At 41.6% G+C, this 125,113-nt stretch overlaps 4 protein-coding genes across 8 annotated transcripts in view; all 4 read left to right on the top strand.

Moving 5' to 3' along the window:
• Nucleotides 1–4,397, top strand: part of gabrr2a (gamma-aminobutyric acid type A receptor subunit rho2a) — a 22,229-nt gene extending 17,832 nt beyond the window's left edge. For 2 of the 3 annotated variants that reach the window (XM_027159688.2, XM_027159689.2), the window contains exons 7-9: nucleotides 1,060–1,212; nucleotides 2,587–2,795; nucleotides 2,883–4,396. In XM_027159688.2, the coding sequence (XP_027015489.1) occupies nucleotides 1,060–1,212; nucleotides 2,587–2,795; nucleotides 2,883–3,188 (668 nt within the window). In that variant the 3' untranslated portion in view covers nucleotides 3,189–4,396. Of the gene's footprint in view, nucleotides 1–1,059; nucleotides 1,213–2,586; nucleotides 2,796–2,882 lie in introns of all 3 variants that reach the window. The other variant, XM_047821087.1, reaches the window with a different exon arrangement.
• A 2,022-nt stretch (nucleotides 4,398–6,419) lies between these two features.
• Nucleotides 6,420–32,468, top strand: syne3 (spectrin repeat containing, nuclear envelope family member 3). Its single transcript, XM_027160012.2, has 18 exons — nucleotides 6,420–6,542; nucleotides 9,424–9,576; nucleotides 11,233–11,405; nucleotides 12,189–12,498; nucleotides 13,229–13,384; nucleotides 14,773–15,117; nucleotides 15,696–15,832; nucleotides 19,448–19,622; nucleotides 21,990–22,172; nucleotides 22,357–22,500; nucleotides 23,546–23,680; nucleotides 24,171–24,332; nucleotides 24,495–24,667; nucleotides 25,131–25,740; nucleotides 25,939–26,085; nucleotides 26,464–26,637; nucleotides 26,869–26,910; nucleotides 29,965–32,468. Exons 2-18 carry the CDS (start codon nucleotides 9,433–9,435, stop codon nucleotides 30,151–30,153), a joined length of 3,399 nt encoding a protein of 1,132 aa, XP_027015813.1. The 5' UTR covers nucleotides 6,420–6,542; nucleotides 9,424–9,432; the 3' UTR covers nucleotides 30,154–32,468.
• A 17,131-nt stretch (nucleotides 32,469–49,599) lies between these two features.
• clmna (calmin a) lies at nucleotides 49,600–80,315 on the top strand. Of its 2 annotated transcripts, none has more exons than XM_047821388.1 (13): nucleotides 49,600–49,992; nucleotides 66,999–67,060; nucleotides 69,359–69,454; nucleotides 69,642–69,725; nucleotides 69,829–69,921; nucleotides 70,112–70,305; nucleotides 70,400–70,593; nucleotides 70,715–70,797; nucleotides 70,989–72,959; nucleotides 74,442–74,665; nucleotides 75,047–75,140; nucleotides 77,028–77,086; nucleotides 78,430–80,315. In XM_047821388.1, the coding sequence occupies exons 1-13, from the start codon at nucleotides 49,908–49,910 to the stop codon at nucleotides 78,608–78,610; spliced, it is 3,420 nt and encodes a 1,139-aa protein (XP_047677344.1). In that variant the 5' UTR covers nucleotides 49,600–49,907; the 3' UTR covers nucleotides 78,611–80,315. The 2 variants fall into 2 exon arrangements, with proteins under 2 accessions (XP_047677344.1, XP_027015620.2); XM_027159819.2 differs by having other exon boundaries at nucleotides 70,989–72,968.
• A 1,062-nt stretch (nucleotides 80,316–81,377) lies between these two features.
• dicer1 (dicer 1, ribonuclease type III) lies at nucleotides 81,378–104,834 on the top strand. 2 transcript variants are annotated; one of them, XM_027159897.2, is made up of 29 exons: nucleotides 81,378–81,515; nucleotides 85,515–85,563; nucleotides 86,266–86,364; nucleotides 86,496–86,666; nucleotides 86,781–86,934; nucleotides 87,033–87,157; nucleotides 87,685–87,819; nucleotides 88,072–88,232; nucleotides 88,375–88,543; nucleotides 88,974–89,446; nucleotides 89,568–89,700; nucleotides 89,790–90,032; nucleotides 90,124–90,278; nucleotides 90,419–90,551; nucleotides 90,796–90,871; nucleotides 91,659–91,798; nucleotides 91,916–92,095; nucleotides 92,238–92,451; nucleotides 92,599–92,752; nucleotides 92,898–93,080; nucleotides 93,171–93,276; nucleotides 93,380–93,555; nucleotides 93,889–94,672; nucleotides 94,906–95,058; nucleotides 96,201–97,026; nucleotides 97,272–97,540; nucleotides 98,890–99,052; nucleotides 99,220–99,295; nucleotides 99,995–104,834. In XM_027159897.2, the coding sequence occupies exons 4-29, from the start codon at nucleotides 86,553–86,555 to the stop codon at nucleotides 100,158–100,160; spliced, it is 5,661 nt and encodes a 1,886-aa protein (XP_027015698.2). In that variant the 5' UTR covers nucleotides 81,378–81,515; nucleotides 85,515–85,563; nucleotides 86,266–86,364; nucleotides 86,496–86,552; the 3' UTR covers nucleotides 100,161–104,834. The 2 variants fall into 2 exon arrangements, with proteins under 2 accessions (XP_027015698.2, XP_027015699.2); XM_027159898.2 differs by lacking the exon at nucleotides 85,515–85,563 and having other exon boundaries at nucleotides 81,379–81,515.
• The last annotated feature ends 20,279 nt before the right edge of the window (nucleotides 104,835–125,113 follow it).

Raw genomic sequence — 125,113 nt, 5'->3', positions numbered from 1 at the left:
TCTGGAAAAATTGTCCGTAGTGTGTGAGTGTGTGAGTGAATGAGAGTGTGTGTGTGCCCTGTGATGGGTTGGCACTCCGTCCAGGGTGTATCCTGCCTCGATGCCCGATGACACCTGAGATAGGCACAGGCTCCCCGTGACCCAATAGCTTCGGATAAGCGGTAGAAAATGAATGAATGAATGAATGAATGATTTCTAACTATGTCTAATAAATAAAAAATACGAGCTTTTATAATCTGGTCTGTTATAAACCTTCACTTTGTCTCTATGTTAAGATATTTGAGTCTATATCGTGTAGGGATTACGTTCGTGACCGATCGTATTACAGATGTTCTAACATCTGCATGTTATAAATGTAATAAATGTAACGTAAATGTAAATGTGAACATTTCCGACACAGAGCAGAAATGTCATAGGGACAAATTATATCATTTCTGTGTCTGAGATGTTATCTCTAATCTGATTGGTCACAAAAATAATCCCCACACGATCTAATCTGTATCATTTAATTAACTCACTATCATTATTAAATATTGTATACAACACATTTCTTTTCCCTCTTCACCTTTCAGCCATTTTCTCCTCTGATAAAGAAACTTTTACTCCTCTTAAAAAGTCCTCCTCACTTCTCCGAACACTGTTTGACCTTATGAGCTCTTGTAAGCGTTAAGATGCTTTAAGAAGAACTTTTATCTTTACTAGGATCTTCTCTTTCATTTGAAGGGGAAACGCCAACATTTATAAGGATTTTCTTAGAATTACGTCAGTAGGAGGAACTCTTCGTACTAAGACGTTTCATGAATACGAGCCCTGATACTTTTTTTGTTCCGTCTGTCGCATCAGATTTTTGCTCATCTTCCGTTCATACGATCCGAGATACTTTTCCGCGCGACACGTCTGTAAGGAGTTATTAATATTTCAGTCAGATTACCGTTTTCCTCCTCCGACCGCTCTCATCCACAAGCCGGTCGTTTCCCAACCGCAGTGAAATACTCAAACATCAGGCGAACATCTGGAAGTCACTGATCCCCCGACTTTTCTCTCCCCGTCTTTCCTTAGGCTGGTACAACCGGCTGTACATCAACTTCACACTGCGGCGTCACATCTTCTTCTTCCTGCTGCAGACGTATTTTCCAGCCACGCTCATGGTCATGCTGTCCTGGGTGTCCTTCTGGATCGATCGCAGAGCCGTGCCAGCCCGAGTCTCCCTGGGTAAAACTATTACCCTCAATTCAGTTTGATTTGATCTCCTAGCGCTTTTATCAATATACCAAAATAATTGCACCACCAAAATCCCAAGCTTAAAAGTAAATACTATATTATACTAACTATCATAAATTATTAATCGGCCATATATCCTAAATTCTGTTTAGTAATCAGGTGTTTAACCCAAATTACCATGTTATTTATCTAGTTATTTATCCCAGAGTATGCTGTTGACTACTTTATTATTATTACTTAATTTTAATTTATCCCTAGATATATTATTATCTAATTAATATGTTGTTTATCCTAAAATAAATATTTGAAAAAATGTAAACAAACAAATAAATAATATTTTAAATATATATATATTTTTAATAAAAATTCATTTCTGTGGATTACAACTCAATTATTTATCTTAAATGATCTTCTTTATCACTACTATAAATTATCACTCAGTAATTTGTCACAAAGTCTGTTGATTATCCTAATGTACTGTAATGCGCTATTTACTGACCACTACAAATTATTACTAGTTATTCATCTTAAAGAATACTTTCCGATACCGGCGTTTGCCAGTATCTGCCGATCCCGATCCCGATCCGTGTCCCATATCTGTGGTCTTTTCTACCTTTAAAACTAAAGAATGTACACGACTCGCTTAGTTATTAAGATTTATTTGTTTCTGGTAAAGAAATACAAAAATGCCCATATTACTGGATGAAAAATGAAAAGACAAGAAACCTTAAAAAAGTATGAATGCAGTAGCAACCAGTACTTTTAACCGTTAGTGATATAACAATCTAAGCCATACTGTATATATTGCGATGATTAAATTAAATTATTTTCTGAAGAAAAGGCAATATTTTAAAGAACTCTTGAAACACAAAGCAAAATGTATTAAACAGTAAACCTTGCACCCAAATGAGCGACGTTTAACGCGCTGAGGTAAACGGAAAGGGCGCCTGCTAAACTTGCCTGTCTGTCGCAGGCGGCTGTGCAACATATTTCCTATAAAATGTATTATATTTATTTACATTAATGTAATTTAATATATAAGTGTATTTTTCTTATAAGTTCAAGCAATAGTCTATGATGTTTGCTGTTCATTAATCAACCACCACGGGCATGGGCGTCGGAAGTAAAAAAAAGTGGGCGTGTCCTGTCCCATCCACATATAATGGTTCCGACGCCCATGACCACATGTATCAGATTTGGATCGGTCACGCACCACCGTAGGGATGCACCGATTCGATATTTCGGATCGGCATCGATACCGATCCGAAATATCGAATCGGTGCATCCCTACTGTAGCTGCTACTACTGAATTTTTGCTCAGATATTTTGGTAGCTAGTGAAACTGAACATTTATCCTCCTCACAGGTATCACTACAGTGCTCACTATGTCCACCATCATCACCGGCGTGAACGCGTCAATGCCTCGTGTGTCGTACATCAAAGCCGTGGACATTTATCTATGGGTCAGCTTTGTGTTTGTTTTCCTCTCGGTGCTCGAGTACGCCGCGGTCAATTATCTTTCCACCGTACAGGACAGGAGGGAGCGCAAGCTCAGGGAGCGACTCAGAGCACAGGTAATTCCACGCTGCAGGCTAAAAACGTACGCTGTTCGCACGTCTCTCCTGCTTTCACTGTCTTTACCATGTCTTGTTTTGTTTCAGTCGTTGTCCTGCTCTTGTGGCTTGTCCCACACCAGGACCATGATGCTGGACGGGACGTGCAGCGAGGCGGACGCCAACAGCCTGGCCGGATACACCGAAGCCCCCATGATGCCACAGGAGGTGGAGAAACGTGAGCACATGGTGGTGCACCTGTCGGTCAGTAACGCCTCCACGGCTACCAAGAAGAAAGGCCTGCGCAACTTCAGCATAATCCAGAACACACACGTCATCGACAAATACTCACGCATGATTTTTCCAGGATCCTACATCTTTTTCAACCTCATATACTGGTCTGTTTATTGCTGATGTCTGGGACATGAAGACTCCATGACCACATCTGGACTATTTTTGTGTTGACGTTTCAGACGGACAACTTCCCCTTGTCAGGTTTCACTATAAAAATGTAAACAAATTATATGTCGAATTTAAACGGGAATGATGTCTTATTTATTTATTTATTTATTTATTTATTTATTTATTTATTTATTTTCTGTTTCCGATTTCCTGTATTTTGCTCCAGCTCCATTGTACTTTAGGTGCAGAACCAAAATTCTAGTGGGTGGAGCTAGACACCTGCTCCAACTCCTCCTACAGGCCAAATAACTTTCCCCATTATATTTTTCACAGCATCGTTAGATTTCACATAGTAACCGATTTACGTCAATACTACGGCACGCTCACGCTACATCATACTGCCAGGAGCTACTGGGACAGTTCCCTGTCAGACCACCAGTAGGCGCTGGAAGGCGTTTCACCACAGCCTGCGTTTTTGTTTTGTTTATTCTCCACGTGTGTATAAGACTACTTATTTTTTCAGTGTAGGATGTGCTTACTTTTTATGACTGGACGTCATTCTGTTCAATGAAACACCTAAAATGGAAATTGACGTCCTTATATGACTCATTCATGTTTCATAACATTCTCAAATCCTCTTTTTATTTTCCGATGTATTGCATCTGACAGCAACTTTGAAGGCCTGAATGACACAAAGAAAATTTAATAATAAAACCAGCTGCGCCACCCGACTCTGAATACGAGGAACTTCTTCCTTGTAAATAGTGATGTAATGTTTGGGAATAAAAACAACACCATACAGGTTGCCAGATCTTGTTTGTTCTTTTTTTCCCCCAAAGTACATTTTTTTTCCACATGGCCAGGTGTTTAACATATTTCTTGTATTTCATCAGATGTTTCTGGAGCATTGGTGTGAATAATAATTAGAATTAGAGGTGGATTGGTAGTAGTCCTTTTTGGTAGTCTGCTTATCTGCTGTGTTATTTATCACATTTAAGACTAAATGGATCGTTTATATACGGACAGATGTGTGCACTGCTGGATTTGATGTATTCTACGACATGATTTTCTTATTTGGGTGTTTGAAATAAAATGATAGGGAAAACTCCTTGTGTGTTTTCACTCTAGACTGATTTCCTGTAAGTGTGTAAAAGTCTCAGAAAACAAATCAACACACTAAAAAAAGTGTTTTGTTTTTGGTCAAAAATGGGACGGTATTGACCAAGAATGACATAGTACAATATTATCTATCTATCTATCTATCTATCTATCTATCTATCTATCTATCTATCTATCTATCTATCTATCTATCTATCTATCTATCTATCTATCTATCTATCTGTCTGTCTGTCTGTCTGTCTATCTGTCTGTCTACTGTCTGTCTACTGTCTGTCTGTCTGTCTATCTGTCTGTCTGTCTGTCTGTCTATCTGTTTGTCTGTCTGTCTGTCTATCTATCTCTCTGTCTGTTTATCTGTCTGTCTGTCTATCTGTCTGTCTGTCTATCTATCTATCTATCTATCTATCTATCTATCTATCTATCTATCTATCTATCTATCTATCTGTCTATCTGTTTGTCTATCTATCTGTCTGTCTGTGTCTGTCTGTCTATCTATCTATCTATCTATCTATCTATCTATCTATCTATCTATCTATCTATCTATCTATCTATCTATCTATCTATCTATCTATCTGTCTGCCTGTCTGTCTGTCTGTCTGTCTGTCTGTCTATGACTATCTATGTCTAGCTTTTAATTTTTTTTAATTGAAATTATTAGATATTTTTCTTTTAACATACTTAAAATTCTCACTTGACTTCAGTAGAAGAAGAAATTTTCTTTCATATTTTTTGTGTGTGTTTGTTTAGTTGTTTTATTTATTTATTTGTTTGTTTGTTTGTTTAAAATATCAGATGTGGTTTTCACTCTGAAATGAAGCTAAGGGAAGTTTTGTCTGTCTCTATTGGTGACTCACTAATCCAACTAGATCAGACTCACTGATCTAAAACTTTCTTCAGTTAAATAATTCAACGTTCATATAATCTTTGAGAAATACTTCAGTCTGCGTTGAAAGATCAGATTAAGTGAAAAACAATAAGCCTACAGTTCTTTTGTTATTAAAAAAAATATTGCCTTGAAAGAGGGTTTTTATTGGATTTTATTAAACTTGCCCTTCCTTCTGAAAAAAAAAAAACCCACAGTGTTGTAAAATTATTCCTCAGCAGTATCAATTAATTCATTTATACTTCTTAATGCACTGTATTTAATGGTAATAATCTTCACTGACAGTATCATATTAATAATTTAAAATGCTAACAATAAAGAAGAAAATGATTAAAACAGTAATATGTTTTTTTCTGTATATAAAGCCAGGAACAAAATCATATTTTTCTTTCCGCTGTTATAGAAAACCTAGTCGACACATTCTGACCAATCAGAATGAAGAATTCTTTCAAGGATTTTTTTTAAGCCGATATGATCTACAGTGAGCCTGATGATCACTGCACAAAGCTTACAGTGAGCCTTGGGCAAACTAGGTTTTAGGACTTTTAAGCTCTAAATGATATTTAAGTACAAAGCGTCTAAAAAGTTTTCACACCCACCCGTGTGGTAAACTGTCAGGTTTTTGTGAGAAAAAAATAAAAAAATAAAAAAAATAAACAGACCCAAAATGAAACCAAGGAAAAATGTCAGAAAAACAAGCAGAAACACAGGGATTCTTTTTGTTTGTTGATTAGGATGATGTATGGTTCGGGTAACTTTTGTGTCACAATTATAGAAATTGATAAACAATAAATTAATTTTTTTTAAATAATTTAAAATTAAGATTAATAACAAAAGGTTTTTAATATGAACGAATCTGTCATTTGTATAGCCAGAAATAATATTTTTTTATAATTTGCATTCAAAATTACACCTAAATACAACACTGGAAATTTTATTTATTTATTTATTCATTTTAATTCCTATAAGTGTATGTTTTGAAACTTTTGGCCTCGTGCACAATCCCTTTTCTTTTATTATTGGCTACTTAGACTTCAGCATCAAACTTCATACATCAAGCAAATGTAAGTAAAAAAAATAAAAATAAACAAGAGTATAAATACGTATTTGTGCATAACAGTAATCAATAAAACAATAAAAGTCGATTCCAAACTAGGATCCGCAAGAAGTACAATACAAGCATGCCCAGGTGACTGTAAATGTGTACTGCGCATGCGTGACCGCCTTGCGCAAGCGCAGTTCAGAGCGTCTCTCAGGTCGGTTATTAAGCTGCAGTAATACAGTAGCTGCTTTGTTGCTAGCTAACTTTTGTACTCCGAAATCTCCAGAGACGTTTTATTTGCGCTTCAGATGCACAAGTAGCGGTAAGTGACTGGTTTAAGCTCCTTTCCTTGTGTGTGTGTTATGATTTGAGTAGATTTTATGTGATATTACAGTGTATTAGTGTCTCAGGACAAAGTTTACAGGCGCTGAGGAGCTGAAGCTGTTCGCTAACAGTGTTTTTGTGGTGTTTATAACGTGTTCATAAGGTGGTATATTAGTCCTGGATTAGTCCTGACCATCATGGAGACAGTGTTGTGTTTATTAGTCTGAAAGAGAAGCAGAGAGTAGTTTTGATTGTTTATTATCATTATTATCGTGATCTTTATCAGTAGGATTTCTTCCTCCAACTGTCATGCAAAGCATCTGCACTGGATTGGCGGGAAATAATAATAATAATAATAATAATAATATCAACAACATTATACAAGATTATACTATGTTTTTCAGGTATCAATTATCATTGGTGCCAATTTTTTTTTTTTTTAGAGGTGTTGAGGTTTTTCCAAATCGGTATCTATAAATATCACGGTTTCACGATATTATTGTAGTAATTAATACATGTATTTTATACAACATTTAGTTCCAGGCCACTGATCTTATTATCTTATTATCGTATAGCTGTGCAGAGACGTCTGTCTGTCTTTTTATGTCTGTGTGAATCTCTGCTTGTCTAAAATAAACCATGTTTCCTAGTTCAAAACGTTTGGTACAGTAAACAATATCATCAGCAGACAGACAGAAAGACGTTCTTTTTAAAAAAAAAAATTTGGGGAATATAACTTTTTGATTTAAGTTTGATAGAAAGGAAGAATTTATCTTTCTGGAAATATACAAATATAGGTATCAGGGTATATGATCTTGTAACAGACAAAGAAAGTTTCCCAGCATGACAGATGGACGATGGAGGAGTTTAGGCTTTGTGGTTTCTCAGGAGAGAGAGAGAGATGGAAAGAGAGAGAGGGAGACGGAGAGAGAAAGAGAGGGAGACGGAGAGAGGAAGAAAGAGAGAGAGAGGGGAGAGAGAGTGACAGACAGACAGGGAGGGTGTGTGTGTGTGTGTGTGTGTGTGTGTGAGAGAGAGAGAGAATGAGAGAGTGTGTGTGTGTGTGTGTGTGAGAGAGAGAGAGAGAGAGAGAGAGAGAGAGAGAGGGTGTTTATGGCAGCTATAATGTAGGTATGATGTTGATAATGTATAATGTAATGTAAAACATTTCTCAACATTAAATCTGACTACAAACTGTTTAAATGTGGTGATCATGTTAACATTTGAATCATTTGGTAAGTCTTGTAAGCACTTTGCCGGGGTGACAGCACTCCGTTACGGGTTGTGCCTTATCACACCCACCGAACACGACATCGGACTGAAGTTGTGTCATACCGGTGCAAAGATATTTCTCTATGTCTTTGCACAGGTGAACTGTTATTGCACTCGTTATGTCGTCCCACCGCTGGCTTTTCCTGTCACATACCTGCGTCTGGTTTTACCGTTTCATCGATGCACAAGTTTTTCTTTTTCTGCATCTCTGATCTCTTTCTAAATCATTCATCTTTTTTTTTAATCATTTTTATTTTGCATTCGCTGCCACGGCTGTTAACAACTGTTACGCTATTCTTTTCAGTGCAATTTTTTTCAGTGCCTTTCATTTTAACGCTGTTCCAAGGTGAAGGTGGAGTATTTGCATATGAATCGCAGACTTTCAGCGATGCAAAACACACACTGAGAGAAAGAAGTTATTTATTGTTGTTGAAAAAAATAGAAAGAAAGAAAAAAGTGGAAGTTCAGGTACTAAAAAAAAAAAACCCTATAAGCTCCAAGATTAGGATAAAAGGTAAAAGAACGTTTCTGTCATAATTGTGTAATTTAGCATAAGTGTTCATTTGTGTCTAGAACAGCAACCCGGACGGTGCGGACGCAGCATTAACCTGTATACGTTTAGTGTCCAGTTTATTAGGAACACCTGCACATTTACAGGTTCACTGATAAGCAATCAGCCGATCGTGTGGCACCATAAAGTAGAACACAGATACAGGTCAAGAACTTCAGTTCACATCAAACTCCAGAACGGGGAACATTTTAAATGAACTTGTTTATGGTTATGACTTCCCGTTCCTCTTTAATAGCTTTTCTTTGCACCTCCAGTAGAAAAGAAGCAAATTGCAGACATCAGTCTTTTTTTAGAGAATCAGCTCCGTTTTGGACACGAGGGAAAACGGTGCAGGTTTTGTTCACGGCTGGATTCTCGCTTTAATCCTAGCAGGAGAGTTCTCGTAGTCTCGTCTGCGGCGCACAGCCGGATTCGGGAGAACTGCCGAGCGCTCGCGGTGGGAGAAAGTGACTCATTCAGGAAACAGATTTCAATTCAAACATCCAGTTCTGGTTATAGAGCACAGCTGCTCACTAAAGGGGAAAAAAGATCTCTCTGTTTAGTAGAAACATGAAACATAACACAGTGGCTTTTATGTGGATTTCGAGTTCAGTGAAATGGAGAGTTTTTTTGGGGGGTTTGTTTTGTTCTGACAGAACGGTGTATATGGGGCTGGGGGAAACATCTGGTGGTAGTTTGTCGAGTTGCAGCACAGTGCAAAGTGAAACCGAATCATGCAGCAAACGAATCAAATGAATCAATGAATCAAAATGAATCAAAAAAAGGATTCCTACTCTGGGAGCTTGTTTAATGGATGTTATTATAACCTGTGTGTGTGTCTCTGTGTCTATTTGTGTGTGTGTGTGTCTGTGTGTCTGTGTGTCTGTGTGTGTGTGTGTGTGTGTGTGTGTGTGTCTGTGTGTCTGTGTGTCTGTGTGTCTGTGTATGTACGTTTTGTGTGTATGTATGTGTGTGTGTCTTTGTGTGTGTGTGTATATGTACGTTTTGTGTGTGTATGTATGTGTGTGTGTCTTTGTGTGTGTGTGTGTGTGTATAGGTCAAACCCATGACCCAACAGGAGCAGAATGAGTTCAGGGAGAGTTGGGAGGACGCACAGGCTTGGATGCAGGCCGTCCAGGAAAGACTTAAGCTCATCGACAACACCGCAGGACCCAGAGCGGCTCTGGAGGTTCGACTGAGAGAGACGGAGGTGACACAACGAACCACATCTTACATGCTTCAGAAATGTCTGCTCATTATAGCAAGCCGACAGAGAGCTAAAACAGTTCTATACATGAAGGGCACAGAGATTAAAAAAAAAAAAAAACACTTCTGGCTGTAAACCAAGTCAATACAAGCTGCAGAATGACAATGTTTTATATTCTCTTCTCTTTAGGGTGTCACATAAAGAGGGGTTTTTGTCTGTAGGGAAAGAAGATTTGTCTTATCTATATACAGTATGATGTTAATAAAAAAAAACTCCACCTCCTTTATATATTCCATGTCTGGGACTTTGAACATTTTAACAGGATTCCGCTATAGTAGTAAGACGGTGATTGTTTCAATAGTAACAGCTCATTCATAAGGCCACGCAGTGGAACAGCGTCAGGGTGGGAATCGCTCCGTTACAACAACGCGTCCTTACTCATTATTTATTCTTATGGTTTTAATATCTTAATTAAAGGCACTTAGCTGAGTCGAAACCTGACTGAACAGAACAGGAAGAGCTCCATCCTGTAACCACCATCATCATCATCACAGCAGGTCACAGACATAAAGACAAGTCTGATTAAAGACCCAGTAGTTAAAGCCTCACATGCAGCGACAGCGTCTGTACTTATAAATACAGCCTACTCATAAAGTATTGCGTAAGGACAAGTGAAATCAGAAGATTAAAAGTTGAGCACGAGACGGTAGCTTTTGTTTCCTGATGTTTAACACGTATCGAGACGTATTCGACAACTTAGATAATCAGTTCTTTATGCCTACATCCTGGGCCTGGGCTTTAACAGGAGTCAGGAGGTGTGGTAGCTTAGTGGTTAAGGGATCGGACTCCAGATCGGAAGGTTGTGAGTTCGTCAATTGCTCGGTTGTATAAAATGAGATAAAAATGTAAATCCCATCAATGTAAATGCAACGGAGTTGAGTTTAATGCCTATATATTAATATTCCTTGTTGTGATTATTACATAAAGTAGCATTTAAATAGCTTTTAAAATAGCACTTGGTCCTGCACATCTCATCTGTTTGCATTCTATTAATTTATTTATTTATTACTTCGCATCCCGACAGTAAACCATACGCTTCTTACAGAACGAAGACAAGAAACTAAACTCGTAATATAGCCACAAGGAGCGACCTGCGGGGTCCAAGCACCATTCACAAGTAGCTTTCGTCCATAGTCAGCTGTTGCAGAGGACGTAAAGTTATGCAGACTATAAGGTTTTTGCGAAAGTAACTCATTCTCCTCGTATATTAACACACACATTCTTTTTCTTGCCTAAATCCTTTAATTCCGTCTCAAGTCACGGTTTCGCCTGCTTGAATTAACTCGACTCAGCTCCGACCTTCCAAGACTCGAATCTCGACTTTCTTTCGCATGCTGCGTTGTGTAACTAGGCTACAGCAATAATCGTTTCTTTCTTCACTCCAATCACGTGACTACATCCTACCGCCAAGTCATCCTTCACCCCTTCAGGACTCGATTAGCAGATTATAGGCTTTCGGCTTATCTTTTATTCCCTACGAGATGCGCACAGCTTTTACTGACTGACTTTGCATGTTTTAATATTTATTAAGTGAATCTTAAAAAAGACGCCGTCCCCCGGGTACGCTTAAACGTACATGCTAATGCTTTAACCCCGAAGGAAATCAGCGAATCGGAGCAGGAGGGCCGGATGAAAATGGACGTGGTCCTGGTGGCCGCCGAGGCTCTTCTGAAGAACGGCGACGAGGCGCTGAAGAACCAGACACACTCCAAACTCAAAGAACTTAAGACCCTGTGGGACGAGACGTCCACCTACATCATCCACTGCCACAGGTACGGACACGAAACGAATCAGGTTAAAAAATTCCGTATTATAATGAACGGAAAGCTGGATCTGGGGTCCCACCGTGCTATTAGAATAATTACGAGTTAAATATTCCTACTCACACACACAGAGCCCTTGGAATGAAAGGTACTCAGCAGGAACACGGAAAGTAATCAGTCATGCTAATTCTACAGTTTTAAACAATAATCACCGTTTTAAATCAAAACAAAATGATTTCAAGCCAAAACTCGTTGTAATATAAAGGATACAAACGCAGCGTAAAACAAAGATAGCCAGATATCAAAGTTCAGAGGTTTCTAATACACATCGAACATAGCGCTAGCGTGTTATCCGTCTCGTCCGCTAGCTAGCAAGCGAAGTCACGATACAGTGTTTTAATTATGTTTAGGATGATTTTCAGTACACGAGAGAAAATAAATCTGAAATAACAGGACAATGTTGACACTCTCGTTACGTGCAGGTTTTCTTTCCGCGCTATTCGGCGCATGATCCGGCGCATCCTATTCTCCTGAATGTTATCGTTTTATATCGTAAAGCAGGGAATAGCGGAAGCCAGCGGATACTAAGTCATCGTCAGGCAACACGCAGCTGTTGTTTCTAGCTGTTACTAGCAATAGAGCCATGAACAGCGATCTGCGGGGTCCAAGCACCCTTCGCCATCGCCTTCCCAAGCGCTCCATAGCAGTTTATCTCTTCATCTATTTTTTTTCTGGTTAAACCTTGTTGGTCATTACTTCACCCGTGAGTCTTTGGCATCGTTTCTACTTTAGCCGTATCGAGTGGGTGTGGCTTCACTGGAGCGAGTACCTGAAGGCCCACGAGGAGTTCAACATGTGGCTGGTGAAGGTGCAGCGGACGGTCGAGCCTCAGCTGGAGCTCCAACTGGGTCTGAGGGAGAAGCTGTGGCAGGTGGACCACCACGACGTGATCTGCAGTGACGTGAAGGCCCAGGAGCCTCTGCTGGAACGGCTGCTGGACGAGGCCTCCGCCATTTATATCCGCACCCAGGACCCCAGCGTGGACGAGAACGCTCAGAACGCGCTCCAAGAGGCCTACGACAACGTCCGCACCAGGGCAGAGGTAACGTTCAGGAGATCAGAGCGGATACGAGGAGACGATAATTCACCAAGAAAAGCCTTGAGAATAAAATCGAGGATCTTTTGAATGCCTTAAAAAAATCGCATTAAATCTCGATGTTGATGAATTTTCTCTAACGACATTACTGACATAGCACAAGGGTTTTATTATCATAATTTAAAAAATGTTTTGTTTTTTTAATGGATTTCTTTGTGGCATGCAAGCAATTTGTTTTAACTTCGTATTAATTTCCAGAGAATAAAGAGCGAGGGAACGTTCGTGGATGTTTCACAACATTTAAATGTGACTGCGAGCAGATAAAAAGACTGACACTTTAGGGACCCCTGTGATAAGAACGGAAATATTCCCGCAGCACGTCGCGTGCCGTATCTCTTCTGTTAGCCATTAGAAAAACATGTTTGGAATGCGGGATAAAGGATGAAGTCTGGTCCTGTCCTTCAGCTGTCCCTTTTCTTTTTTTTTTCTTTTCTTTTAAGCACTCAAGTTTGAACACGCTTCATACCAGATCACTGTGGATTTCATACCAGCATACAAAATAAATAAATAAATAAATCCATCCATCCATCCATCCCGTGCTGTTATATTATTCGCTGTGACTCTCTAATAATGTTCCGCAGATAAAAAAGACGCATTTAATGGTACGGCTGACTGGGAAAAGTCCCCCAGCGGCTTGTTTCCAGAGGTCACGTGAGTGTTCTTTACTGATCCGCAGGAGAGGCTGGCTCTGGTGCAGAAGGTCGCAGAAGAGCATCGGCAGTACCAAAGCCGCATTCACGAGTTTCAAAAGTGGTTGGTGTCCAAGACCGACGAAGTGAGTCGTTTCACCGAGATCGAGGACGTTTCTGAGAATCGGCTGCGAGCCCTGCAGGTACTTTCACTCACTTCAGATGTGGTGAGAAGGAAAAAAAGAAAAAGGTTCTTTACAAAGGAAAGCGAGGCACGCTGACGGTGAATACTTATTCATTACCGTTAAGTTTAACCAGAATTTGTACGAATCCTTAATGAATTTATTTATTTATTTATTCATTAGCTTACAGTGACGTGACGTACGGTGACCCATACTCAGAATCCGTCCTCTGCATTAACCTATCGAAAGTGCACACACACAGCAGTGAACACGCACACAGCAGTGAACACGCACACAGCAGTGAACGCGCACACAGCAGTGAACGCGCACACAGCAGTGAACGCGCACACAGCAGTGAACGCGCACACAGCAGTGAACGCGCACACAGCAGTGAACGCGCACACAGCAGTGAACGCGCACACAGCAGTGAACGCGCACACAGCAGTGAACGCGCACACAGCAGTGAACGCGCACACAGCAGTGAACGCGCACACAGCAGTGAACACGCACACAGCAGTGAACACGCACACAGCAGTGAACACGCACACAGCAGTGAACACGCACACAGCAGTGAACACGCACACAGCAGTGAACACGCACACAGCAGTGAACACACCCGGAGCAGTGGGCAGCCATTTATGCTCCAGCGCCCGGGGCACCTCAGTCGTGGCTGGCCCGAGACTCGAACCCACAACCTTAGGGTTAGGAGTCAGACTCTCTAACCATTAGGCCACGACTTCCCCCAAATTAATTATTTATTTATTTATTTATTTATTTATTTATTTATTTATTTTTAAAAAGTGAAAGTGTCCTATCGTGCAAAATGAAGTAGCTATTTTCAGTTCTTTGTTGTTGTTTTTTTGTTTGGTTGGTTTTTTATGTGGTATCGGTCTGATTATCGTTGCCATAGTAACATGTTGCACAGCCTTATTTAACAAAAAAGAAGTATAAAAGTTGACACGATGCAGCTTTCTGTGGAGATGCATATTTTGCGTTTTCAGGACTGTTTAATGTGCTTATCGTTGCGTGTTATTTAACCGCCTAGGTTTAAGTTCCAAATTTTCACACTATGCAGTTAAACGAACGAACAAACGTTGGATGAGGACCACGAGGGGGAAATACACAGGAAATCAAGTGATCTGAACATGAAAAAAGCAGAGTTGGTGCTAAAAACATGATCCTGTATATCACATCCAGTATTTGTCGTCTTCCAAATATCCAGAGCGCACGACTCGGTGAATCAGCCTAAAACACATGACCGGTTTGATTCACTGTCTGAGTCGATTCAGAGTCAAATCACAGAATCGAATCGGGGTAAACTTCAACTCCAAATGCTGGACTAAATTTGTAACAAAGACTGTATTAACCTGCATAAAGGCTACAAAATCTAAACCTGCTCCTTTTTTCAGGACCTGGATGACAACATCTCCCGTGAAGAAGAGACATTACTGTACATCGAAGCCCAGGCCAGGGCTGTGAAGACCAACACGTCACCCGCAGGAGCCGAGCTAATCACGGAGGAGGTGGAAGAGCTGCGGCTGACATGGCAGAGGCTGAGGCTGGCGCTGGTGGAGATACACTCCGAGCTGAAGGGCTCTATGGATGCTCAGAGAGAGTACTACACCCGGCGAGAGGAGCTGGCAGAGGGCATCAAGCAGCTCCGGGCCCTTGTGCACAAAATGAGCCGTCAGCTGGAGAATAAGGATGGTGAGAGGACCGAGGAGAACATGGTGGCTCAGTGGAAGAACTATACAGTGAGTGCACACTTTCTAACTCTGGTCCCTGTGATAACGTGCTATAGAGGGAATCAGCCGAACTAGCACATAACCTGCATATTTCTGTGGCAGTAATTATGGGGTAGAAAATAAAACACCCTGGGTAAATTCCTGACCAGGGTGAGACAGATAATCATCACATTAAGTGGAATTTCTCGAGAGGTTTTGGTTGAATCGTACAAAGAGTTCCCTGTGAATTCTTCAAGAGGCCATGCATGACATGCCTCGCTCACTCTACCTGTACAAATGACTCCCATCCCAACAGGGTTCACAAACTGTTTACATAGGATTCATAAACTATTCACATGCTTCATAGCTCGTCACTCATCAGTGTACAGCCAGAAGTATTAGGCACGGGTGTGCACAAACTCCTCACTCTCTCTCTCACACACACACACACACACACACACACGATTCACAACTGGATCACAGCCGATTCACAACTCGTACCCATGATTCCTAGCTCAGGCACAGAGGCTTTACCATGTCATTGTCATTAATGCTGTTTGAACGTTCTTGATGTCCGTGTATATTAGTGGCATCCGTGACTTTTACAGGACGCGAGGACTGTCCTTTCGGCTGAGGAGCATCAGGTTGAGCAGCTCAAAGCCCAGCTGAAGGAGTTATACAGGTTCCCACATGACTCCCGAGTAATTGCTGATGAAGTATTGACTGCGGTGAAAGAGTACCAGAGGTGTGCTCACACAACACGATACACAAGCCCTAAATATGATAGACAACCTGTACACACGATTTACAAACTCATATACACGATTCACAACCCATAAACATGGTTCTCAGCTGACTCGCAACCTGTTTACATAATGCACAATTCATACACATGGTTCACAACCGATTCACAACTCATACACATGGTTCACTATGTGTATTCCAGTGCATGTACACAGCTGTTAGTAAGTTAACACTTAAAATTGCTAATTCTTTTATGTAGGCCTATCTCATCACACTACAGACTGCAGTGATGACCTCCTAAACAGCTGTATTCTTTAAGCACCTAATGTAACCTTACTCTGAGAGCTAATCTTACTTACTATAGTTAACCTATCTCTGTAATATTACTCCTCTCTGTTATTAGTGATAACTAACCCTTAAACATGTCCGAATTTGGAAGGAAAAACCAACTTACCTGAGACGATGAGTGAGCAATTGGCCGCTGATCCGCCATTTCGGCGCCAGTGGTTTAAAAGAGGGCGGTTGGTTTAAACTTCGTGGAATCGATTCATCTTCCCTCGCTTAGTAATGCCTGTGAACGTGATGACGTATTTTGACAGTTGTTTCGCAGACCGTTTTCGTGTGTGAAAAAGAGGTGTTGTGAAAACAAGCGTTGTGTGTGTAAACTGTCATAGTCGTACATTTTGAAGTTGTATTTGAACAAACACACAAAATCTCGTATCTGTAAACTGTCGTGGCCGTAGATTTTGGGATCCAACTCCGCAAAATTAAAATTTACACACAAATGCTTTGAATTACGTACGATTATTATTGACTGTGTTTTTATTCCATAGTTCACAGCCGATTCACAACTCTTACACATGATTCACAATTGATTCACAACTCTTACACATGATTCACAATTGATTCACAACTCTTACACATGATTCATAATCGATTCACAACTCATACACATGATTCACAATCGATTCACAACTCATACACATGATTCACAATTGATTCGCAACTCATACACATGATTCACAATTGATTCGCAACTCTTACACACGATTCACAAACCGATTCACGACTAATACACATGATTCACAATCGATTCGCAACTCATACACATGATTCACAATTGATTCGCAACTCTTACTCATGATTTACAATCGATTCGCAACTCTTACACATGATTCACAATCGATTCCCAACTCGTACACATGATTCACAATTGATTCATAACTCATACATGATTCACAATCGATTCACAACTCATACACATGATTCACAATTGATTCATAACTCATACATGATTCACAACCTATTCCCAACTCGTACAAATGATTCACAATCGATTCACAACTCATACACATGATTCACAATCGATTCGCAACTCTTCACAAACCGATTCACGACTAATACACATGATTCACAATCGATTCCCAACTCATACACATGATTCACAATCGATTCACAACTCATACACATGATTCACAATTGATTCATAAATCATACATGATTCACAACCTATTCACAACTCATATACATGATTCACAATTGATTCACAACCCCTACACATGATTCACAACCGATTCACAACTCATACACATGATTCACAATACACAAATGATTCACAACTGATTCACAACTCGTACACATGATTCACAATTGATTCACAACTCGTACACATGATTCACAAGCCTAAATCTTAGAAACCACACATAATCTGTACAAATGATTCACAACCCTTACACAAGGTTTACAAACTGTTCACACACCACATAGTTCACATGCTTCACAGCTCATCACTCATCAGTATATAGCCAGAAGTATTAGGCGCAGGTTTGCACAAACTCCTCTCAGACTCCAGACGTCTCACATCTCAGAATGATGTCATTCTGACTGTATTAATAACACACACACGATTCACAACTCATACACATGATTCACAGTTAACAAATAATTCAAAACTGACTCACAACTAATACACATGATTCACAACTCGCATATGATTTCAAAACCGATTCATAACTCATGCACATGATTCACAAGCCTAAAACTTAGAAACCACACATAATCTGTACAAATGATTCACAACCCTTACACAAGGTTTACAAACTGTTCACACACCACATAGTTCACATGCTTCACAGCTCATCACTCATCAGTATATAGCCAGAAGTATTAGGCGCAGGTTTGCACAAACTCCTCTCAGACTCCAGACGTCTCACATCTCAGAATGATGTCATTCTGACTGTATTAATAACACACACACGATTCACAACTCATACACATGATTCACAGTTAACAAATAATTCAAAACTGACTCACAACTAATACACATGATTCACAACTCGCATATGATTTCAAAACCGATTCATAACTCATGCACATGATTCACAAGCCTAAAACTTAGAAACCACACATAATCTGTACAAATGATTCACAACCCTTACACAAGGTTTACAAACTGTTCACACACCACATAGTTCACAAGCTTCACAGCTCATCACTCATCACATACAGCCAGAAGTATTAGGCGCAGGTTTGCACAAACTCCTCTCAGACTCCAGACGTCTCACATCTCCGAATGATGTCATTCTGTTCAAGATCACACACATTCACAACTCACAAGTTGATTCCCAACTTACAAATGATTCAAAACCGTTTCACAACACATACACATGATTCCCAACCCTAAGCCTTACAAACCACACATAATCTGTACAAATGATTCACAACCCTTACACATGACTCACGAACCTTACACAGGGTTTACAAGCTGTTTACATAGGATTCATAAACTCTTCACATGCTTCACAGCTCATCACTCATCAGTATATAGCCAGAAGTATTAGGCGCAGGTTTGCACAAACTCCTCTCAGACTCCAGACGTCTCACGTCTCTGAATGATGTCATTCTGACCGTATTAATAACACACACGATTCACAACACCTTCATATGATTCACGACTCACATAGGATTCAAAACCGATTCACAACTCGTTCACATGATTCACAACTCACATACCATTCAAAACCATTTACAACTCATTCACATGATTCACGACTCACATACGATTCAAAACTGATTCATAACTCATTCACATGATTCAAGACTCACATACGATTCAAAACCGATTCACAACTCATTCACGTGATTCATGTGAACCTTAGAAACCACATATAATTTGCCGAAAGTATCAGGTGCAGGTTTGCACAGACTCCCCTCAGACTCCAGACATCTTTCTGATCAAGATTATATATACACACACACACACACACACACACACACACACACACACACACACACACACGGTAATGATTAACTTCACAGCTAACACTTAGTATAGTAACGTATTATTATATTTATTACATTAATTAAAATAAGGAACTACCACCTATTTTTCTCAAAACAACTTGCCCCAAGTGTTTTATTCATTATATATACAGTGTGTGTGTGTGTGTGTGTGTGTGTGTGTGTGTGTGTGTGTGTGTGTGTGTGTGTGTGTGTGTGTGAGAGAGAGAGAGAGCTATTTAGCTCATTTTATATAGAATTGTCTTTAACTTTTCTAATCATTCCATGGACTACCCGCATGCTGGACTGTGTTTTGACGCTTGCGTGTGTGTTGCAGCGTGAAAGGTCGCACGTTCCGGCTCTGCTCAGAGAGCGAGGCAGCACTGAAGCAGCTGCTACAGGATCCTCTGCATGGCTTCAGTCAGTGGAGTCAGGCGGCGTCTCAGGTGCTCGACACCTCTGCAAAGGTCACCGACTTTTCCCACATCGCTGTGCATGTGCAGAACATCGAGGTAAAGTGTGTGTGTGTGTGTGTGTGTGTGTGTGTGTGTGTGTTTGTTTGTTTTGATATTCATCTTAAACACAGTGACGGACGTTCAGCCTTGACGTCTGGTGCTATAGAGGAGATTATATTCTGTTCCAATGATAACACACTGAAGATTATGTATTCAGTCCCATAAAGCCTTGAAGTTTAATCGGAAGGATCCGACTTTCTACAGACGCATTAAATGTCATATCAAACTAACCTTCTGTCATCAGAGATCTTATTCACACAACAGCCTCCTTCGGGTTGGTTTACTGTATCTTCTAATCTCCTTAATGGTCCTTCTGGAAAGTACCGTGTGAATATCAAGCACTACGCTAAGACGTTAACACGTCAGTTCAGTGCGCAGATAAAATTAATAGCCTTGAAGATAAATACATCTTTGATATGTTGCTGGAGAAAGTCCTCAGACCAACTCGGTGGATCAAAGCCCCGGGCGCCTGGTGGAGGAAAAAAAACGCACGGCTTTTATCAGTTCATCTTTAACAATTTGCAATGATGACTTCTTCAGAGAGTCGAGTGGAAACACTCTTCAGCCTCGTCAGCCTTACCATTGAAAATTCGCTTTAAAGTGAATGACCCACAAGTCTGTTTAGCTGCTCTGACCGATGAATAATAAATAAGCATAAAAAAAAACGGAACAAAAAAGACACTCGGAAAATCGTGTTTAAATAAATAACTGTATTTATCAGGGCTGAATCAATTCCTCGTATAAAAAAAAATCGCAGAGGGAAGCGAACGGGGCGAAAGCGTCGAGGGGCGAGGAGAAGATTCTAGCATCACCGAGTCCACTGAGACGTGTTTAGACGAAATCATCCTGATTGCTAATTGAAATAATGGCCTGTAAAAATGTCTGTGTGTTGTGTGTGTATATGCAGTGACTGTTTACGACTATTTGTGAAAGCCTAAGCATCATCCATGTTTATAGTCTTATTCTCTGTCAAACAACCACACACACACACACACACACACACACACACACACACAAGCGAGTTTTATAAGATTTGATGTTTAGTTTAGACTATCAGATTGTGTGTCTGTATGTTTGACTATGTGTGTGTGAACGTTCGGGTCTGTGTGTGAGTGTTTGTGTGTGTGTGTGTGTGTGAGTGTTAGTGTGAGTGTTTGTGTGTGTGTGTGTGTGTGTGTGTGTGTTTGTGTATACGTGTGTGTCTGTGTACGCATTTGTTTATGTGTTTATACGTGTGTGTCTGTGTGTGTTTTAATACGTGTGTCTGTGTAAGTGTCTGTGTGTTTGTGTATGTTTGAGTGCATGACTGTGTGTCTGTAAGTGTCTGTGTGTTTGTGTACGTGTTTGTGCATGACTGTGTGTGTGTGTGTGCGGGTGTGTGTCTATGCGTGTGTGTTCTCAGTCGTTTGCAGCCTCTTTTTAATAAGTTGGAAAAAAAAATCTTTATTTAGTCTGAAATATTTTTCCTCGCTCTCCGTCGACGCGACTCTAATACTAATGACAAAGCTACTAATAAGTCACTAACGTATACGGTTGCTGCTTTTCTGTTCCGACTCCGTAACCTCCTCCTCAGTGGAACAGATCAGATCACGTGTCACCGTCTTACATCCTGGAAACGAAAGTAGCGATTTCACAGCGTCCTCGCGATGGCCTACGGATTATAAGATTAACCGCACGATCAGTCGGCACCCGACCGACGGCTGACATCTGTTTTAATTCTCTACTGTGGAAACGCACTCAAGACAGCGTTCATACCGCAGTCGTGTCGCGTCTCTTTCCGACCCTAATGTCTTCTTAGCAAGCTGATCGTTCGTATCTGTATTCAGCCATTTAACACTGTCTGAAAATCAATTCCAAGTCAGGACGTCCAAGCAAATTCACCCCAAGAGCGGACCGCAAGATGAAACATCATCATGGGACCTTTGCTAAAGTTTGAGAAAGGACAAGACTTATGTGGAATAATGTGCGCTGGTCTGATGAGCCTAAATCTGAATTATTTGGCCACCATAACAGAGGACATGTTAGACATTCGTTCATTCATTCATTTTCTACCGCTTATCCGAACTTCTCGGGTCACGGGGAGCCTGTGCCTATCTCAGGCGTCATCGGGCATCGAGGCAGGATACACCCTGGACGGAGTGCCAACCCATCACAGGGCACACACACACTCTCATTCACACACACACACACACACTACGGACAATTTTCCAGAGATGCCAATCAACCTACCATGCATGTCTTTGGACCGGGGGAGGAAACCGGACTACCCGGAGGAAACCCCCGAGGCACGGGGAGAACATGCAAACTCCACACACACACACACAAGGCATTCTTTATTCTATTTTTTTTTTCCTCTCTGTTCAGAAGCTGATGAGAGACAGCGTGCAGCTGCAGGAAAGGCTCAGCTCGCTGCAGGTGAAAGCCGACCTGCTGAGCTCGGTGTTCGGCGAAGAGAAAGCCCAGAGCCTGCTGGAGGAGCTCGGTACAGACACGAGGAAGAGAGAACAGCTTCAGAGCCAACTGCTGCAGAGGAGAACTCGACTGCAGGTACATGAGGGTTCCAACACATAGCATGGCAAACATAGTGGAGATAAAACATCATGCAGATAGATACAGGTCAAGAACTTTAATTAAACATCAGCACACAGATTATTTCACTGGAACAGCACTGTTTAATATCCATTCATTCTGTATAAAGGAAGGTGGGTGGTGGTTTTTTTTTCATTCTCAGGAATTAATTTCGAAGACGAAGAGCTTCGGTGAAGCGTACGACTCTATCCAACAGAAGCTCTCGTCTATAAAGGAGAGATTTCACACTGCAGACGGACTCCAGCCCGACATCCTCGCCAAGAAGAGCCAGGCTGACCAAGTGAAGGTGAGTTAAGGTTAAAGGTGAAGTCCACGATGTTTTAAAGCCAAGGTTGACATTTGAAATCACCAAAACAAACACGCCCCTAACCCAAATGGGTCCCACCTCTGTATCGATAGCTCCGCCCCACACATACATACGTAACCCAAGGCATCTATTATGGCGGACCCTGTTGGGGCGGCCGGCCGAGTTGATATTTTTTATCAATAACCGAACACTAGGAGTAATATTATGGTGATACAAACGTGTTTTTGTAGTGCTGTGTGTTGTAGCGTGAAAGGTTTATCTCCGTTTCACGCGGAAGACGACGTTCAGTTCTCTCCAGCGCTGGAAAGCTGCTCCTATATTAACACGTCCTACTTCTTGCCTTATCGTAAGCCTTTCTTCGCTTTCCTTTTGTTTTTATCCTCCATGTCAACGCTAAAACCGCTTTCTGCTAACGTCACACATGCGCACTGAACAATCTCTCCGCCCATATCGACAAGCCCCGCCCCTTTCTGCTCATTAGCTACACGTTTGTTTTGTTCCACCTTTTTAAGCTTCTTATTAAAAATGAAATTCTATTGAACCTTTTGTCAGTCACGTACACAACCGTACACAACACAGCGCTACATGCAGCGAAATGCTTTTTACAAAGGTCCTTTTTAACAAAAAGAAAGAAAGAAAACGTGGAAATAATCCAGAATAAAACAAATAAAATGGAATCTGCTGTACATTTAAGATGATTTTATAATCCAGCAAACGAATACAGTGAATGAGAGGAATACGGATATAGAAGTCTTATAAAGTGCAGCGTGTGTCCAGTTCTTTGTGCAGTTTGACAAAGCGAGCCATTTATTTTATTTCCTAAAAGCACCTTGATAGCAGGAACAGGAAATAACGCCCATATAAGGAAAGTAGTCCGGAAATCCCGGAGTAAGGGTAACGTAAGGAAGAATAGAAAGCATCTTGTGATATAAAACTGGTTCGTTGCTGGGTTTTGGTTTTTTTCTTGCCATGCCACTCACTACTATTTTTTTTAATTATTATTATTTTAATATTTTCTGGACAGGTTATTAAGAGAGATCTGGAAGACTGCGAGGCTCACATCACCGCTCTGGAGACGCTCGTCTCCTCCAGCTCCACCAACAGGACCAAGTTTGAGCGTCTCTACTCCGATTGGAAGCTCCTCTACAAATCCGTCCGTGTAAGAATTTATTTATTTTATTTTTTCTCTCCTCAAACTTTCAAAATTCTAAGCCTGAAGTGGTTCTGTGAGAGCTTGTGTATTCCTCGACTCCTGCTGTGCTTTGATGATGATGATGATGATGATGGTGGTGGTGGTGATCAAACCGTGCTTATTTTGGCCTGAGGATTTTGGCTCAGCGAGATGTTTATTTATTAAACAAAGTGACTCTGAAAGCAGCCACGTCTGTGTCGGTCCATGAGTTCTTCTGATTCAGTATGTAAGGCCCCAAGGACGTCTGTGATTCTGAGCTCCGCAAATGTCGGGTGTTTTGGTGCGGTTTGCGCTAAAAAGAATGAATAATTGGTAGGAACTTCTTCACCCTGTGTATTAAGACCCAGATGATATAATTAACACTCATCATGCCAGAGATATTATACCTGTTGTCCACTAGGGGGTGCTAATGGTTTTATTTTGTTTTATTTTATTTATTTTATTTGATACGAATCAGGTGAAGGTGACTGAGAGCGAGGAGAGTATTTTGGAGCACGAGAGTTTCCACGAGAGTCTGCTGAACATGGAGAAATGGCTGATGATCATGAGGCAGAAGCTGGAGTCGTTCCGAGGAGCGGACGGTGAGTGGAGCGTGGCGAACCGACAGCATGAAGCAGAGGTAAAGTACACACTCGTACAAACACACTCACACAAATTTACACGATAGTGTTTGACATGTATACAAGTTTCGTGTGTACGGTATTATATTAAGGAAAACGTTCTCGGAATAGAAATCCCATCATGCTCAATTTTACTTGTCGATTCTCTCCGGCTCCTGTAGAGGGCGCTGGGCGAGTTTCCAGAAAAGGAGCTGCAGCTGCACAGAACCGAAACGCAGGGTCATGCCGTGCTGCTGAAAACCACCGAAGATGGCAAAGTTCACATTCAGCGTGACATCCGGCGTCTGCGTGATTCCTGGATGTCTCTCCATGCACTCAGTCTGAACCTGTACAGGTGAGACTCTGCAAGGGATTGTGGGAAATAGCGCTGTCTATTATACAGTGTGGACAGAATCTTAACGTTATTTCGATTCTTATTCTGATTCATTGTTATTCCGAATATTGTTTTTGACTCTGTGATTCTGACTCCGAGTCTTATCCAGATTATTGTTTTGATTCTGAATCGTATTGTCTGATTCTGAGTCATTTGTGGATCTTATTCTTATTCTGGATATTATTCAGATCTTGTGATTCTGAGTCGTATCGATTCTTATTTTGATTCGGACTCATACTTGGTTCGGACTCTGATTTTTGTTCTGATTCGAAATCCTATCGATTCCGATTCTTAGTCCTAGACTCTTCTACCTAAAAGTGTTATGTGGGAGTGGTTTTTGCAGGAAGTGACCTCATTCCATGAAGCTTTTAAAAATAGTTGTATAACATACACAAAAATGTATTATACTCTTTTTTTTTTTCAGACTTTTGAATGGACACAGTACCTCAGGAGAAGTGGAGTCTTCACCACACTCACACCATGCAGACGATTTCCTGGAGGGATCCACGGTCGGAATCGGAGCAGGAAGCAGGTCGGGGCTCGAAGACGACCATCAGCTTCCCGAGGCTTCACCGATGGCCAGAGGTTCAGGAGGATTCGAGGCTTTTTCCAAACATAGGGACTCCGTGAGCAAACACGACGACGCGTCTCAAACAGACGACGGGGAGTTCGGGCCTCGAGGTCCTGGTCAGACGCCATCTGTGAACATCCGAGGTGTCTGGAGAGGCGAAGCGAGAGGTCAGGATACTGAAGCGGACTCGATCGCCGCCGGACGAGGATATCAGCAGAAAGATGAAGGACACGCCAGCGGCGCAAGACCGGAAAGGAGATCCGGGAATCGTGGGAGAACAAAGGAATGGGTTAAAGAGCACTCGACCGGGGTGGAAGACGTTGCAACACTGATCGAAGTCCACTATGCAAGTGATTCTCCTGATGCAGCAAAATTCTCAACTACAGATGTTAGGGCAAAACATCTGTCCGCCTTTACACACGTCGTAGACCCTCCGGCTCACGGCTCCACAGACGTCACTCAGGTCAGGAATTCACTTTATCACTTTTATATGAGCTTATTAGCAAAACCAAACACAGGATTTGAGGACTCCGGTCCTGCAGGTTGCTGCTCATATTTATTAGCACCCTTTTTAGTAATAGAATTGCCCTAATGTTCGTCACTGTCTTCATATGTCTGAGGTCCGCAGGCCTGTTTTTAACACTGTTTACGTTTCTCGCAGGTGAGAGAGAACAGACCGGATTGGAAAGGTCTCAGTGGAGAGTTCGATGCCTGGCTGTGTAAAGAAAATGAGAAACTGGCAGCGATTATGAGCAACCAAAGAGCACTGAGCACCAAAGAACTAAAGATTAGACGGAACACACTGAAGGTGGGGAACCGAGTCCTCTCTCTCTCTCTCTCCCTCTCTCTCTCTCTCTCTCTCTCTCTCTCTCACTTTCAGTTTCTCTCTCTCTCTGTCTCTCTCTCACTTTCTCTCTCTCTCTCTCTCTCTCAGTTCCTCTCTCTCACTCTCTCACTCTCTCACTTTCTCTGTGTCTCTCTCTCTCAGTTCCTCTCTCTCTCTCAGTTCCTCTCTCTCTCCCTCTCTCTCTCTCTCTCTCTCTCTCTCTCTCTCTCTCTCTCTCTCAGTTTCTCTCTCTCTCTTAATTAAACCATTCTTGTTTACTTCTAATAAAAAAAAAATTGTGTGTGTGTGTGTGTGTGTGTGTGCGTGTGCGTGTGCGTGCGTGCGTGTGTGCGTGTGCAGGAGCTCCGCGCTGGCATACCATGGGGTCAAGCTCAGTTCCAGCAGCTACTGAGCTCCTGGCAGGCTGAAGCAGGAACAGAGGATGTGGAACTGGAGGAGCTTCGCTACAGATGGATGCTTTATAAATCCAAACTAAAGGAAGCTGACGGTGTTAAAGCTCGGCTCCGACTCCAGGTACCCGGAGATAGAACGCTTATTTTTTTCCCTTTTCTCCTGCTTAGTCATTCTTTCTTCTAATATATCCAAGACATAATCACTTGGTTTTAACAAGTTTATATTGTTGGTTTGGCAAAAAAAAAAAAGGGATCAGACAGGATCATGATTGTACATGCTGTGATCAGTTCCAGCCACTGGGTGGCGCTCTTGGTACAATAACTGATCTAAAACTGTTTGGCTCTTTTGCAGGAGGAAGGAGTTCAGCAAGAGGAGCTAGTTCGGTCCAGAAAGGTATTTATTTATTTATTTATTTATTTATTTATTTATTTAATATGTGTATGTATATAGTGCAGCAGCTCCATATTAAATGTTATGTGCAAATTAGCCCCGCCCCCAAAATCTGAACCGAGCCGGTCAGCACTTACTGTCTGTTAGTTTCTGCATGTTATAGCTGCTTTATAAGGGAATGTCGCTGGCGGTGTCCTTTAAAGCTCTAGCTTTACTAAAGAACCCATAGCAAAAAGAAAATTGTTCACGTCAGCAAGATGGTGGAGAAAGTAACGAGATCTCGAAATAAGGATATAATTCTGATTATAGCAGCAGCTCTCGGGTTCAAGTCGACAGTATTTAGGTGAGATCATGTACTAAAGCATCGGTGAGATCCGGTCGGGTCTGTGCGGAAGCCTCCACAGCAGCACAAAGCCAAAGCACAGAAGGATCTGTAAAGATGACAAATATTGCTTCAGAACCCTTTTCCACCTAAATGCTTGGCAACAGTCATTTAAGACAGTAACTCGAACCCAATAGAACACAAACGTCAAGACCGTTTCCATTCCTGACTGAACACAGGTTCTATTTTCAGTAATTATGCGCATGATTCCTGACGTAAAAAAAAAAACTTTTAATTTCTTTTACTCGTCACCATCAGAGTTCACTTAAATATGTTTATTTAAAAGGGTTCACATCAATACACTGTGTTCTTTCCCTTCACTCAGGTCATGTTTCCTTTGTTTAAGAAGCACTTTGCAGATTAAAAAAAAAAAAAAAAAACGTTCAGTCATTCGCGTGAAGTGCTTTCACTTCTTATTTAAAGTGAAGGAAACACGACGCCGCTCCGTCGGATCTCGGGAGGTTTAGACGAAACGCAGCCAGCCGGCACCGACCATCACTTCGGCTAAATCAGCTAGAACTAACGAGCTTTCTCAATCAACAAGGCGAATTTAATTCCGAGGCTCTGTGGGACACCGAGTTTATGAAACATCACAGACGCAGTCTCTCTGTAGGGAGTGTGTTCGGCTTTCTGGCTCATTTCCTAAATTCTTAAGGATTTGCACCTTGTTTCACACCTCGTTTCCCGACCGACTTTCCATCTGTTCAGTCTCTCTGAGGAGCGGACGAGGCCTGGAGGAGAAGCAGATCCACTGATTAGTGCTCTAATACGCCGCAGTTAACGTTTAAGTTTATTATTCTGGTTGGTCACGTGACTCAGAAATAGAGGCAGCTGTATGAAATTAGATTAGAGTCAGGACATTTTGTTTGTTTTAACGTCTTTTAACGTCTTACTACGTTGCTACGTCGTTTACCGTTCCGGCTATTAACTCACGATCCGGTTCAAATACACAGATCTTTATTTTGACTGCAAATAGTTCCTTAATAAAAGCTTTTGGCGATACTTAGGCTGCAGAAAATAGAGCAAACTCCACCACCCTACGAAAGGTCTTCATGGTGGTGGAGGAGCTGTAATTGCGAGGGGAATTTTTGCCCTCCGAAGGCCTTAAGAACCATCTTGGAGGTTACTAGATCCAAGTTGGCTCATTAAGCATGACAGCGATCCAGATCATACACCGACTTAAACCCCGTTTAAAAAGCAAAGACGTGATCTATAAAAGGGTGGGATTTAGGACCCTGGAGGAAGTGAAAAGATCCCGAACCGAGGAGTGAGCTTAGATTTTCCGTTCTCGTCAAACATTACCGAGAATCCTGTCATGACACTTTTATGAAGCTACCGTGTGTCATACATCAAATTCTTGACACTGTATGCAGCATCATGACCCTACATTAAATAGCCCATAATAACGATGCCGAGGGTAACGCTGCCACCACCATGCTTCACTTTAGGAATGGTTCTTTCCTAGCGATGAGCAAGGTTGGGATTGTGCCAAGCAGAGCTCTTTATCATCAGTCAATATAGAAGACGGCTTGGTGTCGAGGGAGTACTAATCTTTTATTGTTGCACTTACTAATGCTCAATAGAGGAGGCGTGGCCTCTGTGGCTCTTAATGACAATAGAGGAGGCGTGGCCTCTGTGGCTCTTAATGACAATAGAGGAGGCGTGGCCTCTGTGGCTCTTAATGACAATAGAGGAGGCGTGGCCTCTGTGGCTCTTAATGACAATAGAGGAGGCGTGGCCTCTGTGGCTCTTAATGACAATAGAGGAGACGTGGCCTCTGTGGCTCTTAATGACAATAGAGGAGACGTGGCCTCTGTGGCTCTTAATGACAATAGAGGAGGCGTGGCCTCTGTGGCTCTTAATGACAATAGAGGAGGCGTGGCCTCCGGACGTCTTTGAGATGAACCGCGAATGCAAACGTGACCCATGTTTTATAAAATTAGTAACTGAACAACTTGAAAAGCTTTTGAGTCTGAAGGTGTGAAACCTCAGCATCAGGGACACGAATCATTGTCTTCTAATCTTCTCTTGCTTGTGAGATTAACGAGAGGATTTACACAGATATAACGGCATCGCCGTATCAACCGACTTTGTGTCTCGCGAGCGACAGTCGCAGGCGGAGACGGACTAGCGGTAATTACAGTGAACTCGCCAAGTAGAAGTTGACTAGGCCTAAGGAGGAAAAGATTTTCTCTTCTCATCCACCCACTCTCTCTCTCCCACTCGCACTCTCTCTGGCTTTCTCTCGGAGTCTCACACACACACACACACACACACACACTGCTCCTGTGATCTTGTGCATAGGCGGTACACGGGTGTATGGAAAGGACGGCGGGTTCAGAGGCTGCACTTTGCTCGCTGTTAGCAGGTGTGGGTGGTCCTTCACTTCACACAGAGCTAGGGCATGTTTGTGTCTGCGTTTCTGCTGTAGGAGTTTTCATTTTCAAACGCATGCGTTAATTTCTTTCTGACTCATGAGTCACGGGGAAGTGAGTCAGCGACGTGTTTAGCGACGTTTCTTTAATCAGGAACTTTATTAGAACAAACAGTTCCTCTAGTCCTGACACACAGAATGTCTCAATGTTGCTTGTGTGTGTATCAGAGCATTTGTGTGTGTGTGTGTGTGTGTGTGTGTGTGTGTGTGTGTGTGTGTGTGTGTGTGTATTTTTTCGCAGGAGAGCTGCTGTGGGTTCCTGTATCGTGTGTGTCGTGTGGCTCTCCCTCTGCAGCTGCTGCTCCTCGGTCTGCTGCTCTTCGCCTTTCTCCTGCCCCTGATGGACGAGGGCACGAGCTGCTCGCTGTCCAACAACTTCGCCCGCTCTTTTAACATCATGCTGCGCTACCATGGCCCTCCACCCACCTAAACACACACACACACACACATACACACACACACACATACTGTTAAATTTACATACAGCTTTATACGCACACACGTATACACACATAGGTACAGCTTTATCTGTGTCCTGTATACACACACACACTGTAGCACATTTATACACAGCTCTGTGTGCACACACACAGATTTACAGATTTACCTGCACACACACACACACACACTTACACACCTATACGTACATATGCGTAGGTGTACCTGCATGCACACACACATAACTGCACACATGGACACATTTGTATGTATGCACACACATATGCATGTACAAACACACCTACACGGTTGTCTGCCCCATTATCATCATCTGCCTGCTCGTCTACACACACACACACAAACACACTGAAAGTATCTGACACACAAGCACATCCTCACATACGTCTATGCACACGGCTCGTTCAGCATCAATCTTCATCCAACTGAACAAGCACCTACACACGACCACGCGCACACACACACTCACACACCTACATACAAGCGAGCTGCTTCAACATCACTCTCCGTCCAGCTGAACACACCCACACAACACCCACACACACACCGTAGAGAAAGCTTTTTATTTTCCTCTGAATCACCTCCTCCGTGGCCACCAAACACCAAAATATCTGTGGAATGTCCACCAAAATGAATATTATTCTATTCTTCATTATTAATCATGTTACGTAATATGGTTGTGTTAACTTATCTCTTTTCCAAGAAGACAAAAAAAAACAAATCAAGCTGCAGAGATGCAATGAAGGAACCTGAGCTCAGTTACTGTAGCATCATATTTCACGCTCGGCTGGGCCCAGCAGAACTCTGTGTGTGTGTGTGTGTGTGTGTGTGTGTGTGTGTGTGTGTGTGTGTGTGTGTGTGTGTGTGTGAGTGGGAGGCTGGCTTTGACGCTGGCAACCTGTTCCTCACGACTCGAGCTGTTGCGCGGTCTTATTTTATTACCGACAGAGTAGAACAGCTCTTACTGAGAGTAGAAACATTTCTATTCCAGTGTCTCGATATACTGCGCTGTAGAAAAATGCTCGTGTGTGTGTGTGTGTGTGTTTCAGTATTCTTTTTAACATACCTCTATCGACTTTAGTTTGCAACATGGACGCGTAACTCCTACTGTATGTCACACAAGAGGCCACTAGGGATGGGCGATATGACGAAAAATATCATATCACAATACTTGATAATATTTCTAAGAGTTGCCGATATATACATACACCATATTGGCAAAAGTTTTGGGACACCTTTCCAAATCATTACATTCAGGGGTTCCAATCATGTCCATGGCCACTGGTGTATAAAATCAAGCACCCAGGCATGCAGACTGCTTCTACAAACAGGCGCTCAGTCAATTCGAGCGTGACCGGGATAGGAATTTCCTCACTACTAATTATTCTACAGTCATCTGTTAGTGGTATAGCGGACAACAGGAAGTCAGCCACGAAGCAGTAGGCCACGTAAAATCAAAGAGCACAGACCGCGAGCCAGATCTTCTCGCCCGACCTCACAAATGCGCTTCTGGAGGAATGGTAGGGAAAAAAATTCCCATAAACACACCTGTAAACCTTGTGGAAAACCTTCCCAGAAGAGTTGATAGCTGGAAAAAGCTTCATATTAAACCCTACAGAGTAAGAGCAGGATGTCATTAAAGGTCCCGTGCATGTAAAGGCAGACGTCCCAAAACTTTTGGCAATACGGTGGAAATAAATAAACCTAAATGTTTTTTATTTTTAAACAAAAAGCGGATTTAAATCGATTAGCCAAATAAAATAGTGCTAGAGTTTCCTTCAGTATTAAGCATTAAGTTAAAGTTATCATTTAATAAATCATTTAAAAAGAAACATTTTATTGCTCAGGTCTTCGCTTCTGACCGGCCGGGAAACGGAAAGGAAATTGCGTCAAATTGTAAAAAAAATTTCGAATCGAGCGTTCGCGTCGTCAACGGATCAGCTAACAAATTTTACGCTAGCTCTAACAGAACAAAGATTTCCCCAAGGAGAAGTTCACTAGGTGATGTTAAAAACAGTACTGAAACATGGCATATATATATTCATTTCATTCTAGCTCTAAAACTTTTGCATTTAAACTCCTCCTGGATATAAAATATATATATATTCAATAATTTGATCGTTTTAAATCAGAAGAGCTAAAGATTGCTGTTTACTATGCATTAGCAACATAAACATAGCACATCTCCACTTTTGTGTTTAACGGCGCACCTTGAACTGAAATTGTGTCCTTGCTGCAAATTTCATTTTATTATCATTATTATTATTTTGTTATTTTTTTTAGCGCTAATAATTTTAACCCAGAAAAAGACCCATGAAAGGGAGTTTAACCAGAGAAAAAGAAAAAAAAAAGAACATTTCTGGTCATCCAACCAAAGCCCCAACCAAATATCACACTAGCTAGCTATCAAAACACCATCCGTCAACACAACACCAACGCGTGCTAACTAGCTAGCAAGCTTGTGCTAGATTTTTATTATTTTTTAAATTTAAATATTTCTTGATTAATTTCCATGTAATTAAACACTGAGGTTTGAGATTTTTAGGACATAACAAGGTTGTGTTAGATAAAATGAATATAAAATATTTGTTTTTATTTTTTATATATATATATATATATATATATATATAGAGGTGTTTGTGGGGGGGGACACGGTGGCTTAGTGGTTAGCACATTTGCTTCACACCTCCAGGGTTGGGGGTTCGATTCCCACCTCCGCCTTGTGTGTGGAGTTTCCTCCCCCGGTCCAAAGACATGCATGGTAGGTTGATTGGCATCTCTGGAAAATTGTCCGTATTGTGTGAGTGTGTGAGTGAATGAGAGTGTGTGTGTGCCCTGTGGTGGGTTGGCACTCCGTCCAGGGTGTATCCTGCCTCGATGCCCGATGACGCCTGAGATAGGCACAGGCTCCCCGTGACCCGAGACGTTCGGATAAGCGGTAGTAAATGAGTGAGCGAGAGAGAGAGATGTGTTTTTAACGACGCAGCCGCGTTCAGCCGGTTTCTTTTTATAGGTCGTTCTGAAGGGTCCAGCCGTCGGGGTGAAAATAGCCCAGTAGGACAAGAATGTCCTTGTTTTTAAAACTGCCTCTTTTTTTCTTTTTTTTTACCTCAGAGTTCTGCGTTCATTTTTCCCCCCTCGCTCACTTTTCTCAGCGGACTCGCTGTTGCTACAGCAACCGGGACCAAATTTAGTTATCCTATTAGGATCCCATCAGAAAGGTCCTAAGTTAGAGGAGCTGTTTCGGAGATGACCACGACGGTTCTGAGCGCTTGTTCTACTTACGCAGGACGACGAGCGATTCCAGAGCCGGCTCAAGTTCTTTAAGCTGAACTGTAGGAAGCTCAGGTGGACTTTTGTACACAGAAAGCAGTGTTAAATATCTGTAGAATATCTTAAAACTTGATTTTAAGCGTTCGTTTAAACTACACTATGCGAAAAAAAGAAGACACATTCTCATGAAGAATCCATTGAAGTCACCCTGAAGGCTATTTTCTATAAACTGTAATCTTTTTTTTTTTTTTTTTTTTTTTTTTTGACAAGACTCTACAATAACTAACACTCATTATTATTTATCACATTAAACAGATAGGAAATGGAGATTTTCCAATATTTTAGGTTTAAGGAGAGAGCAAAAAGGGGCCTGATTTTGTCAGTTGTGGTCAGGAATTAGGGGGGACACGGTGGCTTAGTGGTTAGCACGTTCGCCTCACGCCTCCAGGGTTGGGGGTTCGATTCCTCCCTCCACCTTGTGTGTGTGGAGTTTGCATGTTCTCCCCGTGCCTCGGGGGTTTCCTCCGGGTACTCCGGTTTTCTCCCCCGGTCCCAAGACATGCATGGTAGGTTGATTGGCATCTCTGGAAAATTGTCTGTATTGTGTGTGTGAGTGAATGAGAGTGTGTGTGTGCCCTGTGATGGGTTGGCACCCCGTCCAGGGTGTATCCCGCCTCGATGCCCGATGACGCCTGAGATAGGCACAGGCTCCCCGTGACCCGAGGTAGTTCGGATAAGCGGTAGAAAATGAAAGAATGAATGGTCAGGAACTGCTTGCAGGCAGTGGCAATTTTTAGGTGATTCTGCAGTTATGTTCTCAAAATAAATCCATAAGCAAATAAATAAATGTTTTCGATATAATTTCTTAATTTCTAATGTAGAATTTCAGCTCATTTCTATGGATTTTTCAATCACGGATTGACTGAACAGTCGATACAAAAAGAATGAATGAAGTAAAGATTTTAAACGATCATTAATTAATGCACACTAACTTGCGCTTTACTTTAACATCATTGTTAGTTCAACGAAACTTGACGTAAAGGTGCCACTTTGTTTCTTTTATTTTTTTAATACACACACACACATATATATATATATATATATATGAACATTTTAAACCACTCCAACTCTACAATCTCCGCCCCTCTTTTTCCATTTTAGGAAACCAGTATCACTTCATTTGCATACTGGAACATAAGAGGTTGTTCTATTTTATGATGTAATAACATCCTTTTTTTTTTTGTCATGTTTTTTTATCTCCTGTGTTTCTTAAAGAGCAACACCAAAGACCTGCATTCTTCATTTGTGTTAACGGATGAAAACAAATCGGATTAATACGTTTACACACACATTCGCGATCCGATCATGTGGACAGTCTTATCCGGTTTCTGTTACTAGCATCATGTAGTGTAGTGATTTTTTTTTTTGTTGTTGTTGTTTTTTTCTTAATATTTCATCAGCTGAGTGGCAGAATATCATCAATGTTTTGTTTTATGTCGTATTTATCAGCGTGTATGATTTACAGCGTTATCGAATACTCAATTCCGATTGGTCAGAAGGTGTCGTTTTTGTTTATGTGTCCGAAGCTCAAGGTTTATTTTTTTTAGTGCTCAATTTAAAAAAAAAAAAAAAAAAAAAACGTATGGAAGGAAAGGAGTCTCCAGTTTCAGCGCTTTATATCGGTCAGATGTAAAGCTGTAGTTTCTTTTTTTTAAATAGTAATTCTACGGTGTTGCTCTTTAAATACACACACAAAAAAAACACTGCACTGATCTTTAATCGTACATGTTTAAACTTTATACAAGTGACGGGTGACTCTAAAGGTTAAAACTTTCAAACCTCGGTGCACAAGCTCTGGACTGCACTTCATCGGCTACAACGTGTTACTGAACTAAAACGTCGAAGTCTCGCTCATCCGTGCGACGCTTTATATCCTTCGTCTTTTTAATAATCACTTTAAATGTCCCGTATGGCGGATCTACACACGGCAAACCGTACGTTTATGTACACTGTGCAAGATTCAAGAGAAAATATTTTCAAAATCAGGTCTGTTATGCAAATTATTTAATTATTTTATTTTTTATTTTTCATTTTAGAGGCTTTCGATGTTAAACGTGCGTTCATCTAAGTTAAGGAAAAACAAACTATTGAAATAAGAAGGTTCGTGTTATTTTCATACAATATTTTGAAATGTATAACATGCCGATATTATAACGTAAAGCTGATATATACTGTATTTAATCACTATTTTTGTATTTTATCCATGGCAATAAACATGCAGCTTATATGCAGTGTATGGAATGAGTCATTGCTCAGTGTTTTCTTTTCCCCTGACTAAACCCTATCCACATTCCTCTGCATGGTTAATAATTACAACCCAACACAGCCACCTTTTTTTTTTTTTTTTCTCCTTCTCGTACCATATCGACACTGTTCTGACTCTGATTATTTTCCCTAGTTGTTCATTTCTGTTCGCTGTTTGTATTAACGTCACCGAGCAACAATTTGATAAGATTTTGATTCGTAAGGCAACGAGTCAATATGTTTTTGATACACAAGGCAAAGTATAAAAAGAATATTTGACAATAGCTCTGATCTGATACGATTTTGGTTTATAAGGCAACGATTCAGTACGATTTTGATTCATATGGTGACAATTTGATATCCGAGTCCACTAAATCTGCAATGATACGATTTTGATTCATGAACCAACGATTCAGGACGATTTTGATTCATAATACAACTGTTTGGTAGTTGAGTTGTCCATTACATCTGATTCATAAGGCAACAATTCAGTACAATTTTGATTCATATGGCAACAATTTGATATCCGAGTCCACTAAATCTGCAATGATACGATTTTGATTCATGAACCAACAATTCAGGACGATTTTGATTCATAATACAACTGTTTGGTAGTTGAGTTGTCCATTACATCTGATTCATAAGGCAACGATTCAGTACAATTTTGATTCATATGGCAACAATTTGATATCCGAGTCCACTAAATCTGCAATGATACGATTTTGATTCATGAACCAACGATTCAGGACGATTTTGATTCATAATACAACTGTTTGATAGCTGATTTGTCCATTACATCTGATTCATAAGGCGAAGATTCAGTTCGATTTTGATTCGTTAGGTAATAATATTGATATATTGAGGTTTGATAAGGGCATTGAATCTGTACAATACCATTTTTATTCGGTTGACAACGATTCGGTATTTGATGATGCTACTGAATCTGTACAAAAAAAAAAATTGGATTCATTGGACAACGATTGGATATTTAATGATGCCACTGAATCTGATACGATACAATTTTGATTCATAAGGAAACAGTATGATATTTGAGGCCACTGATTCTGTTACTGTATTTTGACTCAAGGTAGAGATTCATTACACTTTCGATTCATAATAGAAAGATCTGATAGATGATCGGTCCGTTACGTCTGATTCATAAGGAATCGATTCAGTTTGATTTCGATTCGTAAGGTAATAACGATATTGAGGTTTGAAGTCAGTTGAATCTGAACAATACCATTTTGATTCGGTAGACAACGATTCAGTATTTGATGATGCTACTGAATCTGTACAAAAAAAAATTTGGATTCATTGGACAACGATTCGATATTTAATGATGCCACTGAATCTGATACGATACAATTTTGATTCATAAGGAAACGGTGCGATATTTGAGGCCACTGATTCTGTTACGGTATCATCTTTGACTCAAGTTAGCGATTCATTACCATTTTGATTCATAAGGAAACAGTGTGATATTTGAGGCCACTGATACGGTATCATTTTGACTCAAGGTAGCGATTCGTTACACTTTCGATTCATAATAGAAAGATCTGATAGATGATCGGTCCGTTACGTCTGATTCATAAGGAATCGATTCAGTTTGATTTCGATTCGTAAGGTAATAATGATGATATTGAGGTTTGATAAGACCACTGAACCTGTACAAAACAATTTTGATTCGGTAGACAACAATTCAGTATTTGATGATGCTACTGTATCTGATATAATTTCCAGTTATTTAAGTAACTAAACACAGCATTTGGTCAGTCTGTATCTTCACCCATCAACGTTACTGCCACAGCTCTGGCTTAAATATGACTTCAAGCCATTCTGGAGATTTCAGGATGAAAACCAATCTTGATTCACTTTTACCTACATTTAACTGCAGTGGATTTTTAGCTTCAAGGGAAGTTCCAGTGTTCTGTATAGGGATCTGATCCAAACACCTCATCTTCTGTGTTGGGGATTAGCAAACTTTCAGAAGGTCATTCGACCCGTTTAGCAAGTTGTGCCACATCTTGTCGTGTCTCAGAAACCAGGAATGTTTTCCGCTTGTGCGCTGATGTGATAATGTGGGTTTTATTTCATGTCCAAAAATAAACGTCTAAAATGGTACAATGAAACGTGCAAAAACATGCATTTAACCCGTCTCAGGCTGAGGTTGCATTTTGTTCTTTTTTTTTTTTTTTTTTAACAATGTTGAGTATTACGGTTAATATTTCATAATATTTCATATTTCTTTTTTCTGTACGTTTATATACATATTTGTAAAAGATACGGATGGCATCAGGTATCTGTCCTGTAATTAGGACACTGCTGACAGAAAACTGGGGCTAATCCGAGCCTGATGTACATCATAGTGTGTACACACACACACACACACACACACACACACACACACACACACAGGTGTTAGTTAATCATTGTTCCTGTCTGGAGTCAATTTGTAAACCTTCACTTGAGTGACTGTTTGTCTTGTAGGTGTGTGTGTGTGTGTGTGTGTGTGTGTGTGTGTGTGTGTGTGTGTGTGTGTGCTTAAGTATGTTTGATCCTTGCTCTATTTGGCATTCCATCTCATCCATACCTGCAATGGCGTAGTTCACTCCGCGTGCTCTAATTTATTCAAACAGGATTCCTGCTCTGGACCACACACACACACACACACACACACACACACACACACACAGATTTCACACAGCTGCTTCAATAAGCGCTGTCGAGTACTTAAATCCGATTGGTCAGAAGGTGTTGATAATTTTCAGTAAGTAGTAAATCTGGTGTAGAAATGTGCTTATTCTAAAGTGTTGTCGTTACTATAGCAACAGCTCACTCACTTCGACCGGTGCGCATCGTGTGTGCTCCACATAATCTACTGTTTTTGTATCATGTTGTTAAGAAAGACAGGAAGGGGGGAGTGAGAAAGAAAGAAAGAAAGAAAGAAAGAAAGAAAGAAAGAAAGAAAGAAAGAAAGAAAGAGTTAGAAAGAGTTAGAAAGAAAGAGTTAGAAAGAAAGAGTTAGAAAGAAAGAGTTAGAAAGAAAGAAAGAAAGAAAGAAAGAAAGAAAGAAAGAGTTAGAAAGAAAGAGTTAGAAAGAAAGAAAGAAAGAAAGAAAGAAAGAAAGAAAGAAAGAAAGAAAAAGAAAGAAAAAGAAAGAGGAGGGAGTTAGAAAGAAAAAAAGAAAGAAAGAAAACAAGACAAGAAAGAAAGAAAGAAAGAAAGAAAGAAGGAAAGGGGAGGGAGTTAGAAAAAGAAAGAGACAGAAAGAGAGACAGAAAGGGGGAGGGAGGGAGAGAGAAAGAAAGAAAGAAAGACAGAAAGACTGGAAAGGGGAGGGAGTTAGAAAAAGAGAGAAAGAAAGAAAGACAGACAGACAGAAAGACAGGAAAGGGAAGTTAGTTAGAAAGACAGACAGAAATACTACACTGAAATATAGTCCCAATCCTGGACTGTACTTGGGGACGCGGCTGTAATCGGACTAAAGGAGCTCAGTTTATTATAAGCACTTAATGTAATTGTTCTGGTTGCTTTCTTTGTTATTTTTTGTGTTGTTTTGTTTTTTCTATCCGAATGCTTTTGCTCTGATTCTTAAACTTTTCTAAAATTTTCTGAAATCTGCAGAATTTTTTTCAGAATCGATACTGAAAGTTCTCACAGGACGATATAGGAGTTAGAGAATGTTATTAAGACCACCAAACAATGAGAGAGAGAGAGAGAGAGAACAAGGGTAATGAAGAAATGCAGTTACTGTCCAATCACAGCCCTGCTGCTGTACTCGGGGGCGTGGCTTGAATCCGAGAAGAGGTGTGCATATTATAGGAAGCTTTCAATATAATTGCCATGGATGGATGGATGGATGGATGGATGGCTCCATGGATGGATGGATGGATGGATGTCATTCCTGTGGAAGCAATTCACTAAATATTACATAAGCTCCTACCCTGATTTTATCCTCTCCTTGCATAACAGAGGAATCTTACATTTTTTATGAAGCCTTTCAGGCAAACAGCATCGAAGGTACAGTTTTACATGATCCATCCCACACACACACACACACACACACACACACACAAAGAGAAGGTGACACTGAAACAGATTCACAAAGTAATCCATGAAACACAAAAATCAGAGCCGTACAGAAGGTTCATCGTGTTTACAGATTATAATCCTCATAATATAACACCATAATCCCTCTTTTAAGTAGCCTTCCCCTGAACCCTTTAAAACCTTTCATTTGTGTCTCTTGTTCAACGATTCTACAATTATTACCTCTGGGGGTTTTTTTTGTGTGTGTGTGTGTAAGGTCAGTCTTGCACTTCCTTCCTGAAGGTTTATGTTAATGGTGTCCACGGCTTTGCATTACCATTTGCATGGCATCCATGGTTACAGGACGTGACACGTGTGCTGCCTTAAAGGAGCCAAATAAGACACGGACTAAATGGGGTGTCAATAATTTTGCACAACTTTTGTAAGCGTTTTGCACACGTTTACATTCGGTAAATGTACGTTCGTGTCCTGAACGCCGGAGACTGTTTTGAGACCTTCTGTTTCTGATTATATGTAATCACATTAGCCTTGTGTATTTCTTCAACAGAGCACAGAAGCTCTTATGATCTTTCCTATCAGTCGTCTCGTGGACGTACGATTTATCCCTCGGCTACTTCGTGTGTTTGGCTGATTAATATTTGAAAGAACTTAAAGGCTAAGCAAATGGAAGGATTGCTAATTTTTTTTTTTACTACAATGCTAATATATGGCCTTGTTAAGGAAGAGTGCATTAAAGGAGGAAGTCATGAAAGGCACCATGAAATACTTGTGATTTGATTTACTAATTCTGTAGATTAAGTTATTGACCTCAGGCAAGTGTGTGTGTGTGTGTGTGTGTGTGTGTGTGTGTGTGTGTGTGTGTGAGAGAGAGAGAGAGAGAGAGAGAGAGAGAGAGAGAGAGAGAGAGAGAGAGAGAGAAAGCTCTTTGAAGGAGGAAGTATGTATGGGTTGCTTCTGTAATTTGATTACTTCCATTAAACAATATCATTCTGTTTTGATGCATTTGTTTTCATTTTCATCAAGATTCATTTTAGCAACTCGGGTTGAATCGGTTCACAATAATGTGAACCGATTCACTTACTCATGGACTGAATCAGTTTAGTGATGGCATCAGGATTCACTTTGAATTACTAATTCTGTAGATTAAGTTATTAACCTCAGTCAAGTGTGTGTGTGTGTGTGTGTGTGAGAGAGAGAGAGAGAGAGAGAGAGAGAGAGAGAGAGAGAGAGCTCTTTGAAGGAGGAAGTATGTATGCATTGCTTCTGTAATTTGTATGCATTCTGTTTTGATTCATTTGTTTCGCAAGGCCTCAGAAGCATTATGGAAAAACAAAGATTCATTTTAACAACTCGGGTTGAAACGATTCACAATAATGTGAACCGATTCACTCACTCATGGACTGAATCAGGTTAGTGATGGCATCATGATTCGCTTTATGATGACTCACTCTGTATTCACTCTTGACTAAAACCCTCTCTTGATTCATTTGAACTGCTCAGTTGACGACATGCTGATTCCTTTGATTCACCACACTTGAATGATTCTTTTGCAATGATTCTGATGAGTCATTTGATAAGAATGAATGAATCTTTTACTTTACAACAAGTACAAGCTCATGATGGGAGTCATGGCTTCGTGATTTGATCTTTTCGCCCGGTCATACAGTTTGGATTTGATTCCTGACTTCTGCACTGCAGTAGGACAGAAACTATTCTATTACAGTGACTCCTGAATCGATTTACAAGATTAACTGAATCAATTGAATCCAAATATGTAAAGTTGGATTCATTTATATGAATCAAACTCATATTGCTCATTAATACTTCCTCTATCAAAGTAAATGCTGGTTGGGTTTTTTTGCAGTATGAATCGGACCACGTCCTACAAAACCTCGTCATCACTAACACGCACTGCATTAACACCAGTACACTGTTTATCTCTTTTCTATAAAGTGAATAATTTAATCATATCATGTCTCATTTGTGGGGGACAAGGTGGCTTAGTGGTTAGCACGTTCGCCTCACACCTCCAGGGTTGGGGGTTCGATTCCTGCCTCCACCTTGTGTGTGTGGAGTTTGCATGTTCTCCCCGTGCCTCGGGGGTTTCCTCCGGGTACTCCGGTTTCCTCCCCCAGTCCAAAGACATGCATGGTAGGTTGATTGGCATCTCTGGAAAATTGTCCGTAGTGTGTGAGTGTGTGAGTGAATGAGTGTGTGTGTGTGTGTGCCCTGTGATGGGTTGGCACTCTGTCCAGGGTGTATCCTGCCTCGATGCCCGATGACGCCTGAGATTGGCACAGACCCGAGAAGTTCGGATAAGCGGCAGGAAATGAATGAATGAATGAATAAGAATCATGAAAAAATAGTGCACACTCTCTAAAAGTGCATGCTGTAAAGTGTGATTTTATGTGACAGCTCGATTGATAGTGAAAGTGTCCTTTCAGGAACTCTTACAGGGGTTAAAGTTCACTGACAGACACACAGTAACCAAGCCAGAGTGTTCACCTAATACAGAGCTAGCTGATCTTTGTGCTAATTCGCTATCAGTAACGGCGTCTTAGCCTTTATAACGTCTTTAATATAATATAATCCATTCTCTGTGATCTTCACAAATCCAGTTCACACAAATGAGCTTGCATCTAATGAAGCAATCGATACAAACTTTACACATACTTACATAATTACATTATATAATAGTCATTAACAATGAAGTGCCGTTTGGGTTTAAGCGGAAAATAATCAACGACAAAACCGATTTTTTATTATTTTTTTGAAACGCCAAACATTAAATTCATTTCTATCTACATTGAACACATTAGTTCTTGTTATCACTTAACTGTCTGTTGTTATAGCAGCTATAAACAGTCATTCCATCACCAGCTTCTTTTTTTCTTTCTCACTTATTCTTGTTCGTAACAAAAGAAAAGTCTCCAAGAGCCTCCATTATGAAGACTTTCCCATGGAGGAAAACCTACTTTGAGTTACACCAGAGACTCCTTTCATAAATGTTAAATAAATATCTGTTACAGAAACTTGATCATAATAAATGATTATTTTTTAGAGTTTTTTTATTTTCATTTTAGTTTATTATTAGTGCTGTGAATTAGAAGATATAAGGTGATTAAATATGTTTAATAAGAAAATTCTTACTCATCATACCAGAGCAGCCACTGATTAATGGTGCTTGCAAAGCAACATATTTTGTTATCTTACATACTGAGATATTCTTCTTCCGGACAAAACTTTGGCGTGTAACTTGTTCCGCAGCTTTTGTCCTACACCCATGAATGAGGTGTCAAATCGACTGGCTCATTGAGGAGAGGTGTGCTTTGTCTTTTATAAGCGATCCAACCAACGATGTTCGCACAGCGGACAAAAAAGCGGCCAAAAAAGTCCAGCAGACTTGAATGGGAAATTCCTAAAATTCCTCTAATCTCTCTCACACACACACACACACACACACACACACACACACACACACACACACACACACACAGAGCGTGCACAGAGATCAGGCACGGTTTCTCTCCTGTGTTCACCCAAAACATTTAACAGTTAACATTTAAAATTGTCCGAATTATATTTCCAATTAGATGAGAGAGCAATAGAGAGAGAGAGAGAGAGAGAGAGAGAGAGAGAGAGAGAGAGAGAGAGAGAGTGAGAGAGAGATTTTGACCAAACTTTCATTTTAATTATGGCTTGCCTAAAAAATAAGCTCTTTTAATGCCATTAGCGAGCCCTCTTGGCATGGCAGGGAAGGACATTTGAAAGACCTCTAGGTGCAGCACACAGGCTATTCATATGTGTGTGTGTGTGTGTGTGTGTGTGTGTGTGTGTGTGTGTGTGTGTGTGTGTGTGTGTGTGTGTTTGGAGGGGAAACACACTCACCGGCCACTTTAATATGAACACATGTATACTGTGCATCTTAGAAATCCTAGACATGCTACAACAGACTACCGGACAAGGACAGGAATCAACAGGAGGCTCCTTAAACATCACATGATCTTTTTGCCAAGACCGAAGTCCTTGACCTGCCTTCAGTGTGTCGCTGCCACATGGTTGCCCGACTGGGTAAATAGGAGGTGTACCGGTGTTCCTAATAAACCGGATGTCGAGCGTATGTGCTCGTATTTGTGAATGTTTGGCGAGAACAGAGTGACGGTGTATCACACATTCATACGTACACAGATTCTCCCGTCCCGTGTTGACAATTTTCCACTAACCCACACACTTTCACAGTGGACAGATGGTCACTGCTTGGTTTGCTGCCATTTCTGTGTCTATCAGAGCAGTATTCTCAGTTCAGTTCCTCCATACACAACCCCTAATCCTCTTATAATTCAACAATTTGGCAACTTTTACAATAGTTTCAAGTTTTTATCTGTTTATAGTTCCATTTCAAGTAGAAGAAGTAATCCCTTAAAGCACTGACACTGGTGACTCCTTCCATACAATGTTCAATAAACCCTACTGAACATTATAGCTGTTACCATGGAAACAATATCCACATTAGAGCCAGTGCATTAACATAAACCTGTGTTTTGCCTAGCGGCTGGAAAGCCTGTCGTTTTTATGGCCTGCTTAATGTTAGTCAGTTCCCATCGCTCCAAGTAGCTCAGTTTTATCACCTCTATGCCAGAGCTATAACATGCTTTACTCAGGAGAGCCGTGAACATCCTCCTGCTGAGGTTTATTTCAGCTTTATACAATATCCCAGGTTGTAGCTGTGTCCAGACCCTGGCAGACAGTAAACAAAGACGAATCGATAGTCGTGAATCAGGAAATCAGGCCGAATAACAATACACAGAGAATCAGGAAGCAGATAAATACATGGGAAAAACAAGAATAGAAAATGACAGCCGTGTATTTAAAGGTGCAGTCAGTAATTCTGGTGGATGTTAGGCGAATCCGATGGTGGAAATATCGTATGAGTGGAAATGATTTGACAGAATCGGCTTTAGACTCTTCTTTACAGAAGGCCCTGGATCATCACGCACACCCATTCAAACACTATTGTCAAATTAGAGCGAGATTATATGTTCATATTTAACATTAACTTTAAAAGAACTTTAAATTCCTAGAAAATGTTATTCCTAAATCTCTACAGATTTCTGGCAGTCCAAATTTTGTATTTTTCTGAGGTGAAAAATTTGTTGCTCTCTTTTGAATAATGAAACAAATACAATGTGTTGAAAATGAACCGCGTGAATGATTACCGCTACAAAAATAAGGAATGTGGAAACCCAAGAGGGTCAAACTGTAGTGGGTTTTGAAAGCCATATGACAGGTGCTGGTTACAAAAAGTTGTTTTATAGTTGTATGCAGCGTAAGTTTCTCAGAATAACACATACTGTAGTGTTTGATTTCTCTTATACCACAGAACAGATTTCTGAACAAATTAAAAATCATATTAACATATAAAGGGGGGCACGGTGGCTTAGTGGTTAGCACGTTCGCCTCACACCTCCAGGGTTGGGGGTTCGATTCACACCTCCACCTTGTGTGTGTGGAGTTTGCATGTTCTCCCCGTGCCTCGGGGGTTTCCTCCGGGTACTCCGGTTTCCTCCCCCAGTCCAAAGACATGCATGGTAGGTTGATTGGCATCTCAGGAAAATTGTCCGTAGTGTGTGAGTGTGTGAGTGAATGAGAGTGTGTGTGCGCCCTGCGATGGGTTGGCACTCCGTCCAGGGTGTATCCTGGCTTGATGCCCGATGACGCCTGAGATAGCCACAGGCTCCCCGTGACCCGAGAAGTTCGGATAAACGGTAGAAAATGAATGAATGAATTAAATAATGAACATATAAACATTCGATGTGTTAAACCATGGATAGAAAAAAAACATGGCATTGTTCTTTAATTAGTGAAAAATGTCAATATTAGCTCATTGGGGTGGTAAAAGTAATTGTAATTTGAATCAGGCTGCGATACTCCACTTTGTAGTCGACTGTTTTCCCATAACAGCATTTATCACCGCTAATGATTTCTTCCACAAGGTAATAAAGTGCTTTGATGCAACAACGACAATAAAATACAAAGAAAAAGAGGTCGATAATTAGGGCTTTGGATTCGAGAAACACTGCTCGGTGATGTGTGGGCTGTGGGACTCTTCATCTGTATACTTTGTTACACAACAGCTGGTCTTTTCAGCAACAGAGACAGCAACCCTGCATGCATAAATAATCTAACTACCACTGCAGCAGTGACACCGTACAGTTTCAGATCATCTCAGCCGCAAAGATGAGACAAGTCGTTTGAGACGACATTTCTATCCCCCACAGTGCAACCTCTCATTAAACCATGGACTACGCCTTCAGGAAATTCACATTCGCCTTCAGGTTCCTGTGAGCTGAAGTGCTCAGTGACCTGGTAAACAGTTATTTTAAACATCGTTCCTTTTGTCTTATTAGAGAGGCAGACTTGCAAGTGTCTGCTAATCAGGATACCTAATTTTGTAGCTGTGTTTCTTCAGAGGATACGACTGACAGGACAGAGATTGCTCCAGTTACCAAATGGTGACTGAAGAGCAGGAGATCTCTAATATACACAGAGGTAATAATTGCCTACATTCGGGTAAATGAGTTACGGTGTGGAAGAGTGCGCTGTGTCTTACGAAGAAAGAAAGGAGAACATCCCTTCGAAAGGTATAAGATAAATTACGTCAGATCGTTTTTCTCCTTGAATGTGATCCATTAACAAAATTCAGGTGAAGAACAAATAGAAATTCTACTCTACAGGTGTGCACTCTTAAATATGGTTTTCATTAACGCAACTGTTGCTTGCAATACAGCACTCTATCATCAATTGCAGAGGGATTTCTTGTGTACAGCTTTGCTCAGACTGGCCCATTTCACAACATTAATCTTTATCTTCTGAAGTTGTTCCTTCCTTGATTGGAGATGAAGCTGAACAAAAGCAGCCCCATAACATAATGCTGCCACCACCATGCTTCACTTTTGAGGTTTTGTATCAAACATACATTATCTTTAAGAGTCTATCTAATAATAATCTTGAATTTTGTATTCTATTAATCTTTACATTATTCTTTATAACAACCTTTTGTTCTATGTTTATGTTCTGTAAAGCTGCTTTGAGACAACGTCAATTGTAAAAAGCGCTATACAAATAAACTTGAATGGAATTGAATTGAATTTTTGAAAAAAAAAAAAAAGTTCTGCTTTGGTCTTATAAGGCCATCAAGCCTATCTGTATATTTATCTAGATAACATACCCTAACATTATATTTACGTTTATATTTATCTTATACACCACTGTTTAGTCCGTGCGTGGCTTCTGTAGGTGTATGTGAACACAATTAAACAATAGCACAGTTTCTATATTTTCCTGTTTCTATATTTTACTATAAAAAGTCCTAATGGTGGGGGGCACGGTGGCTTAGTGGTAAGCATGTTCGCCTCACACCTCCAGGGTTGGGGGTTCGATTCACACCTCCGCCTTGTGTGTGTGGAGTTTGCATGTTCTCCCCGTGCCTCGGGGGTTTCCTCCGGGTACTCCGGTTTCCTCCCCCGGTCCAAAGACATGCATGGTAGGTTGATTGGCATCTCTGGAAAATTGTCCGTAGTGTGTGTGTGTGTGTGTGTGTGTGTGTGTGTGTGTGTGAGTGAATGAGAGTGTGTGTGTGCCCTGCGATGGGTTGGCACTCCGTCCAGGGTGTATCCTGCCTCGATGCCCGATGACGCCTGAGATAGGCACAGGCTCTCCGAGAAGTTTGGATAAGCGGTAGAAAATGAATGAATGAAAGTCCTAATGGTGGTGATGGTACGTGGGGATGATCAAAGGACATCTAAAGTAGCCTGGTGTCTCACTATGTCCTGTAACCTCATATATAATTTCTCTGTACAAATTAAATTGAACCTGAAATATAACAGGCTGCCAACTCGGAGCATCCTGCTTTAAACTTTAATAGAGGTGAATCACAGTCCATATAAAACAGAAGACATTCTTCAGCGCTCAGTCATCGCGCTCAAGTGCAACAGAAACTACACCTGTATAAGCCTCATGAACCCATTTTGAAACCAAAATACAGACCAAAAACCATTACAAGCTTAGTAAATATTTAATTCAGTTGCGAGGGCTGAACCGTCACATAAACCTTACATTCTTACTAAATTTATGATCCCTCTTAAAACCAACAGGGAGAACATTTCACCTGAAGACAAGCTAGCTAAGGTTTATTTCTCCTGAAGTAAAGTGTTTGTCAGGATAAAAGCTTATAATGATCGATGCCTTTTCTACAGCTGTATCAGGTCCGCTGTTGCACCAGAGCTAGCAAACTATGAGGAAAGCTTACAGCTACTAGATTAGCGCTGTGCAATCTGCACGACAAAGTAATTTACTTTAAACAGCTTTGCGGAGTTGTTTAGTGTCTTAACCGGGCTTGCTTGTGTGCAAGATGGTGTAGCTCTATTTTTTTACGCTACGAACAATGTTAATGTTTAGCACATAGTTAGCTATCACAGTCTCGGACTCAGGTAGGAGCTGTAACTTAAGGTTTTGGCACACAATTGGACCTCACAAGCAATGAAAACATAGATGGACAAAGGAATGTACATCTATATGTATCTTTAGCTTCAGAGCTCCTGTACATCCCGTAGGATCATCAAATGCATCGAAAATAAAAATTAATTCATTAATAAACATCTGTGCAGAAATAAGACTAACAGGACTAAGATTCACACTGAAGGAAAGACCTTAAATAGTAATGGTGGACCAGCTTGTAGACATCTGAATCCAATAAGTTGAGTTAAAGGTCAGGGGAAAAAATCTTCTTGCCATCTGGATGTTCACAATCCCTCTAATAGGACCAGGACATTTTCCCATCCCAGTGTGTATATAAATATCTCAAAAAAAGGGAAAAATTACCAACCTGGCAACGTTCTGAAGCAGGTCTACATGGTATTCAAAGCTTTTTCAATCCCACGGGACACTGCAGTGGGAAGGGTTGCCATGTTGTGTGTTTTTAAAAACAACTGGCCTATTTACAAAAAAAAGGACTTTTAGATTTCTTTTTATTTAAAATGTATATATATATATATATATATATATATATATATATATATATATATATATATATATATATATATATATGATTAATAATATACTATACTTTAGGCTTCTTGAGACTTCTAAATAGGCAACTTGAGACTTCTAAATCTCATTAAAGGTGCTATAGATTTGACCGACATTTTAAAAACTCCTTATTTGTAAAAATAACTTGGATGAAATATATGACATGATATGACAATGAAATATGATTTAAAAACAACAGACGGTGAGACCGTGGCCTTAGCAATAGTGTGAGAAAACTGCCATCCTGTCAGAATCCCGGTGTGAACATGGGCGAAATGTCCGACGGAATCTGGAACCTATCACAGGGGACCTCAGCACCAGACAGTGAACCCCTGAACAAGGTGCCACCCCATTACAGGGTCAAATCACATACACACACCAAACTACTGTATTTAGAGATGCTTTGGTGAACTTTGGAGGTAACAGAAGGAAATCCTGAAGCACAGCGAGAACATACATACTCCAAACACAACCACATGAGGGAAACCATCAAAGACCTGGCTAATCGTACCGAATGCACATTTACTGAACCATAAATGGAACGAGATTTAGGTTAGAGTGCAGGATTGAATTCTGCAGGATTATTAGACAACTTGGCAACCATTGTACAATCTTTGTACTCTGGCAACCCGGGTTAGTAGGCGTGCACGTAGAATGACGAGAAATCTGACCCAGGTGCTGCTACCATTGCATTGCATTTCACTCCAAGGAAAGAGAGTGAGGAAGAGAGAGAGAGAGAGAGAGAGAGAGAGGCGGTGGTAGTAGTAGTAGTAATAATAGTGCTGCTGCAGGAAACTCGGTGCACCTTCATCACCACCACCATCACCACCACCACCACCATCATCATCATGCACGAGCCAGAGGCAGAAACAGCATCAGCTTGTGCTGCTTCTAAACTCTAGACTGGAGGATTTTCCCCCACAGCTGCACGCATGGGCACCGACAGACTCAGAGGAATAATTTAAAGGGAAAGAGTTTTGCGCACCAGGTGCAGAGAGCAGCTTCTCTGCCATCATGGCCGGCCAGGACTGGACTGACTGGTTCGAAAGGGAGGAACTGATCGGGCAGATCAGCGACATCCGAGTGCAGAACCTTCAAGGTAGGTGTCATCATCATCATCATCATCATCATCATCATCCTGATGGATGCGCACTAAAACAGAAAAGCGCGCACAAACTTCTGCGTAAAAGGGGAAACTAAAGGGTTCTGCTGCAAACACAAACATCTTTTGTTTTCAAACAGATAACATTTCTACAAGTTGTCCCAACAGCTCAGACTCAACGATGGAGCTCTGCGTAAAAAAACCCCCAAAACAAACAAACAAACAGCAAAATATCTGTGTGTAACCACTAAGGACCGAGCGATATTATCGTTATTGCGATACCGATATCTCTGCGATCATTCTGCTTCCTTTTTTTTTGCAGTCTAGCAAAACAAGGCTAAACTTGATGGAATGAAGTTATTCCACACCCACGTGTTGGTTTCATTCAGTAATATCAACAAGAAGAGTTGTGTTTTTATACCGAATATCGTTGTGACTGTGATTCGGAGTAGGTGTCACCGTATTCATGATCGTGTGAAATTGTTGTTAGGTCTATACTCATAAACACTTGGAACGCCGCTTGACCCATCAGATTCGTAGACCAGAATGACCTGTTGTATAATGTCTAGTTAGAGCAAGTTATGTTAATGTGAAGGCTAGTAACGACTAATTTTTAATATCAAATAAAATTTTCTGTAAGAAGTTTGTTTAACATGATGGAAGGAGTCTCCAGTGTTTTCTCGAAGTTTTCCTTGCGTGACTCCTCAAATTATATCCACAAACTTTTCCAATGATACATGTGCAAATGATTCCTCAGACGATTCAATGGTAAGCTTAAGTAATACATTTATAAACGATTCCTGAAATGATAGACTAGCGTACACTTCTTACAGACTCCTCAAATGATACAAGTAGAGTTGAAAATCACTTCTCAGATGATGCGTGCACATTTGTACAGGATTCCTCACATAAGACACACACATTTGTGAAAATCTCCTCAAATTACACGCATACATTTGTAAATGACTCCTTAAATGATGCATATATATTTGTATATGACTCCTTAAATGATGCATATATATTTGTATATGACTCCTTAAACGATACATATACATTTGTATATGACTCCTTAAACGATACATATACATTTGTATATGACTCCTTAAAATATATATACTGTATATTCTCTTAAACACGTATCATTGGAGGAGTCATTTACAATGTATGAGTCTCATTTGTATATGTGTCATTTAAGAAGTCATATACATTTGTAAATGATACTCATACATTGTAAATGACTCCTCCAACGATACGTGTACATTTGAAAATGACTCCTAAATTGATTCCTTTACGTTTCTAAACAACTCCACAAACGATAGTTACATTTCAAAATGACTCTTTCATTTGTAAAAGACTCCTTTTAATTTTATTTCCTATTCTCTTTAATGCATTACATATTTATATTATCTCATTAATAATTCGATGCCGTAGCCGTTAACAATTTTTATGGATCAGAGATTCGTTTTGCGCCGTGGTGCTGCTTTTAATTAAATTTTGGGTTGCTCTGACATCATGGGATATGAGGAAAGTTTCCACAGGTGGAAATGAATCACAGGGTTTTACAATAAATCTGTCTGTCTGCTGTGGCTTTACTCTGCCTGGCGCTCGGTTGGCATTCTGGTGCATGAGCAAATATAAGAAAAAAATCTGTTATTGCCTCACTAGCGTCACATTTTCGACCTACTATGTTTCGTTATCACCCACGGTATTGAATTACTGAATGATTCAACAAGGTTTCAAATAAACTTGTCTAATCACTTCTAGTGTTAATCTGACACCATATCCAATTTGTTAATTCGGGGTATTGTGTTTTGTACGTCGGTTTTGGCGTGCGCTTACAATAATATAATTGTTCATATAATACATTAGCATAAACAATGTTCTCATGGATTCTATGAATCATTGTTACTATGCAAATCTTCTGGTTGCTAGGAGACAGAGTTGATGTTATGCTGCCTTCCAAACACATCTCCCAAACACAAGTTTCCTGTTTTTGGAGAAGTTTGAAATGAACACGACGTGTCCCGAAGTTCTTTTCTCTCCATTTTAACGGGATGCAAAAACGTTCGCGTTTTTCCGGTCGGCTTTCATTTGCTATTGCAAGCGTTTTTATATCGGTAATCAAAGAAAGCTCGTTCGTAAGTCCTGTAATTGCTTCTCCATCGTTATAGTTTTATACATGATGTGAGAAGACAACATGACTTTAAGTGTGCAAATAATTAATAATTATTTTCTTCGTCGGTATCAATTCGCTTACGATGCTAGCTGTATGTTGGTGTTCTAAGAAGTCAGAGCTTGTAGCTACAGTAGGACAAAAGCTTGGCGGGGGGACGGACGGTTGCCACCGCATTCGTCTTTTGTTAGCTCCAAGTCATGATGAGTGGTGTATATTTACCTCAACTCAGCAAATCACTTTATACAAGTCATTGCTATTGAATTAACAAGCTAATATTCATGTACAATAAAACTCATTTAAAGGTAAAAAGTTCTTCTACTGATGCTCGGAGCAGCCATCTTGTTTTGATGCCACTTGCTGAACTTGTTTTTTTTCTACGTGGAGGTTAGAAATGATGAGTTATGACCTTTTAATCAAATGCGGCATTGCTTTACATTATTACGTCAAGGTTTCCAACAGAATTTGGGACCATGAGGAAGCACACTGGAGCGTAACCTGCACGCCAGACTAGCTAATTTATTATTATTATTATTATTATTATTATTATTATTAGCGATAATTTTCTAGTATCCGAGTAAGCCGGCGTTTGTATTGTCTTACATTCCCATAATGCATCACAACCAGTACATGTTGCTCAGAGCCTGTGGTCTATACAGTAGTCTTTAGTCTATTACGCCAAGTGTTCGTAAACACGCACGTAGGCGAGGGCAGAAATGACTGATGAGATGCTGCAGAGAGCACAGCCTCAGTGCTGATTGTATAACCCACACTGCTCACTGTAAAAGTGTTGGCCTCTGCATCAGAGCTGGAATTTCAGTGCGGTATGTTCTCACACATCACACATAGCGCCTCGAGAGGTGATTGGGATTCAGACTCAGCGCCGGCTGGCTGCGCGAGTGGGTTTGTGTGGAGCTCTGTTCGGAAATCACCCTCTGTGAGAACATCAAAAGCTGCTGGTGCTCATGTTATTCCTGCACAATGATATTTCTGTATAGGAGCCAATGCACGACTTCGGAGTTCCACCTTAATGTGTTTCTTACCGGAATAATAGCTAGCTTATTTATTTATTTATTTATTTATTCATTCATTCAGTGCGTCCAGTTTCTGTGAACCTGTGCGAAATATCACCTCAGATTCTTGTTCTGGACCCTGATGTGGTCTTCGTCCACTTTCTCGAGATGCTTTTCTGCTAATCACCTTTGTACAGAGTGGTTGTTTGAGACACCGTAGCCTTGCTGTCAGGTCAAACCACAGGTCTGAATCTTCTCCTTTGTCTCTCTTTCATTAACAGGTTGATTTTTCCACCTGCAGAATTGGATCTTGGATTGTATTCTTTTCTGCGTAAACTGTGTGTTTAACCAGACATCAACGGCATTGTTAAGAGATTAGATGATGTCTCTCCATCTTTCTGGTGTTCGGTATGAACATTAACTCAAGCTCTTGAACTGTAGCTGAATAGTTGTATGCGTTTCACTGATAACCTGATTATACATCATACACGATGAGAAGGCGTACAGGTGTTCCTATTAAAGTGGACATCTTAAAGTCGAAAGTAAGTGTAGCTCATGTAAAAAAAAAAAGAAATAAAAGTATTATTCATGCGAGAAAACATGAAGGTATGTGTGAGTCGATAAGGATCTTAAATGTGAGAATTAAACCTCTGAGCTGTCTTCACTACAAGAACCGACTTGCACAGTCTCTGTATGTCTTCACGACAAAGATAAAAACAAGAAACGCGTCTCTCTTTGGACTCCTCAGTTCTCTGTCCTCCATCTTCTGCACTAGATCCCTGTTCGTGAGTTTGTGACTTCCTGACTTGACAAATTGCTATTTCGATCCTGGCTTCGTAGGCTGTGAATCCGTTAGGTGGTGTTGAAAACCGGTGCTGTTCATAAATCTGTATCTTTTTATGATCCGTATCTCCCTGAGAGGATCCTCATAAAAGGGATCGTTTCATTAGCGAGAGAACGTTAAAGTGAGGCGGACAGAGCGGCGTATTAAATCTGTAGGATTCGGAGATGTTTAACAGAGGCTCAGAGGTTAATGGTCTTGTTCGTCAGAAGCCTGTTTCAGTTTTCTTTTCGGTTCCAGTAGCCGAATCGTGTAACAGTATGCGTGATAAACGGCGTTCTCGATGTCAGAATATACGATGAAAACTTCTTCAGAGCGAGCTAACGATCGTTTTCTATTTCGTTTACCTCTCCGTATCTGTCTACTGAGTTTCATTTCCACGCTAACGCAGTCGTCGTCTGTTGCTCTGTCAGATTAACTTTAAATTGTGTGAACCAAGTCCTGCCCTTGAAGCTAAAGTGTTTCTCTTTTGCTAGCTTGGTGAATGATTTCGCTAGCTAGCTAGTCGATAGTGTAATCTGATTTCGTGAACGCAGATTTGATGCTCGATGTGTGAAACCCGCCAGCTGAGCGAATGATTATCCACAAACCATTACAAACAGCATTCTGTTGTATTGCAATGTTTTTAATCTTCAAGATTGATGCTTCTCAATTGAATTGCTTAATGTTGTTGCGTTTGTTTGGAGACGCGGCAACGAAACACGGTGCTTATCAATGTGAGATCTAATTGCAATAGCAACCACTGCCGCAATCACGGTCAGAGTTCCACCGCTTCTTCTAATCTCTAGGATCGGTATGCTGCCTTATTGTTTGCTTGTGCAGTTTAACAGTCTGCTCGATTTCTGTGGGCATCAACTTGACGGTTTGGAATCTTTGCAAGATTGTGACATTAACCACCTTGACTTCCTTGACCGAATCCAAAATGGCCATGATGATGGAAAATCCTGGCTACAGTTTTTAGTATATCTAAAAAAAAAACAAACCTGAGCCCAGTCAAGGTGAAGGCAGAATTGGGAAATCCTATCTGATGGAAAAGGTTCTTCATCATCCCAGATGACAGGGTCGCAACTTTTCTGGCCTGCTAAATGTCACAATGTTGATTTATATTCATATATTATTTTAAAAAAGATCTGAGCTGGTTCTGGATGTCTGTTATGTGACCCAGACGGTCCCAAGAATGGCAGCTTTTACGGTTTAAGGGTCTGACATCTGCTCAAGTGTTTGGACATGCTGAAAAGGAGCCGGTGTGCGCCGGGACGGGAAAGCAGCAGTAAAACAGAGAGTCTTTGTCGCACTTCACTGTTTCTGTGCAGTGAATTGTCTGTCGAGATAGACGAGTTTTCATATGAAGTGTGATGGAGGGGGAAAAACCTTGCAAGGACCTTCCATTGATTTTAACTGTTAAATTATTCACTTCACCTAAAGCTTCACTTATTCACTTAACCCAAAAAAAACCCCTTATTTTTGTTAATATCGGCTGCCTTTGTAAAGCGGTTTTGACGTCGTAGGGACCCGCTAACGGTCCCCACAAGCCACAAGATCAAAACTGGCTAATATGTTTATGGGGACATTTTGTAACTAACAGAATATAAAACATTCCCCTGTTCTAAAAACTATAGCTTTTTAGATATAAACAGGAAGTTTTTCTTTTTAAGGACCTTTTTAATTCATTTGTCAGCTATTTTAGTTCTTGTCTAGAGAACTGGTCCATTTGATGTAAAACACCTTTTTGTGTGTCTTTTTTTATTATATAAAATATAATAAAAGCCATTTTATTTTGTTAAATCAAGTTTTCGATATTCCTACCTCTGTTAGGACGTTTGTTCAAAACCAAGATTACAAACATTCTCTCAAGACACACACGTTTTGGCATTATAGTAGTTTTTGCTGTTAAATAAAACCTGCAGATCTTTTTTTTTTGTTTTGTTGTGTTTTTTTTTTTACAAACAAAAACAGGTTTGTCCTGTGGGTAACTTTTGGTTTGTCTTCACAAAGAAAGGTTGGTTTTGTTTCTTTAAAAAATAAATAAATAAATAAATAGATAGATAATCCCAAAATAAGCTAAAAGGTGTGGGATTGGTGTGTGTGTGTGTGATGTGAGTGTGTCTTGTAAGGACTTGTGGTCCCCATTAAGTTATATAAGCATGCCAAGTGACACAAAAAGCTCTTTATTTTCCTCTCTATTTTATTTATTTATTTATTTATTTATTAAAATGGAACAAAACAGAACAAACCCGGTCTGGTCAAAAGCCCTCTTTAGGATAAAAAATTTCAGATATTCCAATCCTGGTGGGGAGAATTTTTTTCCACCAATATACAAACACAAACAAGTGAACTGCCCCTTTCGGAATGCCCTATTCCATTACGGGGGAGTTTTTCAATCGCCACCTTGTAGTATACGTAGGCTGCATTGTTAAAGATTCTGGACTGTGGATTTGGACGAAGCCTTTCTCCCTCTTTACTTTTTTTTTCTCCATCAATACTGCGCTGTGCTGCACTCCTCCCACTACAATGTCCACTTGACACAGAGAGAAGTCAATTCCCCTTCCTATCCTCATCCTGAAGCGTGTCTCGTTTTGTTGAAACGTTGTGAAACCGCCGCCAGTGTGCAGAACTGTTGAGTCATCCAGGTTGTTTGGACAGGATCAACACACTATTAGCCCAGTGTGGAAAATAATATATTATCTAATCCACTGCTTCTAGGAAGCCCGCCGCCGTCTCTGGAGAAGGCTGTTTAATTGCTCGTTGTGCTGAGCTGCGATGTAAATCCCCCCAGAGTTAAACTGCTGCACTGCTGCTTTATCATTTCGATCTCTCGCGGCGCTATTCATCATTACTAGAGAAGCTGTTGATTCTGTAAAACAAAACAACGAAAGCTGTTGCGTTGCTGTTCCAGGGAGCTCCGTTAAATATTTTTCTTTTGCTCGTTTGTTAGTTGGTGTTGTATTTTATATATATAATATTATATTTTATTTATTTTTATTCCTTGAGATATGTTAGCGGTTGGGTTGTGTTAAGCTACAGTGGCGCTTAAAAAGAGATCATAAACATAATGAACCGCTTTTTCTCACTTCCTCTTAATATGAGAGTACACAATGTATAGGTAGTTGGCGATGAACATCTTACAGCTACGTGATGCAGCGTTGCTCCGAGTTACGACACAAACGCGACTCGTCTTGCTTCCGGTCCCATCGTTATGAAATCAGTGGCTTTATTTATTTATTTATTTATTTATTTATTTGGTTAAATGCCTAAAAAAGGATTGTGCCTGGTTTAAACAAGCTCAAGGTATTTTTTGGTTGAAAATTTATTTACGGAGGTAGGGTTGGGTGTAGGGTTGGGTGAAGGGATGGGGCCCGGGGGGCGGGGCTTCTTTGTGAGATAGACCACAGACTTTGTACTACATTTAACAATTATTAAAAACAGGCACGTGCAACTTAGCTAGTAGGTGAAGAACTCGAACAACAAAATCACCAGCGAACTTACTTTAAATTTGCAAGAACTTTAGACTAATACAATAACAGGCTTAAATAAACCCAAAACATAAGTCCACTTACAGTTTTATCAACTGGCTAGTTATCCTCCAGACAGTGACAGACCATGTCTTTCTCTCATTTCGGCCATGTGGCGCGCGTGCTCACTTGCATTGTGAAGCGCGTCCGCGCTATTCTCCGAGATGCACTTTACGACCTTTTGTGCAGCGGAATTTTTTTTTGGACGACCGAGTTAAGGCGGTAGGATTTATCCCAGCTTAGGCGGGCCGTCCGAACTACAAAGTGCTGCGGGAAACCCTGATATTGTTCTACAGTATAAAATGCACCACTAATACCCCAAACTTGATTCATACATTATTGTTCATTAAGACTCATCTAAAAAGAGCATTTATTTCTTTTTATTTTCTTATCAGGGAATCAAGATCGAAAGAGATGGAAAGGTTAGCATGTGTGACGTTAAAGTCGCGTGACGTTCATTTAAAGCTGATCTTTTGCAATAATAACCTGAACGTCATTGGAAACATCCTGTAGGCTTCTTGATAAGCCTTCACACTGACTTACAGAAATCATGCCATGTCCTTCGTGCGACACTATTTACTAAAACAATTGTGCTTCCTTTCAAGGGGTGGGGCTAATCTCGGTTAAGTGCCGCTTAGGCTTTAGATTAATCACATTTTATCCAAAATACAGTATAAGTACATGCTTGAATTCTCATCTGCTAACGTTGAGGATGTTAAGATTGTGTGCGTAGCTGTGTCGATTAAGCGTTACCTTCCTCGAGTCAACGAGATTTACCGGGTTTACGGGGCAGGTTTTTTAGCGGAAGATTCCAGATGAACATCATAATCAAATTTGACCAAGCTAGCCTAGGAAAAATGGGTCAGTTTAGAGTTCTATTAGTCTGTAGGTCTATTATATATATTATAGGTCATTATATTTATATATATATATATATATGTGTGTAGGAAAACCAGAGCATTTATATAATGTTTTGTGTGACTGCATCATCATCATCATCATCATCAGCGGTCCAGTGTCCGTGCAGTGGGAGTGGCGTCTGTATATCCGGTGCTCACGACTGCATACAGATGTGGATATGCATAAGAAATCCTCTGCAGCCATGCTCTTATATAAGCTGTGTGTGTGTGTGTGTGTGTGTGTGTGTGTGTGTGTGTGTGTGTCTCCTCATGCTCTCCCTCCACCGGTTTATCTTTAACATCCACCTCCGCACCGATGCAGGCATGAATTCACTCTAACATTTATACACTCATGTCTTCTGTCGTTCTTCCAAACATTTTTCAGGATGTAATTCGTGCTCTCTGGGATTCATTTCATTTTAATGATGCCGAAACCACGGTCCGGTCCTGCCGTTAATCTAGTATCAGATTACAGTAATGCAAATGTGTCTCTGAAATGTTTCATCTCTACCAAAAAACTAGCTATTTTCTCTCACAAATAGTGTCTATGTAGCAGCTGAAAGTCTTAAGGATTATTAAAACATTGATTATTTAAATCGTAAGAGTCTGTAGGATGTCTGTTGTTGTCTGGAACCAGGTGCTGTTTCCATGGGGTATAAATAAGAGGTTGCGTACATGTAAAAATCCCTGTGTCGTCCATTAGCATGAGGAAAAACAAAGAACTTTACAATAATACAAAAGAAGAGAGATGGAGAGAAGGGAGAAAGAAGGTTGTTGTCTCAGAAGCAGCTAATAGCCACTAAATTATTGTATGATTGTGGGTCATTGGTGCTTTAGGGGCTCTTATGAAGATGGATTTGATATTTCAACCTAAAACTTCCTTACCTCTGCTAAGAGGATCCGACTTTCTCAGAATCGTAAGCCAAACACATCAAGACGGAAGCGGTTACATTCATTCGTTCATTCTTTTTCTACCGCTTATCCGAACTACCTCGGGTCACGGGGAACCTGTGTCTATCTCAGGCGTCATCGGGCATCGAGGCAGGATACACCCTGGACGGAGTGCCAACCATTCACTCACACACTCACACACTACGGACAATTTTCCAGAGACGCCAATCAACCTACCATGCATGTCTTTGGACCGGGGGAGGAAACCGGAGGAAACCCCTGAGGCACGGGGAGAACATGCAAACTCCACACACACAAGGCGGAGGCGGGAATCGAACCCCCAACCCTGGAGGTGTGGGGCGAACGTGCTAACCACTAAGCCACTGTGCCCCCAGATGCGGTTACAGAAAACCTTTATTTAATGTCTTACACTGACTCAGTCTTGAGTATTTAAACCTCTAGTCTCAAAACCTAAGAATAAAAAAAAAGGAGCTTCAAATATTTTGCATGGAGGAGTGAACCGAGACATAACAAGGCGAGCCTGAGGGCTGTTATTCTCTCCAGCACAGGTGTGGAAAAAGGTTTAAAGAAAAGTATACGACGTAAACAGCTCTGTTTGTGTGCAAAATATCACCTAATGCTTGTGTTATTCTTCTCGCTATAAGAATATCTGTGCACTCGCAGGTAGGTAGGGTGCCAATAGTTTTCCAGCTCGATTACCTCATCTCACAGAAAGACATCGGGAGTCTTTTTGTTGAAAGAACTCATTCAGAAGGACACGGTAAAAGGTCTGAGTCATTTAGTGGTGAACCTGTAAAGTCAGTTTGATAAGCGGAAGAAGCGCTGAGGTCAGCGCAAATTTCCGTCTTGTGAGGACACCGTGAAGCTATTTATTTATTTATTTATTTATTTATTTTATTAGATGCAGGTGTTTCTACCGGCTGGAAAATTTTGTTAATGCTGCTGAATAAGGCAAAGCTTATATTCTGGTGTGTCTTTCTTCTGGTTATGACTTTAAAGGCTTGTAAAATAGAATTAATTGATTTTCCCCTTTACAGTTTGAAAACATGATCTCTCTCTTTCTCTCTCCCTCTCTCTCTTTTTCTTTTTCTCTCTCAGTGCTGTATTTTATTACTAAGCTCTTTATAACACTGACAGAGCAACACTAGTTCACAAAAGTTCCATTGGGCGTGGCTTAGTTTTCATCCTTCAGGGTTTCCCGCAGAAAATTTGTTAGTTAAGGTGGTAGGGTTGGGCGGTAGGATTGGGCGGTAGGATTGGGTGGTAGGGTTGGGCGGTAGGGGTGGGCGGGGCTTCTTTTTACACGGACTCTGTACTACATTTAACGATTAAAAACAGGCACGTGTAACCTAGCTAGCAGGTGAAGAATTCAAACAACAAAATCACCAGCTAACTTACTTTAAATTTGCAAGAAATATACTGTAGCGTACAGCGTCAGTTCAGGCAGGCCACATAGTCAAGCTCGGCTATCAGCTGATGTCAATTTTCTAACCCCGCCCATCAGTTGATCTGATTCCTAAACACGCCATTGGTCCCTTTCAAACAGGGCGCCCTATTTAAAGGCTTTTCTCAGTCTGTCTGCTTGGCTGTTTCCTCTGCATTGCTGCAACCCACCTTATCCCCTACTGTAGCTCCTCCTTGGAACTGTGTGTTTAACTTAATCAGTGTCATTCAGTTGTCACTGATGCAGGCTCTGTTCTAAATGGGGGGTGGGGGGAATCGAACTTGAATCGATCCTTTCCCAGTTAAATGGGAGATTGTCCCCCTGCGAAGCTGCTGCTGTTCCCTGATTAGCTTTCATGGAGCTCATGAAAAGGATGGGGAATTCAGAACAGAGCCATACCGCCAAATGTCAATTTCATAAGCTTGCAAAAAAATTTTTTTAATATGTCAAAGAATTTTGACTTTATTTTGACTCAAGTGGTCCTGACTGAACCAAAGACTAATACAATAACAGGCTTAAATAAACACAAAACATAATTCCACTTACAGTTCTCACGGACACGCGTTTTATCAACTGGCTAGTTATCCTCCAGACAGTGACGGACCACGTCTTTCACTCATTTCGACCGTGTGATGCGCGTTCCCGCTCGCGGTGTGAAGCACTTGACGGCCTTTTGCGCAGCGGAATTTTTTTTTTTGGACAACCTAGTTAAGGCGGTAGGTTAACCTAGGTAACCTAGTTAACCCTGTCCTTTATTTTTCAATCTTCCTACGTTCTTTCTTTCTTTTAGGGCACGGTTATTTTAAGATGCATAATTTTTTTTATGTTGTAAAGGTATCAAATTTGGTGTGGTTACACGCATAAAACACCAAACACGTTAAAAACACACCACCACGAGTGATGCGGTGTTGAAACCGATGTATACTCGAGCATTAGCGCTACATGCGGTTACTGAAAGCGGGACACGGTTGTGTAACTTTGTGCCCAAAGAATCCAAAAAGTCCAAAGGCAAAGCATAATGTGAGAATATTCTACCATTTGAAATATCTGAGCATCAAAATCAGGAAGCAGGAAATAAGGCACTGAGAAACTAGTCTTGGATATAAATACTATAAGGGTTGTTTCTTAACAAGGAGGTAAAACTAGACTTAAGTAATTAAGATTAAGGGCTTAACACAGAACAGGTGAACACAGTAGGATAAACACACAGTGCTATTTTACTGAACAACAACATTTAATAAACAGTTAGCGTTAGCACAGGAGACTGCGCTCCCTTGGCTAGCTTTTTCTTCATTATGTTGCTAATTGCTAATTTTTTGCTAATTTGCCATTTTTCTTGATCTATTTCTGACTGAAACTGAAGGAGAAAATAACGAAAGGTCAGACATTTATTGATTTTATATTCCAGGATGCGATCGGTTGAAATCTAGACGTTAGTCTGCTGTCGATCATGGAAAACCTCTCAGCTCCTGCGTCGACACTCGCTAACTGGTCTGACGGCGACTGAGGTGTGAGATGACTCGGCATTATCTGTCTGATAATAGATGGGTTTGTGAACAAATATGAATTTATGCTGATTAATCCTAAACAAGAGGAAATGGGACATAATAGTTTTTATTTCAGGTTAAAGGAGAGAAAAAATTCATTTGTGATAAGGGATAGATTCATTGAACCGTTTCATCTCTGACCGGTTATTATTTCATTTTCAGGTTGTAAGAGAGACCAGGTTCCCTCGTCTAAAACCATGTGTGAGCATAATGCCACTTTTATGTTGGGTTTTGCCCCAGACTCTTTCCCCACAGCTTATGAAAAGGAATCATGTCTTAATGTGGTATTTCCACTAACAGATTCCACTCACAGGAGACACTGTGGCCCGTTAGATAAGACAGCACGAGTAATCACTGTTTACCAATTTTTTTTCCCCTCATGAACATCATGTCAAATTGAACTTTTATCCCATAACAGTAGCAGCAAGGCCATAGACACTAAAGACTGTCTATATTTGAGCAAATGAATAAGTGGCTTTGTGTCTGTGAATCTTTGTAGCTTTCTTTTTGCGTTTCGCACCGATGCACATTTTGTACGCACTTCATTTATCTTCCTCGTTCTCGTTTAAACACTCGGGAACATCCGCTCGGCTCTTCCGACGCACCCGGGCTGGCTTTGTGCTGAGACGCTGCAGCTGGAGTGTTTAATTTTGGAATGTTTATTTTCTCTTTCCTAAAGAAGGGATAAAGTGTCCTTTCGATCCAGCGGCAAATTACCTTTACTTTTCCTAAAGCACTAGCGCACCACTAGATCTGTAATTTCAGGGTACCACCTGTACGGTATTTAGCATTTGTGTCAAACGATTGCAGGAGAAATATACCTGTGGTTAAGGGTTGGTTGAAGTGTGTGCCAAAATTTGTGCATACTGCATAGCCTCAAAACGAAATCCTATAGTGTTCAAATTTTCTTTGCATATCAAAGCTTGGGGACAGGAAGCTGGGGTCAGAGAGCCGGGTGAGCTATGATGCAGCGCCCTTGGAGAAGAGGGGATTGGCTAAGAGTCTTGCTCAAGGGCCCAACAGTGGCGGATTTATCAGCACTGTGTCTTGACACAATGACCTATTGATCCCCAGAGCCTTGAACCACTGAGCTTTTACTACTTGTTGAAAGAAAATATGACAAAATAAACCAAGGGGAAGTCTAAAGAAGCTGGAGAGATCTACAGCTCATACAAGAGAAGGATATACTGTACATTGCCTGAACACTGCGAATCTGGGCTTTGTGGAAGAATGAAAGAAAGTCACATGAAATCCAAAAGATGTTGAGACCCATGACAAAAATGTTTCCCTGGTGTCTTGAAAAGAATGACATCTTTTGGCAGAAAACCAAGGATGCTTATCACTGTTTTCACTGTGAAACATGGTGGTGGGAGCATCACACTGTTTTCTTTGGCTTTTGGCTCTCAGCCACCGGGTTTTTGGTGGACGGCCAACTGGAGTCCAAGTCATCGATTCGTCTTGTTCTATCCATCTTTAGAAGAATCTTGTTTTATCTCTTTTATCTGGAACAAGTCTTCCATTTCTGTTTCACCAACGCACGTTCTTAGTAACCGCACCATCCCTCCGTGTATGTATGTCCAATTTCCTCGTTCCTAAAGGGTCTACACAAAAGCCTTTGCCTTAAAGCGGTGAACTTGGGCCAGTGAAAACACTGACACACACACGTCCACAAAGCTCGGGTTTAAATGTTTAAATGCTAACACGTGCCCCAGCACTATAACTATCATTTCTAACCTTTTAAAATAAAGACATTGCGGTGATTGAGTGGACAAGGACAAGGCATTTATCATTCTTAGCTCAGGGTCAGGCTCTTTTTAATGCGAGTACAAATAAATAACCTTAAATTCCTTGAAATGGAAGTACATTTTATATGGACTTGTTGAACCATTGAGTCATTTTGGAGATTATACAGTATTTCCTTTCTGGTGGAGAAGCATTTAGGAGAAATGATGCTGCTTTTTTTTTTTTTTTTTTTTTTTTTTTTTTACAGAGACGGTATACCGTACAATATGGATGATATACATACAGGAATCAAAGGTTTAGGTGTTTGTCGTTAAAGGTAATTAATCAAGAGAAGGGTGGTATGATGTGGAGCCAAATCCAGTGTTGGTCATTTTCCATCCTGAAGGGTTTTGTTGATCTTTCTTATAACACACCAGTTACACTTTTTTATTTATTAAAGAACTGCATGTACAGTAGTGTTGTTCTTTTCATGTCTTTTCATTTCTTTTAATTAAAAATAAAAATCATGCTGAGAAATGACAACTCTTTTTGCTCCTCTGGACTCCTGACACTGGAGACTCCTGCTGTGAGATTTCCCTTGTTGTTTTGTATCAGCTTCAGTAAAATGGGAGTCCCCCACCCACACAAAAACAATTTGAATGCTCAGTATTTGCCTTTTTCATGACTCTTTCGGATTAATCCCGGCAGCCCAAAAAAAGCCTGTCGTTAATTTTTCTAGGCATCAGAACATTTGCTTCGGATTAAGATTTTTAAGTACGTGTTCGTGTAACCCGATCCTGCTGGTTTTTTTACAGCACCGTTCTGAATCATTGATTCAAATTGCCCCCGGAGGTAAAGAAGCCCATACGAAATGGCAGACGCCAAGGGAATAGCAGCGTACCGAGCTGAGCCTTCGAATGACGTGTGTGTGTGTGCTGGGTTTTTAGGTTTTGTTAGTCTAATCTTGCAAATCATCACAGACCTCAGGCAGCCATGATGAACTCAGTGGGTTTTAGCTTGATGCGAAAGCTGGAATATTGTTACTGCTTTTAAGGTTCGATACAGATTGGTGGTGTTTATTTTGGAAATGGTGGAATTGTTGCCACACAACAGAAGTATCGAAGGAACATGTGAAAAAAAAGGTCAAGCTAAAAAAGTTCCTTGCTAGAATTTCCATCTCTACTAACATGACTCGACCGGACGGCGATAAGGGATTACGTCATCCATTTGAACTTGATCTATAAAAATTCACACTTTTCTGTCAAGTCATCTTCAACCGTTCTGTTTTCATCCGCTTATTATAAAACGCACCATGTCATCACTTCATCAATCGTGTTTAAACCGAAGAGGTTATTTATTTATTTCTCTAATTCGGTATTTTACCTAAACAACAAAGCTGCTTTCTTTATCATTTCAAGTCGAGTTTTGAAGGCTCGATAATGGAACAAGCCACATGCAGAAATTTCTGTCCTCAAATATATTTTTGTGGTGTTATTTGGACAAAATTTTTTATTTTTGACGATTTATTTATTTATTTATTGTCTTATTAGTCTCTAGACACAAAAGGTTCTGGTGCAGAAATTATCTTTTATAGCTACAATATTGAACGAAACTATAAACTATATGTCATTCTTTATATTCATTCATTCATTTTCTACCGCTTTATCCACACTTCTCGGGTCACGGGGAGCCTGTGCCTATCTCGGGCGTCATCGGGCATCGAGGCAGGATACACCCTGGACGGAGTGCCAACCCATCACAGGGCACACACACACTCTCATTCACTCACACACACACACACACTACGGACAATTTTTCAGAGATGCCAATCAACCTACCATGCATGTCTTTGGACCGGGGGAGGAAACCGGAGTACCCGGAGGAAACCCCCGAGGCACGGGGAGAACATGCAAACTCCACACACACAAGGCGGAGGCGGGAATCGAACCCCCAACCATGGAGGTGTGAGGCGAACGTGCTAACCACTAAGCCACCGTGACCCCCTTCATTCTTTATATAACAATCAAAAAAGAAAAGATATCTCGGGTTGTATAAGAGGAAAATAACATTCTGCATCTTTACACATCACTTCTGTTGTTGATTATCTGAACAGTTTGTCCCGTCGTGTTCAGTTCCTCAGTTCCTAGAGCTTTTGTATGTTCGATTAGTCTGTGCGGCCTGGTGAATGTGTGCTGTTGTGTGTTTTGTGACTCAGCATGTGTATGACTGTTAGCTTGGCCTTCCCTATCGTCCGCTCGGTCGTTACTCCATGGTGTCCTTTGCACAACGTTTATTGATTTCGCTGAATGGAGCTTCTTTGGGTTTTTCTGGAACTGAATTATGAATAAAGGAAGCTCCGGCTGAAGTAGCGCTCCCACGAGGATGGGGTCTGTGTCCTGTTGTTGTTTATTTACATGGTCTGAATGCTAATGAGGAGCCTCTATAGTAGAAGGGGACAAAACTAGAGTATCCACACAGTCTATTAAGAAGACGGCGGAGTGAACGGTGCCAAGTGGACTGTATAATGTGACGTGGACTGTATAATGTGACCCGGACTGTCTGACCTTTATGGTCATGTTTCAATTTTAACTTGATTTTAGATTGACTCAATACACAAGGATATGACCTTTGCCCTCGGTGCTTGACAGGCTCCCATTCACTTGCTATAACAGGCTACATGTCTGAATTAAATGCTTATAGCTTTATATGTCAATTTCTAGCATTCAAACCGAGCTCCCTGAGTTTAAAACTGAAATAAACTGAAAATTGCTAGCGTATATGCTACGTGTACAGAATTCTGTTATAATGACTACTTTCTGTTTTCTTGAGGTTCTTTGCGATTCATGAACTTCTGATAAAAGTATCCGATCTTTTCTCTCATTCTTTGTGTGATTTAGACATCAACTTTTTTTTAATTGTTTGCTTTTTTCTTCCTTTTAGTCGAGAGAGAAGTCGTTCAGAAGCGGACCTTCACAAGATGGATGAATCTGCATCTCGAGAAGGTTTGTGAGAGTTTATTCGTTAGCACGATATCCTGACTCATCCCGATTTATGCATTGTGAAGGTGACATTTTTTTATGCATGCACATGACATCACCACATTTAACCACAACTGACCTAGTTGTGGTTAGCTTGCTAGCAAACCTGGCTCCTGAATTACTTCATCTCCTGTTTAACTCATAACAGTTTCATAACAGATTCATAACAGAGTTTCATAACAGATAAGTAATGACTGTCTAAGCTAAGCTAGCTAGTTAGCCGACTAGCACTTGTGCTGTGCTGTGCTTAGCTAGCCGACTAGCACTTGTGCTGTGCTGTGCTTAGCTAGCCGACTAGCACTTGTGCTGTGCTTAGCTAGCTGACTAGCTGTATTTAATCCATTTTCCAGCTTAATTCAGTGAGCAGTGCATGAAGGAGAAAATAAGAGGGATAGTATTGAGATCATGATAAAGTTTGTGTTTAAATTTAAAACTTAAACTTGACCTTTTTTGCCTCAGGGACGTTAAATCAGGCCGTGTAACGGAGATGTAGGTCATTTTACTCCTAATGAATGAGCCCCACAGCTACTGCAGTGACACGCAATAACAGGAAGTGCAAGTGTCTTTTCCTTTGCCATTAATTATAAATGAACAAAATGGAATAGGCATTAATGATGTATGAGGTGATTAGTGAAAGTTACATCTTTATTTTAACTCTCTTCCTCTTGTTAGATTTTGATTGATCTTCTTTTGGCTTTTAGGGTTTTTCCTCCCCGCCAATGTCTACATCACTTTCTCTTTCATTCTTCTTCACACATTTGCATTACACTTTACTCACCAGGGGTAACCGTGTATCTTTAAAACCCAGTCCCTTTGTCCTCTCCGTCCATCAGCTATTGGGCTTCTAGTGTTTCAGGCAGCTTGGTGATGAGAAGGCTGCCATTCACGGCATGTTTCGCGCTGACTGAAAGCGTCGAGTGATGAGTCCTTTGTCTTGCGGCACAATGAGACTCTATTGTGTGACCCGGAGCTTGGCGTCTGAACAGGCTGACGACCCACTAATTAACAATCACACATTTGTCTTCATTATTTTGTCTTTCTGGAAAGTTCTACTCTGAATTATGGGTGGAGGGCACTAGGGGGTGCCACAATTATAAAATGGCTTTAGCTGCAATGAACCGTTGTCCTATTGGCAGGCACTTATTTCCAGGGAATTCAGAACAGCGTAACAGGTATTGCGTCATCGGGTAGGCGTGGCCTATTTGATAATCTAACCCTAATCATAACCGTAGTTTTTGGTTGTTTATTTGTTTTCTAAAATAAATCTACCTGTATGACTGTTTTGTCCTTTGTAGTATGCTGTTTTTTTTGAGGCGATTTTTCCAAGACCTCCGTAAACACGCCCACTTTACGACGTGGTAACGAAACCCCTGGAATTGAATGAATGCCTTGTCTTATTCGAGGTGTATTCATGCTTCACAACCAAGTATTTCTGGAACAGGCACTCGATCCACAGCCACTTGTCTGGGGGAAAAAGCATTTACTAAAAATTAGAAGTTGTTGTTGTTGATTTTACATGTTGAATTATAGAGTGTACTTTTTTTTCTGCAAATGGTTTCTGAATGCTGGTTTTCCTTTTGGTGCCATTTTAAAAATGACAGCAAATTCAAAACTATTGTTTTATTATTGTCGGTTTTTAGAATTAGCGAATTTTTTAGGCCATGATGAATCAAAAACTACAATCGAAGGAGGGAATAGTTCCTTCTCCCATGACCCTATTGTTTATTTCTTGTTTATCAGCTAAAGTGTCAAGTAAAAGTTCACAGCAATGTGTTTTACGCAAAATGTGAAATAAAATCGCAGAGTTTACTGCTTGGTGTATGAGGGAATCTGATAAGTAGGTATTTTGTAGGTGTATTAAGCCAATATTTAATCCTGCACATTGTATTGACTCTTCTTGCTTGCTTGCCTGTAGTCAGGGAGAACTACCGGTTCAGCAGGTCTTTATGGTGGATCTCAAAGGTCATTAACAGGATTTGTTTTGGGGAAGAACGGGGAAGTACCTGGACCTTTTTAAAACATCACTACGTTCTGTAGATTGCTTTTCCTATGGTGTAATTAAAAAAATAATAAATAAAGGCTGATCATCAAATAACTAGACAAACAAATTTTGTTTGTGGTGAACAAAATGCACTATAATCTGTTTTTATTGTTTTCCTTGTGAGACGGTGTATTGAAGCTATACTAAATAGCGTACTATATTAACGAAAAAATTAGCCCATTCGCTGATACTGAAAAATGTGTCATCTATACTTCCTGTAGTGTAATCCTCCGCTGATGGTGCACGATCTTTTCCGTGACATCCGAGATGGGCGAGTTCTCATGGCCTTGCTTGAGGAGCTGTCAGGATGCAGGCTGGTGAGAATCTTTCTGAATAACTGATTAAAAAAATATCATTACAAACCTCTTCCAAGTCCTCGACAAGTACTTCCTATTCCTAATTCCTAAACAGTAAATTAAAATAGATCGTTAGCGTCCATCGATAAATGCACACTTCTTTTCTGATAATACGTTTATCTATTATCTGTTTTTGTTTTTTTTTTAGCTCCATGAATTCAAACCATCCGCACATCGCATTTTCAGGCTTAATAACATTGCCAGGGTATTGTCATTTCTGGAGGAAAGAAATGTAAGTATCGAATCACATAAGCTCAGGGTTCCAAAAGCGTGTTGTTAAAAAAAAAACACCCAGTCGACACGATTACATCTGATGAGTCACTTATCTGTTCCAGGTAAAGCTGGTCAGCATTGATGCTGCTGACATCACCGATGGCAATTCGTCCATTGTGCTCGGGCTTATCTGGAATATCATCCTCTTTTTCCAGGTACAGCCATCATGAGCTTGTTTCTCTTTACTCTCCTGGCACCGACCGACCCATGGTGTTTGTGCAGTACAGAAGTGAAAACTTCTAATAATAAAAATTATAATAGCACAATCTGTTCTTGTTCTTGTGCTTAATTTTAGTTTAGTTTCAGTAATTTGCTTCATATTCGTTACGCTTGTCTTTCCCTCAGATAAAAGAGCTTACGGGAAACATACGAAACCAATTCCCATCTACGTCCAGCCTGTCTTCCATCCCAACCAGCTCGGACTCGGACATGTCACTGTCCAGCACACCGTCAGACGAGAAGAAACCTTCCGTCGTTGCCAGGGATCATGGAAAAGCCATAAAGACTCTCTTGCACTGGGTCCAGAGACGTACCAGGAAGTACGTGTTCCTGAGTGTAACAAGGACTTTCTGAGGAACAGTCATGAGCTATGATTATTCCAGAGCTTATTACTTATCATCCCGTTTGTTATAGATATGGCGTGGCTGTCCAGGATTTTGGCAAGAGCTGGACAAGTGGTCTGGCTTTTCTTGCAGTCATCAAGTCCATTGACCCAAGTCTGGTGGACATGAGGAGAGCCATGCTCAGATCGCCCAGAGAAAATATCGAAGAGGCCTTCAGGACTGCACATTATAGCCTGGGAATCCCACGACTTTTGGAGCCTGAAGGTAGCTAAATGATTTGGTGTTATTTTGATTTATCACTTATGCAATTCTTCCATTTGAAAGCGACAATAAAATAATTGGATCAGCAACAAACTGTGTAGTAAAATGTAACCTATTTCCTTAGACATAACCCTGAACCGTCCTGACGAACAGTCCATAATGACCTACGTGTCTCAGTTTCTGGAGCACTTTCCAGGAATCGAGGAGGTAACAAACAGCCTGTGAATGTCATCTATCAGATAATTAATAAGTTATTATTTGTTACGATTATGAGTTTAGGATGTGAACATGTAATGTGTAAGATGTGATTTTATTTGTTTAAAATGTGCTGATTTATTTGTCATGCGATGCGTTTAAGATTTTGTGATTTTGTGCTATCCGATTGCTGTTTCATGAAGGACGAACCTTCGAATATCCTGGAGAGGAATAAGGTCAGTGCGCGGATGACAGAGCTTCCGGTTAAGAATGGAGTTCAGAGGAAGAGAGAAAAGTCAAGTGTAGTGAAGAAAGACTGGGTTCAGCCTCCACCTAAGATCTTTATCTCCTCAGTGGTTAAAGATCAAGAACAAAAACGTTCCGCTGTCCCACTCCAAACAGTAGAGGACCGGCCATGGGACAGTGAGGACTCCTCAGTAGGTTCAAGTCCAAGCACTACAGAAAACCGGCCTCTTAGTCACTCCCTGGGCCTGAACAAGGACGCGTCCTCTCCCTTGAGCTCCCCTCAGCCGTCTCTCAACGACTCGGCTATGGATTTTCCAGAATCGTGGGCTGAGACGCCTAGTGAGCTTCCACAGTCATGCAGCAACGACTCTCTGAGAGATTCAACCTCAGCAGGAGATCTGACCTCACTCGGTTCTCCACTTGAATCAGAGAGAGGCCTTCAAGATCAGGTAGAATCAGAGTTGTTCATTGATGAGGGAAACTTCTCGCTCAGCTTAGAGGCTAGAACCACATTGCTGTCTGAGGAGGAGGATGCTTATAGGTACATTTTAGCTCTTAAGGAGAACGAAACTGCCGGCGACGTACCCAATGAGGATGTTATTAAAAACTCGCATGGCAAGGAACCCTGTCTCGAGACCAATCCAGATAAACCCACATCTTCTGATCCTTCTTACGGGGATTGGGACTCCGGATACTACCCGGATCAGAAGGATATCTCCACCACTAACCCAGATGAGGTCACAGAGCGTTTGCTGGACCCTGACACCAATAAACCCATTCAAGCTGTTGTTGAAAATGAACCAGAAACCCTAGCTGAAATTCACAAAGAAAGTCTTGAGTCTTTCAGCACTGAACCTGTACAGAACATCCTTATGGAATCAGATCAAACAAATGTGTTTGAAGATGACCTAGAGTGGCCTGTCGTTCAGTACGAAAGGATTTCCATTTCAGGGAGTGAAGAAGACCTTGAAGAACTTGGCACAGAGTTGTGTGAAGAACCTCTTGATGAGGAACTGGTGGGGAAGCCAGAAATGTTAAGTGGAAGGATGGAAGACGGTGCCGAAGAGGAAGATCACAGTTTCAAAAAAACTGTAGAAATAGATCAGGTGCAAGAACCAGAGCAGGACAGTCCAGAGGCAGAAAATAAAGCAGATCAGATCACTACTGAGTATGAGCTTCCTGATATCCCAACACACAGAAGCCAGCCTGGGGCAACAGATATCGAGGCAGAGATCCAAGAAAAAGAGGAGCAGAAGTCTGGCACAGAGGATTCAAGCAAAACTGAAGAGCAAACAATGCAAGATTTGCGTGAATCCTGCCAAGAGCTGACCGACAGCCTGGTGGAGACAAACTTTCCTGAGGTTGAAGAAGAGAACTCCGAATCCACTTCTTTGAAGCAGTCGAATAAAATGGGAGAAATCTACGTCGGTGATAAAACATTTCAAGGTGACTCGGGCGTTGGTCAAGAGGATATGGTCACTAAAAGCAAGCTGGAGGATGAGCTGAATTCAAGTCTTCCTAAAACTGAGGTTATACCTGAAAATGGGACCATTGACGAGCACAAAGTGGAGAACGTGATAGAAGACGATGCCTCATCCAGTCTGGAAAATATATCAGTATCTGCAACGTCTTCGAGTAACGCCATCGTATCTGACATCCCCCCACCTGAGGACTTCCACGAGCCAAATCCTGGTGCCCCATCCTGTGAAGAAGATGAGCAATCTTTCAGCCCGCTGACAACCAGCGCAGTAGCCCAGACACGTGACGACGAGAACGAAGGACAGGCCGTTTGCGAGGAGTCCAAGATCATGGATGCGGATCGGTCGGAGAGGTACCGTGCGGAGCTGAGGCTGTCGCTCAGCGTGACTCCTCTGCAGCCTGCGCCCTCGCAACCTGCGCTTACTGACTCTGAGCGTGCGCAGGAAAAGGTGATTACCGTACGTAATTATGGTCATATAATGCGGATGTTTTGAATACACACTGGATTATCAGGAAATAGTAGATAATGACCTTATCTCATGTTTATGGGAGGCTGTAACTTCGATGGATAAGGTTCATTTCTTTAAAGCTACTCACGTAGTATCTCTGGACCTAGGAGGATTCTAAGCCTGGAGGAAATTATATCACTTTCACTGCATGGCTTGCAATTTTCTAACACACACACACGCACACACTGATTTATCACTAAATAGCTGAGCTGAGGAGATTCTAGCAGGAACTTTGCTTTTTGGGTGATTTCAAATCCGAGTGATTTGAAATATCATGAAGTATAGTAGGGTTTAAAATCCAAAAAAGGTCCGATACCAAGAAAGATCCGATACAAAAATTCCACTTTTTCCCAGCTGAACATTTGTGGCTATAAGATTTGCTAGCAACTGATTGGTCAGTTCTGATAGTGTGTTATTGTTTCTAAGGTAACAAACAACGGCACTTGTATACATATTAAGATGAGGAGATTCTATTTAGCAGTTTTTAGAAGGAGTCTCCAGTTGCAGTTTTTCCTGGGTAACATTTTACAGGGCAACAACCGTATTTAGCATTGAATAGAATACATTCTATTAATGCGACTTAGGGGCTTTTTACACCTGGTCACTTCATGAGTTTTCTGTGATCCGATAGCTACTCTATGGTAAAAAGACCAGGTCTAAATCCCCCCCGAAACGTTTTCGAGACGGATATAAATCCGATGGTACAAACCCCTTCAGGAGGTGGTCTGGGATGCATTTCAGATGAAACTGGAGAGGTGTAAATGAATGTGGTTGTTCAAACCACGTACATCAGCGCTATACTCCTCCCAAACGGAAGTACGTCACTCGCAGGTGACTCGCGAGTCCTGCATCGCGCCAGAAACAAATATGTTTTCCCACCAGCGCTGGCTCCGATCTTTCACCCAGGCGTCTCGTTGGGTCTTAAAATGCACTGCTGGCGCCAGCGAAAATGCAGCAAACAGTAAATGCTGTTTTTTTGTAGCAACCGCACACACCAAAGCGTGTTCCATTTCAATTACCCCGGAAATGAGGTAAAATATATTTGCATTTTGGGCGGGAGTAGAAAGACCGGATCGATATCCGATTCGCCGAGACGCGTTTATGTGGCCTGATGTAAATGGAACAGTTTTAACAAATCAGATAGCTATCAGATCAGAGAAAACACATGAAGTGACCGGGTGTAAAAAGGCCCTAAAATCAGCTTTTACATGATCTGATTTTGGAATTTAATACTTTTTTTTTTTTTTTGGAGTAATTCTTTCAGTCCTGTTTTCAGCTCTTGGTAGCGAACTTTGACTTTTTAAACCCTACTGGGAATTGAGATTTGGGTTACTAATCAGACTAACCTTGTCTTCTTGATGTACTCTGTGTTTTGTATGTATATGGTTGTAATGATTATCTGTGGGTTTGAACTCCATGCAGGTTGATTATGGGGTTGTAGAGTCTCCGGGACAGAGTCCGTTCGGACTTTGGGTTTCACACCCGGGAGAATGGGGCCTGGTGGAGACGGACCTGGATGCAGAGCTCGAGCGTAGGAACAGGGAGGAACGGGAGATCGGGGAGGAACGCCAGAACAGAGAGGAACACCAGAACAGAGAGGAACGCCAGAACAGAGACTCTGCCAGAGAAAACACGGACACACTGAGGTACTGTGCTATTATTAGAGCCATCAGGGCTGAGTGAGAAAAATGCTTTTTTCCCCCCTTCTTTCTTCCTCCGAAGGACGTAGCCTCACATAAATGCCCTGCAAAGCTAACTCCAAATGACCTTAAATGTACTTAATCATGTTTGGTTCTAAAATGCAGTTAAGCCTGAAGATTTCCTTTTTAGTTAAACAACCAAAAAGTCTGATTGCTTTGTCTCTCTCTCTCTCTCTCTCTCTCTCTCTCTCTCTCTCTCTCTCTCTCTCACTCTCTCTCTCAGCTGTGAAAATGGACCATTTTGTTCCATTAAACTGCAATTCTCTCATGAGGGGAAAAGGTGTTATTTTTATTTATTTATTTATTTATTTTGTATCGTTCCAACAGGAAAGAAGCTGACAGTCAGCGAAGCACTGAAGATGAAAACCAGCCACTGGCAGTATTGAGAGTACCAGAAGTGGCGGACGTGAAAGAAGTAGAGGTTTGCACTGTGATACATCAAGAAATATACAGTTTCGGTCTCCAGGATTTAATATTTTTTTTGTCATTTGTTTTTGTAAAGGTTTATTTTGTGCAATAAACACAAAAAATGCAAATCGCAAGAACAGGATTCCTTTTTTAAAACTCTTACCAATGATCAATACTTGCTGAAAGGAGAAGACCCCATTCAGTGCTTCGGTACTGCAGCGTTCCACTTACTGTCAAGCATATTTTGTTGGACTGTCCTGCGCGTAATGACCACAGAAGGTTATTTTATAAGGCCAATTCATTTAAAGAGCTATTTTACAAGGTTTCATCAGAAAAAGTTTTAGAGTTTAACCGTTCTTGCCATGAAGATAGCCTCAGTAGCTGACATTATGGATAATAGTAAATTATAGCAACTAACTAACTTACCAACGATCGCTGTACTCATGTTCGACACACCTAGCTTTGGCTTAAAGCGCAACACAAGTCACATGACACGTCTTCACCCAAATCTGCAGAGAGAGAGTTGAATATAAACTACAGTCGGTCATTTTATTCCTGTAACATTATAGTTATTTCTTAAGACCTGGTAAAGTGGCAGCTTAAATCGGAAATCGAGTCCGATTCAAAGATTGTGAGTGCTTCTTTTTTTTTAGAAGTCCAAAAGGAGCTCTCTATGGGTGCTTTATCTTGTTTTCTCATCTATCAGTTTGTGTCTCTTCTGTGTGGTTATGTAGGTAATCGAGGACACGGCGTTCGCACTTTAGTGTGTGCCAAGGTCTCAGTGTACTGTACTGTACTTCCAAATAAACTCTAGCATGGTTTAAATGCAGTGAGAATCGACTTGACTATACAACGCAATCCATAAACACAGTTTATAAGTAATTTATTGCATTTATGTGTTGCATTCAGCATTAGGGCCTTTTTACACCTGGTCACTTCCTGTGTTTTCTGTGATCAGATAGCTATCCGATGGTAAAAAGACCAGGTCTAAATGCCCTCCGAAACGTTTTCGAGACGGATATAAATCTGATGGTACGAACCCCTTCAGGAGGTGGTCTGGGACGCATTTCAGATGAAACTGGACAGGTGTAAATGAATGTGGTTGTTCAAACCACATACGTCGGCGCTATACTCCTCCCAAACGGAAGTACGTCACTCGCAGGTGACTCACGAGTCGTGCATCGCGCCAGAAACAAATATGTTTTCCCACCAGCGCTGGCTCCGATCTTTCACCCAGGCGTCTCGTTGGGCCGCCAGCAAAAATGCAGCAAACAATAAATGCTGTTCCATTTCAATTACCCCAGAAATGAGGTAAAATATATTTGCATATTGGGCGGGAGTAGAAAGATCGGATCGCTATCCTATTCGCCGAGACGCGTTTATGTGGCCTGATGTAAATGGTACAGTTTTAACAAATCAGATAGCTATCGGATCAGAGACAACACATGAAGGGACCGGGTGTAAAAAGGCCCTAAATGTTTACTATTTTCTAATCTTAAACTGTAGTTCTACAGCTCTGTCCTTTGGCTCATATCTAGAAGCTATGTTTGGTTTACTTCCTGCACTTGATTTGATTTGGAGTCGAATTTAGACTGCGATTGAGTTCAAGTAGAAGTGGACTGCGTCCCAGTTCCCAGTTGAAGTAGAAGTTGTTTGTGTTCTCATGGCTTAAAAACCCACATGGAGACAGGAAACACACCAGGGTTCGATTCAACTAGATGTATGTAAAAGCATTTAAAAAATTCCTGGGCTTTTTTTTTAAAAACTCATGACGTTCTCTTCACTATATCTCTTGAATAAAAATAACGATGCATTTTATAATTAACTTTCGAAAACAAGAAGATTTATTCATCCTTGAATACGTCTCTATGCTTCCCTGATGTTTTATTAAATCTTTCAGAATCCCAGAGAAAATGGAGAAGCCCCTGCTGCCATCACGATGAACCATGCAGACGAAAGGTACACAACTTACACTGTGTGTTTCTCCTTTCTCGTATGGTGTATGCAGAAATCTGAATGCCCAACCCTTACTCCACCAAGCATAGTCAAAATCCATGCAAAGTAGTTCCCGCAGTGAGAAGTTGTTTCATACTGCTGAGTGGAGCTCGAGGCGTTTCTCTAAGCTCGCCTGTATGAACAAGTCTGTTCCTGTTACAGGAGTCTCACCAATTACACTGTGATCATTCCATTACATTGGCATGTTTTCCTGCCAATATGAGTTTGATGGGTGTGAAAGAGATTATACCTTTCACTCCTTTAGAGCTTTCTCGAATTTCTTAAGCGTAATAATGTAGATGATGATAAAATCACTTAATCACTTCTTGACACACAAGCCACACCACACCACACCACCTCATTGAGCCACATGAGCACAGATGCCACACCTCTTTCACTGTAACGGCCAGGCTATGCCATTTCTTCACTATGACTGAAATATAGAGAGGCCACACCCCCTTCACTGTGACTTGGGCCACACCCTTTATTCACTGTGACTGACATACGGAGAGGCCACTCCTCCTTCACTAAATCCAACATACAGAGAAGCCACACCCCCTTCATTGTGACTGACATACAGTGAGGCCATGCCTCCTTCACTAAATCCAACATACAGAGAAGCCACACCCCCTTCATTGTGACTGACTTACAGAAGCCATGCCTACATCACCGTGAATGACATACAGAGGCCACGCCTCCTTCACTAAATCCAACATACAGAGAAGCCACACCCCCTTCATTGTGACTGACTTACAGAAGCCATGCCTACATCACCATGAATGACATACAGAGGCCACGCCTCCTTCACTAAATCCAACATACAGAGAAGCCACACCCCCTTCATTGTGACTGACTTACAGAAGCCATGCCTACATCACCGTGAATGACATACAGAGGCCACGCCTCCTTCACTAAATCCAACATACAGAGAAGCCACACCCTTTTCATTGTGACTGACTTACAGAAGCCATGCCTACATCACCGTGAATGACATACAGAGGCCACGACGCCTTCACTAAATCCAACATACAGAGAAGCCACACCCACTTCATTGTGACTGACTTAAAGAAGCCATGCCTACATCACTGTGACTGACATACAGAGAGGCCACACCTCCTTAACTGAGACTTACAAGAAGAGGCCACGCCCTCTTAACTAAGACTGGCAGAGCCATAAGCCACGCCTTCTCTACTGAGAGTCATTTTGAGAGTACAGTTGCCATACCAATGAGCACTGAGGCCACACCTCCTTCACAATCACAACGTTTGTGTGTTAGTGTGTAACGGTTGTCGTATGTGAATTTACAGGTGTGTGATGTGTAATAAGAAGGTGTGCAGTCCTGCACGGGCTCCACAGCGTGCAGATCGACCAGTGCTCTCGGAAGTTGACTTCCTGCTGCTCATGTGGCTCCTTCTCTACTGCCTGTTCGTCCTGCCTCACATGGACATACGGACGATTTCCCGCTTCCTGCTCAACCTGGATGAATGAAACGGATGAGCTGAACTAGATCAGGATCCATTCACACAGGATTCCGCTCGCTTTCTTCCACAGCTCGCATACCATGAATGGACGTCCTGGGAGAACTGACAGCACGTTGCCATATCTATACATAAATCCTCGTTTGCACACGTGGACTTATCGAAGGGCGTGTTTACCGATGAGGTTTTTTGGCATCGGCCAACAGGTTGCCAGGTTTACAGCAGTCCTTTAGCCTATACACTGCATCTTCTGGACACGAATGCTTTAACGAGTCAATACTTTAACAAGAAGATTAATATTATGGATAATAAATAATAATTGTTTGCAGTTTCGGCCTTGGTACGGTGATGCTTATGCTGTTTGACATCTTGATTGTGCACTATTTTTTTTTACTTTCTTTTTTTTTTCTTTTCGTTTAAGCTAAGTAAAATGCCATCACCAGTAAGGAGTTATGAGATACAACACCTGAGTTCAGACTGTATTCTTTCTTGCCCTTTTTAAGATCTTCATATGGAAACTAATTTTGACCCTAATTTTTATTCACAAAATGCCATGATTATTTGTTGTTGTTGTTGTTGTTGTTGTTGTTTTATTTTATTTTTTATTGTAATGTTTTGTTGCCGATCGTTTGGTGTGATTTCATTAGATTTCCAAATTGTCATGATTTTATCGATTAGTCTTATTTTGCTAAAAAGGTGTAATAAATAAATAAATAAATAAATAAAAGTCATATTTTTATGCAGAATTAAAGAAAACAAGACCAAATCCACCCCATATTAATATTTATAATTTTTATGAGCAACAATGCAAACGTTTGTGACGTCATAGCGTAAAACAAAATAGCAAATATTTCAATATAAACCGTGAACAAGCTTCAGGGTGGAGTTTTCTTTTAAGATATGAATGATTTTTATGACCTAACGAGATGAAAATGTCATGTATGATTTCAGGTTTTCAGATTGTACTTAACCATTAATTAGAATATCTTTACGATCGACACGTGCCTAAATGCTGGGGTGGATTTTTTTATTTATGTACAAAAAGAATATCCTGACTGGTCATCTTGAAAGCAGGCTAATTCAATTTCAATTCAAATGCACTTTTTTTTTTGTACGAAATCCACGACGTATACAAACTACAAGTTTTGAAGTGAAGCTTCACCGAGCGCCAAAGATTGAGTTCTGACGCTAGAGTTCAGGGGCTGAAGAAAGATGGATTTCGCTTTTCTTTGAATAATGAAGTATTTATAAAGCGACCGAGCTGTTGTTCTCTATTTGCGTGTATATTCCACAGCATATAAATCATGTCTACACTGCTCAGTTGGACTCTTTGCTGATGTTTTGTTTATTTTTAAGTGAGGTCTCGTATGTATCTGGTATTATATAAGCCATTTCTAAGTGCTTCTTTTTTCTCTTCCTTGTTGACACGTCGTGTTTGTCATTTTTTCCCCTCCTTTATACGTGTAGATAAGTTAGAGATAATCTTTTTCTTCATGCTGTATGTCTGTACACTTTGATGAAAGCTCAGAACACCATTTGCAAAGCACTGTGTGTTGAAATACTGAACGTCTCCTAGCAGTCATATAAGGCCCGCTTCCATGATCTCTGCATGAGGATTTTTTGGTTGCGGATTTTGTAAAGCTATCTGGTAAATCGTACTTCACTTTTGTATTGAAGATCCTTGTGCAAATAAATAACATGCTTCTCGAAAACAATCCTCGTCGTTGTTGTCTTTCTCCTTTACGAGTACTGTACAAATACCTTGACAGCTCCAGGATCTCCGGTTCTGTGTGAAGTTTCTCACATTCTATCTGTGTTTCTGTAGGTTTTTTATGGGTTCTCTGGTTTCCTCCATCCTCCCAAAAATGTGCCAGAAGATTTATTAACAATGCTAGATTGGTGTTATGGGTATAAATGTGTGCCCAAGGTGGATAATGGACTGACATCCCATCCTTCCTGTTTTTGGCTTTGGATCCACAACCCAAATCAGTATACATAAATGAATGTATGTATCAATGTTCTAGTGAAGCAGAATCAAACCCAATCACAGACCTAAAGCAGGATAAATGGCCTTAATAACCAACTAATAACCTTTCTGTAGTGTTGTGTGTGTGTGTGTGTGTGTGTGTGTGTGTGTGTGTATATATATATGTATATATATATATATATATATATATATATATATATATATATATATATATAGTGGGTAAAATATTCAGTTCTGTCACTGCAACGTCCAAGATTATATATAAACAACAAAAATAAAACAAAATAATAATAATAATCTCAATCATAAGGAGCTGCAGTTTTGTGACATGAGGTTAATTTGTTGTAAACACCACCATCAAGTGGCTAATGAATGAACTGCAGCTGCACAGATTCTTTTTGGTCTTCAGCCATTTTTAAAGGAACGAAATCGTTTAAGATTTATACACGTTGAGGGACTGTGGTCTGTCTATCTGACTGATTGAATGTCTATCTGACTATCTGTCTGTCTGTCTATCTGTATGTCTGACTGTCTGTCTGTCTGTCTGTCTATCTGTATGTCTGACTGTCTGTCTGTCTGTCTATCTGTATGTCTGACTGTCTGTCAGACTGACAAACCTAAAGTTGTTAGTCATTTTATTTAAAGTGTACAATCCTCGGAGGACTTTCCTGAAGTTGTTATATATAAAAGAATATTTAAGAAAAAATATATCAGAAGCAATAGAGTAAGAAAAATAAAATGTAAACATAAATAAGAGTCCGGTTTGTAGGTTTCCTGTTTGCTTTGCGTGCGCGCGCTGGCGTGTGCATGTGTGAGTGCGCGTGCGCGTGCAACTGTACTAGCAGCAGCAGGAGGAGGAGGGAATGGAGTAAGGACAAGAGTAACTCACTTACTGAACAGCACTAAAGCTATAGAATACACATCATCGGTGAGATTCTCCATCATTTAAACGTTTTATTTCATGCACGAGTTTAAAAAAATAACATAAAAGAAAATTGTACCCAGGTTAGCTTCACAGGCTAACGCTGTGACATTTCAGCATGCTAGCTTAGCTTAGCTTATCTTAGCATAGCTTAGCATAGTCATCATCGGCTGTTCATCAACGTACCGTCATTTTTAATATTAATAATAAAACTAATGCGTGTAAAATAAAGTGATAACGACGCGTGAAGGACGATTGTTGTACTGATGAAACCATTCTGCTATTTTTAGTGTTTCCGTTTTTTTAGTTAGCTTCTTTAGTTAGCTCACAACGCTAACTCGCTAAATATGTATCAAGAAACGTATGTATATATACATTTAAATACTTTTAAGTGAGTATATTCATTTACGTGGTTAAAACCCTTTCATAATAATACACACGTTTCTGTTTCCTCAGTTATAACTTCTTATTAATTCCACTGGAGCACTTGGGGTCGTCCCGAATAGTGCCCCGCTCACTGTACTTATGCACTCCTTAGGGTTTAACACCCTGAACGCGTGCGCCCTATCTAGTGCACTACGGCACCAGGGCAAAGCCATTCGGCATTCAGCCAGAGCTGAGGTCGAATCGAGGCCTAAACTTGTGGCACTTTAGTTACAGCTTTCTTTCTTACTTTTTTTCCTTCTTTCTTTCTTTCTTTCTTTCTTTTTTTTTTTTTTTACATTTTATTGGCAGCTTTTATTTTAAGATTGTTTTATGTCTATTTTTATTTAATATCTGAGTTGAGAGCTGCATTGTGGAAAATAATAGCAGAATTGGAGGTTAAAGTGGGATGTAGGAAGAGAGAAAGCTTTGATTTAACAAAGAAGAAAAGACACGAGATGAAGTTGGTGGTGTTTTCGATTCGATTCGACTTCATTTATTTCTATAGAGCTTTTAGCAGTTTTCCCGTCGTCTCGAAGCAGCTTTACAGAAGTAAAGAAATAGAAGAGAGAGAAAAAGAAATAAATGTATAATAATAATAGTAGTAATAAAAAGAAGATGATGATGAAGAAGAGAAAATGAGGATAAATAAATAAACGGACGCTTTATCATTTCTTTGGAAGGAGTCTCCAGTGTTAGTGTTTTGTAACAAGTTATTTGCTGCAGGAAAAAAGATTAAAAAGAGCGACATTTCATTTATTAACAAATACAACACGAAAGAAATAAAACTCTTCTTCGCGCCACCCTGTCGTCGATTACCTGATTTTATCTCTGGACATTCAGAACGTCTCAGCTCCTTCTGTGTGTCTCAAATTTATAAGGGGGGAAAAGAACCTTCTTAAACAAGGCCTACTGTTTAAAGAACAACTGTTTTTTGATGCCTGAATTTCACCAGGCAATTAAAATGAAGTGAATCTACCTTTGGGTTCCCTTTAGATTGCCGAATGATCTTAGGGAACGAAGATATTTTGTTTAGCCTGACGTTAGCTTGACGGGCGCTGACGTCGGGGTGCAGTTAGCGTATCAGGTGTTTATCGGGTGAGGTCAGGGCTCTGTGTAAGACACTCAAGTTCTTCCACTCGATCTTAACCACACCACAAATCCATGTGCAAATCCATATCGTCATGCTGGAAGAGGTTTGATCTTGGTCCCAGTGAAGGCAAATCGCTACGCTGCTGCGTACAAAGACATTGTGAACTTTGTGGGCGTGAGCGTCAGGTGTCCACAAACCTTTGGCCGTGTGGGGAGGGACAAATAAAATAAATTACAGCATGTAAGTGAAGTGACATACGGCTAAGTACGGTGACCCATACTCAGAATTCCTTCTCTGCATTTGACCCATCCAAAGTGCACACACACAGCAGTGAACACACACACACCGTGAACACACACCCGGAGCAGTGGGCAGCCATTTATGCTGCGGCGCCCGGGGAGCAGTTGGGGGGGTTCGGTGCCTTGCTCAAGGGCACCTCAGTCATGGTCGGCCCGAGACTCGAACCCACAACCTCAGGGTTACGAGTCAGACTCTCTAACCATTAGGCCACGACTTGCCCATGTTATCAGGAAACTGAGAAAGTCACCATCCTGAAGTCTTCCTCTGGCTGTTCTTATACGCTGACACTGGAGACTCCTTACTTAAGTCAAAGACAAGTCAATATTTATGCTGCTATTATAGAAACAATAACATTGGTATCATTAATGTAAACTTGATAAAAATGATTCTCTTACGCTTTTCCTCGCTACCTTTGGCTACCTACTAGTTTCTGTAAAAATGATTCCTGTACATCAGATACGTTCTGCGCGCGCGTGTGTGTGCGCGCGCGCTTCTAAAAAGTGCTCGGTTCCACAACCCTCTGTCGTGTATTCTACATAAAACCAGACCTAATAACCCCCCCAAAAAATATCCAAAGCATGTGTCGAGGTGATGATTTCAGTGACGACTTCTAAAACGTCTAAACAGCTAATCATCCAGGCTTCACGTTCCTCCAGTCCAGATTAAAGCAGTGTATTATTGCAGCCCACGCCTGTGCACCACATGTGCTTGACAAATGTTATTTCTTCCAAAATGGATGTGTTGCTGCCTTCAAATTAAAGCGACAGTAATGTAAGCAGGGATGAATTATTGATGAAGGCATGTGACACGCGTGTAAGCGCAGAAGGGGGCCCTTTGCTTCCTGAATGATAGCGAGCCTTTGGGCCTTTTTTTTTTCCTCTTTTTTTTTTTTTTTTGTAAATAATTGGCCCCTTTTTTTTAGTCGTCAAGCCATGGTGCCTCTGATTGTAGGGTGTCTGAACTGTACACAACCTTTACTAGTTGCCCGTGAGAACTTCTTTTTTGGAAGCCTGGTCATAGTGGTTTAAGCCACACTAAAGTCATCTCTTGTCGTGTGTTTTAAGGTGAGGAAACCGGACCTTTAAAACACTTTCCTTAAGACCCACAGATCTGTGTTGTGTTCAGTCATCAGAGGCAGCAGGGAGCTCTGCTTCTTATTTTACTTTTCTTTTTAAAGAGACATTTGAGATCACAATCATAAGATCATGTCATCAAACTGTCCCTGTTTGTCTCTCACCGTCTCTCTCTCTCTCTCTCTCTTTCTCTCTCTCTCTCTTTTTAATATCTCTTTCTATTGGTCTTCTGTTTCTCTCTACATCTCTGCTTCTCCCTCCCTCCATCCCTGCCTTTTTCTCACTGCCTTAATCTCTGTGCCTTTTTCTTCATCTCTCTTCTTCTACCTCCATCCATCCATCCCTGCCTTTTTCTCCCTGCCTTAACCCCCTCTCTCTCTCCCCCATTCCTGCCTTCTCCCTGCCTTAATCTCTGTGCCTTTTTCTTCATCTCCCTTCTTCTGCTTCCATCCATCCATCCATCCATCCATCCATCTATCCATCCCTGCCTTTCTCTCCTTGCCTTTCTCTCCACCTCTCTCACTCGTGTTTCTCACTCTGTGCACCCCCCTCTCCTTCCCTCCCTCACTTTCTATCTCTACCCCTCGCTCTCTTCCCGTCTTCCTTTCCCGTCTCTCTCCCTTTTCGACTTTTCTCCTTTTGCTTTTCTCTGTACGCTTTATTTTATATGCACAAACTTGAGGCACCAGCGGGAATGTACGTCTGTGTGTACTTAACGATTTACACTGATATCAAGTCGTAAATAACGACGTACCATGTCGCCTCCTCCCCCGAAATAAAAACTCAGCATTTTTTATTTATTTGTTTATTTTAAAGAAAAAACCCTGAAAGCAACTAGCACGTGCGTTCGAGTCGACCTTACAGCAGTTCCAACACCCAGAGCGAGAGCAGGATTTAACCAGGAGCAAATGTGCTGTGAGCCGAGTTAAAGGCCTGCAGTGTGAACAGTGATGTTTTACAGCTGTGTACAGCTGTAAAACACTCCAGCACCAAAAAAAAAAACCCCTGTCGACAGCCCAGGTCTACATTGCTTGCGTTCCCTGTTCATAATAATATTCTGTTTGATATATATATATATATATATATATAAATATATCTTTTTTTTTCCCCCCCCAGAACATTGGAAGAATATCACCTCAAGTTGTGACCGACTGAGCCGTGTGAGGTACTGTGTGTTTCTGTGGCTTCGTAAAATGCAGATTATTGAAGCTTTGCTCAAAATACTTTCTCTCATATTTTAAAAGACCACAAAATTGAAAGCATCCCGATCGGCGCTGCGATGGGAAAATAATCAGACCGCGTTAATGTGACCAGCCGGAGGTCAACAGCGATGTCCTGATATGATGTAGAATGCATCCGGTCAAGTTACACCGAAACCAATAAAGCAAAAAAAAGCAGGGGTAGGAGTCAAAGTCAAGTCTCGTCTTTTTTTAATATTTGTCAAGCAAGTGTCAAGTCTCAAATTTGCGACGTAAGTCTGATTCGAGTCGAGTCCAGATCTCTGAGTCATTTAACTCTCGGAGTCATCTCAAGTCATGAATGTCAAGTCGAGTCTTTTTAACATTTGTCAAGCAAGTCTCAAATATGCGACTTAAGTCTGACTCGAGTCAAGTCATGTGACTCGAGTCTCCCATCTCTGGCAAAAAGACTGAAGACTTTCCTGTGGCAGACTGTTCCAAAGAGCTGAAATGGGAGACTGCTTTAACAAATGAGAGAATTTTACCATGTTTGCAATTACGTATATTTCGACCAACGAACCGAGACGATCGAACCAATCGGATTCGAGGATCCTGCAACACGCCGCTGTAATGTCGTGCTTCTTTTAACATGAAGTTCTAATAAACGTTATTTGTGTTTCGTGCCGTAGATTCTGTGGGCCGGGTCGAGACTAGTGCTGATGGTGACGATGATGAAGCCCAGAATAAGTGCAGCCTGGATCCACAGCGCTGTGCCAAACACACACCCTGTAAGTCCTAAAGAAATCCTTCTCTGAATGAGTTTTTATGTAATATTCAGATGACGACGGTCTCGGAGTTCTCCGAGGGTGTTTTGGGCAGCGATCTCACAAGTCATGTGCAATCTTTCCTCCTTGTCCAGTGAAACTTCGAAGATCAGGACGAAATGAGATAAACACTGGATGATTGGCGTCTCAGCATGGCAGGACTGCAGCTGGTGACCCCCGCCTCCTCTCCCATGGGGCCTTTCTTTGGCCTGCCGTGGCAGCAGGAAGCGATCCACGACAACATATACACCCCAAGAAAATATCAGGCAAGGCTTTCTTAGACACTAAAGCTGATTACGTAATAGAATTACATAAGACAAGTGAATTTCTCCTCCACGTCTTTGTTGCTAATCCCCCCCACCCCCCCACCCCTACTTCAGGTCGAACTTCTCGAAGCAGCTCTCGAACACAACACTATAGTCTGCTTAAACACCGGCTCAGGGAAGACGTTTATCGCAGTACTTCTTATTAAAGAGCTCTCCCACCAAATCCGCCAGGAGGATGGGAGGAGGACCGTTTTCCTGGTCAATACAGGTACGGATATGACGGGAAAAGTACAGTGAGTTTGTACTCCAGGTCTTCTCCCTTCTCCGTCTCTTTACGTGTTTATTAACGAGATGTCTCCGGTTTAGTTTCATCTGTGGTTCAACAAGCCTCCACTGTGAGAACCCATTCGGATCTCCGGGTCGGGGAATATGTAGAGAACTCGGCGTCATGGACGGAGGACGCTTGGAAGGAAGAGATCAAGGAAAATCAGGTTCGGTTCTCCTCAATAATCGGGCTGGACGTTTTGACCAAAATAATATCAACGTCGTGATTAAATTCTCTGAGATATCTGGTGTGTCGCTCCAGCTGGACGCCGCGATTTCTTTATAACGTTCTGAACAAGTCGGATGCTAACGTTTTACTGTATACAATGTATTACAGAAATGTCTTCGGGTAACAGTGACAGGATTATTTCTTTTTAATGACAAACAGAACTTTTGACTAGCTCTCATTCAGCCCAACATTCCACAATGCAACGTGTACAGAAGTGCAGAAAAGTAAAGGTAACTTTTTAGTTTAATACTTTATTTAATACTGGATCACTCTGAGTGTCGCTTGTCACTGCGTGATCAGGTCCTTCTAAGTACGAGGTTATGATGAGATTCAAGCGTCGATGAGATTGAGAACATTGATGAGATCGTCAGTGACACGAGCAGGACCCGATCTGTACGTCGCCTCGATCGTAACGTCGGCCGGACAACATGCTTTTATCTCCTCATCGTTTCTTTTTCCCCGCAGGTGCTCGTTATGACCTGCAACATCTTCCTGCACGTGCTGAGGTTCGGGGTCTTGCCACTATCGCGGATCAACCTGGTCATTTTCGACGAGTGCCACCTCGCAATCACGGACCATCCCTATCGGGACATAATGAAGGTGAAATGACAGAGTATTAATTCTGAGAATCATGTCCAGGCTCATGGAGAGAAATGAATCAATGTGTCATCTAAAACCGGTGAGATGGTAAAAAAGATGTCACGCACTCCAGCAGCACGGTTTAATAAGTATGCAATTTAAATCATGTCACTGACTCAAGTTTAAAAGTGTATGAATATTAAACTTTGCATCGAGTTGATGAATTATTCAACGATAACGTTTTCATTCGAAGCTTTTCCCATATACTCCCAGAAATGTGAGGACAGTCCAGGCTGCCCACGTATCCTAGGTCTGACCGCTTCCATTCTGAACGGCAAATGTGACCCATCTGACCTTGAGGAGAAGATCCAGAACCTGGAGAAGATCCTCAGGTGCAACGCCGAAACCGCCACCGATCTCGTCGTACTGGACAGGTGCGATCATCCTCACCGCCGTCCACTGGCTCACGATAACGAGCGTTCAGTTCAGTGTCTCTCAAAATCAAGTTCAAGTTTCCAAATAAAAATCGTACTTTTTTTTTTTCTTCCTCCTTTTTCTTTTCTTTACCTAACGCAGGTATGCGACCCAGCCGAGGGAAGTGGTGCTGGACTGCGGCCCTTATCTGGATAACAGTGGCCTGTCCGAGAGGCTCCTAAACGAGTTGGATGACGCGCTTCATTTTCTCAACGATTACAATTTAACCGCCCACCGGGAGGACCGAGACCCCACCTACATCTCCAAACAGGTTTGCGCTCCAAAACATTTGAGATTCAGGCAAAGAAATAAAGGAGCAACCACCAGTTACCATCTGACCTTGAGTTTAACTGTGTGATTATGACTTGGATTAATGTATTGGCACACACGCACACACACACACACTTGGGCTGCAGCGGTTTGTCGTAAGACCTTGTGATAAATGGAGTATGCTGATAAGCACTGTAAATAACGTGTACTGAAATATAAAGTGCTCTGTTGATGTACCATTGCGTAATACGTTCCTCGTGGCCTCGGCCATAGCTGAAGAGCTTATTCTGCTTAATTCGGAACACGTTTTCATCTCACTATATTAAAGCTAAACTTTAAAAAAAAAAAATTCTAGAGCTTTCTCATGTTGTTGGTGATCTTGCTCTTGCGATGAATCTTCACCCCCCCCACTAACATTGTCGCCGTGGCAGGTCCTGAGCGACTGCAGGGCGGTCCTGATTGTGCTCGGCCCCTGGTGCGCAGATAAAGCCGCCGGGATCATGGTGCGCGAGCTGCAGAAGTACATCAAGCACGAGCAGGCAGAGTTAAACCGCAAGTTCCTGCTCTTTGCCGACACCATCCTGAGGAAACTGCACGCTCTCTGCGAGGAGCATTTCTCCCCGGCGTCTCTCGACCTCAAGTTCGTCACTCCCAAAGTGATCAAGCTGCTCGAGATCCTTCACGAGTATAAACCCTTCGAGAGGCAGCAGTTCGAGAGCGTCGAGTGGTACAACAACCGCAATCAGGACAACTACGTCTCGTGGAGCGACTCCGAAGACGAGGACGAGGACGAAGAGGTCGAGGTGAAGGAAAAAGCAGAGGCCAACTTCCCGTCGCCGTTTACCAACATCCTTTGTGGCATCATCTTCGTGGAAAGGCGGTACACGGCGGTGGTTTTAAATAGGTTCGTGTCACGTGATCGGAATAGAGGAACGCGAATACGATCAAATAACTTTTTAAAGTATATACCACATGTCATAAGTGCCTTATAAATGCCTCAAGTGTTTTTCTTATGTCAAACACAGGCTTATAAAGGAGGCAGGGAAGCAGGACCCAGAGCTTGCTTACATTAGCAGCAACTTCATCACAGGCCACAGCATCGGTAAGAACCAGCCGCGTAACAAGCAGATGGAAGTGGAGTTCAGGAAACAAGAGGAAGTGAGTGAACGTTAAAGCTCGCGTTATATCCCTTTTTTTTTTATCACTCTGTCAGCCGAGCTCGAACGTCTCCTCCTGCTTTCCTTCAGGTTTTGAGGAAATTCCGTGCACATGAAACCAACTTGCTAATCGCCACCAGCATCGTAGAGGAAGGCGTGGACATCCCAAAGTGCAACCTGGTGGTCCGGTTTGACTTGCCCACGGAGTATCGGTCCTACGTTCAGTCCAAAGGCCGGGCACGTGCCCCTGTCTCCAATTACATCATGCTCGCAGACAGCGAACGCACGAAAGCCTTCGAAGAGGACCTCAAGACTTACAAAGCCATCGAGAAGGTCAGCGGTTTCGACAAGACGTGCAACTTTTTTGCTGGTTCTTTTTATACACGTCATTTAGTTAACGATGTGTTTCGATCGCACTTCCTAGATCCTCAGGAACAAGTGTTCCAAGTCAGCGGAGTGTAACGAGTACGAGGTGGAGTCCGTGCTGGACGATGACAACATTCTCCCTCCGTACTCGTTGCGGTCTGATGACGGAGGCCCCAGAGTCACCATCAACACGGCTATCGGCCACGTTAACCGGTCCGTATGACTGAACGTTCCCGTCACACACGGCTCGCTAAGGGCCAACAGAATACGCGGATTTTCCAGAAATCGCTACATTATGTAATAACAGCTACATTGGTGCTCATGTAGTGCTGCTTTTTTTTTTTCTTGTGCAGATATTGTGCCAGACTTCCCAGTGACCCTTTTACACACCTGGCCCCGAAGTGCAAGACCGTAGAGCTGAAAATGGGTGTGTATCGCTCCACCCTCTTTCTCCCAATCAACTCACCCCTCAGAGAGCCCATTACCGTAAGTAGCGTTTAGTTTGTCTTTATTCCACACCGTTTAATCAGGATGTAATCCGTAGCGTACTTCTCAGACCGAGAACGTTATCTGATGCTGAGTGATGACTTTACTGATGATATCAGACCCATGATGATATTTGATTGGTCGTTGGTCTTGATCTTTTTTCTTTCTTTCTTTTTCTTCTTTTCAATCTTCAAAAGGTGTCAATGAAAAGCTTCATGCTCACGATTTGTCTTTGTTGCTGTAGGGGCCCTCAATGCACTGCGTGAGGCTTGCAGAGAAAGCTGTTGCACTTGTGTGCTGTGAGAAACTACACAAAATAGGTAGGCACCCCCCCCCCCCACTGTCTTCTTACAGCTGGTGAGTGAAAGGATTAATTCTCTTTCCTTCTCTCCCCCTCTCCTTCCCTCTCTCTCTCTCCTTCTCTCTCTCCTTCTCTCTCCCTCTCTCCTTCTCTCTCTCCTTCTCTCTCCCCCTCTCCTTCCCTCTCTCTCTCTCCTTCTCTCTTCCCCTCTCCTTCCCTCTCTCTCTCTCTCTCTCCTTCTCTCTCTCCTTCTCTCTCCCCCTCTCCTTCCCTCTCTCTCTCTCCTTCTCTCTTCCCCTCTCCTTCCCTCTCTCTCCTTCTCTCTCTCTCCTTCTCTCTCCCCCTCTCCTTCCCTCTCTCTCCTACTCTCAGCCCCTCTCCTTCCCTCTCTCCTCTCTCTCTCTCTCTCTCTCTCCTCTCTCTCTCTCTCTCTCTCTCTCCCCCCCTCTCCTTCCCTCTCTCTCCTTCTCTCTTCCCCTCTCCTTCCCTCTCTCTCCTTCTCTCTTCCCCTCTCCTTCCCTCTCTCTCTCCTTCTCTCTCTCTCCTTCTCTCTCCCCCTCTCCTTCCCTCTCTCTCCTTCTCTCTTCCCCTCTCCTTCCCCCCTTCCTTTGCTCTCCTTCTCTCTCTCTCTCCTTCTCCCTCCCCCCCCCCCCCCTCCCCCTCCTCCCCACTCGCTCTCCCTCTCTCCTTCTCTCTCCTCCTCGCTATCTCATTCCCTCCCCCCCCTTCTCTCTCCCCTCTCCTCTTCTTCTCTCTCCTCTCTCTCTCTCCTCCTTCTCTCTCTCTCACTCTGTGTCTGGCTTCAGGTGAGCTGGATGACCACTTAATGCCAGTGGGAAAGGAGACGGTGAAATATGAAGAGGAGCTGGACCTGCACGATGAAGAGGAAACCAGTGTTCCAGGCAGACCCGGCTCCACAAAGAGGAGACAGTGCTACCCCAAAGCCGTAAGTCTTCCCAAATTTACAGCGAATGAAAACCTGAAGGTGAATGAGTTCAGTGTGAAAGTTTAGGGGTGTGTGTGTCGTGTGTGTGTGTGTGTGTGTGTGTGTGTGTGTTTTCAGATCCCAGAATGCCTGCGAGGCAGTTACCCCGTGCCGGAGCAGTCTTACTACCTGTACGTAATCGGGATGGTTTTGACCACACCCCTTCCAGACGAACTCAACTTCCGCCGGAGAAAGCTGTACCCTCCCGAGGACACCACCAGATGCTTCGGCATTCTCACAGCCAAACCGATACCTCGCGTGCGTGCACTCTTTTTTTTAACTCGCTCTGCCGTTCGTTTTCAGAGCTTGCGGATTTCAGCGAGAAGAAAATGTCCAAGAAAATCACCGCCGTAGTGGTTTTACTCTCTTTAACTCTCTTTCTTTTTATCATGCATTCCAGATCCCTCATTTCCCCGTGTATACTCGCTCCGGTGAGGTTACCATCTCCATAGAGCTGCTGAAGTCGGGCTTCACTCTGAGCTCGTCCCAGCTGGAGCTCATCACTCGCCTGCACCAGTACATCTTCTCTCACATCCTCCGCCTGGAGAAACCTGCACTGGAGTTCAGGCCCACCGAGGCCGACTCGGCCTACTGCGTTCTACCTCTCAACGTGGGTGAGTGCACTTCCTCTCCACACCATTTTTTTTCTTTCCTCCCCAGTAGGAATGTGGGGAGGAATCGATAAGACGGTGGTTATTAATCAAGGTGTTTTGTTTTTTTTTCCCTTTCTTCCCCTTTAACTGAGTCTGTATTTTTTCCAGTTGGCGATTCCAGTACTTTGGACATGGACTTCAGGTTCATGGAGGACATCGAGAAATCTGAAGCACGAATTGGCATTCCTAGTACTCAGTACACGAAGCAGAACCCGTTTAATTTCAAACTGGAGGACTACCAGGACGCTGTCATCATTCCAAGGTAGTCAGAAATGTTCTCCCCTGCGATAAGGCCTTCTGATAAGTTAGCGGCGATTTGATCGGACGTAAGACAGAATTGCATGCCGTCGCAGCTGTAAATCTTTAAGCTTCCGCTTGTAACGTTACTTTAAATGTCTTTCTCTCAGGTATCGTAATTTCGACCAGCCTCATCGCTTCTACGTAGCCGACGTCTACACGGACCTCACGCCTCTCAGTAAATTCCCCTCGCCGGAGTACGAGACGTTCGCCGAATACTATAAAACCAAGTACAACCTGGACCTGTCCAACGTCAACCAGCCGCTTTTAGACGTGGACCACACGTCCTCCAGGTGGGACATCAAACGAAGTCCTTTTATTGCATAAAGGAGCTCCGTTAAAGACCGTCTGCTTTTGTTTGTTGTTTTTATTTTATTTTTTAGACTGAATCTTTTAACCCCTCGGCACCTGAATCAAAAAGGCAAAGCGCTCCCTCTGAGCAGCGCGGAGAAGCGGAAGGCCAAGTGGGAGAGCTTGCAGAACAAACAGGTATAGATCTAAACGGGGTTAGTGTAATCGAGCCGGTGGGACGTTTCCTGCTTGACGCTACAGACTAATGCTGCTAATAAATAATAAAGACTTTACTTTACAGATTTTAGTCCCTGAACTGTGCGCCATTCACCCAATCCCCGCTTCTCTGTGGAGAAAAGCCGTGTGCCTTCCCAGCATCCTCTACAGGCTACACTGCCTCCTGACAGCCGAGGAACTCCGGGCTCAGACGGCCATCGATGCCGGAGTGGGGACTCGGAGCCTGCCGCCTGACTTCAGGTCAGTCCGACACACCCGTGATATTCAGTCTGTCTCCCTTCCTTATAACAGAGAGAAAATTCATTGACGATGCATCAGTAAAAGTGCTGCAAACAACCTGATGTCGACTAAATGTACAGTAAACTGTGAAATTGTGGTATTTGTTTATTTTCCCTAATCACTAATCTTATTTCCATTTGTTACAAATTAGCCTCATATTTGTTTAAAACGAGCAAATCGACCGTATGTCAGTTTAGATCGATTGTGGAAGTTCTCTGGGGATTTATTTATTTTTTTATCAGGTTTGCTCATGTTCTTTTTAAATCTCTGTGATTTCTGCCTGGTTTTCTGCAGGTATTCCAATCTAGACTTTGGTTGGAAGAAATCCATCGACAGTAAGTCGTTCATTTCCTGTCCCAGCACCTGCACAGATGAGGAGGAGGAGGAGGAGGAGGATGACGACGGTGATGATGTTGATGATGATCACTGTAAACATGCTGCACGCTCAGCAGCCCCGGATCACGCTGCCCAGGAGGACCTCAGCACCGGCACGTCCGAGCCCGGAGAGGGCGAAGTCTCGCAGGAGAACTGCAACGCACCAGATATAAAGCTAGAGACGTGTGCACACAGAGCCCAGCTATCAGAAGAACACAGGAGCATGTGTGAATGCTCCGGAAACCTCAGCAACGGCCACGACGTGTGCCTAAACTGCCAGCTAGCGAGTGACGTATCGACAAAACCCACTACCTCAGTTCCGAGCGGCGAGCCCCAGGACGGCCATGAATGTATCCCAGATGAGAAATCGGATTTCCACGACGGACGTGTGACGAAACCTACCTCAGAGCGTTGGCTCGTTTGTGAAACGCCAACCAGCACCGAAGCACCTTCAACCACGTTGTCGTCGTCGTCTTTAGCACCCGAGACAGTAGCTCTACCCGGGGACTGTGTGAAAGCCCTCGGGCCGAACCCGGGTCTCATCCTGCAGGCCCTGACCCTCTCCAATGCCAGCGACGGGTTTAATCTGGAGCGTTTGGAGATGCTGGGGGACTCTTTCCTCAAACACGCCATTACCACCTACCTGTTCTGCACTTACCCCGACGCTCACGAGGGACGACTCTCATACATGAGAAGCAAGAAGGTAGCTCGCATGCTGCTCACGACCATGAGTGTGCTTTCGGGTTTATTTTAATTAGCTCGGCACGGCTTCTTTATTAAATTGACGCACGTCATTAATTAGTCTTAAATTATTCCGAGGTTAGCCGACTGTCTAAACTACACACCTGAGCGTTTGTTTTTAGGAAAACTGTATGTGTTGTTTTTAAATAGAACTATGGAAAAACTGGAAGAACTTTTTTTTTTTCTCCCCCCTAGGTCAGTAACTGTAACCTGTACCGTTTGGGGAAGAAGAAAGGTCTGCCCAGTCGAATGGTGGTGTCCATCTTCGATCCTCCTGTGAACTGGCTTCCCCCGGGCTACGTGGTGAACCAGGACAAGAGCACCACCGACAAGTGGGATTCGGATGAGGTCGGTCTCCCACAGCTCCCGCCGATGTTTATTTTATGCTGCAAGCTTCACTTAACTCCGCATCAACATGCATCTTCATGCGCAATTTGCCAGCTGGTTTCATGGGTCCGCTTTGGCCTATTAAGAACATCTTGGCTTTATTTGGGAGCGGGACTTTCTCTGTCTGCCACCAGGGGGTGCATTTATCCTTCCTGACATGCTTCAAAGACGGAATTCAATTCGTATTTCCTCCGCGGCGTTGTAGAACGTGCGGCTTCAACGAGGCGTCTAGCGTGCAACAGAACACGCGTATTCATTAGCAGCAGTTAAAGATGTCCGCGGCTTCGTCGTGTTCAGAACCGCGCGAGCGGCGGATAAATTTCTACGCCAGTATACAGCGACGCCGGATAAAAAGAGGTCCGGAATTCGGAAACAAAAACGGTTTATTTATGCTTTAAAAGAATGTGATCGAGTCACAATGAAGCGTTTAGTTTTGGAGCATGTATTACATGCTGTAGTTGAGCTCTGAACATGTGTTATTAATCAGCATGCCTGGGGGGAAAAAAGACACAAAAAAAGTTAGAAGGAAGAAAAACGCATTCATCAGAAATCAGTAGGAAAATGTCAAACATTCACCCACGCTCTGGAGTGGGCGTTCTGGAGCCGGCTTGTGTGTTTTGGGTTGCTCCGTGTGGTTTAGGCTGTTCATGTGTCGGCTAAGATTATGCCGGTTTTGCCTGAAGCTGACTCATTCTCAGCCTCGACTCTCCATATTATTACAATATTAGATGTCAGGACTGTTAACGTTTTAATGAATATTCATCAGAATCTTTCCCACATGGTCAACTTTATGGCGTACTAATGCTGTAAAGATGATATTCAGGATGCGTGTCAGCTATTGGACGGCGTCCGAGCCGATGACTCAAGCAGCGGGACAGCCAGACTCACTCTGCCTGTACATTTAAAACCCTCCGGGGTTTATTTAACGCAGTGTTTTTAACCCAAACGCTAACTGTAATCATCGAAAATCCCTCTCCGTGAACGTTGTTGTTGTTAAGTGCTGCTTTTCAGAGTCGTTGGCCTGTTAAAAAAGGGCTCGACTTTATTTCCCCGAAATTACCCCCTTTTTAATTTTTGTTTGTTTTACCGTAAATCCGTTTTAGGCGAAAGAAGACATGGCTAACGGCAAGGCCACCAAGGACGATTTTGACGACGAGGACGACGTCGACGACGACGACGAGGACCTGATGTGGAAGGAGCCCAAGGATGAAGTGAACGTCGAAGACGACTTGGAGTATTACCACGAACACATCAAGTTCATCGACACCATGCTGATCGGCTCCGGCGCCTTCGGGAAGAAGTTCCCCCTCGGCGTCTTCCCTTCCGAACCCAGCTGCGACTGGAAGGCGCCCAAGAAGGCCATGTTCTCTTCAGATGGCGGTCATGACGACTTTGACTACAGTTCCTGGGACGCCATGTGCTACCTGGACCCGAGCAAAGCGGCGGAAGAGGATGAGTTCGTAGTGGGTTTCTGGAACCCGGCCGAGGAGAGCTGCGGCGCTCAAACGGTCAAGCAGTGCATCTCGTACGACCTGCACACAGAGCAGTGCATTGCGGACAAAAGCATCGCCGACTGCGTGGAGGCTCTGCTCGGCTGCTACCTGACCAGCTGTGGGGAGAGGGCTGCCCAGATGTTCCTCTGCTCGCTCGGCCTCAAGGTGCTGCCTGTGGACAAGAGGATAAAGAAGGTGACTGGTGGTGGAGATCACGGGGAGGACACCGGTAGAGGAAGCGCCGTAGAAGACGAGTACGGCTGGCTGCAGATCCCAGCGCGCTGCATGTTCGAGCACCCGGGCGCTCAGCGCACTCTCGACCACTTGATCTCGGGTTTCGAGAACTTCGAGAAGAAAATAAACTATGTGTTCAAAAACAAGGCCTACCTCCTGCAGGCCTTCACCCACGCCTCATATCATTATAACACCATCACAGGCAAGTGTCTGCAAACACAAAGCGATGTTAATCACAACAACGAATCGACACCGATGATAAGCTGACACACATTTAGCTGTAAAATCCGAAGCGTACTTTCCAGAGCAAAATAAAACAAGATTATAATATAGGAAGTAAAATAGCTGCTTTATGTCAAATAAACCGAACCACATTTGTCAGGTTCTAGAAAAAAAATCGCAAAGCAGCAACAAATGTTTGTGTGTCTCTCGTCCATGTGAGTGCAGATTGTTACCAGCGGCTGGAGTTCCTCGGCGACGCGATTTTAGACTACCTCATAACGAAGCACCTTTACGAAGACCCGCGACAGCACTCTCCCGGCGTCTTGACCGATCTGCGCTCCGCACTCGTCAACAACACTATATTCGCTTCCCTGGCCGTCAAATACGACTACCACAAATACTTCAAAGCCATCTCGCCCGAGCTGTTCCACGTCATCGACGACTTTGTGCAATTTCAGCTGGAGAAGAACGAAATGCAGGGAATGGACTCTGAGGTCAGTAGCTTGGGGAGACTTGGTGTACACTTTTCTGAAATGATTTGCCTCTTTCATACACACACATACGGGCTTGAAATATTGACCGATTTTAAAAAAACTCAGCGATTCAGAACGTCTAACCTGTGAAGGGGTGGGACGTATTAGGCAGCAAGCGAACAGTCGATTCTCAGTCCAGGTGTCGGTAGACAGAAAAACGGACAAGCGTTACGATGACGTTCAGCCGGAAAACCTCGGCTACTGTTTAGGAACGGCGTGACTAACCATTCGGCTTCCAAATTCCCCCAGATCTCAATCCGATCGAGCATCCGTTGGACATGTGAGGCAGTTAAATCCGATCTATAATGACCTCATCTCTTAACATACAGGACTTGTCTTCATCTTCTCTTTAGAGGTCTGATTATGATGAGCTGTTTCGGTGGCATAACAGAGACCTACAATTTAATAGAGACCTGCAATATTAGGCAGGTGCTTTTAACGTGTTGGCAGACCTGTGTGTGTGTGTGTGTGTGTACAGTCAGCTTACATTGCAACAATCTGTTGGTGTTTTGTTTTGAAAGTAATCCATCATCGTCGATCGATTAGTTAATTATCACAATAGTCGTTAATCGAAGCCCCACCTTTTTTTTTTTTTTTTTTTTGGCTGGTTTTCCCGCTTACTGAAAGTATTTATTTTTTTCCGTCTGAACCGTTCGTTTCTTTACAACCCGTATATACAACTCCAGAAGGTTTTCTTTTTCGTCACGCTGTACGTTGTTTTATGATGAACGTATTCCTCCGGGAGTCTTCAGAAACGTCATGCCGACATCGGCAGCACGAATCGTTTCTCTGTTTGTGTTTGTTTTTCTTTAATTGTTTCACTTTTATTTATTTATTTTTTTTTTTGGAAGTACAGTCGGATCGAATTTATTTTGAAATGGTTATTTTGGCACTGACTATAGCCTTGTTTTCGCTAGAAAGCATTTTATGCCTCGGGGACAACATGGGATACTAACGTCGCCCTTAATTACGTAGCCGAGTAGCATCGTCTCGGTAGACTCCGGAGCACGACAGACGAGGCTTTCGTTAAGTCCGACGTTAAACGTAAGCGAGGACAGATGGTGTTTTGGCCTGTGATGTATGACCAATTCTCAACCTGAGTGCTTATTTATTGGGTGGAAGATGTAAAAACCGGACCGTACCTCGTACGCCATTCGAGCTATTTCACTACATATAACGTTTTCATCTGTTTGCCGGGTCCAATTAATTTAAAATGAGTCCGGCGTACGGCCGTGTGCGGTTTTGCTCCTGTGAGAAAACGCTGCAATGAACGGGGGGAAAAAACCTGCAATCACTTTTCTCCCTTTCAGCTGCGCCGATCCGAAGAAGACGAAGAGAAAGAGGAGGATATTGAGGTCCCCAAAGCAATGGGGGACATCTTCGAATCACTAGCCGGGGCAATTTACATGGATAGCAAGATGTCACTCGAGACCGTTTGGCAAGTGTATTATCCAATGATGAGGCCGCTGATAGGTGAGGACGAGACGCATATAGTCGTTGAATCATGTCTGCATTTTGTATAGCTTGGTTGTTCGTCAGCTCCTGTGGCGAGGGCCTTAAACACACTTATCTTTCATATGGACTGATTTGTACGTGTGATGAGATGTTATATTGAAATGTTGGGCGTTTTTGTTTTGCAGAGAAATTTTCGGCCAACGTCCCGCGCTCGCCCGTGCGAGAGCTACTGGAGATGGAACCCGAGACTGCCAAATTCAGGTGCGACACTTTAACGCTCTGTCCATCCACACGCTTTAACAAGTTAGGACCCATATATGAGGTGTGAAAGCCCCATCAGCCTGATTGCTGACGTTTCTGTACAACACGTAAGAAGCTTGTGTTCAGGGTGTAAAGGTTCCTGACTTGTTGTTATGACTGATTTATAGGTGTTACGGTTCGGAGGTTTAAGGATTGGGTGTAGCTTGGTTTAGGATAATAGGTTAGAGGTGTAAGATTAAGCTTAGGGCTTATTGTTGTGTGTAGTGCTGGGGGGGGGGGATCTGTTAAGGTTCATAGTGTACCGTATGTTTAGCGTATTTGTTGGGAAGTCGTGGCCTAATGGTTTGAGTTTGACTCCTAACCCTAAGGTTGTGGGTTCAAGTCTCGGGCCGGCCACGACTGAGGTGCTCTTGAGCAAGGCACCGAACCCCTCACCCCACCCCACCCCACTGCTCCTCGGGTGCCGCAGCCCACTGGGTGTGTGTGTGTGTTCACTGCTGTGTGTGTGCACTTTGGATAGGTTAAACGCAGAGAACGTATTCTGAGTATGGGTCACCGTACTTAGCCGTATGTCACGTCACTCACTTTATAGCATATGTGTGTGTGTAGGTAGGTCGTTAGGCTTAAGTCAACTACTGAGATGTACTTCTTTACTCACGCTGTGTCTTTTCTCTCTCTCTCTCTCTCTCTCTCTCGCAGTCCGGCTGAAAGGACGTACGATGGGAAGGTTCGCGTGACTGTGGAGGTGGTGGGAAAAGGAAAGTTTAAAGGAGTCGGTCGGAGCTATCGCATCGCTAAATCTGCAGCAGCACGGCGCGCCCTGCGCAGCCTCAAAGCTAATCAACCTCAGGTCCAGACCAGCTGAGCTACAACACACACACACACACACACATACACACACGACGGCCCTCTGCGACACGCCGAAGCCTCTTCCTGGGCCGTCTTCATCGCGTATCCTCAACTAAGAGAAATTACCATCAACATATGCAGAGGCTTCAAACTGAATTCATGGGTTTCGATATTCTTTTATTTTCGTCTTGTTTGCGCAAACACAATCTTTACCTTTTTATTTCCTCCACTCTGTTTGATCACAAGACTGCTTTATTCTGCAAGTGTTAATGGTCAGGTGTCTGCTCTTTTGTCCTTTTTTTTTTTTGTTTGTTTGTTTGTATCGTTGTTCTTCTAAAGCAAATCTCCTGTTTTGTCTGTAGTGCGTAAATCAGCTCGTGCTTCAGAGTCGCGTTCGACTGTATATTAGTTCAGACGCAAACGAACCAGAGAATGAGAGGAGAAGAAAGAAAAAAAAGTCAAACACTAAACTCCTCAGTCTGTGCACTAGTGCCAGTTTTTGAAACGTTTTTAAAACGCTTCGATGGAGAGAGAGAGAGAGAGAGAACACGGAACGAGTGTAGCGTTTCCCTCGGTTTCGAGACGTTGTCCTTTAATCTTCATTGCACTTATCTTCACGTTCTGTTTCGCTCGGTCACAAACATTTCCTCGGTTCGGCACCGGATCGGTCGAGCGTCGTGTTTTAGTACGGAAGCCCCTCCTTTAACATTCCCACTTACTGTAATTCAGCAGCGTTTAAAGGAGCGAGCGCGTTAATGCCGAGAACGGCGTCTGAACCGCACGTGCACAGTGCTAAGTAGTTTCCCTTCACTTCCAGCCACTGTTAGCAGCGTTAGCATGTCTGAGCTTTTCCTTTACAAGCACCGACATTTATAGAGCCGCCGATATAAAGCATTATACACAGAGAACGACATTAAGCGTTTATTACCATCTCGGGTTTCAGGAACCTCTTTTTTTTTTTATACCAGGAACGATCACTTTGGTTAAAACCGGACGAACGTTGCGAGGATCAGACGTCACTTCCGCCGAGCGCGTTTAATTTTAATATTAGAACAACGATGACATATCACTCGGGGAAATATGCTGCAGATTTTGTAAAGAAAAAACAAAACAAAAACGAGATCGGACACTTCTGTAAGACGCCGAGCACCTCGACGTACCGACGTCGTAATCATATTCATTCGCCTCACCAAAGTCAGTCAGCAGTGAACTCGATCCTCCGTGATTTCACTCGCCTCGAGAAATGGAAACCAGCCTTTAGTTACGCTTGTCGTCTCACATGTTTGTCTTCATATTAATAGGCATTTTTACTCGAATACCTCAGTTAATTGCATGCTTTTTCTTTTCTTTTTTTCTTTTTTTTTTGGTGCTATGTTTTGTTGTTGTTGTTGTTGTTTATTATTATTATTATTATCAAGCTTGAATTTCTCATCTTTTTTTGCACTGTAACTATAATACCTCTTTATTTGACCTAAATCGTGGGTTTGCTCATCCTGTTTTTTTTTTTTTGTTTTTTTTGGCATCAAAAAAGTTGTAGAGGTCAGCTTCATCATTTCCAATACTTTTATTTTTTTTTCTTCTTCTATTTCTTTTCTTACGAATCCGGGCAGAAGTCGTCGAGACGTTTTCTGCCCATAAATTAGGCTTCGGCCCTTTTTTTCTTTTTTCTTTTTCCCTTCTCCGTAATTTGACAGCAAATCTGCAAGATTTGCTCTGCACATACGTTTCCGCTCAGCGCCTCCGTGTGGAAAGGGTTCGCTTAACGCTTGTGGAAATCAACAGATTGCACTCTAATCTGCTTCCTTAACAACTTCCTTAAGCCACGTTTCCTTCCTTTCCTCGTCTTTAAGTCTTACAACCAGGCCGACTTTCATGTTTTAGCGCTTTTTCACTTGTTTACTTTTGCTTAATGGTGGCAAGACAGATTGGGGGGGTGGGGAGGGGGGGGGATAAGTGTTGATCATTCAAACCCCAGAAATCGAGCTGTAGGCTATAATTAGTCATTGCAGTGGATTATTACTATTATTTTTCATGTCGCGTGAAGACGTGTCTTAAATACCCGCGAGTCCTGGCGGGCAACTACCGTTCTGCGCTCTGCTGTCGTCGTCCCCCACCCCCACCCCTCCATTTGCGTTTAGAAGCACGGCTGAAATCACACCTGAAGTGAAATGTGGCAGGTGACGGCGCTACCTCACGAACGCCCTGCGTGATTAGTCAACAGGATCACAGCGACGGTATGTGCAGATAGAGCTGTACGGTCATATCTGCTCCTGTAAAAGCACCTTAGAACGGGACGCTTGCACGCACACGCACACACACACACACACTGCAGTTAGACTCCATTCGATCACCCTCCCCACCCCCCGGAATATCAGCGACGCCTTTTTAGTCTTTAGAGAGCGACAATTTACCGCCTACGGCGTATACCGATATCTACGGCGAACAGGCGCCCTGACAGACACCGGCCTCAAACTAACTAACGCTCCTCCGAGTGCAATCTTTTCTCCGAGCAAGAGTTCAGCGGCCCTGCACGCCACAGCCTCAGCTTCATCCCCCTTTCATCCGAGACGGACCTGTTGGCTCTGTAGGAAGAAGGGGTTTTTTAAAGGAATTAGTTTGGCTTTATAAAAAAAATAAAAATAAAAAGTAAATAAATAAATAAAAAATGCACGTTTTTTGTCACAAAAGCATCTCGGCGGCCAAGACGTGTTTGGTGTCTGTGATGAATAAGGAATTGAAGTCTGCATACCAAATGCTCAGAATTCTCAGTTCAGGTTGGGCCGATTCATCACCCGTTACGGCGAGTTACTAATTAAACACCTTCAGGTTATTTTGTAATTATTGTAAAAAAAAAATAATAATTTTTTTTTTTTTTTTGAGTCTTTAGTGTCAGTGGTAAAGCTCCTGACCTCTCAGCTTCTAAATGAAAGAGGACTAAAATGTTTATAGCAGCTGTAACGTAAGCGATGACATTCCACGTCATGAAATATAACTTTAAACTGGGGGGGGTGTGTGCAGCGGGACTCGGTTATTGGAAAACGATCAGTTTCTCGGTGTCAGGTCAGCCGAGGTTGTAGTCGTAGCGGCGACTGAATCCCGTCAGCCAATAGGACGAAGCGGGCGTGGTTTGAGGGAGAGATTTTGCTACATAATCGCTATATACGTGACCCCTAACTCCGACACACATACATCACACACCTTCTTGGGAACGCTACGCATCTACGTCTAGACTGGAAACGATCATTTTTCTTTCTTTCTTTCCTTCTTTCTTTCTTTTTGCCAAACTGTTCCTTTTTAACTTCATTATATAACATTTTATTGTCACCAGAGTGTTTTCCAGCAGCTTAACGGCGCACAGTCCTCCTCCTCCTCCTCCTCCTTCATCTGCGTCTTCATTTCAGTATCAGACGTTAGCGGAGCTCTTCTGTACACAATGTGAAATGGTTCATACGGTGCCACACCCACTTTGATGACATCATCACAGCTAAAAGTTTGAGCACAAGACCTAGATCTGCTCCCACCGCTTAGAGAATGATGGAAGTGTTGTGTGTTAAATAAACTTTTTTTTTTTTTCTTTCTTTCCCCCCCTCGTTGTCAGAAGGGGTTTGGACGTCAGGTTAGTCCTCCGGCGTACCGCAGACTGCGTTCGGTTTGTTTTTTCTTTGTTTATTTTCGTTTCTTTTCTACATGTAGCACAAATGAGCATTGCACTTGGGCGCCATACTTTACCTCATGTCAGAAAGAGAAAAAAAAAACAAATGTGTATATGATACCATTTTACGTATAAAATAATTGTGGTTTTGGCCTTTGCTGCTGTTCCACTGCTGGTATTTTGCAGTTCTATTTAAAATAATAAGAAGTGACGAGAAAGATAGAACATACAACGTGCCTGAAGGATATCATCAGAGAATTACACTGTAGAAAATAAAATATTCGATCTCTCCAATCTTGGGGCTAAATGTACGTCCTTTACGTGTACCTTCGTGTCCTGCCTTAATGTCATTTTGTCAATATCGAACGGGAAATTCGATCGGTTCCACTGACGGGCATGTCTTGCATTAAGTTTAGGCCCTTTCTGTAAGTTAGACTATATTGAACATATTGTAGCTCCAGATCTTGTAGTGCATGTCAGTGAAGAGCTCCCTGTTTTTTTTTTTGTTTGTTTGTTTTTTACTCTTATGTAATTTTTCAGCCCCTAAATCAATAAAAAAGGGCTCGAACAAGCAGCTGTCTACATTTCAGTATTGTAACATTTTGCTATTCGATTCCCCTTAAATGTTGTTTTTTGTTTTTTTGTTGTTGTTTTTTTCCCCCACAAATTCAAAAAAAAAAAATGTATATCAAATGCACTCATATCAGTGTCGAGTTGGCTCCGGGCTGTCACTTATTATTATTATTATTATTTTTTTTTTTTTTAATTGAGAATCTGACGCTCAAAACAACCAGCGTTTTTTTTTTTTCTTTTTTTTTTGCTTCATCATCCAGAGATATTTCCGGGCCATCGCGAGCTGCAGCGATGTTTTAAAGGACGTTAACGAATTCTTATTCATACTGTAAAAGTGCTGCAGTGGTTTACGATCTGCACCTTATGGATCACGAACACCTTTAGTACTCTTTATTTTCCCTTTTTTTTTTTTTTAAACATTTGTAGTTAAATGTATCTACAATAAAGTTACGGTATGGTTGTCCATTTCTCGCCTCTGTTTATTATTCTGTTCTTATGTCCTTTATTTATTTATTTATTTTAACTAAAACCGTCTACAATTCTTGGCACCTTTAGTAAAATACATAATTGTAATGTCTGTTGGTTAGCTTTAAGTCGTTGATGGTGATTTAAAAGGGAAAACAAAGCAACCCTTTATATTTCCTGTTCATACTTTTTTTTTTTATACCATTTGATGAGAGCAAATAACTTGCTCCTGAGTTCATACCTCCTGTTTTGTGAGGTTCTCCTCTTCAGACTGAGAGAGCGTGTCAAAACTAAAAATCCTGACGAGGATACTAAAAGTCTAGGGTTAAATCTTCCGACCGGATTAAACAAAACAAGATTAAGGTTTTTATGTAATCCGCTGGTGTGTAATCCTCACAGCTCCAGAGTTTAATCCATACGCGACAGATGTTTGTATGGGTTTCCACAGGGTTCTCCGGTTTCTTCCAACAAACACGTGTATAGCTCCGTTAGCTCCTACTGAATTGCTTCTAGTTGTGAGTGGGATGTGGTAGCTCAGTGGTTAAGGTGTTGGGCCCCAGGTCCACCTAGCTGCCGGGCCCCTGAGCAAGCCCCTTAACCCTCAGTTGCTCAGTTGTAAGTCACTCTGGATAAGGGTGTCTTGCGAAATGCCATAAATATAAATGTGAGGGAGCTGCGTTGGACCGGCGCCCCATCTGTCCGAGGTGTGTTCTTGAGATGCACCTCAACCCTGACGATCCTGATGGTAATGAACCGGTAAGTCAAGTTTCTTAGGACTTCCGAACATCATCATATCAGAGATTTTTTTAAAATCCTTCATTCGGTACTTGTTACCGATAAACTTATGTGAATATACAGTAAATTGTTATATTTCCAGTAGCATTGTCGTCCTGGTCGTTGCGTCTGTATGCTAGCCATCCTCCTTGATGTGCGCATATTTTATACATTTAGATGTTTTTATTAAATGAAGTCATGAGTCTCAATCTGAATTCTTCAGTTTGATATCAGATTTATTATACAAAATAGCGTAATAACTAGCGTCATGGCAGCTCAAGGTCAAGGGTCAGGTTTTAAGGGAGCTGTTGGGTGGGCGTGTGAGCGTACGCTGATGACCTCAGTGTTTTTCTAACCGAGGCAGAACGCTAGCCGTGCGCTTTACGAGCGCTCCGAGCCTCACGGTTTAAACGCGCTCGGCAACCGCGAGCGACGTTTTAATCGCGTTTCCTCACAGCTCTGTGTCGCGGTACATTCGAGCTCTGTTTGTGTGTGTACTTTTACGCTCTCTGAAGACCGTTTTATAGTTTTGCTTGTATCCAATTTGGTGCTCAGGCTCTCTGTGTGGCTCGGACGGCTTTTTGCCAAGAGCTGGAAAGCGAGAGCGTCGTACGCGGGCTCGTGAGGTGAGAAATGACCTCATGTCAGCTGTGCAAGCACTCTGGCGCTAATGCAGGAGCTGGGGGAAATAAAAAAAGATACTGATTGATGCAACCCTAAAAGCGGTCATTATGTAAAATTTACAATTTGAAGAAGAAAAGAGAGTTTTTGGGATTTACTTTCTGAATGGTGGAGTTTGAAATCTGTCATTTCCCCGTGACCGATCAGGAGGTCATTGACGGGTGTGTGCACGGGTTAACGTGTGGCACCGCCGTGATTTGCGAGAGAAGAGTGGAGTGCCGATAGATATGCTGAAGATGTGTTTTATAGCGGTATAAGGGAGGGAGAGCTAGAGCTGTACATTCGACAGAGCAAAAGAAAGTAGTAAAGTTCTTTACAAATCATGCTTTTGAAATAATAAGACTATGGATTGTGTGTTGATGGAAGAAATAAGCTCATCTGAGACGCGTCCATTCAGAGCTTGGATTATCTTTGGATAGGGTGGAGAAGGTCCGTGTGTGTATTTATATATGTGTGTATAATGCAAACGGAGGCCGGCGCACTGCCCTGAGCTTGAGTGTGGGAATGGGAATGGCAACGGTGACTTATTACCTGTGTTGACAATGTGCAGACTTGCGCTGTGTCATTTGAGCCATTTATCCTTTGCGCTGTAAAAACAAAGAGATGACAAATAAATATGCTGCGGAGGCTCATTGTTTTCCACCAGCACCGGCTTGCCAAAACTTTTTTCCCCCCCTCTGACCTCTAGTGCTGAATAAACCACATCTCAATCAGCGCTTGCACAAATCACCCCTTCGACCTGCTCGGCATCTTGTTTTATACACGAGTTAGGCGACAGTCGGAATTATACCTAACAGGCATTTTGTTTCTCCGCCGTCGTTCTCCTCCTCATTTGTTTCTCTCCCCCCTTTTCCCCCTCACAGGAGGATTACAGTGTGTTGCAGGCAGCCCATTACAATGGCCAGAACAGGAATGGGTTATTAATGCTCAGCCTTACTGATGGGCCTTCAAGCTGCGCAGAGTGGGTCTGGGCTTCCTCATGCGTAATTGGATCCAGCTCTATGCACCCTGTGTTAAGGGCAGGCCGGGGAATAACCCCTGCACGTAGGGGAAGATAGCGATCTCACACACACACACACACTTCCATTCCATGTACACATCTGAATCAGCAATCGGTCCCAATGTCAGTCTATAAGTCTTTTTTTTTTCTTCTTCTTCTTCTTCAAGATTGTGGTTCTTGCTTTAGGGTAGATGCACTGACGGCAAAACTCTTTCTCCAGGGACGATGTGGCTTCTGTGGTCGTCGTTCAAGCTTTCCTCGATTAGTTTAATACCCACAATACTGAAAATTCTCATTTATCTGCCTGTCAGATGAGTCACTTCTTGTTGGGTTTTTTACTTTATTATTATTATTTTTTAAATTTCCTCTTTAAGCTCCATTGCTATGGATATTTAAAAATTATGTTATGTCTGCTTGATGCTAGTAGTCTGGAAAATACCAACACAACATTTTTTTTTATTGTTTCGTCATCACTAAGCATGTTTTTTTTTTGACTAACTATAATTAAAATAAATAAATCTGAACTATTTTCAAAGAACTTAAAGAAAAACATTTTATTTCATCGTTTATGTAACTGTTTGTCATACTTGTGTGTTTGTGACATGAATTAATTAAACCTGTTGGCGGTATCCGTTAAAGGGGGAAACAAAAAACTTGTATAAATATGAAATTTCAGATGGGGAGAAGCAAAGCATCTGAGAAACATCTCTCAGAAAAAGAGTTGTCCAAGCTGCCCACTCACTTCCTCGGCGATTGGCCGGTCGTTGAGATGCTGAGGTGTTTTCAGCTTCCAGATTTGTAGGAACAGTGGCTTCATTTAGAAGGATTACAGACAATTTATGAACAGTTGTCTCCAAAATGTAAAAAAAAAAAAAAAAAGAAATATATATATTTTGTCCTTTTTTGGAGCATGCCCTGGGAACGCTGGGCGTGAGGTGAAGACACACCCTGGATGGAAAAAATTCTTGAAATGAGGAGCGCAAAAAAAAAAAAGTCAAGGATGACCAACGATAGCATTTCTCAAGGAACAAATTTCTTTCTTTCTTAAACCTATTTACGCTGCTTATTTAAATATAATTAAAAGTGCTTGCTTCAAATTTATTTAAACTTAATCATACACTTTTATATATTTCCTTAAAGTAATGTAAATTTGCTTAAGTTTATAAACTTAAACCTGCTTATTTAAGATCACTTAAGCTTTGTTTACTCGGTTAAACCTACTTAGTAACTTTAAAATAATCTAAACTTAATTATTCGTTGCTTAAATTTGCTTAAATAAACTTGCTGCTTATAATCACTTAAACTTACTTAAATATACTTATTTGCTTAAATGCACTTTAAATGACTTTAATATTCCTAGATGTGCTTCAACTTCTTAAGTTTATTTACTTAAACTTGATTCATTTCTTAATTTTAGGGAATAAATTAAGTAAATTGAACAAATTAAAGTTTACTTACATAAATAAACTTGTTTATAGTTTAAGTACTTTTAAATGTAAAACAAAAAGTTACTTATTTTCACAAACTTGTGTATTTTACTTACATTTCTTAAATTTCTTTTAAGAAAATATGTTAGGAAAAAGTAGGTCAATCTAAAAATCTATGTAGTTAAACTTGTTCATTTTCTTACATTTAAATGTATTTAAACTCATTTACTTAAATTGATCAATTTATTCGTTTATTTTAACTGCACTTAACTAACTTAAACCTATCGATCCTGATCACTTGTTCTTGTACACACACCCAAAAAAATATGTAGTACATAAGGGTTTTTTTTTTTTTTCTTTCTTTTCATTGTCCTAAAAGTTAAAGTTAGATTCAACAATTACGTAAAAGTTGTCTGATTTAAAAAAAAAAAAAAAAAAAATCAATCTACACAAATGTAGGCAAATTTAAAAGAACAATGTTTCTTTCACAAACCTGGCTACTGATCTGCACTGTGGAAGACTGGGAGCTCTTTGGATTGTCTGGTGAATGCAGTTGCTACCATCTCATTCGTTCGTTTGCCAGACGCTTTTATCCACTTTTAAAATCCATTAATAATCCAATCTCTGATTGTTTCAGGTTTAAGACCAGATTTGAACTCGCACCCTTCCTCGACTTTCTCTAAAGCGCAAGTGTAACGGCTGAGCTTCTCAGTAAGAGAATGCAGATTATGCGTTCATTAGTGAAACGTTTTAATAGCATCCGGGCAAATACACGTCCACTCATTTGAACGTGTGGAGTCGGAGCTGCTTTAAACCTTGGGCTTGCTTTGCTCGGGCATGAATGTGAAAGGTCAGCTTCATTGGTGTTTAATTCTCTCGGGAGAAAGTGTTAATGGAGTGCTGAGAATAAACACACACTTAATCCTACTATCTTTTCACTTGTACAATTAGGAAGTCTGTTGTTAACTGCCTAATGCGCTATTGCCTTCTTTAGCACTCCATTTAGGAGCAATTGGCTTATGCTAATAGATTCATCTCATTATGCATGGAGGGATTTTAGAGGGTGAGAGCAAGAACATCCCCCGAGCTCCATTTGTCTAGTGTTCCAGCCTTCCTGGTTGGTTACTTATTTATTTTTTTGGTCTGACAATCGACGTGTTTATTTTGCTTTACGTCGCATGGTGTTTGCTACATTTTCGTCACGCGTCGCAGAGGATTTCTCTATTAAATGAAATGTGCGGTGCATTTTACAAAAGCATTACTCCGGTAATGAACGTGGTTGTAGATGTAATCCTTTATTTTGTGATTATTAAAGGATGCAGAAATGGAATATGAATGTTTTCACGCACGAAAACCCTAAAGAATCCACCCCTCGGTGTGTGTAGTTATTAGTAATGAGAATGAAGCGGGAGGTCTTATCTGGTGGTAATTACCAGCGTTCACGTCTTCCAATGAGCTCTCGAGTGCGTTTGATTTGTCATCTCTGATAGTCTTGATCTCTCTCGTCTCCCGTTCCCTCACGCTCGCGAAGCTCTCCGGCAAACGGAGGAATATTGAAATGAGGTTTGGGCAGGGGGCTGCGCCAAACAGTGGGTCGACTCCCGGCACAGAGATGCAGAAATAATTAAAAGAACCGTTTTGGATCCCTGTGCTTATTTCCATTTGCACTAACATTGGTTTAGTCCTGAGTGGTGCCGCTAAATACCTCCCGCTGCTTTCAGGCGGAGATAATGAGAGCGGCCTTGTCGATCGGTCATGCCTTCTTCGTTTGCTTTAAATGTGTTTTATGTTTTGCAAAACCATTTTCTTTCAACGAAAGGCTTTCTTCCTTGTTTTCGTTCGAAGCGAGAACATTGGAAATAAAACCGTCCCTGCGCTGGACGTTCCTGAATGATGATGAGAAAAAATTGACCAAAATGCTTCAAATGTAGTCAATCAACCGGGCCTTGTTGCCTCTGTGTCTGAAAGGTTTGTCTTCTGTCGCCGTGAAGACGACGTAGCTAACAGAGACGGAAAGCTTGTAGCTGACTGGTAATCCTTGTGTAACTTGCATGCTGCACATAACTGAAGAGACTCTTGATGGCCATCTTGAATCGCTTTTGTTCCAAATAAAATCATAGGCCGTGATGGTGGCGCAAAATTTGAAATAGCTAAGAAATCTAAAACAGCATTTTATTTGGTATTATACGGACACGTTGAATCGTTTCTACTTTTATCACCATACAAAAGTCACGTTCGGATATCCTAATAAATAAATAAATAAATCGCTTACTCGCCGAACACCGTCTCCGTGGTCAGTAGTAATACAGAGAGAGGTTCTTTATCATCTGAAGGTAATTACTCTTGTATGTTTAAGCCCCAGAGTATAAGCAGAAACATTGTGTTTGTCGAGAGGTGATGCTGCGCAGCCACGGCTCGATCCTGCGGTCGTAACCTCGGCGCTTCTGTCCAGTGTTCATGTCCCTGTGAACCTCCACGGATGGACAGGTCCACCCAGACAGCTCGTAAGTGTCTCGCTGTTCTCACACCTTCATCTCATTTTACATTCCCACATACACACTTGCAGTGTGTCCTTGAGAAATAAGTGTTTGCAGATTTCTCTAGTTCAAAAAAAAAGAAAGAATTGGATTGAATGACGTTAATGGTTCTAAACATAGAAAATGGAAAAAATTTTTGATGAAAGGAAAATAAGAGTTTTTTTTTTGTGTGTGAGACCTAAATGGAAATCTTTACCTTCAAAAACACGTTAAATCTATTTATATTGAAATATATCTGATTTCCTCTCAATTTTATAGAACACAACTCAGGATTTGATGTTAGCATGTTCCTAAAAACAAAAGAGTAAGAACTTACTCGCCGTTTTCAAGAGACGTTCAATGCAATTTATGCAATTTGAAATCCAACGTAAAAGAAACGTAGACCGCTAACGTCAGACTTGACCTTCCAGATATCGGACACAATAGGGCCCAGTGACTCTGCGTGGCTAGTTAGCAATCTGTGAGGTAATGTACAAAGGTATTAGCATGAAAGGATAAATAGCCGAATATTTTACCCCTACATAAAAAGGCTAGTTAGCCTAGCTAGCCAGATATTAACATTTAACATTTGAAAAAACATTGGAAAGTAGTATAAAGCTACAATAAAGTGAACTTTATGTTAAAAATTCAGTTAGTACAAATAAATAAAGAAACAAAATATAAATCTCTGCATATAGCAAGAAAGGAACCAAAAAAAAAATCCCACAAACACACCTAAAGGAGCCACTTGGCTAGCTTAGTTAGCTATCCTGCAAGTGTAAAAAGTGAAAGACAGAAATCTGGTGATTTTATTGTTTCTGTAGTGTATTAAAAGCAGACATCGCATCCAAAAACCAGACATAACATGATACCTGAATGCATCATTTTAGTGGTGTTTTTATTAAAGAAAAACAAACAAACACACCTGAGGGAGCGACGCTGCCGCTTTTTCTCTCACAGGAATGGCTTTAACGGTACAAAACGTTAAAGTAAGTCTATAAGAAAGTCTTTATTGTTTTCCATATCTGAGGGAATGGCATCACTATTTTTCATTTCTTTTTCTTTTATTTAATCGTTACAGAAATTTGCACCATGATTTGATCGAGTGCGTTGAGGGATCGGTTTCATTCGTCTATGTTTGTTTGCTCATGTCCTCATGCTCCACTTGGAGATGTACTGATAGAAAAAACAGTCGCTCTGATTAGATAAAAATATATCGTAACCCAAACCCCCTATGTCCAGCTTTCTACTCTGACCACAATGGGTGATTAGATGGTTTTGTCTTCAAAAAGGCAATTATTTAGTCATCTTATTATATACTCACTCGTGAGTAACTCAAGACGAAATGGGGAGCTTGATTGGGCCATCAGACAGCTGTTATTAAAAGAGAGGTGGAATCAAATAATTTTGCGTTTCATGTTTTAAGTCCCGGCAATTTGATTGTCTGTTTGAATTAGGGATTGATAATTTTACGATTCGACCTCTGGTGTATCATATTCTCGCCACGAGACTGTGCCTTGGCCTCGATGTCTATTGGAAAGAACTATAAAAAAAACACAGATGCAACTCCTTTAGCTTAAGAACACACACACAAAAGAGAAACAACAAAACTTTTTGCCTCCTTCATGGACCTGTGCCTATAAACGGCATGCCTCGAGCCTTGGCGCCTCTGCAAAGCATGGCACATTTGTGCGACGCTGCATTGACATGGATACGTCGAAGATAAACCTCAACATTGCTCGCGGTCCTTCCTGAGAATCCACAGCTGCCTTTGTGTGCAGCGACGCTGTGATTGGTAATACAACACAGCTGTGACCATGAAATCGGGACTTAGCGTAATGAGGCACTTTGAAGCCGAGGTTTAATACCAAAATCAGTGACAAAATACCGGGGATCTTTCACTACCCGATGATAATCTGCTATTTAAGTCGGCTTTGTGTGTTTTTTCGTTCCGTTACAAAAACACGTCTGCAGATTGCGAACCTGGGTTCGATTTGGAAAGTCTATTTTCAGTCTAGACGTGGATACACATTCGCATCGCCTCTGCTGGCCGTGCGCAAAACGAACTTAATGCAACACGTGCATTATCTGGGGGGGCTGGGGGGAGGGTGGTGAGGGAAAGAAAAACAAGCCAGTGTATAACATTACAGTACTATTAAAGAGCAGTTTTTGCTTAGTGTTCATAAAGAGCGCTAGGCTAGCATGTCTGCGTTGATTTGCCATGGCCACAATTGCATGAGAACGTGTTCGTTTTGGTATGTAGGTTAAGGAAACATACAAGTTGACGTATATCCAAATCTGTCATTGTCGATGTGTGGTGCCATGCTGAGTGATGGAATTAGGAGAAATATGACATGTCTGAGGTAAAGGCCTATTAAAAAATATCTGTACGCAGTTTAGTCCTTGTGGCAAATTGGAACCAATCCTTAATGCGCAAATGTGCTTATTTTTAAAAAAATTCCGTTTCCCGCTCAGCGTGGTTTTCAGACAGGCAGTATTCCTTGGCCTTCAGGTTCACTTTACTGAACATTACCTTTCCTGAAGAAACCCTATAGTTTGCCTCAGATGCTGTAATCCCTCTAACCTGGTGACTGGTTGTTTATACAATTATTTCTAAAAGGCTTCAAATCCTATTTGGAGAGTTCCTGCTTTTCGGGCAGCGTTCTGGGTTGAGGCCGCAAACAGCTGATGAGGAGAAGCAAACCAAACCCGTTCCAGACGCACCACAACAAACTCCTAATTTGAGCTATTTAATGCCTCTTTGGAGCAGAGGGCATGATTTGGGGAGAGCTAATTAAATGGTTTCAGATGTTGGGGCTTTTCAGACAGGAGTGCTGTGTACCGCTGTGGCCTCACAAGCCAATATGACAGCGCTGTTTTTTTTTTCCCCTTTTCTTTTTCTCATTGGTATGCATTTGGGCTTAGTCGTTTATTTTCTCAGGCATGCATCTAGTCATAAAACTATGATATATACATATTCAGAGCTGGCCAAATCCTGGTCTAATCCCACCCTTGATAATAAGTAGCATGCGTTAAGTTCAGTAAGAGTTTTGTTCAGGGTGATTGGAAGGAGCTACGACCCCTGGGCTATTGCTTTGTGTATACGAATGAGTGACCTAATTTGCACTCAGTGTGTAATACAGACCTATAAATAGAGCTGTGAGTTAATTCTCCAAGCTCTGAAGTGCTCTGGGATATGTGTGTGTGTGTATGTTTTTGTTCTACCTACAGAGCCGCGAAGTGGTCGTCCCGGAAGGCGAGACCCAGAGGCCGAGTGCGAGTTGTAATGAGGCGTCGCTGGACTAGTTAAAGCACTCAGCTGACACAGAATCACAGTATGGTCCAAAACTCTGAGAGCACTTCCAGGAACTGTTTATTCCATTTATTCCACCAGCTATAAAATAGTAATGCAACACATTACTCAGTTGATCCATATTAGTCCTTAATCCTTTTTCCCCCCTCTCCATTGTCTTAGCAGAACCCGTTGTGTGAATCAGAATATGTTGTTTACATACTGTACACTGAATAAGGTTATTACCATGGCAACCACTAGTAGGAACGCCTACTCGTGACTCCACAAATAATACAGCGGGTGGTGACTTATACGGCTATATGTGTTTTGTGTACTTGTTTAGTAATGGTAGGATGTGGTAGCCTAGTGGTTAAGGTGTTGGGCTACCAATTGGAAGGTTGTGAGTTCGATTCCTACGTCCACCAAGCTGCCACTGCTGGGCCCCTGAGCAAGGCCCTTAGCCCTCAATTGCTCAGTTGTATAAAAATATAAGTCACGTTGGATAAGGGTGTCTGCTAAATGCTGTTAATGTAAACGTAAAACATGTATGATTGTTGATTTGGAAACGTTTTCTCTTTTTAAATATTTTTTTAAGTAAAGGAGTCTCCAGTGTCAGCGTTCTTGGTCCCATGTAGTAAACTCCTGGCCTTTCTGCAACGTAAGATGTGGCAGACGTAAAAGATCTAATCTTTGACGTATTCTTCAGGGACACTTCACATCATATCATCACGGATTATTTTGCTAGATTAACATGCGATCGTCGTATGCGAACGAAACCGCTTTAACGCTTATAACGGGTTTATTTAGCTACTCGTATCTATAGGGACTGTTAAAAATCACTTAAAGCCGATTGGCTGACCCGTACCTGAGGTGAACCTTTCACACCTGGTGCAGCCGACCCCAGAGGCTGTGACTCTGAGAAAGACCAGAGCCCCTTACTGGTGGATGTTCATACCCTGTTTATTTTCACCCTCGCACACAGGAATTTTAATTTATTTCTTTATTCTTTAATTTGTCTAAAAAGGTTTGACTGTTGTTTAAGAATCCCTCCTCCTGTTTCTTCACCTTACAGCCTTGTCAAACCTCGGGATGGTTGTGATGCCTGATGGAAACAATATATATATAAATATGTACTCGATAAGACGAATCGTGTGTTTTATTGATTTTTTTTTTGGGCGGGGGGGTGTGTGTTTCTTGCTAGTAGTGAGTGTGTGTTCATGCATGTTTAGAGGTGATCTGATCAGATTGCGGGTGTAATATTTTATGTGATCTTATCACAAAATCCTATCACAATACAGCACGAGTTCCCGGCACTAAATCCTAAAGAATGTGCTGCTGGCTCTTTTCAGGTCAATAACAGCTACAGGATGAAATGTGGATTAGGATCGTTAGATGATAAATGTCGCTTTATTAACGCATTACAGTTTGACAATTTTCAGGAGATATGCTTTTAGGTGCATGCCTTTGTTTAAGCCGTGCTATAAGAGGGAGTCGGTTGAACGCACATGGCCAGTGTCAGGCGTAATTAGCCCTGACAGGAGCATTTAGTGGTTGTAATTCAAATCTAATTCAGAACATCTTAACCTTCAGTCTGTCAAAGGGTTGAAATGTGCTGGAAACGGCTATGGTCCCAATCACGGCTTTGTGTGGCAGCATGCTGATGTGTCAACATGCGCGGTTAGAAAAACAGCTCTGCTCGACCATAGAAAACTCGTTTACAGTAACACAGCCTGGGAGAAGAAAGCGTCGGCGAGCCAGTCATGGCCAGGGTTAGAGGCACAGGGCTTGTAATTGGCTGATGCTGTTTAAAGTCACAGAAGAGAAAGGTAAATAGAGGCAATCTGCTTCAGATTTAGCCGCTGCCAGTGTGATCGGCTTTAACGCCGGATCTCCGTGTGGCAGCGACGGGTATCAGCCGGATCTGGGAACCTGGATTTAGTGGATGATACGAAGAAAAGAAACGACATGATCGTCTTCTGCAAGACAGAAATCTGAATTTTGTAGTGATTTTAATTTGTTTGTGTAAGATTGAGTCTGTTAATTAGATTTATTATTTTTTAATCACAATTTTTTTTTGTTTAGTGTAGAAATGAAACGTAGGAACTTGCATTATATTTAGTACACCACAATATCTTCCCGTATTAAAACTTTACTTTTTTTATACTTATATATATATATATTCATAAATTAAGAAAGAAAAATAAACCTTTTAAATAAAAGTTTAAAACCTTGTTTTATTTAAAAAACAATTATTATTATTATTTTATACATATTTACATTTCGCTCACCCCAAAGTAAAATGTATATTATTAAATATATTAAAAATGAATTCAGGAAAATGTGATTACTTTCTATTTCTAGACTTTCTAGACATGTTTCTAGGTAAATATTTAAAATCATTTTTATTTACTACAAATTTGTATTTGGAGGAAAATTGTCCATTTTCCAAGTAGCCAAAAATCGAAAAATAATTTTTTGCACTTCATGTTAAATAATCAACTGCAGAATTATTGGCACCCTTGAGTAGAGCTGCTTTAAAAATATGGGGGGGGGGGGGGTGTACATGTATTTTCCTTCGTTGCACAATGAGAAGAATGTTTAATCCTCTCCAAAGATCAAAGTTGAAGATTTGAAGTTTATCGAGTCTCCAAATCTACAGAATTTCTCTAAATTCTATTAAACATTTGACTGGAACTGGGTTTTTATAGTTAGATGAGATAAAAACAGAGCTTTTTGGCAACAATCCCTGGTTGTACGTAAAAGGAGCCTGGGAACTTTGTTAGGATGCACGACATCATGGACTCCCTGAAGATTTTTAACAAAAATCTAAAAAAAAAAAAAAAATGCCTCTGCCAAGAGGTTACAACTGGGTCACGGTTGAATCTTGGACATATTGGCTTTTGTACTTGGCCTTATCTCTGTTTGTCATTGGTTCCCCCAGAGAAGTTGATGATTGAGTTTAGAAATAATTTTCATCTTGTCTATTCTATTTTTGTGTCCATAACGATTGAGAATAAGTGTTCCATTCTTAAAAAAAAACAAAAAACAGCCTAATCATTGGCTCTTTGCACAAATCAAGCCAACTAGGTTGAAGTAATTGCTTGGCCTCAAAGGATTTGATGGTTTTCAGCTCGATCTTCAGTCACTCTTGCTTTCATTTGGACTCTATCTTGATCTTGACCCCCTTTTAAGACTTGGTCTTGACTTGATCTTGGCTTGTCCTGGTATTGGATTTGACAACAGTCTTGACTTGTTGGATCCTTCAGCAGTACAATGATCCAAGCTTCCAAATCCACAAACTTTTGACATGGTTGAACTTTCCAGTCTTCTGAGCATTTAAAACGCTTAAGAATTAGCTGATCAATTATTATTATTATTATTATTATTATTATTATTATTATTATTATTATTTAGAGAAGACTTTGTTGAGTGGTCTGAGATCTTATATTGACAATGTGAGATTAAGCTAATAAAGACCATTTAAAAATAAATAAATAAATAAATTCCCTACCTCTTAAAAACATGTCATGTCGTCTCCGATCGAGCAACAGCTAATAACGTTATATCATTTTCTTTCAGGTCCCGCTCATTTTTTTTCTTCCTTTTCTTTTTAAAAAAGCTACCAGAGGATTCGGCATAATGAGCTTTACAGCGTAAACAGTGAAAGCACGGTTAAAGCCGAGAGAGAGCGCGGTATGTGTACAGCCATTTACCGTGGCGTATTTTCCTAACTCACAGGCTATAACACTCGGCCTAAGTGACGGATGATTGATGATGGTGAGCCGAGTGGCTTCTCAAACGCGGTAAGTGCTCTAAAAACAAATTAAACCTTTCATCATGGTAACACGTCAATTACGAGATTTGGTAATAGCCGACGTTCTATCAAATTATTTGTGTGTCCAAACAATTCCGAGAAATTAAACTATTAATCATCCAGGAGGAAAGCTGGCAGAATTAGCACGTAGCACGGGCTCCTGAACGTGCGGCCCTCGTCCACAATACACTTAGCGGCGTTTATGGCTTATTCGGTAAAATTGTTGTAATTGCTTAATTGGCGCTTTGCTGTCACTTCGGCACGGGAGTGTGGAAGTTAGTCATGACGTAGAATTATCAAAAGTAAAACCAAATGTTGCTTCTGGGTTTCTTTGGAATTTTTTTCCCCCAAACAGTGGAACGTTCAACAAACCGTGTATCGTAAGTATTGGCACACCAACGTTTAGTACAAAATGTTTTAACATTGTGTTATAGTCACTTTTTTTTTCCTTCTATACGCAGTATTTTTCTTTTCACTGTCTATGCTGTGTAATTTTTTCTAAAAAACCTGGGTGGAGTGCTGACTGCAGTCCTGCGGTCTCTCTCTCTCTCTCTCTCTCTCTCTCTCTCTCTCTCTCTCTCTCTCTCTCTCTCTCTCTCTCTCACACGGTCTCTCTCTCTCTTTGTACAGACCTGGAGAGCAGCAGCAGCACGTTCATGTCTCTAATAATGTCTTCAGTGGCTAGCAGTGTTAAAAGGAGAATCCAGGCTGTGTGTGTGTGTGTGTGTGTGTGTGTGTGTGTGTGTGTGTGTGTGTGTGTGTGTGTGTGTGTGTGTGTGTGTGTGTGTGTGTGTGTGTGTGTGTGTGAAAAGGAAGGGGGTTGTACGGCTTCACACATGGAGGTATGCCGAAGTGTCAAAAGCGGCTTTAGCGGTAGGAGAGAGAGCAGCGGTGTGCTCACACTGCTCTTTGTTATTAAGCAGGTCCAATGAAAACAAAGGGATACTGTTTTTTGTATGAGTAATGCATTAACCTGCTCGGGAAAAAGTTCACGTTGAAAGTATGGACTCGGACAGCACAAGATTTATGGCGATGGCTGCAGAAATTATGCTTTTTTTCCCCCATAGGCACTTTAATTATGTAATCATTTCCAGCTGTTTTTCATTTGGGCCGGGTCGTTAATTAGGGGTAAGGGGTCTGCGGTTCAAGTGCTCTGACTCTTGCGATAAGTTGAGAATTGTCCGGGGGGCTCCGAGGCCCGGGATGATTAGCCAAATCCACAGCAAAACTCATTTGTTATTCAGGCTTTAGTAAGGAGCCTCCTGCTGGGCCTGGAGAAAGAGCCGGGAGCAGCGTTTCCTCCCTGCGCTGCCCTCCTTATCTCCCCCGCTCATCAGCTACAATTGTGCTCAAATAGGACACAGCCATATCTGTGTTTGCTTTCCCTATTAGGCCCTGAATGCAGGGTAAACAGATAAGTACTGGGCCCGTGCACCTGATAATCTTAATTAATCTCTCCATCTCAGGTTATGGGATGCCTTTAGCGGAACAGCGGGAGAGCGGGAGGCCCCGGCCGATCCATCAGACCCAGTAGGCTGCCTAATTGTGGGATTGAGATTCAAATCAAGTCCGGTCGAGTCCAAGCAAAAGCAGGTAGACGCTTAGGAAAGGGCATAATCTCTGTATCCGCCTTGAAACTTACAGGAAAAATGCACTTGACATTTGAGAAGTGGAAAAAAATAAGTTCACATAATAGCCTGACTATACAGACAGATCTTTTTTATTATTATTATTATTTTTTATAAATGCAGATGAAAAATGTATTCCTGGTGCTCTGAATATTTTTTTTTGGTACTCAACATTTTTGCAGGATTGCAACACAAACGTGTGCATTACGTCTGTCAGCGCCGATTATGAATTTAGTACATTTATAGTCTGCTAGAGACCATGAAACAGTTTCTGTTGCCGGTTCATTCAGTGAAAAATAGCTATACGTTAATAAGTACGCTACTTTTCGGTAAACACTTGGCTGTTTTGTTTTCAGAGAAGTATTCTGAGCAAACATCACAAATTTGCTCTAAGCGCCTCCGGGGAGGACGAGAAAGGAACTCCATTCATCAGCGTGTATTAGACAAATACTTTTACATAATGCTGTGTGTACGTACGGATGAATTAGGGGAGGATATGAGTGCAGGCTCGGGACTAGTGTTGGAGTTAAATGATCTAAAGGATGAGAGAGTGAGAATGTTAGCGAAGGAGAATTCGACATCTTGACTGATACACACACACACACACACACACACACACACACACACACACACACACACACCAAGACTCTGCAGAAATATAAAGGGGTTTATGGAAAGCACATGTATTAATTAGACATTATTCTCAATGTTAATAAATTGGCTGTTGAATTCTTGGTTCTGATTGGCCAGAAGGTGGAATCTGTCTGTCTGTCTGTCTGTCTGTATGTCTTGCTGTCTGTCTGTCTGTCTTGCTGTCTGTCTTGCTGTCTGTCTTGCTGTCTGTCTGTCTGTCTGTCTGTCTGTCTGTTTGTCTTGCTGTCTGTCTTAGATATTTAAATGTTTATATCATGGGATGGTATAGATTGTTTCTATAGAAACGGCATTTCACAGAGGCTGGATGAATGGATGGATAGATGAATAGATAGATAAAAAATTGTAAAAGAGTTTCCTGTAAAGTCAGACTTTAAGTTTTCTGACATGAGAAGGGCTTCAGAACATTATGCAGGACTTATCAGTATTTCTAGCTGCTGTACGAATGAGGGATGGACTAACATCCAAAAATCTTCCTTCAGGTAAAAGCCAGGCATTGATTTATTTAAAAAAAAAAGAAGTAGTAGAGAAAATCCATTTACAAATTTCTCCAGTTACACGCTGCCAACTGTCAGTAGTTAGTGGGAAGTGAAGCGGAGTGCTGGCATTTTCTCAGCCATACAGACTGTAATAATTCTGACACACACATTTCACCTCGTTACAGCCGCATACGAAAACCAACTATATTTCTCACTCTCGCATTACACTCGGCTTCACATACCGCTCTAAATCAGACGAGTGGTACAGGAGGCCATGTGATACACTCTGGAAAAGCCAAAGAATTATTATTATTATTATTATTATTATTATTATTATTATTATTATTATTATTATCAATGTCAGCGCATCAATGTCCTCAACGCTAATTAAACCGAATCTAAACCCAAGATTAGTTTTTCTGATTTTGCGATTTATTCTCCATGTAAAGCGGATTGAAACGTTCGATTTGCCGAATAACTAAAAAAGGAAACGATGTCAAATATCGAAAATACGCATTTGTTAAACAGATGAGGTCATGGCTGCTCCGGTACAGATCATAATTAAATTCAGAAAGGAAATAAATATCATTCTTTTAGTCTCGGTGGTTGTTCCAGCTTTCTACTTCCTTTCTATTTTTTTTTTTTGACTCGTCGTGCTCCTCTTTCTCTCCAAAAAAAAAAAAAACACTGAAAATGAATGTGAAAAAGGAAAAAATGTACTCCAGGAACCAGATCTTGATTTTTACAAAACCCAGGCCTCAGAGCTGAAAGTTAAGGGAAATGCCCTTGATACTTCATTTTACGAGGGTTTGCAGTCCCTCGTTGTGTAATAATATATAATACCTGCTTCAGTCATGTGTGCTGAAGCCACGGCCGTGACCCAGGCAATTACAGACAGGCATCAGAAAGTCTGCCGTCGTCCAAGTCTGTCTCAAATCCTCTGACAGTGCGTATTATTCCACTCAGGGCGGTGCGGCACCCACAGGGCTTAGGCCAAAGCCTATAACTTGCTAATTCTCGACTTTTGGAAACGACGCTGCCTTATAAATCTAATCGAGTGCAAACACTCTCAGCTTTGAAATGTGGTAGTTTACCTTGTCACACGCTGAAACCCGCCAATCAGTGCAGTTCCTTTGGCTCAAGCTAGAGGTGCTGAATTTGGGCTTGGCAGCCCTTGAAAGTCTCTCTAATATATATATATATATATATATATATATATATATATATATATATATATATATATATATATATATATATATATATATATATTGTGTGTGTGTGTTTGCTAATTTTGAGAAAATACTAACAAGATTCTGAGTGTGTTTTTCATGGCAGCTCTGGCAACGTTAAAGTTTCCACAGTGAGATTTGATCGGTGGGATTTCGGTGAGAAACGAACCATATTCCAGTCCAATATGATGGATTGATGGACTCAGACGAGGTGACTAAGATCTCTTCATTCTTGAGCAAAAATGAAATAAAAACACACAATAATAAGTCCATGGCGATCTGGAAAGTACGCTTATATCCAACGTTCCGCCAAACCGAAGTGTGTACCACGCTGTGCCGATCTTCCAGCATCGGTCCTTTTGCTTTTTTACATCTTTCTCCGCGCTCAACCCGAACAGGAACTTGTAATGGTTTTATGGGGTTCAGCAGCTGTTTACGGGCTGCGCCTGCCAGAGTCCATAAATTTTTATGACATGTCAGAATCTTCCAGCCATGTTCCTCACAGTAGAGGAAGAGTTATCGCCGTCCGGCAGCAGCGGGGAGGCCTGAGCTCTGTGACACCTGTTATCAATCTGCAGCGTGGCACTGCTGCTTTCACTTCGGCGGCGTGAACAAATCAAGACATTATTGCTTTTGCTGTTTTGTTTTATCGAAGCTGCCAATGGTCGTGTCACCCACGTCAGACCTCACAACGCTACAATCCAAACAACACGAAGATTTTTCTCATCGGATCAGTCCAAGGATTTAGCATGAGGAACCACAGACATCCTGGCTGCAGCTGATTTTTTTTTTTTTTTGTATTTTATTTTCAGACAAAAGCAGAAGAATAATGCCGTATTAAGGTCATGTTAACTGGCAGAAAGCATCCACACATCACTACAACGGCTATTTAACAATCATCTTCGTGGCATGAACAGGCTTTTACGGTGAACTTTGTATGCACTTAATCATTTTTTTGAATGGGAGCGTCTCCTAAATCAGGCTTCTCGTCTTCCCTGGTGAATAAGAGTCTCTTTCAATTAATCGTGTTTAGTCATTTTTGATTGAGGTTTAAACAACGATGCTATTTATGTACATTGGCAACCCCGTACTGAGCTACACGAGCCGTGAGATTTCTATCGTCTCTATTTCCGGCTGTCGTCTCTCGTCTCCAGCCCCCTCTTTGGCGCTTATGGGTGTCGTCCTTTCTCACACCCCGAGCAGGAAACGTTAATCTGGTGTCAAGTACTAGCTAGCGGGTCAGAAGGTGTCAGGTGTGTGTCCAGGCTTCTTCGGTGTTTACATATAAGAACGGATAAACTGAGAAAACCGGGTTTCTGTCAGGTCCTAATGAGGCTGCAGGAATTCTGGGTACGCGGTGGCTCCGTCACCACCTTCACCTCCTCCGAAAAAACGAATCAAGTGCTCCTTTCTGTATGTCCCCGTCCCCTCCCATCGCTGTCCTACTGATTCGTAAGTAAATCATGCCTGTCAGTATAGTAGCAACCCTGATTAAAGTTCAGGGGTTTAATAGATCATTTTAAATAACCCCAAATTACTCAGCTCTCCCCTGTCGATCCACCTGGACCCCTGCCCTCGGTGCATGGCTGTTTTGAGGCAGCACAGCTCCGGCCGTGTCCAAGCTTGCGGTTCCTGCCTATTCCCAGAGGGTCGTGCGCTGCGGGCCTACACCAACATTCTCAGCTGTATTTAATCTGCTCTGAGACAAGCTGGCTATGAGAAAACGCGAAAAAGAAAAAAGGCGCACCAGCAGAGACATGGAAAAATCCTGGACAGTTGGTGCACTTTGTTCACTTGGTGAATTGGAGCACGTCCCGAATTCGAGGGGCCCCGGCTCCCCTGGCGAACACGAGTCCGTTCCAATTAATCGTGTTTAACCATTCTAATCACACTTTAGCACATTAATCCTATTTTCGATCCAAAACACATCTGAAATGGGCAGCATGTGGTGTTTTCTTGTGTTTTCTTTTTTTATTGCCACTGCAAATCAGACGAAACCCAGAAACCTGGGGCCCAAGTTTAACTTGCACTCTGATTGAACTTGGACTTCATAAAACACAGAACCACACTACTTCTCTCTCTCTCTCTTTTTTTTTTTTAAAGCTGGAATTTATTGCAATATGATGATTCCACAACAGAAAAAAAAAACAAATCCCTACAGAATGTCTGAAAATTGCTTGCGATAAAAGGGCAGTTAAGAAGTGCTATTATGAGAAAGGATCAGGAGCTCGTCGAAGCTCGGCTGCGTTATTGTGCGTGACATAAATACCGACAGATACCGTATCGTGTCGGACGCACATCCACACATGCAGACAGCTACACTCTGTAAACCCAATTCATCTGTTAATGAAGAACTCCCGAGGCAGGCTAGTATATCCAACCTTCTGTATTTTCTCAGAAAATATCCAAATCCAAAGTTTTCCATCTTTGATATTGCTTTTACGGCACGGCTCCAGCATCGGAGTGATAAAAAAATAGAAACCGAGTGTTGCTTGAGCGGCTTTGTGCTGGCTGGAGTGACGTGACGAGTTTACCCTCCAGGTCCTCTGGAGAGATTATACATGCAGGAGTGAGAGGTGCTTAAATTTTACAAGCTGGATTATAAATAACACCACATTTTTAGCAAAGACCCGAGAAGCAAACGGGGATAAAATAACAGCCGTGCCATAAAGTAGCTAATGTTAAAGGGTATTCAAGTGTGGAGAAAGTGAAAGATGCAGAGTTTCTTCCAAACTCGTCTTACTGACGTCTTTATTATCGTCGAAGAGGTGAAAATCCAATAGTTTAA

The sequence above is a fragment of the Tachysurus fulvidraco genome, chromosome 12 (genome assembly GCF_022655615.1).
Source record: "Tachysurus fulvidraco isolate hzauxx_2018 chromosome 12, HZAU_PFXX_2.0, whole genome shotgun sequence".
NCBI lineage: Eukaryota > Metazoa > Chordata > Actinopteri > Siluriformes > Bagridae > Tachysurus > Tachysurus fulvidraco.
The sequence above is the reverse complement of the archived record's forward strand: the minus strand, read 5'-3'. Positions and strand labels throughout refer to the sequence as shown.

Excerpts from the sequence above, each read along its gene's own strand:
- syne3 (XM_027160012.2), top strand. The coding sequence starts at position 9,433 with ATGACCCAACAGGAGCAGAATGAGTTCAGGGAGAGTTGGGAGGACGCA. Across the intron at positions 22,501-23,545 it reads GCCAGGCTGACCAAGTGAAG|GTTATTAAGAGAGATCTGGA; the intron begins GTGAGTTAAGGT and ends TTTTCTGGACAG. Across the intron at positions 23,681-24,170 it reads TCCTCTACAAATCCGTCCGT|GTGAAGGTGACTGAGAGCGA; the intron begins GTAAGAATTTAT and ends GATACGAATCAG.
- clmna (XM_027159819.2), top strand. The coding sequence starts at position 49,908 with ATGGCCGGCCAGGACTGGACTGACTGGTTCGAAAGGGAGGAACTGATC. Across the intron at positions 69,726-69,828 it reads CATTTCTGGAGGAAAGAAAT|GTAAAGCTGGTCAGCATTGA; the intron begins GTAAGTATCGAA and ends TATCTGTTCCAG. Across the intron at positions 74,666-75,046 it reads GAAAACACGGACACACTGAG|GAAAGAAGCTGACAGTCAGC; the intron begins GTACTGTGCTAT and ends TCGTTCCAACAG.
- dicer1 (XM_027159897.2), top strand. The coding sequence starts at position 86,553 with ATGGCAGGACTGCAGCTGGTGACCCCCGCCTCCTCTCCCATGGGGCCT. Across the intron at positions 87,820-88,071 it reads CCTATCGGGACATAATGAAG|AAATGTGAGGACAGTCCAGG; the intron begins GTGAAATGACAG and ends ATATACTCCCAG. Across the intron at positions 90,279-90,418 it reads GCTATCGGCCACGTTAACCG|ATATTGTGCCAGACTTCCCA; the intron begins GTCCGTATGACT and ends TTTCTTGTGCAG.